Genomic DNA, 144,179 nt, shown 5'->3' with positions numbered 1-144,179 from the left:
ATTCTTCAGTCACTATGTCAAGTGACACAGATGTTTCTCTTTCTTCATATGATGAAGATCAGGGATCTAAACTTATCCGAAAAGCTAGAGAGGCACCATTTGTCCCCATTGGAATGGCAGGTTTTGCAGCAATCGTCGCATATGGATTATATAAATTGAAGAGCAGGGGCAATACTAAAATGTCTGTTCACCTGATCCACATGCGCATGGCAGCCCAAGGCTTTGTTGCGGTACCAATGACTCTTGGTATGGGCTATTCCATGTATCGAGAATTCTGGGCAAAACCTAAACCTTAGAAGAGGAGATGCTGTCTTGGTGTTGTTGGTGGTGCTTGCTTTAGTTAGACATCTCATATTGAGGTTATATGTTTATGTTGAAAATAAATTCTATGGGTCGGACAATAACATGGTAATTTGAATATTGGCTTCCTTTCCTGCAGGCTTGATTTGCCTGGTGACCAAGTTACTGGTGACTAGTTCACTAGCTAGGTCATTCAGGGGAGTCAGATTAGCACAAAAACATGTCACTTTTAAATGCACTTGACAGTGGTACAATGTCCACCTTCTGATAAAATTAGTTGTAAAGAGGACAACATGCCAGTCCTGAAAATGCTCCCAGTTGCTGCAGAATATCATATGCTTTTGATGTAATGTAGGAAGCCTATTTACCCCAGTTAATTTAACTCTTTCTGACTGCCTTGTGAACTGAGTACTGTTTTTAAGGGCTGGTTGGCTCTTGAAGAACTCTTTCAGAACAGTGCACAGAATACAACATTATAAACCTCCCAGCAACTATGTGTGTGTTTTTAAACCAAACCTAAAGAGCTGGTAACAGAGCTGCTTTGAAGTAGTATCTATTTCAGAATCATAGTTGTAAACATGAGAATAACTTAACTGTAGATCCCCATTTGCTCTTTTGTAATTGCAGAATTATATTTTGCTGCTGTTATATTAGAATAATTTTTAAATGGCATTTTGAAATAGAAATGTATATTTTAAGTGCTAATGCAAAGGTAAATGAAAAATACTTTTTAAATGTGTGCAGTCTTGTTTATTTTCTCTGAAAGAATCATAAATGTTAAACAAAATAAATTGCCTATAATGGAAGTGATTTATGAGCAAGCTGGTTTGGTCAGACATTATACAAACTTCAATATACTACAGAATGCTTTGTCGTACTTGTGAAATTCTCTTGTCTAACCTGAATTTACATTCCATGGTGATAACATGGTAAATGTAGTGTTATTAAAGTAAGTGAACACATCAAAAAAAATTTTTTTAAATAAATAAAAGACAAAGGAGGACTTCCCTGGTGGTCCAGTGGTAAAGAATCTGCCTTACGATGCGGGGGACACGGGTTCAATCCCTGGTCAGGGAACTAGGATCCCACAACTACTGAGCCTGTATGCCACAACTACTGAGCTTGTGCACCTCAACTAGAGAGCCCACATGCCACAAACTACAGAGCCCACACTACCTGGAGCCTGCGCGCCACAACTAGAGAAAGAGAAAACCCGCACACCACAACTAGAGAGAAGCCCATGCACAAAGAGCCCGCACACCACAGTAAAAGATCCCACGTGCCTCAACGAAGATCCCGTGTGCCGCAACTAAGACCTGATGCAGCCAAAAATAAATTAAATTAAATTAAAAATAATAATAAAATAAAATGAAAGACAAAGGACTTTAAAAATAGATTTTTAAAATCCAGCAATGTACTAAACTACAAGGCATGTGGAGAAAGGTTATAAGAGATGGAAAAAATAAGATGAAAATACTAACTAAAAGAAAGCCAGCATAACTCTATCACCAGATTAAACAAATTTTATATTTTAAAAAATAAGTATATAAAGAGTATCACTACATATAGCAATTCTGAACTTGTATGTACCTAACAATATAGCCCCCCCCAATATAAAAGACAAAAATGGACTTAATTATAAAGAAGAATTGACAAGTAGGAACCATAGTGGGAGATTTTAACATGTCTCCCTCAGTAATTGATAGCTTGATCCACTGACATACATAGAACATATAGAACCCTACACCCCAGAGTAACAGGCTAGGTATTCTTTTCAAGCACACCTGGAACAATCATAAAAATTATCTTCAATGAGACCACAAAGCAAAAATAAACAAATAACAAGGAACTGATATAATGCCACATTCTCTAACTTCAATGCAACACAATTAGAAATAAATCAGTAAAATTTAAATCTTTACGTATTTAGGAGGAAATCTAATGTTTTCCCACACACATATGGGGATTTAGTTATATATAGTATTAGCAAATACTATCTGTAGAATGCAGCTAAACAATTCAAATTTAAATCCATATACTGAGAAAAGAAAAATGAAAATTAACAATTCATATGTCTATCTCAAGAAGGTACCAAAACAGAGGGCAGACAGCAGAAGCAAGTAGAACTACAATCCTGCAGCCTGTAGAACAAAAACCACATTCAGAGAAAGACAGACAAGATGAAAAGGCAGAGGGCTATGTACCAGATGAAGGAACAAGATAAAACCCCAGAAAAACAACTAAATGAAGTGGAGATAGGCAACCTTCCAGAAAAAGAATTCAGAATAATGATAGTGAAGATGATCCAGGACCTCGGAAAAAGAATGGAGGCAAAGATCGAGAAGATGCAAGAAATGTTTAACAAAGACCTAGAAGAATTAAAGAACAAACAAAAAGAGATGAACAATACAATAACTGACATGAAAAATACACTAGAAGGAACCAATAGCAGAATAACTGAGGCAGAAGAACGGATAAGTGACCTGGAAGACAGAATGGTGGAATTCACTGCTGCAGAACAGAATAAAGAAAAAAGAATGAAAAGAAATGAAGACAGCCTAAGAGACCTCTGGGACAACATTAAACACAACAACATTCACATTATAGGGGTCCCAGAAGGAGAAGAGAGAAAGGACCCGAGAAAATATTTGAAGAGATTATAGTTGAAAACTTCCCTAACATGGGAAAGGAAATAGCCACCCAAGTCCAGGAAGCGCAGAGGGTCCCATACAGGATAAACCCAAGGAGAAACACGCCGAGACACATAGTAATCAAATTGGAAAAAATTAAAGACAAAGAAAAATTATTGAAAGCAGCAAGGGAAAAATGACAAATAACATACAAGGGAACTCCCATAAGGTTAACAGCTGATTTCTCAGCAGAAACTCTACAAGCCAGAAGGGAGTGGCATGACATATTTAAAGTGATGAAAAGGAAGAACCTACAACCAAGATTACTTTATACCTGTCAAGGATCTCATTCAGATTCAATGGAGAAATCAAAAGCTTTACAGACAAGCAAAAGCTAAAAGAATTCAGCACCACCAAACCAGCTCTGCAACAAATGCTAAAGGAACTTCTCTAAGTGGGAAACACAAGAGAAGAAAAGGACCTTCAAAAACAAACCCAAAACAATTAAGAAAATGGTCATAGGAACATACATATTGATAATTACCTTAAACATGAATGGATTAAATGCTCCAACCAAAAGACAGAGGCTTGCTGAATGGATACAAAAACAAGACTCATATATATGCTGTCTACAAGAGAGCCACTTCAGACCTAGGGACACATACAGACTGAAAGTGAGGGGATGGAAAAAGATGTTGCATGCAAATGGAAATCAAAAGAAAGCTGGAGTAGCAATAATCATATCAGATAAAATAGACTTTAAAATAAAGAATGTTACAAGAGACAAGGAAGGACACTACATAATGATCAAGCGATCAATCCAAGAAGACGCTATTACAATTATAAATATATATGCACCCAACATAGGAGCACCTCAATACATAAGGCAACTGCTACAGCTATAAAAGAGTAAATCGACAGTAACACAATATTAGTGGGGGACTTTAACACCTCACTTAAACCAATGGACAGGTCATCCAAACAGGAAATTAATAAGGAAACACAAGCTTTAAATGACACAATAGACCAGATAGATTTAATTGACATTTATAGGACATTCCATGCAAAAACAGCAGATTACACTCTCTTCTCAAGTGCACACGGAACATTCTCCAGGATAGATCACATCTTGGGTCACAAATCAAGCCTCAGTAAATTTAAGAAAATTGAAATATCAAGCATCTTTTCTGACCACAGTGCTATGAGATTAGAAATCAATTACAGGGAAAAAAATGTAAAAAACACAAACACATGGAGGCTAAACAATACATTACTAAATAACAAAGAGATCACTGAAGAAATCAAAGAGGAAATCAAAAAATACCTAGAGACAAATGACAGTGAAAATACGACGATCCAAAACCTATGGGATTCAGCAAAAGTAGTTCTAAGAGGAAAGTTTATAGCAATACAATCCCACCTCAAGAAACAACAAACATCTCAAATAAACAATCTAACCGTACACCTAAAGGAACTAGAGAAAGAAGAACAAACAAAACCCAAAGTTACTAGAAGGAAAGAAATCATAAAGATCAGAGCAGAAATAAATGAAATAGAAACAAAGAAAACAATAGCAGAGATCAATAAAACTAAAAGCTGGTTCTTTGAGAAGATAAACAAAATTGATAAACCATTAGCCAGACTCACCAAGAAAAGAGGGAGAGGACTCAAATCAATAAAATTGGAAATGAAAAAGGAGAAGTTACAACAGACACCACAGAAATACAAAGCATCCTAAAAGACTACTACAAGCAACTCTATGCCAATAAAATGGACAACTTGAAAGAAATGGACAAATTCTTAGACAGGTATAACCTTCCAAGACTGAACCAGGAAGAAATAGAAAATATGAACAGACCAATCACAAGTAATGAAACTGAAACTGTGATTAAAAATCTTCCAACAAACAAAAGTCCAGGACCAGATGGCTCCACAGGTGAATTCTATCATTTAGAGAAGAGCTAACACCCATCCTTCTCAAACTCTTCCAAAAAATTGCAGAGGAAGGAACACCCCCAAACTCATTCTATGAGGCCACCATCACCCTGATACCAAAACCAGACAAAGATACTACAAAAAAAGAAAATTACAGACCAATATCACTCATGAATATAGGTGCAAAAATCCTCAACAAAATACAAACAGAATCCAACAACACATTAAAAGGATCATACACCATGATCAAGTGGGATTTATCCCAGAGATGCAAGGGTTCTTCGATATATGCAAATCAATCAGTGTGATACACCATATTGACAAATTGAAGAAGAAAAACCATACGATCACCTCAATAGATGCAGAAAAAGCTTTTGACAAAATTCAACACCCATTTATGATAAAAACTCTCCAGAAAGCGGGCATAGAGGGAACCTACCTCAACATAATAAAGGCTATATATGACAAACCCACAGCAAACATCATTCTCAGTGGTAAAAAACTGAAAGCATTTCCTCTAAGATCAGGAACAAGACAAGGATGTCCACTCTCACCACTATTATTCAACATAGTTTTGGAAGTCCTAGCCATGGCAATCAGAGACGAAAAAGAAATAAAAGGAATACAAATTGGAAAAGAAGAAGTAAAACTGTCACTGTTTGCAGATGACATGATACTATACATAGAGAATCCTAAAGATGCCAGCAGAAAACTACTAGAGCTAATCAATGAATTTGGTAAAGTTGCAGGATACAAAATTAATGCACAGAAATCTCTTGCATTCCTATACACTAATGATGAAAAATCTCAAAGAGAAATTAAGGAAACACTCCCATTTACCATTGCAACAAAAAGAATAAAATACCTAGGAATAAACCTACCTAGGGAGACAAAAGACCTGAATGCAGAAAACTATAAGACACTGATGAAAGAAATTAAAGATCATACCAACAGATGGAGAGATATACCATGTTCTGGGATTGGAAGAATCAATATTGTGAAAATGACTATACTACCCAAAGCAATCTACAGAGTCAATGCAATCCCTATCAAATTACCAATGGCATTTTTTACAGAACTAGAACAAAAAATCTTAAAATTTGTATGGAGACACAAAAGACCCCAAATAGCCAAAGCAGTCTTGATGGAAAAAAACCGAGCTGCAGGAATCAGACTCCCTGACTTCAGACTATACTACAAAGCTACAGTAATCAAGACAATATGGTACTGGCACAAAAACAGAAATATAGATCAATGGAACAGGATAGAAAACCCAGAGATAAACACACGCACCTATGGTCAACTAATCTATGACAAAGGAGGCAAGGATATACAATGGAGAAAAGACAGTCTCTTCAATACGTGGTGCTGGGAAAACTGGACAGCTACATGTAAAAGAATGACATTAGAACACTCCCTAAAACCATACACAAAAATAAACTCAAAATGGATTAGAGACCTAAATGTAAGACTGGACACTATAAAACTCTTAGAGGAAAACATAGGAAGAACACTCTTTGACATAAATCACAGCAAGATCTTTTTTGATCCACCTCCTAGAGTAACGGAAATAAAAACGAAAATAAACAAATGGGACCTAATGAAACTTAAAAGCTTTTGCAAAGCAAAGGAAACTACAAACAAGATGAAAAGACAACCCTCAGAATGGGAGAAAATATTTGCAAACGAATCAACGGACAAAGGATTAATCTCCAAAATATATAAACAGCTCATGCAGCTCAATATTAAAAAAAAACACAATCCAAAAATGGGCAGAAGACCTAAATAGACATTTCTCCAAAGAAGACATACAGATGGCCAAGAAGCACATGAAAAGCTGCTCAACATCACTAATTATTAGAGAAATGCAAATCAAAACTACAATGAGGTATCACCTCACACCAGTTAGAATGGGCATCATCAGAAAATCTACAAACAGCAAATGCTGGAGAGGGTGTGGAGAAAAGGGAACCCTCTTGCACTGTTGGTGGGAATGTAAATTGATACAGCCACTATGGAGGTTCCTTAAAAAACTAAAAATAGAATTACCATATGACCTAGCAATCCCACTGGGCATATACCCAGAGAAAACAATAATTCAAAAAGACACATGCACCCCAAAGTTCATTGCAGCACTATTTACAACAGCCAGGACATGGAAGCAACCTAAATGCCCATCGACAGACGAATGGATAAAGAAGATGTGGTACATATATACAATGGAACATTACTCAGCCAATTTATTACAACGAAATTGGGTCATTTGTAGAGACGTGGATGGATCTAGAGACTGTCATACAGAGTGAAGTAAGTCAGAAAGAGAAAAACAAATACAGTATGCTAACACATATATATGGAATCTAAGAAAAAAAAAAAAAAAGGTCATGAAGAACCTAGTGGCAAGACGGGAATAAAGACACAGACCTACTAGAGAATGGACTTGAGGATATGGGGATGGGGAAGGGTAAGATATGACAAAGAGAGAGAGTGGCATGGACATATATACACTACCAAATGTAAAATAGATAGCTAGTGGGCAGCAACCGCATAGCACAGGGAGATCAGCTCTGTGCTTTGTGACCACCTAGAGGTGTGGGATAGGGAGGGCGGGAGGGAGGGAGATGCAAGAGGGAAGAGATTTGGGAACATATGTATATGTATAACTGATTCACTTTGTTATAAAGCAGAAACTAACACACCATTGTAAAGCAAATATACTCCAATAAAGATGTTAAAAAAAAAAAAAAAGAGAAAAACAAATATCATATATTAACGCATATATGTGGAACCTAGAAAAATGGTACAGATGAACTGGTTTGCAGGGCAGAAATAGAGACACAGATGTAGAGAACAAATGTATGGACACCAGGGGGGGAAAGTGGCGGGGGGGGGGGGGTTGGGGTGGTGATGGTGGTGGGATGAACTGGGAGATTGGGATTGACATATATACACTAATATGTATAAAATGGATAACTAATAAGAACCTGCTGTATAAAAAAATAAATAAAATTCAAAAAAAAAGGAGGTACCAAAACAAAACAAAACAAAAAAAGGAATTAAGAAGGCAATGTCAAAGAGTTAAAATTAATAAAATAGGAAACAAAGATTCATAGTGATGACTAATAAAACCAAAATCTAATTCTTTGAAAAGACTAATAAAGTAGATAAACCATAAGAAAAAAAGAGAACAAAGAAAAATATTAGTATAAAGAAGAGGTTTTAAAGATCACAGGGAAAATATGAACTTTTATGCCAATAAATTATAATATGATAATTTCCCAGAAAAACATATGATGTACAAAAATTGACTCAAAAAGAAATAGAAAAACAGGGTATAAAATAATTCATCCATGTTTTCATCTGGCACTTGTTTCATTTTTTACATTCAAATCTTTTGATTTATTTGGAGTCATTTTGGTATATGGTGTGAACCACGGCTCCAGCTTTGTATCCTGATGGCTCTCCAGCTGTTCCACCTTATCACTCAGTTTATTCATTTATTGGATAGTACAACTTTCCCCCACTGATTTGAAATGGCATTTTTGTTAAATGCTAATATCCCAAACGTGGGACTTCCTTGGCAGTCCAGTGGTTAAGAATCCACGCTTCCACTGCAGGGGGCACCGGTTCGATCCCTGGTTGGAGAACTAAAATCCCCCGTGCTGCGTCGTGCGGCCAAAAAAAAATAAAAGAATAAAATCCCATATGCAGTTCATTTCTAGATTCATATTCAGTTCCACTTGTCTGTCCCTTTTTTCTCTTAAAAAAAAGGGGGGGTTATAATATGTTGTACCATCTGGTAAAGCTTTGATCTTAAAACCAGACATGATAAGGAAAGTAAACTATAGGCCTATATTATTTGAATACAACCATAAAAATTCTCAATAAAATACTAGCAAACTAAATCAAGCAATATATAAGCAAGCAATGCATCAGGATCAAGCAGGGCATCTGCCAGGAATGTAAAGGTGGTTTCGTCTCAAAATTCTGTTAATGTAATTCACCATCTTTTATTTAAAGGAGAAAACCATTTAATCATCTCATAAGCTGCAGGAAAACTATTTAGTAATATTCAATACTAATTTTTGGAAGACTCTTGGCAAACTAGGAAAAAAGGGAACCTCCTTAATAACAGAAAACTACCCAAACCTAAAATGAACATTGCATTTCATGGTAAAAATGTTAGAAGCATTTCCTTAGAGATGCCTATTATCCCCACTTCTATTTGACATTGTGCTAAAGATCTTAGTACAATGTGACAAGAAAAACAAAGGGTATATGGATTGGGAAGGAGAAAAAAACTAGCATTACTCACTGATAATATGATTCTCTACACAGAAAATCCAAGAATCTACAGTCAAATTACTAGAACTGATTGAGTTCCACAAGGTTACAAAAAACAAAAATAGTGTTCCTGAATACCAGCAACAAATAATGAGAAAATGTGGCTTTTCAAAGAAACATTTAAAACAGCAACAGAAACTACAGGTGTCTGAGAATACACCCGTTCAAAGATTGTAAAACTTTACATAGAGATTATGACATTTTGTTAATGGACATAAAAGAAAAATCTAAGTAAGAGAAGAAATATACCACATTCACAGGTGTGAAGAGCTACTATCATAAAGATGTCAATTTCATTCCAAAGCAATCTCCACATTAAATGAAATTTTATAACAGAGGTTGTTTGTGGAACTTTGCAAGGTGATTCTAAAATTCTTATGGAAGAATGAAAAGAATTATAAGGATGGACTCACCCAACGAGATATTGGAATTACTCTAAAGCTTTGGTACTAGCTCAGGGGTTGACAAAGAGTAATGGAATTGTAATGGACTGAATGTTTGTGTACCCCAAAATTCATATGCTGAAATCCTAATCCCCAGTGTGGCTATACTTGCATATGGGGCCTCCAGAATGGTAATTAAGATTAAATGAGATCCTAAGGGTCTGATAGGATTAATGTCCCTATAAAAAAAGACAACAGAGACTTCCCTCCCCCTTCCTCTCCCCTATCCCTCCCCGCACCTTGCCCACCATGGAAAGGCCATATGAGAAAATGGTGAGAAGGCAGCCAGGCAAACCAGGAAGAGAGTCCTCACCAGAAACTAAATTTGCTGGCACCTTGATCATGGACTTCTGGCTTCCAGAACTGTGGGAAAATAAATGTCTGTTGTTTAAGCCACCCAGTCTGTGGCATTTTGTTATGGCAGCCTGAGCAGACTAATATAGGAATAAAAAAGAGAACCCAGAAATAGACCTACATACATATGGCAACTTGGCATATGACAGAGGTGGCATAACACAGCTGAATGGAGTATTTAATAAATGTTCTTGGGACCATGAGAAAGAGAGAGAAAGAGAAACTATGCATTCTATTAAAATTAAAACTTTACAACAGAAGACATCATAAACAAAATTTTTAAAACAAGCCAATAGAAAAATGGGTAAGGGATATGAATAGGCAGAAAACCCAACTGCCTAAAACATGTTTTTAAAAATGCTTCATTAGTAACCAGCGATCAGAAAATTAAAACAACAATGAGGTACCATTTCGACTCACCAGATGGGCAAAAATAAATGAGCGTGGTAATCCTGGGCTTTGGCAAGGACATGGGAAACAGGAGCCCCTATACATTTGCGGGCATGAGTGGACACTAGCACAAGCCCTTTAGAGAGAAACTTGGCAATACCTCAACAAGGAAAAGATGTGCGTGGGAGGCACAGACAAGAGTGTTCCCTGCAGGCACAGTCGGCAATAATAATTTCCTAAAAGGGAGAAACACCCTAATGTCTCCAGTTTGGTTTATTCATACACCAGCTAAAATTAATGAATTCAATCTCATTAATCTCAATCTCATATATTTCTCAAAATGGGTAAATCTCAAAAACTTTATTAAGTTTAAAAAGCACGTGCTATAAGATATATCTTTTTATTTAAATTTTTGAAACACAAAATAGTATATATTGTTTATGAAAATATAATATGGAGGAAAATGCTACTCTGCACTTGGGAAGACTACCCATAGGCTTGGAACACATGCAGAAGGCAGGTAAAGGGATGGAATGGTGAGACTGTAGCTCATTCCACAAAGTTTTTTTGTTTATGGTTTGTTTTTGTTTTTGTTTTGAGAGCCCTGAGGCAAATATTGCAAGACATTAACATCTGTTTAATCTCAGTGGGTCACGGCGGGTGGAGGTGGGAGTGGGGATGGGATGTTCTATTATTTTCTGTATGTTTGAAGTGTATTAAAATCCAAAACATTGAAGAGGAAAAGAAAAGGCCTGAGACAAAGTGGCCAGGGAAGTACAACCCCCAGAAAATAGCATCAGAGAAATCAAGGGGAAAGATGGGCGTCACCCAGCACTGCAGGGTCAGCTGCTGCCCATGGGATTAAGAGGATGCACAAGCTCTGGGCCAGCATCACCCCAGGAGTGATGGGAGACGAAGCCGGCTTGCCGTGGCCATGGTTTGGCCAACTTTAAGTTTGGCTGTGCCGGGGAGTGACAGTGGGTGGTACTTGAGGGGAAGGCAGCATGGGAGGCAGCCCTTTTGCCCAGTCTGGGAACATCCGGACCTTGTCAGTATAGGGTAACGGAAACAAATATGGAGCAAGGGCAGGACTGTGGCCACAAGGGACGGGAAGGAGGGTGGATGATGGAGGAAGTGATATGGCCTCGCAAAGGCAGGGGCGGGGGGGAGGGGGGGTTGGTGTCTAAGAAGTAAGGTGGGGGAAGGGGTGAGCAGGGGGAGAAGAGGCAGCTGCCAGGCTCCCAATGAAGGACCAGAGTCCAACAGAACCTCCTGCCAGCAACACAGCCCACTCTGGATTCAGAAAGAGGAGCTGGCCTTCAGAGAAGAAAGATGTGAGGTGGTACCCAAGCGGGACATCAATTATTTGGAGAGTCGTGGATTTATTTAAGTGGGCACTGGAAGGGGGTAAAACATAGCCACCAAATGTGTGATTTCACAGACGGGATGGTAGCCGAGGCAGCCCATAAAGGCAGTTAAGCATCCTGGATTTTGTGTCTCAACTCAAAGAGTCCAGCTGGTAGGCCACTGGTATGTCCACCTAGCCCAGTAAATACTCATCTTTCTATATATTTTTTTAAAATCAGGCAGAAGTTTGAAAACCATTCCCTTTGGAGGAAGCTAGGCCAGGTCTGGTGTTGACGGGGCCTCGGCTCTAAGGCCGACTCATCTCTCCCATGCTTTCAGGACCTTCTCAATGACCTGTTCTCCGGTACTTTCCTCGTGGGGGCCGCCGTCTTTGCCGTGAAAACTCGGCAAACCATGCCAATGCACTACGTTTATGGTGTGGTGAGTCTTTCATGTTGGGCTGTTTATTTGTTCAGAAATCACCTCGTTTGGAGAATGGTTATTTCCCCCTAAGGAAAAGGGTCTCTTTTCACAAAATCTTGGGATCCAAGCAAAGTTTAAAGGTAAAGTGGGTCAACGTTTCCGGGGGAGAAGCCATTGAAGGGAGATGATGTCCAGGGAGCCCACCCAGCTAAGAGCTTCCCCCTAGAAGCTTGCCTGCCGGCCCCAGAGCGAAGGGCCCCGCCCAGGCGGGGTCCAAAGAGAGAAAGAAAATGTGGTGAGGTGACCGGCTGCAGGGCTGGGGATCAGAATCGGGGAGCTGAGGCCAGGGGAGGGGCAAACCCAAAGTCTCTCTGGGGTCTGGCAGTTTGAGGGGTCAAGGGGAGGGGTTAAACAGCACCTACGGACAATCAGAAGCCGGGAAGGAACTGTGACAGCTTTGGAAGGAAAAGCAAAAGTAACGAGGATTCTTTTGTTTCCCAGATCCTTATCGGTGTGGCTGCACTTTTTGCTTTAATAGATGTTTGTCTTCAAAAGAAACACTTCAAAGGCAAGAAGGTCAAAAGGCATATGCTGATTCCTCCAGGAAAGGATAAAGAGGGCGAAAAGCCAAAGGAAGGAGAAAAACCAGGGGAAGCAGGCAAGGGGAAGGCAGGGGTACCGCCGCCACCGCCGCCGCCGCCGCCTGCTGAGGGCGGCAAGAAGTGAGGCCGAGGCGCCCGGGGTCGGAAGTGGCCGTGTATCTTACCGCAAAACGTGTTTCCACTGTCTAACTTGTCTTTTCTCTAGAATGGTCTTCTTTTCCATTTCAACAACTCTACCTTTGGTTGGAAAAGAAATTTCTCCTTAAATGGATTTTAAAAGCTTAAAGTTGACGTAAACGTTATTTTGTTCATTCAACAAGAGTAGCCGAAGGTTTTGGCGCAGAGGGCGAGGCTGGAGCGGGGCCTCTGGAGGTGCTCAGGGCACGGAGGGTTTGGGGGACCAGAGCGTGGGTGATAGCAGCTGTCAACACCGACCAGCCAAAGGGGCCAAAGAAAAACGAGAGACTGGAAAAGAAAAGGCTGCATTTTGTTCACATTGACATTTTCATGTTACATTTCTATACATTTCAAGAACAGGGAAAAACAGACATATCACTCTGCAGGGTCTCTGCACAGAGAGGAAATAGAAAGCAAGAGGCGTTGGCACAAAACAGTTAGAAACCTCTGGAGGTGGTCTTGCTCTCCTGGTGTCAAAATGTCAGGAAATCCAGACCAAGCAAAAAATAAGATTTTCAAGGTCAACATAAAAAGAACCTGATTTTTTAGTACTTGAAAACATAACTAAGCACAAGTGCCTGGAAGGAGATGAAGATGGCAGAGGAGGAGGACGCTGAGCTCACCTCCCCCTAGGAATACATCAAACCTACATCTACAGGTGGAGCAATTCTCACTGAAAACAAGTTGGACACTGGCAAAAAGACTCTTACACAACCAAAGCTGTAAAGATAGATCCATACAGAGTTGGGTAGAAGGGAAGAGAAGCGATCAGGTTGGGACCTATACCCCTGGGAGGGGACACAGAAGAGGAGGGGGATTACACAGGCTCAGAGATCCTCCCTGGGGAGTGAGCAGTTCAAACCACATATGGGAACACCCCACCCCTGGGCTCTGACACCAGGAGTCTCCTTAGCTGGTTTGAAAACTACTGAGACTAACAGGAAGGGTGTAAGAAACCTGGACTCGGCTCGTGAAGAGCACACATATGCTTCCTTACTCCCGAGAGCAAGACAGAGGAAGCAGATTGAAATTGCCCAGAGCTCTAGCCAGTTTCCCACAACTGCCCCTGCGTGTGCCCTAGTCCACGACGAGCGCCTGCTCCAGCCTCTCTTGCTTCAGCACTTCTCCCCTCTGGGGTGAAGGTGTCAATACTGGGATGGAGGAGAGTGTGCACTTAGAGGGAACCTGAACTTCAGGGCTTCTGCTCTAGTACCTTCGGACCCTCCCCGACCCCGCATAGGGCGGTGTCAGCCACTGAGCAGAGGAGAAGCACTGGCTCACACCAGGCTCTGGCTCTAGCCTCTTCATCTCCAGCCCCACCTCCGACCTCCCAGCCCCATCTCCAGCAGTGTGTGACAGCTGCCAGCACACCCCGGGGAAAGACGTGACCCATGCTCATTTCAAATCCCGCTTTCCCACCAAAGCCACTGGGCACACGTAGTCGGCATAGGGACGCTCCCACACAAGGACACCCCTTCAAGACCAGAATAGGTAACTGTTTCACCTAATTTCATAGAGAGAAAGTTAAGCAAAATGAAAGACAGAGGAATTTGTTTCAAATGAAAGAAGAAGAAAAAAAAAGCCTGCAGTATAGCACAGGAAACTCTACTCAATACTCTGTAATGGCCTATATGGGAAAAGAATCTAAAAAAGAAAAGAAAGTGGATATATGTATATGTATAACTGATTCACTTTGCTGTACACCTGAAACTAACACAACATTGTAAATCAACTATACTCCAAAAAAAATTTTTAAACTGAAAAAGACAACTAATGCAACAGGGATAATTTACCAGTTAACGAGTTCAAAGCATTTGTAACAAGAATGCTAACTGAATCAGGGAAAAGAACACAGTGAGAATTTGAACAAGGAACTAGAAAATATAAAAAAGAACCAGTCAGGGACTTCCCTGGTGGTCCAGTGGGAAAGAATCCGCCGTCCAATGCAGGGGACACGGGTTTGATCCCTGGTCGGGAAACTAAGATCCCACATGCCATGGGGCAACTAAGCCCGTGTCCCACAACTACTGAGCTCGCACACCTCAATGAGAGAGCCAGCGTGCTGCAGACTACAGAGCCCACGTGCCCTGGAGCCCATGCACCACAACTGGAGAGAGAAAACACACACACCACAACTAGAGAGAAGCCTGAGCGCTACAACAAAGAGACGGCGCACCGCGGCAAAAGATCCCTCATGCCTCAATGAAGATCCCTCATGCCGCAACTAAGACCCAACACAGCCAAAAAAACAAATAAATAAATAAGTATTAAAAAAAAAAAAAGAACCAGTCAGAGCTGAAGAATAAAATAACTGAAATGAAAAACACACTAGAAGGAATTAACAGCAGACTAGGTAATACAGAAGAACACATAAGTGATCTGGAAGGTAGAAAAATGGAAATCTGTCAGAACAGCAAAAAGAAAATTTTTTAAAGATGAGAATAGTTTAAGGGAACTCTGGGACAAGATCAAGTGTACTAACATTCACAGGAGGAAAAGAGAGAGGGAAAAGGGTAAAAGAAATTTTTGATGAAATTATGGCTGAAAACTTCCCAAACCTGAAGAAAAAGATATCCAGTACAGGAATCACAGAGAGTTCCAACCAAGATGATCCCAAAGAGACCCACACCAAGATATATCACAATTAAAATGTCAAAAGTTAAAGAGAAAATTCTAAAGGCAGCAAGAGAAAAACAAAGAATCACACACAAGGGAACCCCCCATAAGGTTACCAGCTGATTTTTCTGTAGAAACTTTGCAGGCCAGAAGGAAAGTGGCATAATATATTTAAAGAGCTGAAAGGGAAAAACCTACAATCTAGGATACTCTACCTAGCAGGATTATCATTCAGAATTGAAATTAGAAATTTTCTCACACCATATACAAAAATAAACTCAAAATAGATTAAAGACCTAAATGTAAGACTGGAAACCATAAAACTAGAAGAAAACATATGCAGAACACTATGACATAAATCATAACAATTTTTTTTTTTTTGGATCTGTCTCCTAAGGCAAAGGAAACGAAAGCAAAAACAAATAAGTAATTAAACTTAAAAGCTTTTGCACAGCAGAGGAAACCATCAACAAAATGAAAAGACAACCTACTGAATGGGAGAAAATATTTGCAAATGGTATGACCGATAAGGGGTTAATATCTGAAATATATAAACAGCTCATACAACTCATATCAAAAAAAACAACCTGATTAAAAAATGGGCAAAAGACCTAAATAGACATTTATGTACACACACACACACACACACATACATACATACACACACACATATACATACATACATACATACAATGGAATATTACTCAGCCATAAAAAAGAATGAAATTTTGCCATTTGCAACAACATGGTGGACCTGGAGGATACTGTGCTTAGTAAAATAAGTCAGACAGAGAAAGACAAACACTGTATGTTATCACTTATCTGTGGAATCTAAAAAATAAATGAATGAATATAACAAGACAGAAACAGACTCACAATATAGAAAACAAACTAGTGGTTACCAGTGCGGTGTGGGAAGTGGCAAGGGGCAAGATAGAGGTAGGGGATTTAAGTTTATAAAATAAATAAGCTACAAGCATATATTTTATAGCACAGGGAATACAGCCAATATTTTATAATAATTTTAAATGGAGTATAATCTATAAAAATATTAAGTCAGGGCTTCCCTGGTGGCGCAGTGGTTGAGAATCTGCCTGCCAATGCAGGGGACACGGGTTCGAGCCCTGGTCTGGGAAGATCCCACATGCCGCGGAGCAACTAGGCCCGTGAGCCACAACTACTGAGCCTGCGCCTCTGGAGCCTGTGCTCCGCAACAAGAGAGGCCGCGATAGTGAGAGGCCCGCGCACCGCGATGAAGAGTGGCCCCCACTTGCCGCAACTAGAGAAAGCCCTAGCACAGAAACGAAGACCCAACATAGCAATCAATCAATCAATGAATCAATAAATCTTTAAAAAAAAAAAAAAAAAAAAATATTAAGTCACTATATCGTACACCTGAAATGAATATAATATTGTAAGTCAACTACACCTCAAGAAAAAAAAAGAACAAGGAAAAATATTGTGAAAGAAATGGAAACAGTAGTTGCCTCAGGAGGTGGAGAATGGGCAGGAAGGAGCTTATGGGAGTATGAGAAAGTTTTATATCTTAATTGGGGGAACTGGTTACAAAGGTGTATACATTTGTCAAAACATCCAGCTGTATACTTAAGATCTGTGTGTTTCATCATAGGTAAATTTTATCAAAAAGCATAAGCTAAATATGACTGTGCTCAGAATCCAGTGGAAAAGGGTGGACCTTGCTAAACTCCTTTGTGTAGCCACTCCTCTCAATCCCTGGGGGTGGCTCTCTGAAGCAGGAAGTTTCTCCACACCCAATCAGAGAAGGTGTGATGTGCTGGTAGCCACTTGTCCTGCTGAGAAGGGGACTCCCAGTCAGGGACATGGTCACCAGAGACTGCAGGAAGATGCCCCTTCAGAGCAAAACTACACCAGGTGAGTATCTGCCAGGAACAGCCTGCGAGTGGGCATATCACCTATGGATCTAGTAGAAATGCATATTCTGAAAAATCCTAACTAGTACATTCAGAATAAAGATGGATGCTGTGTCCTTAAAACAAGAGAGACCGTAAAAAAGGGCAGTAAGCTAACAATAGTTTTTTGGCGGGAGGGGTGGGGGGAACATGACAAAGATTTAAAAATTTAACAGAAAGTTTGAATACAGTGGAAAATCAGTGCTCTGGAAGATAAAGTCCAGGAAAGCTCCCAGAAAGTAAAGCAAAAAAGGCAAGGAGATTACTTTAGGAGAACTTAAGAGAGACAGGGAGGATAAATCCAAGAGGTTCAACAACCATCTCAAAGGGATCCCAGAACGCGAGAACAGAAAAAAAGGGAGGGAAGAAAATAACCAAAGAAACAACTGGAAAACATTCAGCTATAGAAAAGCTAAAGTCTTCTGATGTAAAGGGGCCACCTAGTGGTGAGCAAGTTTACTGGAAAAGGATCCTCACGTCCACATTTCTTGGTGAAATACGGGAACTCTAAAGATAAAGAGAAAATCCTAAAACTTTTCAGAGAGAGAAACAGCAAAAAGATGTTACTGACAAGAGAACAATACCAAACATCAAAGGCCACCCTGGATATTAGAAAACAGTGAAGCAGTAGCTTCCAAGTTTGGAAGGAACTAGCAATTAAGTGGAAAAGCAAATAAAAGTCTTCCCTGCCCCCGCCCCCCCAACCGGTAATGACTCTAAGATTACCACTGACAAATACTTGCTAAAAAAAATAAATAAAAATGAAAAACGTAATACAACAAAAAAGGGTTTTGTTTTGTTTTTTTAATTGTAAAGGGAACTCCCTTTGTCAAATACTTTATTTAGCTATAAAAAAGCAAAAGAAGAAAATGAAAAAAGAACTGCACCTCAATTCAACTTGAAATTTATGGTAAAATATCAGACATATCAACTTGAAATTTATGGTAAAATACACATAAAATATATCATTAGTGACATCTAGTACATTCACAATGTTCTGCAACCATCACCACCCATCTAGTTCCAGAACATTTTCATCACTCCAAAAAGAAGCCCTGTACCCACTAAGGAATCACTCCCCATTCCTTCCTCTCCCCATCCCCTGGCAACCAGTAACTTCCTTTCTGTGTCTATAGATTTGACTACTTTGGGTATTTCATGTAAATAGAGTCATACAATATGTGGACTTTTGTGTCTGGCTTCTTTCACTTAGCATGTTTTTAACTTTTGTCAACGTATAGTGTGTATCAGTACTTTGTTACTTTTTAAAAAGGGATAATTAAACATTTTATTGAGGTAAAATTTATATAATATAAAATTAACCATTCTAAAGTGAACAATTCAGTGGCATTTGTTACATTCACATACTTGATGTATGAAGAACCAGACAATGTCTCATGAAGGAAAAGACAGACAACAGAAAGTAATCCCAAGAATAACACAAATGTTAGGATGATTAAACAGATTTGAAAGAGAACATTATAACCATGCTCTAAGAATACATGAAATAAATGGAAAGATAGAAAGTCTTAGAGGAGAAATAGAAGATAATTTTTAAAAAAAGAATCAAGTGGGAATTTTAAAACTGATAACAATAACCAAAATACAAAACTCACTGGATGGGCTTAATGGCAGAATGGATATGACAGAAGAAAGAGTTACTGAACTTGAAAGATCAATAGAAATTATGCAATCTCAACAAAAGGGAGTAAAAAGATCAAAACAAGATAAACAGAGTCTCGGGGACTTTAGAGATAATTCCAAAAGGTCTAACATTTGTATAAATAGATACTTAGAGGAGAAAGAGTGTGGGAAAAAAATTGAAAAAATGATGGCTGACAACTTCCCCAAACTGGCAAAAGACATAAATTTAGAGTTTCAAGTTCAGTAAATTCCAAATAGAATAAATTCAAAAAATCCATGCCCAGATACGTCATAATCAAATTTCTAAAAACTAAAAATGAAGAAAAAACTCTTGAAAGCAGCCAGAGGAAAATGAAGCATTACTTATAGAGAAACAGCAATTTGAATAATTGAGGATTTCTTATCACAGACCGTGGAACACAGAAGGAAGTGGCACATTTTTCAAGTGCTGAAAGAAATTAACTGTCAATCCAGAATTCTATATCCAGTGAAATTACCTTTCATCAAGGAAGGCAAAATAAAGACATTCTCGAAAAGAGTAAAACTAAGAGAAAGCATTTCCAGCAGATCTACTCTGAAAGAACTGCCAAAGGAAGTTCTTCGGACAGAAGGGAAATGATACCAGAGGAAAATATGGAATTTCAAAGATGAAGGATGAGCAACAGAAATAGTAAATATCTGGGTAAACAGAATATCCTTCCCCTTGAGTTCTATAAAATGATTTTTGAAAGCAAAAATCATAACATTATCTGATGGGATTTCCAATGTATGTAGATGTAATATGTAGATGTAATATGTATGACAACTATAGCATAAAGAGGGGAGGACAAAAGAACAAATATGGTGGTCAGGTTTCTACACTGTATTTGAAGTGGTAAAAAAGTAATTCTATGTAGACTGTGAAAAGTTAAACATGTATTTGCAATCCCTATAGAAAACACTAAAAAAACTGGACAAAGAGATAGAGTAAAAAACCTCAGTAGGTAAGTTATAATGGAATACTAAAAAATATTCAAATAATCCAAAATGAGGCAGAAGATGAGAAATGAGAACAAAAAGAAGGAACAGATGAAAAATGGTAGATCTAAATCCAAATATACAAATAATTAGGTTAAATATAAATGGTCTAAATACACCAGTCAAAATAGATAAATTGCCAGATGGATAAAAAAATTTTAAAAAAAGACCCAACTATATGCCATCTGCAGGAAACCCACTTTAAATATAGTGCTATAGTTAGATTGAAAATAAAATGATGGGAAAAGATATTCCATGCAAACACCAATCAAAAGAAAACTGGAATGGCAATGTTAGTATCGGACAAAGTATAAAGCAAAGAAAATCACCAGGGATAAAAGGGACACTACATAATAATAAAAGGGTCAATTTGCTTTATGAAGAAGATATAACAATACTAAATGTTCCTAACAACAGAGCTTCAAAATGTATAAAGCAAAAACTGATTGAACTGAAAAGAAAAATGGACAAATCCACAGTTATTGTTGAAGATGTCAACTCTTCTCTCAATAATTGATAGAACAGGTACAGAGAAAATCATCAAGGATCTAGAAGAACTAAACACCACCACCAATCAATTGGATCTAATTGACATTTACAGAACATTTCACTCAACAAATACACTTTCTTTTCAAGCATACATAGAGAATTCACCAAGATGGACTATATCCTGAATCACAAAACAAATCTCAATACATTTAAAAGAACTGAAATCACACAAAGTATGCTCTCTGACCATAACAGAATTAAACTGGAAATTAATAACATAAAGATAAGTAGAAAACCTCCAAATGTTTAGAAATTAAACACACTGCCAAATAATCTGTGGGTCAAAGATAAAGCCTCAAGAGAAATCAGAAAATATTTTGAAGTAAGCAAAAATGAAAACACAACATATTAAAATTTGTGAGATGAAACTAAAGTAGTACTGAGAGATTTATTGCATCAAGTACTTACATGAGAAATGTATAAACAAGAATGCCGGGAACTTCCCTGGTGGTCCAGTGGCTAAGACTCCACGCTCCCAATACAGGGGGCCCCAGTTCGATTCCTGGTCAGGGAGCTAGATCCCACGTGCCGCAACTAAGACCTGGTGTAGCCAAATAAATAAATAAATATTTTTTTAAGAAACAAGAATGCCAGATAAATGCTAACAAAAAGAAAGTAGGGGTGGTGAACTTAATATTAAATGAAACAGAATTCAAAGCTAAAGGCATTCACTAGGAAAAAGAAAGATGTTTTATTAAGATAATATCTAATAAAAATGACTATATGCTAGGCACTGTTCTAAGATACTTTTATACATTAACACATTTCATCCCTACAATAGTCATATGACTTAGGTAATATTACTATCCTCATCTTGCAGATGGAGAAACTGAGAACAGAGAAGTTAAGAAAGTGGTAGAACCAGTGCTTATGCTCTTAATTGCTATACTCCACTGAACAAAATTATGTTAACATTTGTTCATCTAAGATCATATCTTAAAAAAAAAAAGCTCAAAAACTATTAGAAATGCAAGGACAGAGTAATAAACCTAAAACCTTAGTGAGGGCTTCCCTGGCGGTGCACTGGTTAAGAATCTGCCTGCCAATGCAGGGCACACGGGTTTGAGCCCTGGTCTGGGAAGATCCCACATGCCATGGAGCAACTAAGCCCGGGCGCCACAACTACTGAAGCCCGCACACCTAGAACCCATGCTCCACAATAAGAGAAGCCTGCGCACCACAACAAAGAGTAACCCCCGCTCGCCACAACTACGGAAAGCCTGTGCGCAGCAATGAAGACCCAACACAGCCAAAAATAAATAAATAAAAATAAAACCTTAGTGAGTAGCTTTAATATACCTGTTTTAATAAGTCAAATATATCAAGTAAAAAAGGATAAGTATACAGAGGGTTAAAATTACACACTTAATAAGATATATAATAGATAAATTTTGTACCCAACAAATAAGAGAAAATATTCAGTCTTTTTAAACACACATGGAACATTTACAAAAATTGACTCTCTGTTTATTAGGACACAAATCTTAACAAATTCCAAAAAGCAGAACATATAGAACTATTCTCTGATAAAATACATAAAATTAGAAACTAACCACAATGTACAGTCCAAAATTTATCTAATTAAAAATGTAAAAATACCTTTTTAAAATTATTCTTGGGGGACTTTTGGTGGTGCAGTGGATAAGACTCTGCGCTCCCAATGCAGGGGGCCCAGGTTTGATCCCTGGTTAGGGAACTAGATCCCACATGCATGCCGCAACTAAGAGTCCGCATGCCACAATTAAGGAGCCCGCCTGCCGCAACTAAGACCAGGTGCAATCAAATAAATAAATAAATAAATTTTTTTAAAAAATAAAATAATTCTTGGATTAAAGAGGAACTTGAAACTGAAACAACCAGCTAATTAGAAATGGATACAAACTAGAGCAATATTTTGGGGATGTGTATGAAGTGATCCCCAGAGAAAAATTTATAGCTTTAAATGCCTTCATTAGGAAACAATAAAGAATAACACAAAAAATAAAATGAAATAAAAACTAGAGATCAATTCTATTTATGAAAATCAAGGCCAAAATCCCAAATAAAATACTAATAAAATGAATCCAGAGGTTTATCAAAAGAGCAAAAACACCATGACCAAGAAAGGCACACCCCACTACATCTAAGAATGGTGAGCATCATAGACCCTGCTACGGTCATTCACTACATTTATATTTTCAAGGAGAAAAACAGCAGGTTCTAAAAGAAAAATCTGTATGGCAAAAAAGCAAAGCAAAAGACAAATGACAAACCAGAAAAAAATATTCATAACTCACATTTCAAGATTAATTTCCTGAATATATGTATTCTTAGATACCGATTTTTAAAAATCAACAATAATAGAAAAATATGTGAAGGATGTGAACAGTCAGTTCTCAGAAAAGGAAATGCAAATGGCTCTTACCATGCAAAAAACCCAAGTTTGATCCACTCATAACTAGAGAAATGCAAGTTAAAAGTGCCCAGAGGGGGCTTCCCTGGTGGCGCAGTGGTTAAGAATCTGCCTGCCAACGCAGGGCACATGGGTTCGAGCCCTGGTCCGGGAAGATCCCACATGCCATGGAGCAACTAAGCCCGTGCGCCACAACTACTGAGCCTGCGCTCTAGAGCCCACAACTCCTGAAGCCCATGCACCACAACTACTGAAGCCCGGGCACCTAGAGCCCGTGCTCTGCAACAAGAGAAGCCACCACAATGAGAAGCCCGCGCACTGCAATGAAGAGCAGCCCCCGCTCACTGCAACTAGAGAAAGCCCACGCGCAGCAACGAAGACCCAACTCAGCCATAAATAAATTAACTAATTAATTAAATTTTTTTTAAAAACTGCCCCAAGGGACTTCCCTGCTGGTCCAGTGGTTAAGACTCCGCGCTCCCAATGCAGGGGGCCCGGGTTCCATCCCAGTTTAGGGAACTAGAGAACTAGATCCCGCATGCCGCACCTAAAATAGCCCGCATGCTGCAATGAAGATCCCATGTGCTGCAACTAAGACCCAGAGCAGCCAAATTAATTAATTAATTAATTTAAAAAACAACTGTCCGGAGAGATCTTGGTTGCTAAACACCATTCTCCAGTAAAAAGCACTGGAGCTTCTTGGAAGGACAGCTGATCCTAGGGCTGGGATGGGGAGAATATAAGATGAACCTGAAGCATCTTACAGGGTCAGAAAATAAGGAAATGTATGGGAACTCCCTGGCAGTCCAGTGGTTAGGACTTCACACTTCCACTGCAGAGGGCAAGGGTTCGATCCCTCATCGGGGAACTAAGATCCGCATGCTGCATGGCCAAAAAAAATGGAAAAAAAACGGAAAAAAGACAAAAAGACGGGGCATGTTAGGTACAGAGGCACCCACCTGAAGGAGGTCCTAATGGCCAAAGATGGAACTACTTAACCAACAAAATTAAGCACAATAGTACATAATTATAACCCAAAGAATAAGGTAAATAAATAAGTGGAGGAGAACAGAAAATATTCCTTACACAAAGAATGTAAAAGGAAAAGGGCCACCCCCCTTCATTCCACAACAGACATTTCTTGGTGCCATCCTGTGTGATGGGTTCTGGGATGGGGCGGGCCATGATGACAGGCCCCTGGGGAGCGCAGAGCCTGCGGGGAATGCACAGTCGTCACAGATATCCGGTCACCTCACACAAGGGTACCCACCCAGATCTGCGTGCCCTTTCCTAGGCCCTCTCAGCCACTCTAGTCAGTCACTGTATTTTCTTTTTTTCTCAGAACCCTTTCAGTAGAAGAGATATAAATTGCATGAAATACTATGCACCCATTTTAAGTGCACAGTTTGATGTGTTTTGACAAACGTACGTCCCTGTAAAACCATCACCCCAGTCAAAATAAAGAACATTTCCAGCACCCCAGAAAGCTTCCTTCTGCCCCCAGGTAACCACTGATCTGACTTCTGTCACCACAGCTTAGTTTCGCCTGTACTAGAATTTCACAAAAATGGACTCATACAGTATCATCCTTTCGAGTCTGACTTTCTTCATTCAACATAATATCTGCAAAATGCATCCATGTTGCTGCGTTTGTCAATGATTTCTTTCTTTTTATTGCTGAGAAGTACTCCACTGTATAAATGTCCCACAGTTAGTTTATCCCTTTACCTGTTGATGGACTGTGGGTGGTTTCCAGTGGGAGCTATTAAAAATAGGGCTGCTATAAACATCTGCCTACAAGCCTTTGTAGAGACATGTGCTTTCATTTCTCTTGGGTAAATACCTAGGAGTAAAATGGCTGGGTCATATGGTAGGTCTCTGTTTAACTTTTTAAGAAACTGCCAAACTGTCTTCCAAAGGGGTGGTAACAATTTCCACCCCTATCAGTACTGTCTGAGAGTTCTGGTTGCTACACGTCCTCACCAGCACTTAAATAGCAGCATCCCCTTTTACGAAGCCATTCTGATAGGTGTATAGTACAATGTGATTTCATTGTGGCTTTAATTCACATTCTTAGACGTTTAATGATATTGAACATCTTTTCACGTGCTTCTTGGATGTTCATATATCTTTGTTGAATCGTCTGTTCAGATCTTTGGTCCATTCTTTAAATTGGCTTGTTTTCTTCTTATTATTGAGTTACAGTTTTGAGGCATGTTTTAATTAACACAGATCAGAACCAGGTCATCCTCTGTTCTAATCTTCACCTGGCCTCCTCCCAGGGAATTTGGAGTAAAATCCAAACACCAAGGCCTGGTCCTCCACAATCTGGGTCCACCCCCTTGTCTGATTCGTCTTCACCCCCAGCCCTTAGCTCAGTCCTTTCATCCACACAGGCTGCCTGGCTGCACTCTGAACCAGCCAGACATCTATTACCAAGAATCATCTTATTCAGGATTCTCTGGACATGCTTAGTGTTTACCCACCCAGCCTCCTCGCAAACAAAGCTGGGGTTTCCCTGCATCCTGGGCTTCTAGCACTGCTGTAGAATGAATAAATAAATGAGTGAATGAATGTCTCCTACCTAGCTGGAAAGGTCGGGGAAGTCTCCTCTGAGAAAGTGACAATGCAGTATGATCACAGAAGAAAAAGAGGAGTTAATCAGATAACAAGGTGGAGAAAGAGCATTCCAGGTAGAGGGATCAGCATGTACAAAGGCCCTGTGGCAAGAGGGAGCATGGAGGAGATAAGAAGTTCTATAGGTGGGAGAGACAGAGGAAAGGGTAGCCAGGGGCTGTTTTTACTCTCTATACCCAGACCCTGAGCAAGATGGAAGCTCCCAAGGTTTTTCCAGGTCAGGAGAATGGAGGTGACTGTGACTGATGATTTAAGCAACCCTCTGGCTGCCAAGAGAGGAAGCAGAGAGGCCTCCTAAGGACACCCTCACAACAGTCCAGGAAGGAGACAGCAGTGGTCTGAGATCTAACGGAGGCTGTGGTGATGAGATGTGGACAGAGATCTAAGAAAGCTTTAGGAGGCGAAGACGTGCGGGCCTTGGTGACAGATGGGGGGTGAAGGTGAGGGTGGGGTCAGGGAGAACGAGGCCAATCCCCAGGTCTCTGGCTCTTGGGGGTGGAAGGGCAGATGGCAGTGCCCTTAGCAGAGGCTCAGGCATAGTGAGAATGTCATGGGCTGGGTCTTGGTCACACTGAACTCCAGACGCCCTGGAGACATGTGTGTGTTGTATAGGGGCTGGGGCTCCGAGGTCTCTATCTGGGAGTCCTCCTGGGATGAAGATGGGGGTGGTGCCGAATCCAGGGCTGGGGCAGCCAACAAAGAGGCCGCAGGAGGCTGGGCTGGCCAAAGATGGGAGGGGTGGCCAGGGGAGAAAGAGAGAGGGAGTGGGGCAGGGAGCTGACAGTGGGGTGAAAGCCGCAGGAAAACAAGAGAGAGGTCTCGCTGTTTGAAGGCCTAAGTTCCTGGATCCCCGACGCGAGCTAGGGCAGGAAGCTAGACGGGAGACAGCGAATGCAGACAATCTTCTGGGCAAGGAGAGATGGGTGGGAGCTCCGACGAGGGCGGCAATAAAAAGGTCTCCAGCCGCCAGGACAAGGGTGAGGGGAGAATGCGGGGGTGGGTCTGAGGAAGCCCCAAGCCAGCATCACTGCCAGTCGGAACAGCGAGGGCCTAAGCAGCCCCGGCAGCCAAAGTCCGAGGGTGAGGAGGAGACGGGAAGAGGAGGAAGGCGGGCGGAAGAGGGGAAAGAGGAGAGGAGAGCGGGGGCGGAGCGGGGGCGGAGCGGGGGCGGAGCGGGGGCGGAGCGGGGGCGGAGCGGGGGCGGAGCGGGGGCGAGCTCCCGCGCCCAGCTAGTCTGGCTCGGTTCTCCTTCCGCACAGTCGGGGTTTCCGTTTCCCTCCTGTGCGCAGGGTGAGAGGGAGCGAGGCCGAGCTCCGGCCGTCGCCGCCATGTGGCCCCCAGACCCGGAGCCCGACCCGGACCGCGAGCCTGCCGGCCGCTCCCAGCCCCGCGCGGCCCTTCCCGGGCTCCGCGCCCTCCTGCCGGCGCGCGCCTTCCTCTGCTCGCTCAAAGGCCGCCTCCTGCTGGCGGAGACGGTGAGTGCGGGCCCCCGGCCCCCTCCCGGCGGCGCCGAGACCCCTGCGGCAGCTCCCGCCTGCAGCTCCCGGGCGTGGGGCTAGGGGTGCCGCCTTCTGCACGCCCGGGTCCTGGCGCCCCGCCCGGCCGACGCCCCTCGCAGCCCCGCGAAGTTGGGCTGAGATCGGCAAACTTCCCCGGTTTGGGACGGGCTCGCTGAAGCTCAGCCGCGGGTCGGAGGCGAGGCGGGAGCCGCAGGGAAGCTTGGGGAGGGGGCCCCCGACGCGGCGGCCGGGCCCCTGGGAGCTCGGCCCAGCACTGTGTGACCTCCGGCGCCTCCGCCCTCTCTGGGCCCCTGGGACGGGCCGCGTCCCCGCATCTTCTGGCCTCCATCGCGGGCACCCCGCTCCGCAAAGGCTCTCGCCACGCCCGGGCCGGGCCTGGGAGGAATCGGCCGTTCGCGACCCCCAGGTCGGGGGCCAGGGTCGTCTCTCTGCTCCCTGGCCCGCTTTCTTGGGCTCAGGGAGGACCGGCCGGGCCTCGAGCTGCAGGGCGGAAGCCAGAGTGGAGTCCCGCCAGCTGGGAGGGGGGACCCCCGGGATTGGGTGAGGCCCGGGCCATACAGTGGGGGGCGCGCAGGGAGCCCACCCCCACCCAGGCTGCTGAGGGGCGGCCCAGCGGGGTGACTTCATCCCCCTCCTCCTCTCCCTCGCTAGGATCCAGCCGTCCCGCCCCCGCTGAGCTCCTTCCTCCTTCCCGCACCCGCCCCCCCCACCAGGCCCATCAAGAGGCCTTTGTCCTCGGGACACTCCGAAAACTCCCGCACTGTCGGCCTGTGGGGTTGGGGTTTGGTGCTGGGCCTCTGTGGAGGGAAGGGAAGAGGCCCAGCGGAGGGGAGGCGGGGTAAGAGTGGAGCACTTGTTACTTAGATTTACAGCAATTTGATAATCTGTCATTATTCCCACTTCGCAGACAAGAAAGCTGAGGCCCGAGCCTCTAGGGGATTTGACGTGGGTCAGTTGAGGGCCAGGGGACAGCAGGGATCAGAGAGAGGAGGGTTCTGCCCCAGCCTCTCCTTTGTACCACCCAGGGCAGATGGCAGGAGGCCGTCCTACCACCTCCTCTGCCTCTGGGGTCAGCCCAGAGGTCACCAGCCTAGCACCTGCTGGACTCCCAGATGAGGCATCAGGGTCCAGGACTCGCAGCTCACACTCCAGGGAGTTGCCTCCTGGTTGGCCACACAGCCCCACTTTGGAGATTGATGGGAGCCACTTTTTCGGAGAAGCCTTGAATCCACCATCCCCTGAGGGGACCCCAACCACACCCCCACTCAGGCCCACCTCATGGGTGGAGGGGATGCTGGCCAGAGCCTAGAGGAGGCCCTTGGCAAAGCTGGGCGCCAAGAATCTAGGTCTAGGAGGATGAAGTGGGGAGGAAGGACGGATGAGGAGTGGGCACTGAAGACGCAAGGGGAGCCACTGGAGGTCACTCCTGCCCCCCTCCGGTCACCTCTGGCTGCCCCCAGGCCCAAGCAAGTGGGGAGGCTGACATGGGCAGGAAGGGGGAGGAAGTTGCCACCAGGAATCAGGGAATGAGGAAACAGAATCGAGAGGGGGATCCCCAGAATCAGGCTTTGGGGGTAGGGGACAGGAAAAGGAGGGACAGAACAGCCTTTGGCAGAGGAAGTAGAGGATAGGGCCAGGCCAGAGTCCTGTGGCCTTGCCTTCCTGGGAGGCCCTAGCAGCCTCTCAGCCCATCTCTACACCTTATTTTCCCATCTGTTCAAGTTGGGCTCAGCTACCTCCATTGTCGTGTCAGACCAGATATGGGTGCTCTGCAGCTCATTTGTCTGAAGCTACCACAAGGCCTCCTGTGGGGCATCTGGGTGTCATCCCCACATAGCCCCCTGGCCCACTCTGAGCTACTCAGCCATGGACCTGCTCAAACCCAGCCAGAGTGACCAAAACCAGGACAGATAAAGGCCAGCAACCACAGGGCAGTGTTGCTTAAGACTCCAGATGTGGAGTCAGCCAGGCCAGAGTTCAAATTCTGATGCCCTCTTACTAGCTGTACGACACTGAGCACAGCACTTCATCTCCCTGAACCTCACTCTTCTCATCTGCAGAGTGGGCTGTGAACGGCACCTGGTGCCTGGGTGGTGGTGAGGAGCTGAGGACGCCCCACAAGCCTCAGCAGGCACTGGTCGAGCGAACAGCCCCATCATCCCCGGCTGCTCTTCAGAGCACACGGGGCAGCAGAACTAACCCGGGGCCTCGGCATCCTCGAGCATCAGTTGCCACCCACAGTGTGTGGACAGGGCTGCAGGAAACACTTTAATCCTTAATCAATTCCTCATTACAGTTTGCCCCACCTTTCACAAAGGCTGAACAAATGATGCAGCAGGGCATGAAGTGTCAGTGTCACCACTCCCTCTCCTGGATGTTTTCTCCTTATTGTGAAAATTTGCAAATATACCAAGAAAAAACCCCATATACCCACCACCTAGATTATACTATTTGCTTTATCACATATCTATCTGTCCATCAATCCGTTTTATTTTTTGATGCATTCAAAGTAAATTGCAGACATCAGTACATTTCAACTCTGAATACTTCAGCATGCGTATCATTAACTAAAGCGCCACATTTGTGTACTGTTTTTCAGGTAAATTTTTCATTCAAGCACAAATCTTGGGTGTTGGGTGTAATTTTCTGAAACTGGCTCCTGCTTAGTGGACTGCCTTTGAGACGGCTTGGGTTTGATTTTCCCGTTGGGCACCATCTGACTTGGGTGGATTCTGCCATAGAGCCTCTGGGGCAGGTGGGAGTGGCGCAGCCCCAGGAGGCAGCTTCCTGGGGGGTTGGACGCAGGAGAGGCTGGGGCTTCCTGACTGGGTCCCGGCAGGGAGCTGGCCTGAGATCAGGATGCAGAGCCATGCCCAGAGGCACTGGGGGCAGCACGGGTGTGCGTCTGATGGAGTTCTAATCGTGCAGCTGCAGGACTGGGCAGGTCACTTCACCTGCTGGAGCCTCCTCTAGTCCTGCCTGCAGGGAGGGGCTGTGCACGGGCTCTGACTTCTCCCTCCCCCACCTCCCAGGGTCTCTCCTTCATCACCTTCGTCTGCTATGTGGCGTCCTCAGCATCCGCCTTCCTCACTGCGCCCCTGCTGGAGTTCCTGCTGGCCCTCTGCTTCCTCTTTGCTGATGCCATGCAGCTGAACGACAAGTGGCAGGGCTTGTGCTGGCCCATGATGGTGAGGGCTGGGGCCCCGGGAGGAAGGGGTTGACTGGCCATCACGGAGAGGTGTGCATTTCGGCCCTCACCCTTTCTTCAATGCACTGGAGGGGCCATTTGCAGTTGGTTGAACCTGGTGGGTAGGCCTGGCCTCGGATGATCCAGGCCCCACCACACGGCAGCCACATGACCCAGGGCAGGTTGCCCTGCCTCCAGGGCCTCCAGTGTCCCTCTGTGAGGCTACGAACCCCAGACGGCATCCTCCCCCCTCACCATCAGGTGGCGCTGGTGTTCCCAACTGGGCCCATCGGCATGAGTCTTAGCCGCAGGAATTCTAGCCATTTCCACATGGGGCAGGGCCGGTTAACTGAGGACTTGCAGGGCTTACCCAGATCTCAGCCACCTGACAACTCGTTTTATCACCTGGGAGGGCCCAGAACCCCATCCCGGACTTTGCTGTATGAAATGGGTAAGAGAGAAGGGACAGGAAAGGCTGCACTTGAACTCTGGTCTCTTGACTTCATAACCAGCATTCTTCCTGATGGGCTGCACCCCGTCCCCATTTTAGAGACCGGTAGACAGAAACCATGATACATAAATGATCTGCCACAAGTATGTGGCAAAGCAAGGTCTGGGGCCAGATCTCCCTATCGGAGAGCCAGAGGGAGCAGTGACAAGATTTCCAACTTCTCCCTCCCCGCCAAACGGGGAAGTCTGCATCTGGGCCAAGCCACAGGGCGAGCTGCAGCCTGGTCCGTACCCTGTTGTCCACCTGGCAGAGGACGGCAGCCTACAGGGGGCCACTGGGCAGGGGTGGGGTGGAGGTCAGGGGAGGACCAGGGAGTGCAGGTGGGGCCAGGAAGAGGGGGAATGCCGTGGACGCTGGACCTGGGGGCCGGGTGTCCAGGCTGCCAGACCCATCCTCCCCTGACAGTGGGATTCCGGCCCTGTTCTTGGCACACAGTGCCCTTCTGAGCCCCTCTCCCCTGCCTCGGCTCCCAGCGGCTCCCTTCCCATGCTGTGCCCCACTCCAGGGAGCTCAGGGCGCTGTGACCATGCCCCTCTCTCCCCAGGACTTCCTACGCTGTGTCACAGCGGCCCTCATCTACTTCGCCATCTCCATCACAGCTGTGGCCAAATACTCGGACGGAGCTTCCAAAGCAGCCGGGGTGAGTAGCCACTCTACCCCTGGGAGGGGGGGATGCCCAGTGATGCCCCACTCAAGTTCACCCCACTCCTAAGTGGGTGGCCCTCTTAGCTTCTTGGGCATATTCTGCCTCTGCCTAGGTACCTTGGACTTTCACGTGGATCTCAGCGACTCCACTGTCCTCTTATTGGAGATTTACTCTGCCCAGAGTTTGAAAAGGCTGTTTGCCAAACCAAGTTAACAGCTCGTTTTCCTCTCTGTCGTTAACGGGAGGGGTCTGTGTCCGCCAATCTGAGCTACTTATCCAAGCAGATAAAGACAAAGCTATGCGGATGGGGCAGCGGCTGCTCCGGCTGGCCCTCCCCATTCCCAGGCTCCCAGCCCCTGATGACGCGTCCCATTCCCCCTGTCCCCTGTATCGCACAGGTGTTTGGCTTCTTCGCCACCATCGTGTTTGCAATTGACTTCTACCTGATCTTTAACGATGTGGCCAAATTCCTCAAACAAGGGGACTCCGCAGATGAGACCACAGCTGACAAGGCAGAAGGTAGGTGGCCACCCTGTGGGTCCCACCAGGGAACCCAGCGCATCACCTGGAACGGTTGATGCAGGGGCCCTGCTCTCCCCTGGGGACACTTGGCTAGTTTGAGGCTGGAGTAAGAGCATTTCCTCTCTCCCCACGGGCAGGACGTGTTTTCACAGCCTGGTTCTCCTATCCCTTCATGCGGCACTGATCATAAAGCCGGTCCCCTCTGGGGAGCACAGGATTCCCCAGGGCCTCAGCCTTTCCAGGAGGGGCAAGCTGAGGGCACGCCCGGCACCTCCTCCTCATGAAACCTTCCCTGACGAGCCCCCAGGACGGCCAGTCACTCCCCTTCAACTCCCTGGACGCCATCCACTGGGCTGCAGCGTGGCCGCCTGTCCCACAGCAGCGCCCCCGCTCCCCAGTCTCGCCTGCCCCCAGCTCAAGGGCCAGCGAACCAAGCTCTCATGCTTATCCGCAGCGCCCAGGCAAACACAGTCAAGCTCAGGCTTGTTTCACTTTTTAGATCCAAAGAAAGTACCACAGACTTTTTGGCCCCTCAAGCCATCCTTCAGCTCAGAATGGCTGTTGTATCATTACCTGATTTAAAAAACAAAAACAAAAAAAAATCCCTGCAAGTTGGATGGCTGGTTTTTCCATCCATGACAGCAGCCATACCAACGTGTCACATCCTCGGGGTGCATGCACCCAGCTGGGGGCCCTATAGTGGTGCATCCAAACTCCAAGCTGGTTTGGAGCTTGTGATCTCCCTCAGGCCTTCCTCAGCCACAGCCCAGGGCTCTCCTGCCCGGGGAGGCCACCAGAGGAGGTGGAGGTCCCTGCCCAGGGGGCAGGAGTCACAGGGGCGGTGGAGGCTCCAGCACAGAAATGCCGGGAAGCCCAGGAGCCGACCTGGGACCGAGGGCCCAGGCCATTTACCTGCCCCTTCCTCTCCACACCCCCAGGCAGGCTTTAAATGGAGAGGCAGATGTCAGCTTCCTGCAACTGAGTAAATCGGATGTTTGGCTCAGCACCAAACTCCCCCAGCCTGGTGCCCCCTGATCCCTCGCGGCCCTTCTGTCAGCCTCTGTTGACCCGAACACCTACAGAGGCTGCCATGTGCTGGGCCCTAGGGATGTGCACACGGGCAAGGCCAACTACCTGCCCTCAGGGAATTCAGCCCAGACAGGAATTAGACCCAGAGACAAAGTGGTGATGTACACACATGGCATAAACGGGGGCACGAGGAGCCCAGAGTAGATGTCAACCGTAACAGTACAATGAGAGCTAACAGAGGTAGGGATGAAGCAGCTGAGGGAGCACCCACCCTATGTGCCAGCTAGGAGGCTGTGGAGGTGACCCCATTGCTGGGTTTTGATGGATGTATATGAGTGTGCAGGCAGAAGAAATGGGACAGGTGGAGGGAAGACAACAGAGTATAAAGGGCAGGTGCTCCCGTCCAGGTGAGGTGTTTCTCTGGAACAGGTGGTCGCGTCCTGTGAGGATCAGCAGTGACATGTGGCTGGACAGAAAGACAAGGGGGGGCTTTTGAGGGGCCTGCAGGCCCTGCCTTGGAGTTGGCTTCTCTCCACTGAGTGCCTGCTGTCCCCAGGCAGGGGACACTGAAACTCCTGGGGCAGGGGAGATTGAAACTATGAAATGGCTAAAAAGAAGCTTCCTGATTTTCCAGTATGTTTTAGTTTCTTGGGCAATAGCTAGCCCCATCTTGACCTGCTGAACTGCAGGTTGGGGGGCAGATATACAACCCTGACACCTCCAGGTGAGAACAGCCCAGGCAGATTTGGGAGGGCCTGGAGCCCCAGAGCAAGGGGCATCTGGGCTCCCCACCTCCATTCGACTGCACCCGGAGGGTCCCAAGCACTCGATGGTCCTCACGCCAAGCAGACACCACCCACAGTGCCATCAGCTGCGGGAGCGGCCTGAGCCCCGGGTTCCAGCCGCCAGTGCCTCCCCAGAGACGGCTCCCGGGCACCGCTGGCCCCGAAACTCCTGCCAAGCATCCTCTTTGCTTTCCTTTCAGAAGAGAATTCCGACTCTGACTCCGACTGAAGACCCGACCTGCCCTGGCAGCCTGAGCCACGCAGGCCTCCGTTCCTGCACCTTCTGACCATGCTGGCTGGCCGGAGTGTGGCCAGGGGACCGTGTGTGTTGGGAGGGAGGCTGTGACTTCTCGAGCAGCAGCGGGAGTTGCTGACGGAGCAGGCCTCCTCACAGCCCCAGGGTGACGTTCCTGAGCCCGGCATACATGATGGCACCCCTTGGCTTAGCACTCTCCAGCCTCTCTGCTCGTGAGGGCATCGTTCCGCCACTTCTCGTTTCTGTCCCACAGACCTTAAGCCCTTAAACCTCTGCCAAAAATAAGCACAAGGGGACAACGCAGATAGAGCCTTGTTATACCATCCCAGGAAGCACTTCACGCTGTGGTGAGTGCGGGGGAGAGACAAGGCACAAACCGGCGGAGGGCCGTCCCCTGGGCCCCAGTGGTTTCTGTCTGCATCTGGTGCCCCTGCTCCCGGCAGGCATCTTGTGGAGAACGATGCTTCCAAGATTCTTTTGTTCAAGGAGCAACAGTTCCCTCTTCATTCTTGAAGCAGGGAGAAAACTGGCCTTTGCTGTATGATCTAGGAGAGAGTGGGTCCCAGTGCCCATGAGTGATACCTTACACCCTTGGAGACCGTATCTTCTTCAGATGACATGCCTCTTCTGGGTCTAAGACTGTTTCAAGAAGAGCTCGTAGACTAGCTTACCAGGTCCAAGAGATCGAGGGCTCCAAACGACAAAGTGGCAGTGACAGCCCCCAGGGCAGCTGGGCAGGCCCAGCCAAACCCTGTCTTTCCCTGGGCCGTCAGCAGGCGAGAGGCTCTCGGGCCCTCAGGACAATGTGCTTCTGAGCACCTGACCCTCACGAGGGGCGAGACGTGCCTTCTGTATTCACCTAAGGACCTTATTATGCTGTGCATGTATCTTCAATGGGATTTTGTAACTTTATAATTTTTTTTTTTTTTTTACACAAAAGCAGCTTCTTAAATGGCATTTCCTGTGACCCAAGAGGCCTTGTGAATGAGCCAGAGTTCTGGACCCACGTTTTGGGCATTTGTAATCTTTGTTCTTCTCTTGCATGTGAATCTCCTACCCTGAAAAAAGCCATAATGGATTAAATCAGACTGACTTCCTGCTTGGAGTGTGTGTGTTTGAAAAAAACCTTACACACCCGGAGCAACGCTGCCGGGTGTCATGCGTCAGCACAGAGTGGTCCCATGCGCCGTGTGGATCCTGGCAGCTCCAGGTTACAGCAATGATGCACGCGCACTTGCTCCCCGCCAGGCCCCCGCTAGGCGTCTGCACGTGTACTCTACACTTCACACAATCCTCTTTCACAGTTCAGGAAACTGACGGAAGGTTCGGTGACTTGCCCAGGTCCTCACAAGAGGCCCAGGATCTCACCCACACATCAGGCTAACGTCCCGTGGTAAGTCAGCGCTTTGGCCCCGGCGATGGAAAAGGATCGAGGCATTCTGCCCCAACTTTCACACACAGTGTGTTCTGAAAACACGTATGAAAGTGGACTGTGCAGAAGCCGACGGGCCTGTGGGTGTGGCCCCAACTCGCCAGGCCCAGCCAAGCCGCCTGTGGACAGCCACACCGCGGAGTCCTCACCCCCAACTGTGGCTGTGTTCAACCCCCGCCCTACGGGCCTGTTTCAGGATCCGGGCCACAGCCTTTGAAGAGGCGGGAGGCGAGGCAGAGCGAAGAAAGAGATGATACTGTTTTTACATGTCCGTTTATTAAACAAGAACTCCTTCATGACAATTTAATACAGCATTTATTAGCGATTAGTGTTGAGAAAATTATTTCCCTCTACATACAAAAATACAGATTTGAACACTATGAAAACAATCAGGACAAGTACCGTGAAAAGTTGGTCCTTCAAAAGAAATAAAGAGGGAAAACTGAGGGCAGCACGAGGCTTTGTCTGCTGTCAGGGACAAACCAACAGGAGCAAAGGCTTTGGGGCCCCCAAACCACTCCAAATGGATAGAGTCAAACCTGGGAGCCTGTGGGAGCCGGGTGGTGCCCACCCCAGGGCATCCACACCAGCTTCAAAAGCCAGGATGGGAGCTCTGACCTACCAACAGCATAAACCAAAGTTTGCCATACAGGCGTCACCTCAGGTCACCCCGCAGCTGTGTCTCCACTGCTAAAGGAAATAGACTTTTAAGAAGCAAAGTGTAGTAGTTGTTAAATTAACATGACCCCTCTCCCAAGTACCACTGGGCCAAGTACCGAGTAATCACATGGGAATTATCAGCCATCTGACTCTACTTCCTTTGTTAGAAAATAATGACACATTCCGACCCTTCAAAGCAACAACAACAACAAAAAAAGCTACAGTTGTATGTTTTAATAAATCCATTCCTTCATTTTAAATGGGCTCAGCTAGTTTACTCAAGACTTTTCTTGACCAGACATAACTCAGTCCTGCAGGGGTGGGAAAGCAAAAGGAGCAGCCGGCGAGTCCTCTGTGTCTTAATTTCATCAAGCTTGTCACAGCAGGGAATCTATTATGTTTGGGCGGGAAACCAGGAAGGGCCACAGAACCTACCCAGGGCATCCACAAACCAATCTGAGATCCGAGTGGAAGGTGAGCCCGAGACCAGCAGAGATTCCCCCCCCCCCGCCCCACCCCAGCACGTCTCACGCGGGCAGAGGGAGGCTGGCCAAGGCGGAGGACGGCGGCCTGAGCTGATCTGGAAGACAGACACCAGCCAGAGAAAGGGCTTTTTTCACCATTTTAGACCCAAAGAAGGGGAAGTCAGAGCACCAAGAATGTTATGTTCTTTTTTTATGGAACCACTTTCCTCTTACTGTTTGAGATGAGCGGTGGCTGTTCAAACTGAAAAAGTGGTTAAAAAATGCCGAATGCAGTTATACTGATCAATAACTACTTCACAGAAATATATTCTCACTCTCAGGCTGTTTAAATAAGTAGAAACGAGATGTTGGGGAGAAAGCAGCAGAAAACAAGACAGGAAAAGCCGGGGGTTTGGGGTTTTTTTTTTTTCTTCTTTTTTAAAATATATAATGAAGTTTAAAGGGAAAACGACCAAACCTCAAAACCAACATTGCTGGAAGCAATATTGAAAGGACACAATCTAAAATCATGCTACAAAAATAGTGTTATCTTGTTTAACTAAATGTACATCTTTTTTTTTCAATTCCATGATTGACAAGAGTGTTCATGTGACTGACACACGGAAGGCACCAAAGGTGAAGTGATTATTATTTGTCTTAAAATATACAGACATAATTACCTACTTTGGGAGAAGAAAAAATACAGTCATACCTGTAATAAATAGTTAAGTGTTTTTGCCACGGGTTCCTGAACCCCTACAAATTTCAACATATACAAATAGTTTCGACCCCTAGCATTCTTTTAGAGGAAACTACATCAGAATCAAGTTATGAAAAGCACTGGTTTTATCCACATACGTCAGTTTCATCATGAGGCAGGATTTGAAAACTCGGTTTTAAACGGGTTACGGAGTGACAGAGTTGGAAGCAGGCGAGAGGCCTTAGCGGCCTGGGCCAGTCCCGGGAGGCGGCACAGGCATCCTGCCCTCACGCTCCCCCAGGAACCCTTGGACCAGCCAGTTCTCCCTCCAAGCACCGAATATCTGCCTTCCTCACATCTGCAGAAAGGAGAACAGAGTTGAAACTTGCAAAATCAATTCTGGAACACGCAGGAAAGCAAAATGGCCCACGAAGGGAAGCACCCAGACCCGGCCCTGCCTGCGTGGACACCAGGCCCCCATGCTGTCCTCGTTTCCTGACCATCCCTTCAGGTGGCTTTCCTGATAAAAGGGGTGCTTCCTACCGGGTTTCAGCAGTGTCCTCCAAAGACGACTCAGATTGGATAGTTCCAGGCTATTACTGAAACCCGTACAAACCAGTGTCAGATCAATTGTGTCATGCGTTCTCTCCTCGGAGGTGCACTTATGAAAAGAAACTTTGGGCCTCTCCCTAATCCCACCAACAAAGCTGATTAAGGTCATTTGAGACAAGTTCCTACTCTAAATTAGAACCATGAAAGTTCTGATGTAGCTCACTAGAGTCCAGGCTATTAACCCCTTAATGAAGGCTCTCGGCCTTGTGTAGAATGCATCCCAAAGAAAACACAACACTCCAGGGTGTCTAGATAGCGAGTCACCCAAATTAAAGTCTTGGCATAAAAACTAGACAACAAACTAACCCTGTGAAAAAGATAGACGATTGAAGGATCCATAAACTAAACTTTATTCTAGGCAAGTTGCCACTGATTTACTCAGCGGACTTACGGGTAATTTTTTTCTTTACTTTTATGTTTATAGAATAATAAAAACTAGAAAGGAAAAAATAAATCCCCAAGGTTGATAAATTATATCCAAATGGAATAAGAATCTAGACCAAAGGAAGGGAAACTATATCAGAACCCACCCCTCTGTGTCAAGCCTAAAAGTATATAAATGCCATTTACTGGTGTGAAGAAAAGTTAAACATTCAACTTTGAGAAGAAAATTCTTCTAGATCTAACAGATATCGAGGGTATTTTCTTTCAGAGACAGTTTCTAAATAAAAGAAATGTAAAGAGCCAGATATTTCAAATTACCTTCTCAACCAGACAGTTATGATTTCAGCGATATCTGCTAAGAGAAGAAACAGGAGATTTTATAGAGCCAGGAGCGTTTACAAAGCTCAAGGCAGGCAGTGTTAGGCCTGCATCCTCTCTGAGGGGCACCCAAATCAGAATCCGAGTCACCTATCCAGACCTGTGAGTCCCCAAACTCACACTAAGAGCCCAGCGCCAAGGCACGCTGTTCCCCACGCTGGCTCCCGCTCTCAGGTGGGCTCCAGCACACAAGACCTTGCTTTTCCAAAGAGGGCAGGAAGTACCCTGGGTGGGTAACCATATCCAGTGCTCTTGACAGGCCCACGGCAGACGGTCTGAGCCTCCCCCTCCTTCCTCTCCCCTCCCAGACCCACCCCTGCTCCCACTTCACCGGCTGTCGCCTAGCTGGTCCTGGGAATGGTTGCTGATGAAATAAGAGGGAGCCCCTGAGTTCTGCGAACTTCACTAGGAGCCAGAAAAGTGTCTGGAGACCTCACACGCTAATGGCAGTCGCTGGAGCAGGAAGCAACTTTTTATTTCGCTTGAGACAGTCAATCGGCAGCAGCCTAGAAGGTGTTTTCACCTTTTGCTACCTGTGTAATGTCATATTTTCCTGTAAACCAGAGGTGGAGAAAATGACAATCTGGCAGTGGCACGAAGACTTCATGGTTGCTTTGTTTTGAATGTGGACGGCACAACGGGACCCACTTCAGTCATCACGGCCTCCCAGAATCACTACAGGGGCCCACATGTTGTCTCCACACTTTATTCATCCGTTAGGACAGATTCTAAGAACAACCCACAGAACATCTTGTACAGCCCGAGATTAGGAACTTGGTCCGCCTTTTAAACACGTGGAGAGGCGAGGGGTTTCTTCCCAAACAGCACATGTGAGTCTACAAGAAAAGGTGAGCTTGGGCCACACACACCTGAAACAGGGAGGGGTTATTCAAGGGTCATTCACTGCAAGCAAGAATTCACATACATGTGCAGACAAAAGGGTTAGTGCTTCATCTCCTCAGAGGCCGCATGTGGCTTAACCCAAGATTGAATCACTAAGAAAGCTTCGAAGAAAGGCAGATGCAACTGCAAACTTTAAAAGAGTAGGAATGTTTTCAACTGAGTCACAAAGCTCTCTCCAGAAGCATCCGACACAGGGTGGGGTCGGATACACTCCATGCCTGCCCATGGGCATGAGCCTTTAGCCAAGGGGCAGTGATGGTGCCCAAAGGGCAGGGGGTGGCATCCACCTTCCAGAGCCGAGCTCTCAGAACCAGGCTGTGTCCTTGGCTTCCCTGGGGCCAGGCCGGGCTTCGTCCACGCTGGCACTTTGGTTCAAGTTGCCATGGAAGACATGGCCATTGGGACTGGGCAGGCTACTACATTCTTGCCTTTCTGTGGGCAAAGGGAATCTCTCGGACGACTGTTGCTGTAGAGTGAAAATCTATTTTCTTTGCTTTAAATCGAACTTCTGTTGTGAGATTTTAATCTGTAACTGTCTTTGTCTTTCCCCGGCTTCATATGGAGCCAACAAGTATCTTTAGGCTCTCGTGATTAGAATCTCCCTGTATGAAAGGGAAAAGGTACTTACCCCTGCCCCACCCCATGCCTTCAGCAGTGTGAAGGGAGGCTAAAGGAGAATCAGAGAAAAGAAAAAATACCGCATCAACCAAATCGATGCCAGGATAAACTTTCTCTGAAGATGTCAGTGTTTGCATCCATCTAAAACCACCAGAGTTTCCACCAAATGCTTGAGGGTTTCAACCATCCAGTCTCCAGGAACAAATTCAAACATACACAAGTCTGGCACCAACTATGAAAGCCAATATCATCCCACCAGAAAATTGAGAAACACTAAGATTGCCTCAGCCTCAAAAATGCCCCAAACCAAACTGACATGGGTCCATATTGGAACTATTAAATGCAAAAATAAGCTTCCTTCAGTTTGCAAAAAAAAGTCCTTTTAAGCCCCCCAAATCTAGATTGTCTTGTCTGTACAGAGACAACGTGCAGGTGTCTTTCCATTCACACTGGACAACCATATTCCTTCCTTCTCACCACACTGCCACACGTGACAGGACTTATGACTCTGCATCACACCAATTTGCATACCTGGCCACTTCCGGTTGTAGTGGGAGCTTATTAAATATAAAGAAATATATTTACAAAAACCATGGGAGAGTCTCATGGCACAAAGGACATTAAATAGTTACAGGGGAATAAATAATTCCAAGATTCTAACACTAAGATGCAAATTATTCAATAATTCCTAAGTGGCCTATGGCACAAGGTGTCACCACTTTTTATCATCTATCGTGGCCGATGGCACAAGGTGTCACCACTTTTTATCATCTATCAGCGTTTACAACTGCGATGGGCTTCAGAACCGTTCCTTGCAGCTGACAACACATCCTCAGGAGGCCAATAGGCTCCTTTCAACCAGATGATAAACTGGTTTTACTGAAGTGACTTGGGAAAATTTGGGCAACAACCCTGCCTGAACAGTCTTTTTTTCAATCTCACTTCAAAGGCGGCTTTTTTATTGAGGCCAAGTAACATGAGTCCCAGCAGGAGATTTCTGATACAGTTCAGGGTGGTCCTTCTAAGTGGGCCCCATTTAATGCAAGGCTGAGTCTTTGTGACCCTGTTTTTAAATGGAACTCTCAGAGGGAGATAAGCCCCATTTTGACTAAGCATATACACTCAACAAATGCAAAATAAATACATAAAATGAACAGATAAAATCCAGATGTCATAATCTCCTCAAAAATCACTACACATAATAGGTACAGAGTTTGTGAAGCATGGTTTGTACTGCCTCACAACATCCATGGGAAGAGGGCTCCGTCAGACCCGCTGTGACCAGGCCTGGCTGCCCTCTGCGGGAACAGAGGGAGGGGAATTACCGCCTGATGAGCTGGGTCTGCACCTGCAGCCCACGGCCCCTGAGCAGACCAGGGGCTTGAACAGGTGACCTGGGTCACGGCCCTGGAAAGGAACTGCAGCAGAACTCAGATTGTATGGGATGTTCAGTTCAGGGGGCCCGAACCCCGACCCTTCAGAGACAGCACAGTACCATTTCCTGCGGAATCCCCAGCCAAGCAGCGCTACCTGATCAATCTACCCGCGCGGGGAAATCAGACGCTGCTCTGCTATGCAGAACGTAATGCCATGTGTGCACAGCTGGACATTTCTCACACAGGCTCTGCTCGCCCCACCCCCAGACCCAGACCCTCTCTCTCGTTAACACTGCATGCTGCTGAAGCTGTAAACACTCACTAGGACAAGATCCTGGGGACTCTCCACGTTAATGCAAAATCTTCCCACCAGCAGTAAGCGTTTTTTTCCTCGGTCAGGGAGAAACACAAAATATTAGAGCTAGAGTGAGGTTTGTAAACATTAAAAACAGTTCAGAGTGAAAACCTGACACGTTAAAACAATTTTTCTATAAAAGATACAATTAGTCTCGAACAGAAAAAAAATAAAAAACTACAGCATCGTAGGGGCTCATTTAACTCAGTCACCACAATAATCGTCACTTTATCGAGAATCAGTTCAAAACCTTACATAACTGGAACTTTCCCCGACAGATTCCAAGATTGACATTTATGGTTACGACCCTGAGGCACAGGGATGACCGTGCCTCTGAAACATCAGTTAAAGGGTGTGTCATGGTGCAGATTCAAGTATTTTCAAATCCTAGACAGATCTACTCAGAATCACTCTAGAACTCTTCTCAGGCATTTGAAAATCAGTGCACACCCCTAAAATAGAGGTGTGTCCCCACCTGTGGTCCATGATGCCAGCAAATGGGCAAGGGTTCGGGCTGGGGAAACGGACTGTATTTCTTTCGTGGCTTTTACCTGAGAAGGTAAAATGACTGAAAATCTGCAGTCCAGCCTCAAAGTATTCAGGAAAGGGAGGAAACTGGAAAAAAGATGGTCCCCACATTCCTGGAGGAGAATCTGAGATTCAGGGAGGTGATTCATTTGAGGAAGCATCAAGGGATTTCTCAGCAGGGTAGGAAACAAATGGTGACCCTCCCACAGGTCAGCAGTGCCGCGGCGCCGTACCAAGAGGATGCCAGCTTTTCCCACCGCCCCCCCCGCCCCGCAAACCCCAGACCCAGTGAAAAGCTCCGCCAGCACACCCACCGCCAAGACCCTCGGTGTCTCACGTGGCTTTCCAGGCTTGTGCTGGTGTCTCGATGCCCCGGGCGTGGAAAACAATGGGGAGAGGGGGATCCTGGCAGCGAGACTAAAGCTGACCTGGGGCAGCTATGGGAGCTGCCCAGGAATCACTGCTCACCGACTGTTCCAACCATGTACCTTCATTCCTTGATTCCCACCCCCCTCCTAGCAGCCCCCATTTAATCCAAAGTCCTGACTTGTCACAAATACATATGACAGGGTGGCTCAGAGTCAGACGTGAAGCCTGTGCTCAGGGACAGTGAAGTGGACACTGCAGCCTGTGAGGCCAGCGGCTCCCAGGGCCACCAAACCGGAGGATCTGGGCACCTGTCCCACCCACCTCTTTCTGAACAGCTGGGCACGGGGCTCCCTGCCTCAGGCACCCGCCACAAGGGCCACTGTGAAAACCCTTTCCCAAAATGAACTTTTACCAAGGAGGACAAAATTCAACTTAGTCACATGAAAATCTGACGTGATGAGGGACAGAAAAACTTGATTGAAAGGACGGGCACGAGGAGCAGAGGGAAGAGGACTCTGGCACGTCCTCACGTGTCCAGGCGCTGGATCTCGGGCCGGCTGTCCACGTCTCTGGACTCCGTGCGGGCGCGGATGTAGTCACTGGCGCTCTGCTGGCGGAGGCTGACCCTCCACTTCTGCGCGGCCAGGAAGGCGCTCACCGCGTGCGCCGCGGTTGCCAAGAAGCCGAATATCTACGAGACACAAACCCGGTTAGTCCACGGGCACGTCAGCCGTCTGCGGGGTCTCTGGGCAGCTTACAGTGAGCCGAGCTGCGGCAGCTCTCCCAGCTCTAACCCCAACATGCAGCCCCGCTGAATGTTCAGCTTGTCATGGCCAAGTTCATAGTCGTGTGACCCACAAAAAGGCAGCCTAAGGTCTCTTTCAAAGTATTCTGGATCTACAAGGAAACAGGTCACAGAAGTGCCTCTTTTACAGACCTTCATGACACTGGTCCTCGGGGGAAAATACAATGTAGATGAAACACCGTGAGATGAAAAATCAGGGTCTCGCTGTGTGAGCCCCAAATCAAACCGCAAGACCTGACATTCCAAATCACAGCCCCCAGCCCCCACCCGCTATGCAGCTGCCGCTCACCTGGGCAGCTCTGGGTGGGCAGCTCCAGGGTGAGAAGCAGTGGAGTTTTAATGATAAGATAATGACTGATGAATCTACTGACTGATACCTTGGAGAGCTAACAGTTTAGCATTTTTAATAAACCTTTTAACCATCCCCCCCAATTACAAAAGTGCTACATATTCTTTGCAAATACAGAACAATAAGGAAATGCAGAGCACAGAGGGAGAAAGTCTTACATTGTCTGGCCCCGTCCTCCCCACCCCCACCCCGCATTCTGCAAGACTGCATCTGCTTCATTAACACCCCATCCCGGCAGGGAAGGCCCTTAAAAGCAACACCACTAACAGACATCCAGGGCTCCATTGGGAAGAGACTAAAGCAGAAGTTCTCAAACCTGAGTGTGCATCTGAGAGCTTGTTAAAACACATTTCTGATTCGGCAGCTCTGGGGGAGGCTGAGAAGGGCATTTCTAACACGTTCCCGGGTGATGCTGAGGCTGCTGTTCCAGGGATCACACTTTAAGAACCGCAGCACTGAAGGAACTGGGACCTCCGCTGGCCCAGTAACAGTATCATTAGCAAAGAAAAAGCTAAAGGAGAAGGAGTAGGACACAGGCCAGGGGACCAGAGGAGCAAGTCACAGAAAGTGTACAAATCAGCCCTGTTTTAACCTGTTGAGTTCACTTACCACGGCAGCAATTTCTGCTCCGGTTTTGTGGTTTAAAGCAGCCAGTACAATGGAAGCAATAAAGAAAAAGAAAGTGCTGAGTCCAGTGTTGACCAAATCCTAAAGAATAAGATAAAATAAAATCACTTGAAAAGAATCATTTCATGCCTTGCCCTAAAAGCAACTGAAGAACTTTCTAAATAAAAAGCACAATACCCCGCCTCTCTGCTGGCTCCATATTTTAGTCTTGATGGCCCACGGGTATTGGTCACACAGAGGAAGGCAAAGAGGATAACAGTTAATGATGCTATTTGATAAATCACCACAGCAAAATCCACATTTTAACCAACCACGTCATGTTACCATTTCTTAATGACCTATTATGGAAACCAAACTGCTAACCCACAAGGACACGCACACTAATTACCCAAAACACATTCAAATCCTCTTGGCATGGATAAGAATGGACTGAAACTGGTGAAATCCCCTCATTCACTTGTGACATGTCAAGCACACTGTTTTCAGACCTGGAGAACACACTTAGCCAGGCCTCATGCTTCTCTTTCTCATGCACGGTCTTTCAAGTCTCCATGCTGCTAAAGCCTAGAGGATTTTCCCCTAAGCTTCTTGCAAAGCAAATCAGGTTACAAATCCAACGCTTCGAAGATTTAACTCCTGTCTTACTTGTCGAGAGGAACACAGCACAGTGATTAAGAATCACAGACAGATGAGGGTCCTAACTGACCATGACTGTGGACAAGCCACTTTGCCTCTCTGTGTCTTATATGGGCGCAGCCCCCCACCCCACCCCCCGGAGGTGCTTTAAGGATTGGGTGGAACAGCCCATGTGAAGAGCCGAGCATCGTGCCCAGCCCATGGGAAGGGTTCCCTGCACATCTATTGTTACTTCCGATATTACTACCTGGGCATTAGGCCCCCCACAAACTGGGCCATACCAGAGCGCCCCTGTGACCTCTACAGGGAAAGAGAATCCAGGCAAAATCCTCAACTGCTTAAGTGCCAGGTTGACTGTGCCATCAATACCAGGTGAGTCCTCCTGGCTGGGCTGGTTTCAGGGGCCATCTCCTCTTTAAAGATGGCAAAAGGCAGCATTCACATCATAACAGTCCTGAGCCTGTGCAGCGGGACCCTCCACGCACACACACACTCCTGGCCAGCGCTTCTGCACCGGCTCACAGAGAGCAGCAAAGTACTGACTACAAACTCTATTCAGAAATGTCTGCCAGCAGGGCAGTTTTCAGTGGTGACCAGTGTGAAGCCACGGGAAATTTTTCACAGATTCAAATCAGCAAGTGTTTAGTTACACCCAACTCTGGGTAAAGAAAAATATAGGGATATTATAGGGATAAAGAAAAATATAAAATGTACTTTCCAAACCAAAGGCTATTCAGAAACAGGGAAAATGTTTTATGATAAAATGCTGAGGCTGAACATCAAACAAAACAGTATGTACATTAATGGTGACAATATAAAAATATAAATGTGGTAAAGGGCAAATAGGTACTAAAGACTTTGAAGAGGTTCATGTTATTTGTCTATGAATTCCACATTTGGAAATTCATCTTAAATATCATACTAGCACAAAAAGGTCTAAGCACAAGGATGTTCATCATACTATTTTAAACAGCAAAAAACTGAAGGCAAACAAAATGCTTAAGAATCAGGGATTTGTTGAATAAAATGGTATTTCCATAACAGAACACTATGCAGTCATTAAAAATAATGATATAGTTTTATATTTAACATGGAAGATACTCAAGATAGTTTAAATGGAAAAGCATGACTTTAATGGTTCCATTTTTCTGCACTCACATATCACAACGTACATGTACATGTGAAAGACAGTCTAGGGAAAATATTCTAGAAGATTACACCCACATATTACAAATGGTTACCCCTGGATGGGTGCTATCACATATGATTTTATAACAGCTTTATTGAGATATAATTCACCACAATCTAATTTTAGAACATTTTTAGCACCTCCAAAACAAACCTCATATTCATTAGCAGTTAATTCTTCATCCCTTCCCTTAATCCTAGGCAATTAACAATCTGCTTTCTGTCTCTATGGATTTGCCTATTCTGGACATTTCATATAAATAGTATTATTATATAATATGGGATCTTTTGGGACTGGCTTCTTCCACTTAGTATAATAGTTCTAAGGTTCACTCATATTGTAGTATATATCAGCACTTCATTCCTTTTCATTACGGAGTAATATTCCACTGTATAGATACACCACATCTTATTCTTTCACCAGTTTTTGGACATTTCAGTTGTTCCTGCTTTCCAGTTACTGTGAATAATGCTACTATGAACTTATAAGCTTTTATGTAGACATATGTTTTCATTTCTCTTGGGTCATCACATGATTTTATTTTTCCTTTATTATCTGTATCTTCCACTTTTTCTATAACAAACACTTACTACTTGCACAGTTTAAAAGGCTTAAAACTGGAATACTGCAAAAGTTAGTCAGCATCAATCTCTTGAGTTCCTTGGCCATGAAACAAAATCAAGGCCTGTAGATTCACGCTTCATATTAGGGAGCAGACACAGGTGTGCCTTCAGATGTGGATTTGGGGAGGGGTTGGGTTTAGTCAACACTGGTGCTTTTTGTTTTTGTTTTTTTTTTTAACGCTTTTAATGGGACATGCACTCATCAGTCACATGCTTCATGTCTGCCGCAGTCGCTCCCCCTCCCTGCAGTCTCACACCCAGCCACATTGCTTCCTATGGGGGGGGGCCCTAGAACACCCAAGGTTGCAGCCCCTTCTTAGGCCAGGAGATGAGGAGGAAGGGCACCCTCACACACACAGGCTTTCTGGTCTCTCCTTCATTAACACACCAATAAGCACAGGTGGGAGCCCAAGTAACTCCAATAACTGAGCAGCGGGATCTGGCCCACAGATAGGTTTGACTTGTACACTGTTCAAAACAGATTTGAACGAGCCAACATTTAAACATCAGAAGACTGCACATAAGAAACTTCTAAAAAAAACAAACAAAATCCATCTTTCAGCTGCTCTTGAAAAACTGTCCTGAAGTCCCACGAAGTAACACAATTGGCTGTGACTGAGTAGGAGAACGACCTCTCTGTCTCCCAGACCCCTGGCCCATCTTCTCACTTGCCCATTTCCGCCACATGCGCAGCCCCGGGGGGCCCTGAGTCTGTGACCCTGCTCCAATCCTAGAGAATGGGCCATCCTACAACGTGCCCCACCCTTCCATACTCTGTGCCCAGCGAGCACCTGTTCATCCCTCAAGGCTCAACTGGAATCTGGCGTTTTCTCTGAATTTCCCTGACTGACCTGCTCCAGGCGCCCTGCCCCGAGGAATCCGTTGTGTTCTCCCAGGCCTCACACCAAACGGGATCACACAGAGCACACATACCACAGGAGAGCAGCTGGCATCTACCTACCCTGCGCTTTCAGTTCCCAAAACCTGGCCCAAAGCAGGTGTTCAATACCACTGGGCTCTGTGGCTAGCTCGAGTCAGCCCTACACATGGACAAGAGAGGAAGTTTATAACCACTCGGAACATACAGTGCACTGACTTGTGCTCAGATGGCCCCAGTATCAAAGGGATGATCGGAGTACTGATGACAGGGGCAGCTACCATCTACAGAGAGCCCACTGTGCCAAGCATATAACTCCCAGTGTCTCACTGAACCCTAACCTAATTACCATCCAAAATACCTATAATAAAGGGCCTTTAGAGATGAGGAAATTGAGTCCTAGAAAGGATGAGTTTGACATAATGAAAAATATATATTTGGTCTTTGTCCCAGATTCCTTGGAATTTCCTGAGTGATAGGAGTGTCTTTTGTCATTCTTAACGAGGCCCTTTCAACTGTCCCTGAGTTTATGCTAATGAAGTGACTCTAGAGCCCCAAGATAGTTTCTGGATGGGGGCTGGTTATCAGAAAAACCAGCCAGGTGATTAGAGGGTTGGAACTTTCAGCTCCACGGCCCCTGGGGGCGGGAGAGGGGCTGGAGATTGAGTTCAACCTCCAAATGGCCAAAGATTTTAATCAACCATGCCCACATAATGAAATCTCCATAAAAGCCTGAATGACGGGGTTCCACGTGCCGAGAGGGTGTTGCCCCCCAACTCCATGGGGACAGAGACTCCTCTGGACCCTGCCCTATGCATCTCTTCCTTTTGGCTACTCCTGATTTGTATCCTTTAGAACAAGCCAGAAATCATAAATAAAGCACTTTTCCAAGTTCTTTAAGTTGTTCTAGTTGACATTAACACACTCTTTCTGACTGCATCAAATAATGCTTGTATAAAATATATACTTACAAGCTGATATTAACACACTCTTTCTGATTGCATCAAATAATGCTTGTATAAAATATATACTTTGCATTGTCCTCCTTATTTACCATTTTTCATGCATATGTGAGTCAACTTATCTCCTGAAATGAGCCGGTTTTCTAAATCTATACCAATCACACCCTACGTCACTCATCAGCTGGCTCTGTTGGGGTCAAGAATACTCCTACCACCTTGTTAGAGAAACACACACACCCAAGGCCAACCCACTGTGATGATTCCAGCCGGATCAGCTCAGAGAACTCACTTTTGCTCCCGTCCCTGAGAACAGATGACCTGGGCTCCCATCAGTAAGTACCATCTCCTCGAGTCCATGTAACCTACATACTCTTTTGTTGGATAAGCAGACACCTTCACCTGCTCTAAAAGGGTGGAAATCCTGCAAAGGATCCCAAAGGACAGAAAGTGTTCTCAAGTGACCACGTCACCACCCGGTCATCGGCCCTAGCCAACACCATCCGAAAGGAAAGGAGGGATGTTAACTTTCCAGTGAAAAAGATGCACTTTGATATAACCCCAAAAATGTGGTTGTCAACCAGTGAAAGTCTTTCATGGTTAAAATAGAAAAATCAGGATTTAAGAAAGCTCAACAAATAGGTATTTCTGGAGATAAAGGCCAGTATGAATTAGTTAGAAATCTGAAGTATGAAGTCTTTTTTGCTGTTGTTATGGTGATCTGTGATCCTCTTTTAATTAATTAACTAACTAACTAACTATTTTTTTGGCTGCGCCACACAGCTTGTGGAATCTTAGTTCCCCAACCAGGGACTGAACCTGGGCTCATGTCAGTGAAAGCGCAGAGTCCTAACCACTGGACTGCCAGGGAATTCCCAGTGATCCTTTTTTTTTTTAATTGAAATGTAGTTGATTTACAATATTATATTAGTTTCAGGTGTACAGTACAGTGATTCAGTATTTTTGCAGATTACACTCCATTATAAATTATTATAAGCTAATGGCTATAATTGCCTATGTTATACAATATAGTGAAGTATAAAGTCTTCTAACAGGTTTATGGCTGCCAAATAAGTAGGTAAGACAGAATTAAGGGAGTGAAGTCAAAGCTGGTGGAAGTTTACAGGAGAATGATGTGGCTGACAGACACCAAGGGCCTCTGACTCACAGTAAGGTTAATATTTCTCATACTGGCAACAGCGCCCACTGCTTTGGAGCCTTTATACACACTGTCTCATTTCATTCTTAAAACAGCCCTGTAAGAAAAATATTATCATCTCAACTTGGGGCTCTAAGTGACTTGCCCAGGGTCATACACAGCTCTTAAGATCCACCTTGGGCTTGAATGCAGACAGGTCAGCCTAACTTAAAGCCAGTGGGGTTTTTTTTTTTTTTTGGCCGCGTCGGGTCTTAGTTGCGGCATGCGGGCTCTTCGTTGTGGTGCATGGGCTTCTCCCTAGTTGAGGCACATGGGCTTAGTTGCCCCGCAGCACGTGGGATCTTAGTTCCCCAACCAGGGATCAAACCCGCGTCCCCTGCATTGGAAGGCGGATTCTTAACCACTGGGCCACCAGGGAAGTCCCGCTCCTGGGTCTTAACCATCCTAGCAGCTGCTTCTTTGTCAAACAGGATCTCCAGCATGGTTTCATTCACAGCCCGGTCCAGCCCCTCCCTCAGAAAGTATTTATTGTGGCCTTAGAAACTCCCAGGGACCTGGGTTTCCAATGTACCTTGCCCCACGACAATGACCTTGCCCCCATGGAGCCTGCGTGTTAGTTGGGGGAGGTTTGTGAGGTTCTCTTACGCTACCTGTTCATTACACTATCAATTTAGATCACAACTCTGTAAGCATTTTCTTATGGATAACACAGACTTCATCTTAAAAAGAGCTGAGACATTAAAATCTGTCACCAAAAACTGACAAAATGCCTCCAGTACCTTGAGATTTTAGAGCTTTTTTCTTAGTTTTCAGTGCCGGGACAAAACCATCTGAGTTTGCAACTGACAACTTCTCTAGTCCAATTCTCTTTTTATTTTTCCTCCTAAGAGAGTCTGAACACCACAGAGAGCACTCTGTCAGGAAGACCATCTCCTCTTGGTCCCCCACATGAGCACCATGGGAGTGGCCCCGCCAGGCAAGGTGACCAGCCCAGGCCTCCTCCTCCTGGGCTCCTGCACTCAGGCCACACTTTCCACGGTGCTGCATACACCCAGCACCGGCCGCCAAGAGAGGAGCCTGCATGAGGGCAGGTGGTCTCAGAGCCCCCCCACCCACCCCCAGGCGCAGAAGGAGAGGCAGCTGATAGCGCTTGCCTGTGTCTCCCTAACTGGTTCCCTGTGAGCTCCTGTACGTGTTTATCTGCAAACAAATATCGAGAAAATCGAGGGCTGTGAAGTTCCCTTTTCCGTTTGGCACAGTAAGGACAAGTTACACAAGCCCAGGAAAAGGGGCCTGGGAGTGACCAGCCCTGAGATGCCCATGCCGATCATCAGGTAAGGCTGTCAAACAGAGTTAAGACCCCCAAACCACAGAGGGAAGAGGACACGTTTCTTCAAGACTCTCTGATCAAACCAGCAAACCGTCTGGGACCTCCTAGCTGCTTTGAATTTAATAATATTCCTAGGTTTCACAAGTTAATGGCAATTTCATTCATATTTTCAATTCTTCCTGAATCAATACTTTTGCAAACAGCTTTTGGGTCCAGTGTGAAAAATATGCAAATGTATTAATTCCATGTTCTCTTTCCCATATTCTATAAATATCAACATTACCAATCTTCTCAGAGGACCCCAAAATCGAAATGACATCTTTAAAGGGGTCAGAATAATCGTTATGTTTCTCTCATTAGTGAAGATTCCATTAATTTTGTAGTCATTTTATTCAACCCAGTAAGGAGGTTTAAAATTTCACAGTTGCATTACAATGGAATATTTAAGTATCAAAATGAACTGGAACCAAACATGCCGTGGACTGATTGCCGCTTTCCCTGGGAGCCGTGCAGCACCCGATCCTTTCCTAATCTGAGAGCATGACTTCTACTCACTGTCAGGTTCCAGTTGATCTGGGGGATCCTCATGTGAAGGTTGAGACTGAACAGAATCAGCAAGACTCCAGTCACCACAAACGCACTGCAGCTCACAAACTCAAAAAAGTAGAGGCCTTCACACGGGGAGCACTCCATGATGGTCTCTATACAGATGAACGCGATCAGGGCCAAAATCTGGGAAGAAAATGACAAACACACATGTACGTGTACGTTCAGCACACATCTGTGGACACACGTGTCCGCCGCGTTTAAATAAAACTCCACCACCGCCACCACATACAGCCCCGGAGTTTTCCCCCTGGGGACGGCAGTATCACGGTCAGGAATGTGACCTGATCCAATTCTTACCTAAGAACAGGTATAGGGGCCTTAATGAAAGGATCAGATTCCTCATGTGAACAACCAAACCCCACCACAGGACACTGACACCAGGCTGGTGCCGTGCAGCTCCTCGTGAGGAAGCAGACAGGAACATGCCCACAATGGTTTTAGTCTGCCTCTGCCACGAGTAAGTGGACACTGCCCACACACGCTTCTCATGTATAGTCTCCACCACAAGGATGCCAAACATCAAGAGAGCAGGGTCCTGGTGGTGTCCATTTCATGGCATCTGCAACTACCTTGCTGGTCCAGCTGAGGTCACACAGGCTGACTGAGACCCTTGATGGCTTTAGGAGAAGGATTTGTATAACTCCCTTCCCCCATTTAGAAGTCCCACCCAAAAATAAGGCCCACCTAATTAATTCATGAGCCATGCTTTTAAAAAGTTTATCACTGGACTTGATAATAAAGAGACAGCCTGGCAGTTTATAAAAACATTTTAAATCTACAAACAATAGAATCAATTTCTTTCTGAAGGACCAAAGTAACACTCTAGCAGTATGTCCCAAGCGATGAGAGATCATGAAGGCAAACAGGTATCAATGGAAATCACCAGGTCAACTTTCAAAGGGAGATTTCAGGAACAGGAGGCGGCAGAGGGGCTGAGTTAATGGCCCTGTGATCAAGGAAAAGTCAGGTGGCCTTACACCTAAAACCAGACCAGTCTTGGGCTCCTGGCCTGTACCCCACTTCCGCAACCAAGCGCCTTGCCGCCCACTACCTGTCAAGCCTGTGCCAGAGCTTCCAGGCCGGCCCCCCGCAAAAGTCAAGGAAGCACAGGCAGGCAGCTCTGTGGTTCCAGATTTGTCCTTAGAACCAGCAACGTCAGCATCACCAGGGAGCTTGTTAGAAATGCAGAATCTCTGCCTCCCCTCCTTGACCTCCAGAGTCAAGTCTGCTTTTTGGACAACATCCCTAGATGACTGAAGTGTGGGAAGCATAGGGGGCACAGGCTGCTCTGGGGCCCTTCTCCACCTCCAGGAGTCCCACTCATGCCTTTCAGTGCCGCGCTCAGCTCACATCTTCCCCACGCCCTCCCTGACTGCACCTCTCCCCGCCAGACGTGACTGATCCCAGCCTCTCCCAGGAAAGCTTGCAGGTCTGTGGTTGCGTTCCATCTATCACACTTGCCACCATGGATCTCTCTGCCTCCTGAGCTCTTTGAGGGCAGGGGCCAGTCCATCTCCCTCCACTCCCAAGGCACCAAGCTCACTAACCTGCACAAAGCCAGCGAAGGGGGGCCCGGGGAGCCTCTTCAAACCCACCCCAACAATTCCTGATGGACCTGTCAGTCTCCACATGAAAGGAAGGGAGGCTCTGCTTTTTCCATGCCTTTCTAACAATATGGGGTTTTTCCATATTTCTATTCTAAGTCGACACGTAACAAATATGGGCCTTACAGCACACTTTGTGCTTCTCCTTTGTGCTTCTCTCCACACTTTGTGCTTCTCCACATAATGGCTCTCCTTATAATTCTCTACAGAACCAGACACTTTCATTCTCAATCTGAATTACATGCCTGACTTCCAATCAATTCACAAAGAAAGAGTTCATATAAGGGAAACTCCTAAAAAATTTTTTCTTTTTTTTTTACCCCTGTAACTGGACCTAGTAATCTTGGGCAAGAAATAACACACATCAGTATAGAGTTACAAACGTCTCTGGTATGCTAACTTCAACCGTATTTGTGTGGGAAGGTAACATCTACATTCTTAAATATTTAAATAAAAATAGTTTCAATAAAGAAGATGTGGCACATATATACAATGGAATATTACTCAGCCATAAAAAGAAATGAAATGGAGGTGTTTGTAATGAGGTGGATGGAGTTAGAGTCTGTCATACAGAGTGAAGTAAGTCAGAAAGAGAAAAAGAAATACAGTATGCTAACACATATATATGGAATCTAAGGGAAAAAAAAAAAAAGAGGTCATGAAGAACCTAGTGGCAAGATGGGAATAAAGACACAGACCTACTAGAGAATGGACTTGAGGATATGGGGAGGGGGAGGGGTGAGATGTGACAGGGTGAGAGAGTGTCATGGACATATATATACTACCAAATGTAAAATAGATAACTAGTGGGAAGCAGCCGCATAGCACAGGGAGATCAGCTCGGTGCTTTGTGACCACCTAGAGGGGTGGGATAGGGAGGGTGGGAGGGAGGGAGATGCAAGAGGGAAGAGATATGGCAACATATGTATATGTGTAACTGATTCACTTTGTTGTAAAGCAGAAGCTAGCACACCATTGTAAAGCAATTATACTTCAATAAAGATGTTTAAAAAAAAAAAAAAAATGGTTTCAAGAATATGCAAATCCAATAGGCAGTTCAATACAGAAGACAGACAAAATTCCCTGCTCTCTAGCTCATATGCTAATGAAGGAGTTTTTAAAAAGTAGATTAAAAATATAGCATGTTAGACAGTGATAAATACAAAGAAGAAAAATCAAAGCAGGGGAGGAGAATGAAATGTAACCAGGTAAGGGTGTTCAAAATTTTAGGCAGAGTGACCACGGAAGGTCTCTCTAAGAAGGTTCTAGATTTATTACAAAGGATATTAAAGTATACGATTGAAGAGCCAGATGAAGAGATACACAGGGCAAGGTCCAGAAGGGTCTCAAACACAGGAACTTCCGTCCCCCTGGAGTTTGGAGTGCACCCCCCGCCCCCCATCACCTGGATGCGTTTTTGGTTCACCAACCTGGAAGGTCAATCCTCGAGTTCAAGATTTTTTATAGAGCTTAATCTGGAGCCCCTCCCCTTTTCAGAGGTCAGTGGCTAAGGTTGAAAGTTCCAACCCGCTCATCACCTGGTTGGTTCCCCTGGCAACCAGCCCCCATCCTTAGGAGCTTTCCAAAAGTCATCTCATTAACACAAACTCAGGTGTGGCTGGAAGGGATCTGTTAAGAATATCAAAAATAGGGGACTTCCCTGGTCGCACAGTGGTTAAGAATCTGCCTGCCAATGCAGGGGACACGGGTTCAATCCCAGGTCCAGGAAGATCCACATGCTGCAGAGCAACTAAGCCCGTGCACCACGACTACTGAGCCTGCGCTCTAGAGCCCGCGAGCTACAACTACTGAGCCCGTGCGCCTAGAGCCCATGCTCCGCAACAAGAGAAGCCCCTGCTCGCCACAACTAGAGAAAGCCCACATGCAGCAACAAAGGCCCAATGCAGCCAAAAATTAAAAAAAAAAAAAAAGAATATCAATATCAAACACCTCTTATCACTTAGGAAATTCCAAGGGTTTTAAGAGCTCTGTGCCAGAAATGGAATGAAGACCAAATATATATTTCATTATTATAAACCACAATATCACAAGTATTCCCATGTGTAAAGATACAGATACATAAATACATACATATGCACAACTATATACATACAATAATTTAATCAATCCCCCACTGATAGGTAATTAGGTGGTTTGTAATACTCTAATAAGCTATACACTTTTTATAAAATTTATTATATTGAAGTATAGTTGACAATGTACTGATTTCTACTGCATGGCAAAGTGATTCTGTTATACATATATTTCCCTGTGCTAAACAGTAGAACCTTGTTGTTTACCCATCCTATATATAATAGTTTGCATCTACTAATCCCAAACTCCCAATCCATCCCTCCCCTATCCCCCCCTCCCCCTTGGCAACCACAAGTCTGTTCTCTATGTCTGTGAGTCTGTTTCTGTTTCACAGATAAGTTTACTTGTGTCACATTTTAGATTCCACATATAAGTGTCAAAGAGTGTTCTGCCTGTGTTTTCCTCTAAGAGTTTTATAGTGTCCAGTCTTACATTTAGGTCTCTAATCCATTTTGAGTTTATTTTGGTGTATGGTGTTAGGGAGTGTTCTAATTTCATTCTTTTACATGTAGCTGTTCAGTTTTCCCAGCACCACTTATTGAAGAGACTGTCTTTTCTCCATTGTATATTCTTGCCCCCTTTGTCATAGATGAATTGACCATAAGTTCTAGTAAGCAGTATACTTTTTATGTGCCTGCGCTTTGGCACAGCAAATCAAATTTCTTCCAGCACATTGAAATCTAACAATCACTGCTGAAGCAAAACCTATCAATTGGCCAATAAGAAAATAGGGACTGGGGGAATTCCCTGGTGGTCCAGTGGTTAGGACTCCATGCTCTCACTGCTGAGGGCCTGGGTTCAATCCCTGGTTGGGGAACTAAGATCCCACAAGCCACGTGGTACGGAGAAAGAAGGAAGGAAGGAAGGAAGGAAAGAAGGAAAGAAGGAAGGAGGGAGGGAGGGAGGGAGAAATAGGGACTCAAAGTTATACTGGAAGCCAACAACTTCAAAGCACCTAAAGAATCAAAAGTAATTCAACTTATAACAATTCTGAAGTAGACAAATACACATGAAAAATTGTACAGAGATGTTCAAAAAGATGTAAATAAGGAATAGCTATTGCAGTTGCTAGTCGGGAGATCACGGGCGCGCCCTTGAAGAGAGCCCTTTCCGTGTAGCATCTACCAACTGACCAGGAGCAAATATTTGCACAGTTGATAAGTAAACTGATATTAAAACGGTGTCAGATTTCCACAACTATGGCTAATTATGATTGGCAACATCAAAAAGCAGGGGGTGGGGGGGACACAGCTGGCTGATTAAGGTAACATAAAACTTTAAAAAAATTCATAAACCCCCTGTTACCAGTGGTGGGAGTGAAAACCATCAGGACCCTTCTGAAGGCTGTATTAATAACAGCATGGTTCACAGTACATCCCGTTCTCCTCCCTCAGGGCACATTGTAGGGTTGGAGATTTGTGCTGAGTTTCCTGGGGCGGATTTACTCTCAAGATGATGAAGCTTATGCTCCAACATCCCATCCATCACAACTCCTTTTCCCAGGTGGTGATGGAGTAACAGTGGGCGTTTTGGGGATTCAGCTAACTGGAAGTTTTGGGTTTTTTTTAGGATTTTTAAAAAATTATTATTTATTTTTCGGCTGTGTCGGGTCTTAGTTGCGGCACGTGGGCTCCTCGTTGAGGCAGGCAGGATCTTTCATTGTGGCACACGGGCTTCTCTCCAGTTGTGGCGTGCGAATTTTCTCTTCTCTAGTTGTGGCACACAGGCTCCAGGGCGTGTGGGCTCTGTAGTCACGGCGCGCAGGTTCCACAGTGCATGGCCTCTGTATTTGCAGAACACGGGCTCTGGTTGAGGCACCAGAGCTCAGTAGTTGCAGCACACGGGCTTAGTTGCCCCGAGACATGTGAGGTCTTAGTCCCCGACCAGGGATCAAACCCATGTCCCCTGCATTGTAAGGCAGATTCTTTACCACTGGACCACCAGGAAAGCCCCGGCTAATTGGAAGCTGAGTGAGAGAGACAGTGAATTTGGGTTTGGTGGTCGCTTTCATGTACGGCTATTGTAGCCTTCCCTCTGATCTGACATCATGAGGAAGAAAAAGGCGTTAAAATTCACAAGATCAATGTGGCTGACAGCGCCAAACTAAAAGTGTGGGTGGTGAAGGGGGAACAGGGTTTGAAACATATGGAGCCAGAAGTTAGCATTCTTTAGAAGGAGAATTCTTCAGATCATCAAATGCCTAAAACAGTAAGTGGACAATTCTGTTTTCACTGGTGCCTAAATGGAAGTTGTGCCCTATCAGGAATATATCCAATAATGCAGAGTATGCAATTATAAACACACTATATACCTTTCCTCCCTTTTTGGTGGGAATCACATGAAATAGAATCTATCATTATTCTGGGGTTCGGGGAATTCCCTGGTGGTCCAGTGGTTAGGACTCTGCAATCTCACTGCCAAGGGCCTGAGTTCAATCCCTGGTTGGGGAACTTAGATCCCACAGGCCATGCGATGCGGCCAAAAGAAAAAAAAAAAAAACACATTAAAAAAAGAAATTCCAGCAGTGGTACTATACAGAGCAAGTACATATATGTGGGAGATTATTATAATTTATGCATCCCCATGTATCAGATCACATCATAAAGTATCTGACAAATCTTGAACTGATAAAGTCTGACAGTCCCAAATAAAATGGCACACAAAGTTGCCTCCAACGAATGGAAACAGCCTGAAGAAACAAATGTTCCAATGACAACCTCCTACACACATTCATCAATAAGTTGATGTACGCAGCGTAAGAGGATACTGATTGTGTAATGATGTTGCGCAATACAATGGAGTGGCAAACTACAACTTGAATTGTTCTGTGTACCCCTAAATTTCCGATCGATTTTGTCTACTTTTTCAGAATTAACTGATCATACTAAAATTCAAATACCGTCGATCCTAGTGGAGGCCAAAAGTAAAAACAGAAAGAAAACACTTTTAGAATTTGTAATTTTGTATGCTTCTCATTCTTAAATAGTCATTCTTGCACCCAGTTTTATATTTTTAATTTCATATCTTTTTCCTTAGAGTGAGTCTCCAAAGTCATATGAGTCTCAAGTCTCTCAATACCTGGCTCTGCTTCTGACCTTGGGCAATCAAAGGTGAGTGGATAAGATATCTGTTACTTCTGGCAGCAGCCTTCAGGAACTGTGAGCAATTTCACCACGCTCCCTCCCACGCCAGCCGGCAGTGCTCCTGGTGGGGGTGGCCTCTGAGTAAGGCTGATGGGCAGCCAGCTCCCAACTGACCTGAGATGAGTGTGTAACACAGGGGAGAAGGAAACCTCCCTTGGGTTAAGTCATGGAGATTTTAGGTTTGTTTGTTACTTCGGCAAAATCCAGCTCATGCCGACTAGGAAGGGCACCTGGGCATAATGTTAAATTTACACAACAGGTCCTGAGTATTTAGTACAAAACTGCAAATTTTTACAGGATGAATATGTTACCACGCCACTCACTCTTAAAGACACCCAATCCAAATGGTTTTACAGACCAATTCTTAACAGACTGTCAAGGTAAAGATACTGCCTATGTTATTTATAAATTTATTTATTTTTGGCTGCGTTGGGTCTTTGTTGCTGCACGCAGGCTTTCTCTAGTTGCAGTGAGCGGGGGCTACTCTTTGTTGCGGTGCACGGGCTGCTCATTGCAGTGGCTTCTCTTGTTGTGGAGCACGGACTCTAGGCACATGGGCTTCAGTAGTTGTGGCTCACGGGCTCAGTAGTTGTGGCACGCGGGCTCTAGAACGCAGGCTCAGTAGTTGTGGCGCACAGGCTTAGTTGCTCCGCGGCATGTGGGATCTTCCCGGACCAGGGCTCGAACCCGTGTCCCCTGCCTTGGCAGGCGTATTCTTAACCACTATGCCACCAGGGAAGTCCATGCCTGTGTTATTTAAACTAACAAAGAAAAGCATAAAATATTTGGGATTTATCTATGTGGTAGGACAGTGGATAGATTTTTTTTTTTTAACTTAGGCTTCTATTATTTTCCAAAATTTCTACGAGTACACGTTTTTATTTTTAAAATGAAATAATTTTATGTATATAAACACTTTGGGCAAACATCCAGATTTATTATGAGTTACGTGTTAGTGACCTCTAAGAATCATTCCTTATTTGTTTTGAAACCATTCATGAATATTTTAAAATGAGATTATATACTTTAATGGAAAATGAAAGTCGCTCTCCAAATCCATGTCAGTCCCATTTCTTTATCAGAAGAGTTCATCATCTCCAAGGCCTCCCTGACCTCAGACCATCCTGTTTCCTGGCCACCATTGCACTTTTAGCGCAGGGAGAGGGCACATAAGAAACAGGGCAGCCTTCTATATATATAAAATAGATAAACAACAAGGATGTACTGTTTAAAACAGGGAACTATAGTCAATATCTTATAATAACCTATAATGGAAAAGAATCTGAAAAAGAATATATATACATATCTGAACCACTTTGCTGTACACCTGAAACTAACACAATATTGTTCGCTTAATTTAAAATAAATAAATAATTCACACTGTATTTATTTCAGTAAAAAAAAAAAACAAAAAACAGTGTCACTTTTTACAACTTCTGAAATACTGTCCATTGGTTTTGTTGTTGTTGTTGTTCTCACTTATAAATAAATCAAACTGTATTTCAGTAAAAAAATAAATAAATAAATATAAATTTCTTTTAACAAAAAAGAAAGGAAAAGAAAAAGTGCAGCCTTACTCTCACCAATGGGATGGCAAGGACCCTCCCCCTATGCCTCCCAAGTGAACAGTACTGTCCTGAGTATCTATGAAGGCATCCTGGAAGATGAGACAAAATCCTAACCTTCCTTGATCACCAGTTTATCAAAGGATTTAATGAAGCTCATTTTAAAATACACCTGCAAGCAAAAATCACAGCATTTAAAAACAATTTTCAGGGGACTTCCCTGGTGGCGCAGTGGTTAAGAATCCACCTGCCAATGCAGGGGACGTGGGCTCAAGCCCTGCTCCGGGAAGACCCCACATGCCACGGAGCAACTAAGCCCGTGCGCCACAACTACTGAGCCTGCGTACCACAACTACTGAGCCCGCGTGCCACTACTACTGAAGCCCGCGCACCTAGAGCCCGTGCTCCGCAACAAGAGAAGCCACCACAATGAGAAGCCTGTGCACCGCAACAAAGAGTAGGCCCCGCTCGCCACAACTAGAGAAAGCCCGCGCGCAGCAACAAAGGCCCCAACACAGCCAAAAATAAAAAAATAAATAAATTGGGGGGAAATAAATAAATAAAATAAAAATAAAAACAATTTTCAGGAGTCTTAAAAACCACCAGGTGCAAAAATGACTCTCCATTTGAAGATGTCTGTCACAACGTGAATCTGTGGTGGCTCCTATGTAGCCAGACAACTTCTTCAGTGACCCTGACAGCTCTGTGGCACCTGGGGGCTTGCTGTGCTCAAAGTCTCTGTTCCAACCCAGCCAACACACCCCATGATACACGCACAGACAGGTAACTAACCAGGTACCAGGGGCTCAGGGAGGGGTTGAGGTTTGGAAGGCAGAGGGTCACTGAGGGTTTGGGGAACAGCAGAAGGCTCTAGAAGGCTTCCTGGAGAGCACTGGACTCAGTGATGTAAGAGAAAAAGCAAGAGAGGAACATTTGTGCATGGTAGTGTCTAGCTTTCCAGCTGAGTTCCTTGGTTGGGGGTGAGGTGGAGGGTAGGGACAGAACCCAGCCACTCACCCAAGTACCTTTGTTTTAGAGGTTCTTAAACTCTTCTGACCAAAGAACAGAACACCTGTTAATAGTCTCCTGAACCAACGCTCCAGGAAGCATAGCTTGCAAATCAGCAGTCTGGTTTATACACTGCGAAAATATTTCTGTTGTGCTTTTAAAAAAAAAACTTTTTTTTAAGTTTGAAAACTACTATGGCAGTCTGACCCTTCCAGTTACAGAGAAGCAGTCCTGAATTCGCAGTGTGCTTCGGTGTGGCCCCCATGGCCACCCACCTTTGGGTTTTCTCACGCTAAGCCCCATGCTGTTTCCATCATAACAACATCCCTCCTGGTCTTGGGGTCCTCACAGCACATCGGCATATTAACAGCTCTGAAAAGGCTCACAGTAAAAAAACCTGTTTACCTTTATTTGATGTGCGGATTATGTTACCTGAACACAGAATGTTTTTATTCCTCAGCACACCTATTAATACTACATAGCGGAAAAAAAAAAAAATACTACATAGCGGTGTTCGGAGAGAAATGAGTTTGGGAAACACGAAAAGCACGTGCTGGTCAGTATTCAACTTTGTCAGGTCATACACAATTTAAACGCACAGAGTAAAATACAGAAGCTCATTTACTCAGCAGGGTAGCAACTACTAAGGACCCTGTTAACTGAGTGATACACACACACACACACACACACACACACACACACACACACACACAGAGAGCAAGGTCCAAAGTACCTTCAGAATCAGACCAAACTCTAATCAGCTCTAGCACGTTCAAAATTAAAATGTCTCTCTTCCCACCAGTACTGAAAAATTATTTGAGAGATGAGACATGGCTTGTATTTAGCCACAAAGATCCAACAGGCAAGTTGTTAAAACGCCGCTTCTTCTGGAAGACCCCACGATGTGCAGAAGAGAGAACCCAGAGAGGGCAGCAGAGGGCACTTCAGGAAGCAGCTCCATTCTTATCACTCACAGTGGATGCTAAGATTGGGTCCTGGGGCCAGAACTGCAGAAGAGGCACAGGAGCCCTTTCCCTTCCATCTTTCTGAGTCTGGAGGCCAAGGAATTTAAGTTGCTCTATATAGGGCCAAACAACAGATCACCTTAAAGCATAAGCTCCCAGGCCAGAAGCCATGTGGCCTGATCTGCAAAGGGTCTCAAACAGCTAGCTGTGCAGTGCCAGGCACCTCAGATTGACAATGGCTTGCATTTAGGGAGCATCAATAATGTAATCAGGATGCTCTCAGGCCCTGTGCTGGGCACGGTCCATTTGTCATCTCTGATGCTCATGACCACACCTCCATGGTGTGGCCCAGAAGCTCTGTCCCAGGCCCCAAAGGTAGTTTCTCCACATACCTCGTTCTTCTACACCAGATGCCTAATGGTTGATTTATCCAGGGTCTAGAACCTCCCCACACCCTTGGCCATGGGAAAAAGCATCAGTGTATAATTTCTCTTCAATGAACACAGCAGGAGACCCGGGGAGCCAGTGTCATGCGGGTCTCTGACAAAGCACGCAACTTGATTACTCAAAGGGATCTAACAACAGTGACATCTCACTTTTTTTAAGCAAAATAATCCGTGAGTTGCTCCGCTCAAGGGACGCCATCCCACGAGGAAGGGAGATTTAAGGTATTACCCTCCTCTCCCCTGAGACAATAGAGCAATGAGCAAATATTTTTTGGTTCCGAAACAAAGGAGCTAATTACAGGTGTAAGTTATTTAACCTTCAATCAATACTTTTTGCGTGCGATCTTTGGTTCCATTGTTTTTCTCCAGCTAAGTAAACAGTGTCCAACGTACGGATTTGAGAGATGCAGAGAATTAAAAGAAAACTACCTGCTCTGGAAATGCAGGGACGCCCCCAGGAGCTACAGCCACCCAGGCCGGCAGGGAACACTAATTAGGCAGTAGTTAAGCAAAGGAGCCAAGGGGCAGAGGCAAATAAGTTCCTGATTGTTGAGAAGAAAGGAAGAGATGAGGACAAAAGAGAGGGAGGCTGCCAAGGGCTCCAGGCAGTCAGAAGAAAAGAGGGGACAAGAGAGGCCAGCTCTGCCAGCCACACTCCAGGCTGTGGTCACTTCAAACCTCTGAGGGCTTTGTTTTTGATTGAGGACAGAAGGACTCAGGCTGTTGCTGCTCCAGGGAGCTGTCTGTTGGTTGGTCTGAGCGTGGCCCGTGTCACAAGGCCCACTCCAGCCAGGGCTCTGACATGTTTTTCAAGCTGGGTTCTACTGTGTAAATAATTTTGCTATTTTGGAATCCTAAAGCCATATGTAAGTTAAGAGCTGAACTCAGCAGATTGCATTTCGATCTCTTCTTCTGGCAAGACTCTCACCTTTCACATAAACTATTATACTTAACAGCATAAGCGAGCTCTAATGCACATGTATTAAACCCACACGTTACTTGTTGGCAACGGCTGGCCATAGCCTATGACAGTCTCAGACAAATTAAAATAGGCTTATTTGGGGACATCCAACAACTTAAAGCACACAAACAGTATTATCCAATGAAATGCAAAAAACATTTCCTTGTTTAAAAAAAAAAAAGTCTAGAAAACTTTATTATGTGGTTGATGATATAACTGCACATGATTTCAGAAAACCACAGGACGGTCAGCATCTTTTTTGCCAAAAGAATGCCCACAACATTTTATTGCAAATACCATCCTGGCCAAAAAGCTACATTTTCAGACCATTTAAATTAGTAATGGAGCAAAAACAATGCACATGTAGAGGACACAGGAAACAAGCGCCTTCAAACCATACACATCTGAAGATGTTTAACTACTCTGCTGGCATTTGGATTTTCTTTTCCCCCTTCCTTTCTCATATCCTAGCTTCATGCATGAAGCTAAAATCCCGGGAAGCAGCGTCACATCCCCAACGTGATTCAAAAGCAAAACGCACCCCCGCTCCTTGCTCTCTTTGCTTTAATTCCCGGGCGTCTCCCGGCCCCAAAATCTCTGACAAACCACCTTGACAGATGGGAAGAAGAGGACAGCTTTTCTCAGTGAATGAGAAACCAGCAGGCCATGAGCAGCTTTTTGCTAAAGATTAATTTAGGCCAAAATAGCGACCTACATACTTTAAGAGGCCAGGAGGAGGTGTGCCTAGAAAACCCAACTCAGCCTTAAGACCCACAGCCGTAACGGCCCCCAGCACCTCAGCATCATCCAACTGAGGAAGGGTCCCGCAGGAGAGGAGCTAACTTAAGTGGCCAAACCCCAGGGCCCTGCGCACAGATTCAGAGACTTAAGAGACTCAGGTACCTTCCTCCACACCTTAGCACACAAATCAAGGCACTACGGTTCAGCAGAGTCTTTATAAACTGGTGTCCCTAGTGCCACAGACGATAAGGACAGTGCCCCTAGAATGTGTGATCCTGTGGCCCTCCTAAAAAACCCAACATTTGCTGAGTCCTTCTACTGTGGGTCAAATGCTGTGCTGGGCACTGTCACAGGATTCTCTCCTTTTATTTAACCTCCATCCAATCCTGGGAGGAACATGGTTGGTTTGCTTGTTTTTAATTGAGATGTAATTCACCCATACCATAAAAATCATCCATTTAAAGTGTACATACAATTCAGTGGTTTTTTAGCATATTCAAAGTTATGCAACCATCACCATTATAGAATTGCAGGACATTTTCATCACCCCAAGAGAAACAACGTTTTTTGTTTGTTTGTTTTTTGTTTTTTATTTATTTTATTTATTTTTGGCTGCATTGGGTCTTCGTTGCTGCGCGCGGGCTTTCTCTAGTTGTGGCGAGCAGGGGCTACTCTTCATTGCGGTGCGTGGGCTTCTCATTGCGGTGGCTTCTCTTGTTGTGGAGCATGGGCTCTAGGTGCGTGGGCTTCAGTAGTTGTGGCAAGTGGGCTCAGTAGCTGTGGCTCACAGGCTCTAGAGCACAGGCTTCAGTAGCTGTGGTGCACGGGTTTAGTTGCTTCGCGGCACATGGGATCTTCCCGGACCAGGGCTTGAACCTGTGTCCCCTGCACTGGCAGGTGGATTCTTAACCACTGTGCCACCAGGGAAGTCCCAGAAACATCCTTTTTAATCCCCATGCTATTGATGAGGAAAATGAGGGAACCATGTTAAGCAACCCATCCAGGATCACAAAGTCTCCAGCAGAGCTGAGGTGAAACCCAGTCCCTGAACCCCTCACAGCACTGGCCGCCACAGCACTGATCACCCCTCCATCCACCTGTGGCTTCCGCCACTCCCTTCCCATCCTACCGGCCCGCAAACGGTGGGTGCTCCCCAGGGCTTTGCCTCTGCTGCTTTCTCACCAGATAAGCGTACCCAACAGATTTCCCTGATCCTGACTCCCACTCCCAAATCTACTTCTCTAGTCTGAGCCCCGGATCCAGGCTGCAATACTGTCCCACTGGGCATCTCCACCTAAATGTTCCCAGGCACCCACAAATGTGAGAGCAGAAATCTCCTTCCCTGATGCAGTTAATGGCACCACCAGCCATTAGCAATAGCACTCAGCATAGTAGTTAAAGAGTTGGGACTCTGAAGTCTCACAATCCTGAGTTCTGATTTCAGCTCTGCCACTTATTAGCTCTGTGCCCTGGGCACATTGCTTCTCTTCTCTGGGCCTCTATGGTTGCTTCGAGGATTAAACCTAAGACATTTAGGGCCACGCCCAGCACACAGTGAGTGTTAAGTAAATGGTAGCTGTTGTCATTACTATGTGAAAGGTCCAGCAGAACTCAGACACAGCCTCTGTCTTCACCAAGCTGACTCTTGTGGGGAAATGTGTCCATGTTGTAACATATGTCAGAATTTCCTTGTGAAGGCTGAATGATATTCCATTATATGTATATACCACACTCTGTTTATCCATTCATCTGTTGATGGACACTTGGGATGCTTTTACCTTTTGGCTACTGTAAATAATGCTGCTATGAACATGGCTGTAGAAATATCCATTTGAGTCCCTGCTTTCAATTCTTTTGAGTACATACCCAGAAGTAGAACTGCTGGGTCACACAGTAATTCTACTTCTAATTTTTAGGAGTCAAAAATTTAAGCTCAACATCACTAATTATTAGAGAAATGCAAATCAAAACTACAATGAGGTATCACCTCACACCGGTCAGAATGGCCATCATCAAATAATCTACAAACAATAAACGCTGGAGAAGGTGTGGAGAAAAGGGAACCCTCATACACTGTTGGTGGGAATGTAAATTGATACAGCCACTATCGAAAACAGTATGGAGGTTCCTTAAAAAACTAAAAATAGAACTACCATATGACCCAACAATCCCACTACTGGGCATATACCCAAAGAAAACCATAATTCAAAAAGACACATGCACCCCAATGTTCACAGTAGCATTATTTACAATAGCCAGGACATGGAAGCAACCTAAATGTCCATCAACAGAGGAATGGATAAAGAAGATGTGGTACACATATACAATGGAATATTACTCAGCCATAAAAAGTAATGAAATTGGGTCATTTGTAGAGACGTGGATGGACCTAGAAAGTGCCATACAGAGTGAAGTAAGTCAGAAAGAGAAAAGCAAATATCATATAACGCATATGTATGGAATCTAGAAAAATGGTATAGATGATCTTATTTGCAAAGCAGAAATAGAGACACAGACGTGGAGAACAAATGCATGGATACCAAGGGGGAAAGGGGTGGGGTGGGAGGAACTGGGAGACTGGGATTGACACATATACATTATTGATACTATGCATAAAATAGACAACTGATGGGAACATACTATATAGCACAGGGAACTCTACCTAATGCACCGTGGTAACCTAAATGGGAGGGAAGTCCAAAAGGGAGGGGATATCTGTATGTGTATGGCTGATTCATTTTGTTGTGCAGTGGAGGCTAACACAACATTGTACAGCAACCGCACTCCAATAAAAATTAATAACATAAATAAATAAAAAATTAAAAATTAAAATAAAAATAGCTGTATCCATTGAAAAGGGCTAGAAACAATAACTCAATAACAATGAGCACCTCAAGTACCCAGAACAAGGTCCTAAATATTATTTCCCACTAACAGGAACGGAAACTTCTTGGAGAAATGACTGATTCCAGGTCTGGGACAGGACGTACACAAGATAAGCATATCAGAAAGCGAGGATGCTATTAAAGGCTACTGAGACTGAGTCAGAAGGACACAAGTGAACTTGAAGGGGCTCCCAATGGCCAACAAGAGGACAATATAAGCATCAAAATATTTATTTATTTATTCATTTATTTATTTATTTAATTAAAATAACATCCAAATCTTGGTTTCTAAATACCATTCTTTTTCACTGAAAGGAACCAGGGCTCCTTGGAGAATTGCAGGGCTGAGGAAGAAGAGTCTGAGATGAGCTTGGAAACCTTGTGTTAGAGAATGAAGGGAACATGTCTAAAGGACATTGGAGCCAATTCAAAGGGGCTCTCATTGGCCAAATCCAGGACAATTCAATCATCAAAATAAATAATGATAATTAAGTATTAAAACCCACGACTAAAATATGAACTCATGAGTCCACACTGATATAAACAAACAGGGAAGAAGGGAAAACTCTTCTGTAAGATTGAAAATCCTGTTAATAAATACAGAAAGAACAATGGATTTATAAAAATGCCATTTGGCAACATCATAACAATACTTGATTCAAGCAAGAACCATCAATGGATATTAAAACTACTGAGTGAAATGCTGGAGAAGTTATAGGATATTTACATGGTCTAGAAGTATCTCTCCACAAAAATACTTACTAATTACATAGGAAAAAACAGTAACTTCACAGTAGAGAAGCCTGGAAGACATCATTTTAACTGAGTTAAGATCACCAGTGATGGAATGAATCTGTATCATTTGCTTCTAATATGATACACTGAAAAGAATACCTCTGTGGTATTCCTGACAATACTACAAAACAACAAGAATCTAAACAGGAGAATACCTCAGACAAACCCAAATTAAGGGACATTCTACAAAATAACTGGCCTGTATTCTTCCAAAATGTCAATGTCATGAAACACAAAGGCTCCAGACCAAAGGAGATTAAAGAGACATGACAAGTGAATGCAACACCAATCCAGGACTTTCTTGTACTATAAAGAACAGTTTTGAGACAACCAGGGAACAAGACTAAGGTGTATAGCTTAGCAATAGTATTGTATCAATGTTAATTTCCTGACTTCTATCATTGTACTATGGTTACTTAAAAAGGGGTCTTGTCTTTAAGGATTCTGAAGTATTTAGGCATAAAGAGCCATCAAGTCTGCAACATACTCTCAAAAGACTTAAAATATTATAAACATATACACATGTGTACACACACACACATAAACAGAGGAAAATAGAAAGGATAAAGCAAATGTGGTAAAAAGTTAACATTTGGAGAATCTAGGTAAGAGTATGTATCATTTTGTACTCTTGCAACCTTTATGTAGTACTGAAATTATTTCAAAATAAAGTATTTTTAGATGACCACAAAATACTGAGATATATTAAATACATAAAAATTCACAAGTTTGTATGGACACTACCAGGGGGAAAAGCCCATTGTTCATTCACCTTTGGAAGTTGCTAAAGCATCAGCTTGCTATTAGGAAAACTGATAAATAAAGGAAAAGAATCAAGCATGTACCTTGCCTTTCCTGTACAAACTGTATTTCAGGGTAATCAAATGGATAATGAGGGAAAGTTCCTTACAGAATTCCAGCTAATAAATGCAGAAGGATGGATAGATTTAGAAAATCACCATTCTGTAATGGACAAAGGCCAGAGTTTCTCAATCCATTTGAAAACTAGAAGATGATAACTTTGCTGGACTCAACCAAAAAGCTTTTTTTTCTGTCCGTCCACTTATCAAAGTCATTCTTCTATCTTCCATTTGACTCATCCTCCACTAAAGCTTTCTCTGGCTCTTTCTTCCGCCCAAACCAGTCTTATCTCTCTCTCTGATTTCCTGTAGCTCTTGGTCTATACCAGTGGTTCACATCCTTGTGCACTGGGGGATCGTTTCAAAATTCTGATACCCACACTGTACCCACCCTGTACTCCAGTACAAGGTTTTTGCAAACTCAGCACTACTGACACTGGGGGCCAGATCATTTGTTGTAGGGATGGTCCTGTGCACTGCAGATGTTTAGCAGCATCCCTGGTCTCTACCCTCTAGATGCCAGTACTCACTCCAACCCCAGTGGTGACAACCAAAAACTGTCTCCAGATATTGTCAAATGTCCCCTGCGGGATGGGGGCAAAACCTCCTCCCACCTCCAATGGGGACCAGTGACCTAGGCCATGCTCATTAATGGCTGTTAGGCTACTACGTAAAAGGATGATGAGGAATTTTAAATAGATAGATCAGACATCAGACTCACAACACTTGCATCTGAAACCAAGTCCCCCTAAAACTGAGTTCCCCTGCAGAGTTTATGATTAACCTCTCTATCCAAAACTTTATACCCTTTCTTGTCTCACCCCTGTTCCCCTTGGGACTGAGGAGTATCAGAGAAAAGCGGGGACTGAAACCAAGCAGGATTCTGCAGGACCTTCCTGGGTACAAAAGCCCCTCTTTGCCCCTGGTTCTTGTTTGTAGAAAAAGGCTTCAGTCTCCTAGGTCTTCTAAAGAGCAGACTCAACAGTTACTAATTAGAGAAAAGAGGGAATGCAGAAACAAAGGAAAAGCAGTTAAGCAAGAAAAGTAATGATGGCTTTTTATTTTTTTGGCTGCGCCACACGGCTTGTGGGATCTTAGTTCCCTGACCAGGGACCGAACCCACGCCCTCAGCAGTGAAAGTGTGGAGTCCTAACCACTGGACTGCCAGGGAATTCCCAATCATGACTTAAACAATAGTTCAGCAGTAAAACAGAGTCTTCTTCAAGGGATACAGATAACACTCTGATGCATACCTTTAAGTTAGTCTGCAGAAAACTAAGACCCATACCCAGGTGGAGTTTGGTGACTACATGTAGTTCACAAGCATGGAGCCCCCAGACTGGCTGATGATTAAGATTTCCAAAACATCACCCTGTTACCACCAACTAATCAGAAGAAAGTCCATGAGCTGATCATGCACCTTGCAACCCTCACCCCTAATGTAAGCAGATAGGGTGGGAGATGGGGGTCTCTGGAGAAAGAAAACGAGGCACGGCTTTCTTGACAGAAGAGAAGCTGTTTTTGACCTAAGCCATTCTGTGATCTAAGCCTGGGCACAATGCTTGCCCTTGAACAGGTCTCAGTAATTAATGATCTTAAGGGAACAAAAGAATGCAGAAACACACAACTGTTAGCTGGCAAGAGAAGTAACAGTAGCAAAGATAATTTACCAGTTGTAAAGACTCCCAGTTTTGTTTCAATGATAAAGATTAGCCTGAAGTGCTCAAGCACCAGATCAGCTGGAACCTAAGGGATGATGAGGTTGACCTTTTCTGACCCTTGAGATTTCAATCAACTAAAGCTTGGACTCTGTCTACCACCCAAGCCCCTTCATGAATATGCATGAACCCTTAGCTTAAAACTTCCCCAGTTATGTTGTTGGAGGGGGAAATACTGCTTTGGGAAAGATCCCTGGTGTTCTCCCTATTTGCTGCAAATAATAATGAATCCTTCCTTCTCCCAGACTTGGCTTGGCTGTGTCTTTTGGTTTGACACCCACCAAGAGGCAAACCCAGTTTTTCGGGTAACACTAATGTTGCTTTTTAAAACCCTTCCTGAAAGCCACTGGGGAGTTTGGGTCTTTTGAGCATGAGCTGCCCGTTCTCCTTGCTTGGTGCCCTGCTATAAATGTTGTACTTTCCTTCACCACAACCCAGTGTCAACAGATTGGCTTTGCTTGGTGTTGGTTCCGTAACACACCCAACAATCAGCCTCTTGTCTCTAAAAAGTGAGGCAGTGAGACCCTACTGCCTTCTGATGTGGAGGCAGTAGGACATACACAGCAGCACCTATAAAGCTTTCTTGCAGGCCCCTCCCCCCAAATCAAGCCTCTAGAGTCAACCAGCTTACAGGAAATAGAAGAGTTAGAGAAACATGTTAAAACTGCACTAGAGGGGCCATCAGCCAAATCCAAAATGTGGGAAATTCTACAGAACAAATTACCTCATTTCGTCAACAAATAAATAGCATAAAAGGAGAGGGGAGCTGTTGCAGACTAATAGAGATTAAAAATACAAAGCAACAGAAGCAATGTGTGGATCTTGTTTAGATCCTAATTCATTCAAACCAAAAAGGCATTTTTGAGACCACTGGAGAAGAATGAACACATACTGGATATTAAATGATACTAAGGAATTATTAAGATTATTAATTATTTAGATGTGATAACTGTGAATGTATCATTTGGGGAAAAGCATCTTTAACTGTTAGGGATGCATACTAAGCATTTACAGTTGAAATGCTATGGCATCTAAGACTTGCTTTAAAATACTACAGCCAAAAAAAGGAGAAGAGTTGAAGAAACAAAAATGCAAAATGTTGATAGCTGTTGAAGCTGGGTGAAAGGTATACTAGCTGACGGTTAATTTTGTGTGCCAACTTGAGTGAGTCACAGGGCACCCAAATTAAACATTGTTTCTGGGTGTGTCTGTGAGGGTGTTTCTAGGTGAGATTAGCATTCAAATCAATTGAGTAAAGCAGACTGCCTTCCCCAGAGTGGTTGCGCATCATCCAATCTGTTGAGGGCCTGTACAGAATAAAAGAGGAAGGGGGATTTGTCTCTTTTTCCTGCCTCACTGTTGAGCTGGGACATCTCATCACATCTTTTCCTGCCCTTGGATTCATCATCAGCCCCCCTGGTTCTCAGGCCTTCGGACTCAGAGTAAATTACACCACTGGCTTTCTTGGGTCTTTAGCTTGCAGATGACAGACCAAGGAACTTCTCGGCCTCCATAATCACATGAACCAACTCCTCATAATAAATCTTTTATATCCTATTGGTTCTGTTTCTCTGGAGAACCCCGATTAATACTAGTAAATGTTTGAAAGTTTCCATAATAAAAAGTTAAATTTAAAAAGAATATGAGGGACTTCCCTGGTAGTGCAGTGGTTGAGAATCTGCCTGCCAATGCAGGGGACATGAGTTTGAGCCCTGGTCCGGGAAGATGCCACATGCCGCGGAGCAACTAAGCCCGTGCACCACAACTACGGAGCCTGCGCTCTAGAGCCCGCGAACCACAACTACTGAGCACACACACCGCAGCTACTGAAGCCCACGCGCCTAGAGCCCATGCTCCACAACAAAGAGTAGCAATGAGAAGCCCACGTACTGCAACGAAGAGTAGCCCCTGCTCGCCGCAACTAGAGAAAGCCCGTGTGCAGCAACGAAGACCCAACGCAGCCAAAAAAATATATAATAAATTTATTTTAAAATAATAATAATAAAATTGAAATTTAAAAAAATAAAAAGAATATTGAAGGACTTATATCCAGAATATACAGAGGACTCTCAAATCTTTATAATAAGAAAACAATCCATGGGAGTTCCCTGGTGGTCTAGTGTTTAGGATTTGGCACTTTCAGTGTTGTGGGCTGGGTTCAGTCCCTGGTCAGGAAACTGAGATCCCACAAGCCAAGCAGCGTGGCCAAAAAATAAATAAATAAAATAGAAAGAAAGAAAGGGAGGGAGGGAGAAACGGGGAGAGAGAAAGAGAAAGAGACAGAGAAAGGAAGAGATGAAGAAAAGAAAGGAAAGGAAAGGAAAGGAAAGGAAAGGAAGGAAGGAAGGAAGGAAGGAAGGAAGGAAGGAAGGAAGGAAGGAAAGAAAGAAAGAAAGAAAGAAAGAAAGAAAGAAAGAAAGAAAGAAAGAAAGAAAGAAAGAAAGAAAGAAAGAAAGAAAAAGGAAAGGAAAGGAAAGGAAAGGAGGGAGGGAGAAAGAAAGGAAGAAAGAAAGGAAGAGAGAGAGAAAGGAAACAACCCAATTAAAAGGCGGGTAGAAGGGACTTCCCTGGTGGTCCAGTGGGTAAGACTGTGCTCCCAATGCAGGGGGCCCAGGTTCAATCCCTGGTCAGGGAACTAGATCCTGCATGTATGCCACAACTAAGAGTTCGCATGCCGCAACTAAGAAGTCTGTATGCCGTAACTAAGACCCGGTGCAGCCAAAGTAAATAAATAAATAAATATTAAAAAAAAAAAAAAAAGTGGGCGGAAGATATGAACAGACACTTCATGAAAGAAGATACCAAGATGGCAAATAAGCACAAGAAAAGATCCTTAACATAATTAGCCACTAGGGAAATACAAACTAAAATCACAATGACATGCCATTTCACACTCACTACAATGGCTATAATTTTAAAAAATTTTAAGTCAATAGCCAGTGATGGCAAGGTGCAATGTGACTAGAACTCTCATACACTACTGGTAAGAATGCAAAATGGTACAGCCACTCTGAAAATGGCTTGGCAGTTTCTTATAAAGTTAAACATACAGTTACCATATGGCCCAATAATCCCCCCTCCTAGGTAACTGCCCTAGAGAAATGGAAATTACGATCCTATACCTAAATGTAAATGTTTATAGCAGCTCTATTTATAATCGCCCCCAAACTGGAAACAATCCAAATGTCCTTCAATGGGCAAATGGATAAGCAAACAGTGGTATGTCCATAAAATGTAACACTACTCAGCAATAAAAAGGATCAAACCATTGATACGTGTAGCAACACGGAAGAATATCTCAAATACATGATGCTAAGTGAAAAAAGCCAGGCTCAAAAGGCTACACACTGTATGATTCTATTTAGGTGACAGTCTGGAAAAGGCAAAACTATAGGGATCGAAAAAAGATCACTGGTTGCCAAGGGTTGGATCGAAGTAGAGAGAGGGACTGACAACAAAACTGCAGCATGAGACAATTTTGAGGGGTGATGAAAGCATTCTGAACTATGCGGTGATGGACACATGACTACATGTTTGTCAAACTCAGAACTGTATACTATAAAAAGTGAATTTACTGTATGTAAATTAAAAATAAAGAAAAACAGAAAAAAGAAAATGCTATGAAGCCTGTTGGTAAAGAGAGGCATGTATAAAATTGTTGTGTTATAAATCAATTTGTAGTTAGTGTGCATGTGTTTGTGCATGTGTATGTACACACCCATATTTACACATTAATAAATACACACACAGACAAAAGTATTATATGTGCAATGTGAATAATGCTCATCTCTGATTAGTAAGATTCCAGGAAACTTGTTTTCTTCTTTTAACTTACTGGTGTTTTCTGATTTTTTTTTTCCTAAAATAAATTAGTATTGCTTTTATTATTTATTTCTTTCTTTTTTAAAAAATAAATTTATTTATTTATTTGTTCTTATTTTTGGCTGTGTTGGGTCTTCGTTGCTTCACAAGCGCTTTCTCTAGTTGTGGCGAGCAGGGGCTACTCTTTGTTGTGGTGCGTGGGCTTCTCATTGTGGTGGCTTCTCTTGTTGTGGAGCATGGGTTCTAGGCACGTGGGCTCCGAAGTTGTGGCTCGCGGGCTCTAGAGCGCAGGCTCAGTAGTTGTGGCGCACGGGCTTAGTTGCTCCGTGGCATGTGGGATCTTCCCGGACCAGGGATCGAACCTGTGCCCCCTGCATTGGCAGGTGGATTCTTAACCACTGCATCACCAGGGAAGCCCCTATGATTTCTTTAAAAAGTAATTTTAAAACAAGCAGATAAAAAGAAAAATGCAAGCTCCTCTGAGACGCTTTTCCTGATTCCTCCACAACGAACCTTTTGCCTTGCAGGCCTCCCCTCCATCTCCTCCTAGCACCTACCACAGGCTGCCCTGTAGCCTCATTCTCTCTGCAGCCTCAGCCTCCCCTCCTGATGAGCTAAAGTGCCTCCTCACCCGCCTTGTTCCTGTGTTCACTCCAGTTTACTCCAGGGGGGGGCGCCTGTCTCAGGAATCATGTCCATCTGGTACCTTGCTCTATCCCACCAGCCACCCCCAACAGGCACTCAGTAAAGAGCTGGTCAGTGACTGACCAAGCAATTGGGAATGAACAGGCATCTAATAAATGATCAGTAAACCATATCTACAGGTAACTGGACACTATCCAAAGGGTGATAATTAATGTTTCAAGTCAGCTTAGAATATGGACTCAGGTGAAGGGCCTTTGGGATGACCCCTGCCCACTTAAGTTTCTAGAAATTATTTGGGAGACAACATACAAGGCTGGCTTATCACTTACCATATTTGTGGATAAGAGACTTGGAACTGTTAATACTTAAAATGAGAACTTTCAGAATCATCCCAACATGTGATAAGGTAGACTCTAACTGGCTCATATTTAAGGTTCAAAGAGTCAGCTGTAGGAATACAGAATAGCAGAAAGCAGACTTGATAAAAGCAGTCAAGTGAAAACAGACCTGGTGATTTGAGGTGACATTAGTCTCGCTGAAGCTTACTGTCTGTCAGTAAAGGATGAAGTAAAAGACAAATTTTGGTGGCAGGGGTTGAGCTGAGTGATCACAAATCTTTTCTCATCTAGGACCCTCCATTTTCACATCTACAGGCTGAAGTCTATTCATTAGTTTGAAAAGGTATTAAGTCCAAAACTTATTAAAATGGATATTTTTATGATTCCCTTCACATGTCAGGAATATCCAGAGTGATATTTTAAATGTCCTTACTTCAAAAACAAAAATAAACAACATAAACAAACCAAAATATCACAGCATTCTAACTTCTCTCTAGCCTAAGCAGACCAAGGTCCTAGCAGCCTGCAAGCCAATAACCTATTTGCTAAATAAAAACATATCAGAAAGCTTCCAAATATCACAACTTTGGAATTCCAGTTCCAGTTAATGGAGTAAGTACACTCTACCCTGAATGCTGCTATAATATCTGGAAACAATGCATGGAGCAGCTATTTCAGGACTGTGAAAAATACATAGTAGTAGGTAAACGGGGGAAGAAGACCAGAATTCAAAGTTCCACTGAGCCGGCAGTCAGTTTCCTATTTTTCCTCCAAGATTGTCCAGCTTAGACTCAAAGCAGCCTCAAATCCAGAAAAGGGAACCAGGTATGGACAGAGACAGCCCCAGGACAATCCCTCCTATTCTGGCTGGAGATGTGGGCAAGTGGATTCTTAACACTATAAACACTGGAGGAAATTCTGTTTTTTGTTTTGTTTTTGTTTTAAGTTTTTTCCCTTCATTCTCTCCTATTTCAGACCCCAGGCAAGCCTGAAGTGGCATAAGCAGCTGCAGCAACAGAAGCCTGAAGATGCCTGAAACTCTGATGGAGGGGACTCTTCCTGTATGATCAGAGGAAGGAGAATTCCAAGAGAATGGGTGAACCCCCACTGCTTTTTTCTATCCCTGTCTTCCCACTGTTTGGCCCCAGACAAACAGTAGTGATAGTAACTACAATAGTAACTAAAGTGGCAGCTTTCTGGACACAGACCTGAAAGGGGAGTTACAGAGAACTGGAAAGTACCAAGGAGACAGCAGAAAGAGAAAGCGAATCCATAAAGCTGCTTATAAACGCGGGGCCCACTCCAAGCTGTACATGCAAAGATCTGATTTTAAACAGCATAATAAAGACTTTAAGAACTGAACTATGGGACAGGTCACCACACAGGTCCCAGATCGGCCACTGGGTGGCACACACAAAGGAAAGATCCAAATAGCATTGCAAAGGCTTTGAAACAATTGACACTGAATTCTCAACCCACAGAAGACTGGCCACAACTTGCCACCTGAACCCAATCACGCTGACTGCCTTCTAAAACAAAACAAAACAAAAATCAGCATTCTTCACAGGATTTAAACAAGACCAGAGTTTCAAAATATAATAATCAAATGTCTGTGATATAATCCAAAATTACTTGAAATACAGAAACTAGGAAAATCCCAGCTCACATGGAAAAAGACAATCAACAGATGCCAATGCGGAGATGACACAGTTGTTGGAATTATCAGACTGTAAAGTAGCTATAACAAGAATAATCCAAGAAAAAAAGATGGACACTCTTGAAAAGAATGGAAAGACAGAAAGTCTCAGCAAAGAAATTGAGATATAAAGAAGAACCAAATGGAAATTTTAGAACTATAAAATGCAATATCCAAAATAAAAAACTCAATGTATGAGCTTAATAGCAGAACGGAGCTGACAGAGGAAAATAATCAGTGACCCTGAAGATAAATCAATAGAAATTACCAAATCTAAACAACAAAGAGAAAAAAATGAACAGAGCCTCAGGGAACTATGCGATAATACCAAAAGGTCTACTGTTTGCGTCACTGGAGTCCCAAAAGTAGAGGAGAAAGAATGTGGAATAGAAAAAAGTATTTGAAGAAACAGTGGCAGACAACTTTCCATATTTGGCAAAAAACATAAATTCAAAGATTCAAGAAGCTCATCAAACCCCAAACAGAAAAAACTCAAATAAATTTATGCCCAGATGCATCATAAACTGCTGAAAACTGAGAAAGAAAAAGTCCTAAAAGCAGCCAGAGAAAAATGATGCATTATACATAACAAAACAATGATTCAAATGATACAGATTTATCATCAGAAACCACAGAGGCCACAAAGAAGTGGAATAACATTTTTAAAGTGCTGAGAAACAAACTGACAACCCAGAATTCTACATCCAGCAAAACTATCCTTTAAGAATAAAGGTGAGGACTTCCCTGGTGGCACAGTGGTTAAGAATCCGCCTGCCAATGCAGGGGACACGAGTTCGAGCCCTGGTCTGGGAAGGTCTCACATGCCGCAGAGCAACTAAGCCCATGCGCCAAAACTACTGAGCCTGCACTCTAGAGCCCACAAGCCACAACTACTGAAGCAAGAGCGCCTAGAGCCCATGCTCTGCAACAAAGAAAGCCACCGCAATGAGAAGCCCAAGAACTGCAACAAAGAGTAGCCCCCACTCCCCGCAACTAGAGAAAGCCAGCCTGCAGCACCAAAGACCCAAAAATAAAATAAATAAATAAATTTATTTTTAAAAAAAGAAGAAAGGTGAAATAAAGACATTCTCAGACAAAAGAAAATTAAGACAATTCATAGCCAATAGAGGAGCTCTAAATGAAATGATAAAATTTCAAATCTTCAGATAGAATAAAAATTATACCAGAAAGAAACTTGGAACATCAGGAAGGAAAGAGGAGCAACAGAAATGGTAAAAAGCTGAGTAAATATAATAGACAATTTTTCCCCTTTTGAGTTCTTTAAAATATGCATGATGGTTGAGAGCAAAATTTATAACATTGTCTGATGGGATTTTCAATGTATATGACAACGAAAACAAGGGAGGAGGGTAAAGAGGTAAAGGAACCTACGTACTGGTAATGTTTCTGTATTTTACCCTAAGTAGTAAAATAGTAATTATAATTAGACTGTAAAATGTTAATGTTAGTGTTCTGTTAATTATGTATTATGTAATTTCTAGAGCAAATACTGAAAAACCCTATGTAAAGAGATATAGTCAAAACTCAGTAGATTGATTCTAATGGAATGCTGGCAAATATTCAAATAATCTAAAAGAAGAGAGTAAAGGGAAAACAGAGGAACAAAGCACAGAGGGAACAAATAGGAAATAAATCATAAAGCTGTAGGCCTAAATCCAAACGTAATAATAACAACATTAAATGTAAATGGCCTAAACACACACCAACCAAAAGATGGAGATTGTCAGAATGGATTTAAAAAACAGGACCCAACTGTATGCTATCTATAAGAAACTTCAAATATAATGATTTAAGTAGGTTAGAAGAAAATGATGGAAACAAACCATACAAACATCAATAAGAGAAAGCTGGAGTGGCTGTATTAATATCTGATAAAAGATACTTCATAAGTCAGAAAGAGAAAAACAAATATCGTATATTAACACATATATGTGGAACCTAGAAAAATGGTACAGATGAACTGGTTTGCAGGGCAGAAATAGAGACACAGATGCAGAGAACAAACGTATGGACACCAAGGGGGGAAAGTGGCGGAGGGGTGGTGGTGGTGGGATGAATTGGGAGATTGGGATTGTCATATATACACTAATATGCATAAAATAGATAACTAATAAGAACCTGCTGTATTAAAAAAAAAAAAAAAAAAAAAAAAGATACTTCAGAGCATACAAAATTACCAGGGATAAAAAAAGAGATTTCATAAAAATAAGTTTCAATTCACTAAGAAGGTATAATACAACAAATAACAGAGCCTCAAAATACATGAAGCAAAACTGATCAAACTGAAAGAAATGGGCAAATATAGTCAATGACTTCAACATTCCTCTCTCCAAAGAACTAGGAGACAGAAAATCAGCAAGAATACAGAAGTACTGATGGATCAAAGAATACAGAAGTACTGATGGATCAAACACTGAAACATAAGACCTAAAATAATAAAACGCTTATAAGAAAACATAGGGGAAAAGTTTCATGACACTGGATTTGGTAATAATTTTTTGGATATGATACCAAAGCACAGGGTAAAAAATAAAAATAGATAAATTGAACTACACCAAAATTTAAACTTCTGTACACCAGGGGACACAATCAACAGAGTAAAAAGACAACTAGAGAATAAGAGAAAATATCTGCAAATCATATATCTAGTAAGAGTTAATATCCAGAATATATGAAGTACTTCTACAGCTCAATAACAAAACAACAACCAGATTAAAAAATGGTCAAAAGACTTAAATAGATGCATTTCTCCAAAGCTATACAAACAGCCAACAAGCACATGAAAAGATGCTCAACATCACTAATCATCAGGTAAATGCAAATCAAAACCACAATGAGATACCACCTCACACCCATTAAGATGGCTACTATCAAAAGAAAAAAAAACCAGAAAATAACAAGTGTTGGTAAGGATGTGCAGAAATTGGAACTCTTGTGCACTGTTGGTGGGAATGGAAAATGGTGCAGCCTCTGTGGAAAACAGGATGGTGGTTCCTCAAAAGTTAAAAAATAGAATTACCATATGATCCAGCAATTCCACTTTTGGGTATATATATCCAAAAGAATTGAAAGCAGGATCTGAAGGAAATACCTGTACACCTGTATTCATAGCAGCGCTATTCACAACAGCCAAAAGGTAGAAGCAACCCAAGTATCCACTGACAGATGAATAGATAAACAAATTGTGGTGTATACATACAATGGAATATTATTCAGCCTTAAAAAGGAAGAAATTCTGACATATGCCACAACATGGATGAATCCTGAGGGCATTATGCTTAGTGAAATAAGCCAGGCACAGAAAGATAAATACTGTACGATTCCATTTACATGAGGTATCTAGAAACAGACAGTAGAATGGTGGTTGCCAGAGGCTGGGGGAGGGGAGAAATAGAGAGTTGTTTACTGGGTGTAAAGTTTTAGTTTTGCAAGATGAAAAAGTTTTGGAGATTGGTTGCACAACGATGTGAATATACTTAACACTACTGAACTGTACATTTTATTTATTTTTTTAAATAAATTTATTTATTTATTTATTTATGGCTGTGTTGGGTCTTCATGGGCTTTCTCTAATTGTGGTGAGCGGGGGCTACTCTCTGTTGCAGTGCACAGGCTTCTCATTGTGGTGGCTTCTCTTGTGGCAGAGCATGGGCTCTAGGTGCGTGGGCTTCAGTAGTTATGGCACGTGGGCTCAGTAGTTGTGGCTCTCAGGCTCTAAAGCGCAGGCTCAGTAGTTGTGGTGCACAGGCTTAGTTGCTCCATGGCAGGTGGGATCTTCCCTGACCAGGGCTCGAACCTGTGTCCCCTGCATTGGCAGGCGGATTCTTAACCACTGCACCACCAGGGAAGTCCTGACCTATACATTTTAAAACAGTTAATACATAATGGATAAAGATGGTGTGGTATACACACACACACACACACACACACACACGTATACATATATATATAATGGAATATTACTCAACCATAAAAAAGAATGAAATACTGCCATTTGCAGCAACATGGATGGACCTAGAGATTATCATACTGAGTGAAGTAAGTCAGAGAAAGACAAATACTATTTATCATTTATATGTGGAATCTAAAAAAAATGACACAAATGAACTTATTTTCAAAACAGAAACAGACTCAGACATAGAAAACAAACTTATGTTTACCAAAGGGGAAGGGAGGGGGTGGATAAATTAGGAGTATGGGACTAACAGATACACACTACTATATATAAAATAAACAATAAGGATTTACTATATAGCACAGGGAACTATGTTCAATATCTTGTAATAACCTATAATGGAAAAGAATTTGAAAAAGAATATATATATATATATAAATTTATATATATATATAATTGAATAACTTTGCTGTACAGCTGAAACTAATACAGTATTGTAAATCAACTATAGCTCAATAAAAATAAAATGCTTAAAACAGTAATTTTTACATTATGTATATTTTACCCCAATTTAAAAAAGAATATAGACGTACTGAACAATATCATCAACCACCTGGATCTAACTGATACTTATAAAACACTTCACCTATCAAAAGGAGAGAACACATCCTTCACAAGTACACATGGAACATCTCCAAGATAGACAATATCTTTGATGAGAAAACATACTTTTTTTTTGGGCCGCACCGTGTGGCATGTGGGATCTCACCCAGGGCTGGAACCCGTGCCCTCTGCAGTGGAACCAAAGTCTTAACCACTGGACAGCCAGGGAAGTCCTGAAAACATACTTTAATAAATTTAAAAGAAAATCACATAAAGTATGTGCTCTGATCATAATGGAACTAAACTAGAATTAATAATGGAAAGAAAATTGGAAAAATCTCCAATCACTTAGCAATTAAACAATATGTTCTTAAATAATTGATGTGTTAAAGAGCAAGTTTCAAGAGAAACTTAGAAAATATTTTGAACTGAATGAAAATGAGAATACAACTTACAAAAAACTTGTGAGATATAGCTAAACCAGTACTCAGAGGGAAAGTTATAACACTGAATGCTTACATTAGAAAAGAGCAAAGATCTCAAATCAACAATCTAAATTTCCACCTTAAGAAACTAGAAAAAAAAGTAATCCTAAAATAAATAGAAGAAAGGAAATAATAAAGAGCTAAAATCAATAAAATGGGAAAAAATAGAGAAATGTCAACGAAACAAAAAACTGGTTTACGTCTGTAGCCAGATGGCCACAGGAAAAAAAAGAAAAAATTTACCAATTATCAGGAATAAGAAAAGATATACCAACAGACCCCCACAAACATTAAAAGGATAATAGAGAAATACTACAAACAACTCTACACACATAAATTTGACAATGATAGGGACCAATTTCTTGAAAGCCACAAACTACCAAAACTCACCCAAGAAGTGAAAGATAACTAAATCTATACTCCTCATGAACAAAGACACAAAACTCAACAAAATACTAGGAAATCTAATCCAGCGATATTATGTAAAAAGAATAGTACACCACAATCATTGTGATTTATCCCAGGAACAAAAGGCTGATTCAGTTTTCCAAAATCAGTAAATGTAATCCACCATAAAACACTTCATTATGTCAATGGATGCAGAAAAAAACATTTGACAAAATTCAACATTCATTCATGATAAATGTTGCCAGCAAACTAGGAAGAGAAGGGAACTTCCTCAACCCAAGAAAAGGGTATCTACCAAAGATCTACAGCTAATATCATACTTTCTGAAGAAAATGAATGCTTTCCCCCTAGGATAGGGAACAAAGCAATGACCTCAATTCTCATCACTGATATTCCACATCCCACTGGAAGTGCGAGCCAGTGCAAGAAAAACAGATAGAAGGCATACAGATTGGAAAGAAAGAACAACTGTCCCTACTCACAGACAGCATGACTGTCTATGTAGTTCCACGGGAATCTATAAAAAAGTTCCAAGGACTAATGTGTGAGTTAGCCAGGTGGCAGGATCCCAGGTTAACACACAAAAATCTATTGTATTTCTGTATCCTAGCAATAAATCAGCAAAAACTGAAATTTTAAAAATATATATATCAGTTACAATAGATTTGAAAAGAATAAAACACTTACATATAAATATAACAAAACAGGTACAGGACCTGCACAATGAAAACTACAAAACTTTGAAGAAAGAAATAAAAAACAACCTAAATAGGTAGACAGACGTACTGTGTTCACGGACTGGAAGACCCAATACAGTTGCAATATCAATTCTCTACAAATCGATCTGTAGGTTTAACACAATCCCAAAATCCCAGCAAGATTTTTCTATAGATAGAAACAAGTTGATTGTAAAATTTATATGGAAAGTCAAAGGAATGATCAAAATTTTGAAGAAGAACTAAGTTGAAGGATTCTTACTACCTGATTTGAGAATTACTATAAAGCTACAGTAGGGGACTTTCCTGGTGGCACAGTGGTTGACTCTGCGCTCCCAGTGCAGGGGGCCCCAGGTTCGATCCCTGGTCGGAGAACTAGATCCCACATGCGTGCCGCAACTAAGAGTTCGCATGCCACGACTAAGGAGTCCACGTGCTGTGACTAAGGGGCCCGCCTGCCACAAGTAAGACCCAGCACAACCAAATAAATAAATAAATATTTTGTTTAAAAAGCTATGGTAATCAAGACAGTATAACAGCAATAAAAGGATGGACACATAGATCAATGGAACAGAATAGAGTCCAGAAACAGACATACACAAATATGACCAAATGATTTTTGACAAAGGTGGAAAGGCAATTCAATAGAGAAAGGATAGCCTTTTCAACAGTGTTGGAGCAACTAGATGGCAGCAAGTATATAAACCTCAAGCTAAATTTTCCAACTTGTATAAAAACGAACTAAATCTAGATCTAAATTAATATAAAACATGAAACTATAATTCTTAAAAGAAAACATGGAAAATTTTTCATGACCTGAGATTAGTTCTTAGATATGACTCAAAGAGCAGAATCCAGGAGAAAAAAAAAATTGATAAACTGATTTTCGTCAAAACTAAAAACTTGTTCTGTAAGACATGGTTAAGCGAATGCAAAGACAAACCACAAAATGAGTTTAAAATATTTTCAAGTCATGTATCTGACAAAGCTCTTATATCCAAAGTATATAAAGAATTCTTAAAACTCAACAGTAAAAAAAAAAAAAAATTGTCCAATAAAAAAACAGGCAAAAGACTCAAATTCTTCACCAAAGAGAATATACAGATAGCAAATAAGCACAAAATGCTTACATCATTAGCCATTTAGGGAAATGCAAATTAAAACCACTATGACATGCCACTACACACCTATTACATTGGCTTTTAAAAAAAAAAAAAAAGAAGGGCTTCCCTGGTGGCGGCAGTGGTTAAGAATCCGCCTGCCAATGCAGGGGACACGAATTCGAGCCCTGGTCCGGGAAGATCCCACATGCCACGGAGCAACTAAGCCCGTGCGCCACAACTACTGAAGCCCATGCGTCTAGAGCCCCTGCTCGGTAACAAGAGAAGCCACCGCAATGAGAAGCCCACGCACCGCAACGAAGAGTAGCCCCCGCTCATGGTAACTACAGAAAGCCCACGTGCAGCAACGAAGACCCAACGCAGCCAAAATTAAATAAATAAATTAATTTAAATTATTTAAAAAAAAAAAAGATAACACCAAGTGCTATAGCCAGGATGCAGAGCAACTGGAACTCTCATATACTGATAGTAAAATGAAAAATAGTGCAGACTCTCTGGAAAACTATTCAGCAGCTTCTTATACATTTAAACATACACTTACCAGGGACCTCCCTGGTGGTCCAGTGGTTAAGACTCTGCGCTCCCAATGCATGGGGCCAGGTTCGATCCCTGGTCAGGGAACTAGATCCCGCATGCCTCAACGAAAAGATCCCACGTGTCGCAATGAACATCCCGTAATGAACATCCCGCATGCAGCAACGAAGATCCCACGTGCCACAACTAAGACCCGGTGCAGCCAAATAAATAAATAAATAAATATTCAAAAAAATAAATAAGCATACACTTACCATATGATCCAGCAATTTCACTCCTAGGTATTAACCCCAGTGAAATAAAAACCTATGTTCACACAAAAACTGTATATGAATGTTTACAGCAGCTCCATTCATAATCACTAAAAATTGGAAACAACCCCAAATGTCCTTCAACAGTAAATGATTGTAAAGAAACTGTAGTACATACCTACAGAACTCAGCAATAAAAAGGAATGAACTATCGATAAAATACAACATGAATGAATCTCAAATGCATTACCTTAAGTGAAAGACAAAATCAAAAGGTTGCATACTCTATGATGCTCTGGAAAAGGCACAACTGTAGTGATGGGGAACAGATGAGTGGTTGTCAAGGGGTGGGTGTGACCACAAAGGAGAAGAATGAGGAAGTTTTGTGGGTTGATGAAACTGTTCTGTATCCTGATTGAGGTAGTGGTTACGTGAATGTAGATCTGTGTTAAAACTCATAGACCTGAATGCCAAAAAAAGTCAATTTTATTGTATTTCAATTTAAAAAACAGAACATGTGGAGACCACCAACATCCTTAGCATGTCCCCAACCTCTAGAGCTCAAATTTCTGCCAGTTTTCCTATGCTCTCAGAAAGAAAATGGTGTGAACTCCCTTATTAAATTTTTTTTCTTGTTGGTTTAATTCAAAACTACGATGTGACGAATTTCAAATTAGCTTTTAAATGCTGTTTTTCCAGCATTCAAAATATAGAATAAAACCCCTTCAATTTTGCCACTCAGTCATGAAACAAAACAAAAATAATCTAAAGAAAGAAACAGATCAATTTCCAAAACGGAAACCAAAACAAAAGCAAGACCGAGTCTACTGGACGGGGCCAACCAGCTAGAGTCTAAAACATAATGAATCATAATGTTCAGACATTAGCTGTGTTATTTAAGACTTGTGCACTCCGCAACAAGAGAAGCCACAGCAATGAGAAGCCGGCGCACCGCAACGAAGAGTAGCCCCCGCTCACCGCAACTAGAGAAAGCCAGTGTGCAGCAACGAAGACCCAACTCAGCCAAAAACAAATAAATAAATGAAATAAATTAAAAAAAAAAGACTTGTGCAGTTTTCTGAATATATACTATACTTCCACAAAAAGTCCTTAAAAGCAATAACATAAATCTACAGTTATAACTCCAAAAAAAAAAAAACCCACCACTCTGTGCCATACCCAAAAGCAAGTTATAGAACAGCATGTACAATATCCCATTTTTACAAATATGCACACATAGGAACAAAGTCTAAAACAATAGATACCTGTTAACAGAAGTTCTCCCTAGCTGATGAGAATACTGGTGATTTTTACTTCTTTCTTCATTTTTCTATAGTAGTCTTTTTTTTTTAAACCACAGAGACAAATACTTTTATAATCAGAAAAAATTTTTTTCATTTTGGAAAATAGCATTCAAGTTAAAAATGTGATATTTATACTACAGATCAATTTATATATGACTTAGGCTGTGGGCTCCTTGACATAAAGGAGCTTTGTAAGCCTCATACAGTACCAGATTCCCAAAAGACATTTTACCAGATGTGTGTCTGGAGAAGGAAGAATAGAAATATGCAAGGCTTCTCACGAGAAGTGGTAACTTCTCTGGCATCTCTGAATAAAAAGAGGGGAAGAAATCAGGCAAGTGGCAAAGGTAGGTCTGGATGGAGGGAGGCCTGTGAGTGATGGCGAAGAGGCAGAATAGATCCTGACACGGAACGAAGGCAGGGAAGTAGACCGAGAGGGAGACCAGGAAATCTGGAACAGGTGTGAAGCAAAAGACCAGTGTGCTCACTAAAAATCAGAGAGCTAACTATTCCATCCCTCTCCCCTCCCCTGCCTTCCCACCCCTAAGAGAAGTGACCCCAAGGCTGTTCCTTGCACAGGGGTGCCATGCTCAGGACCCCAAGTGCCTAAGGGGGGGCGGGTCCCTGACCCAAGGGCAGCCAACCCACAGGTTGGCGAGGCACCTCTAATTTGGCCTGGCTAGGAAAGCTCCACCCAAATAGAGACAGTGGTAATCAGGCCAATCAGATACTCTCTGGAATTCAACCGCAGTCAGCAAGTTAGCGTCAGAGAGAGCAGACAGACCTGGGATGAACATTTTAAATAATCTATCAGAATATACTTATAAGATGTACATCAGAAAACGCAATGCCTGCGACTTTGCCTAACCGTTCTTTTACGACTCCTCTGACCTTTTAGGAGTTGCTTTTTAGTTTATACTGTCGTTTACATAAAATACCTAAGTGCACACACTGCAGAGCCTGAAAATGCTGTCCTGCACTTTTGTGCTGCTACTTAACAGTGAAATGTGGTTTGTTCCATAGGGCCTCTTACTACGGCAATTCCTTACAACAGGAGATTGTGTTTCCCACTGCTAACAAGTTAGGCGGCAATGTTTTTAACATACTCCCCCTTGCAGTCTTTTCCTCAGCCAGTTTTCTCTTCTTGGAAGTAACCAAGCAGAAGGTTCACATTTTATTAAGAAAACTGCCTTCCTCTGCATAGTTTTCAACCTCCACTCAGGTCCTTGACCAGACTTGCTGATGGGATTCTTTCAGGTTGACGGCACCCAGTCCTTGGCTACCTGAGACAGACACTCTGCCACGTGCTGCCCTCCACAGCGGGGCATGGTCCCTGTGCCCCTCCAGCCAGTTCCCGTCCCCAAGTTCTCAGGCCAAGGCAGTCAGTGCTCACAAGCCCCTGCCAGATAAGCCCAACGGACAGATCCCCGTCCCTAAGCAGGCCCAGCTGGCAGCGGATGAGGCACTTGGCTGGTCTCGGGCTAGAATGGGGCCAGCACAGAGCTGGGCAGAGCCCAATCCTCTTTCAGATGTGATGAGGTCACAGGCCAGGCTATGAAGAGAGGACATGGGCCGTTTGTGGCCCAGGAGCCACGGGCTGCCCTTAACCCAGCAGCTAGAAAGAAAAACTGAGTCCTGCTGAGTGAAGCACTGACTCAAGTAAAACTCCCAAGATTCATGAGGCCCAGCTGCTTGGCCCTCCCAGGGTTCCCTCCAAGGCCTGGTGTACCTGGTCCTGCAGTCAACCCCAAGGAACCCACGTGTCTCTCTGTTCCTGGCAACTCAGAGCTGACCGACACTGCAGGGATGGGCTCAGCCCTGGGAGCAGCCCAACCAGTCAGAGGCGCCTCAGTGCTCACACCCAGACAGGAGCTCCTAGGGCGGCAAGTGTGTCAGGGTATCTGCCCCAGCCTCGACTACCCAAGCACACATCATCAGTTGTTTGACGGATGTTCTAACAATAATTTAGGTTCGGAGCAGGACTGAAAGTTTAATTTCAACAACGTGGGAGCTCTTGTTGAAATGAGTCAGAAAGTTAACTTTTTATCTGTGTTCATCCATTCAGTCATGCAGTACTGACTTCATCTTCATGCACACACCTCACAGAGGACCACACAAAAGGCTAGAAGGCCCTGCACATGCTTACCAATCTAAAAAAAAATCTGTTTTAAATACTGTAGCTGGAAAACTAAATTTAAAGTTCACATTTTTGTTTTATTTGGTCTTATTTTAAAAATGCACTCCCCTATCTAGCTTAAATATCATGGCTAAGCCACGCCTCTAAAATAAGTTTCCCAATTAAATAATCAAGACATAAGCTGCTTCACATGGCACCTGTGTGCCAGTTAGAAACATTCCAGTCTGGGTGGCAACTTGGCTTGGCAAGAGGATAGCAAATTAAAAACAGCACCTGCTCTGGGCTGATGAATTGGGACGCTGCCTAGTACCAGGGCATGAGCCTTGGCAAGCAGAGCATGCAGGCTGGATCTCAGCCTCCCTCACCCTCTCGGTTAGACCCGCTGTGCAGTGCACAACCTGCCCAACTGTACAAAGTAGCCTTGGACAATAGAGATTTAGAGCAGGATCCTGGAGACTTTCTTTGTTCCTCTATGACAATAATAATAATAATACTGCTAAACTAATCTTGCTAAATCCTGTATTTGGCCGGTCTTGATGATCTGATTGTCAAATATTAAGAAGTTTACAAACAGGTAGAATTTTAAAATATTGTTTTACTTTGTTTTCATTTATATTGATCTGGTCTGAGACTAAATGATAGATTTCACAGTCCATTAAAAAAAAAAACAAAGGGACTTCCCCGGTGGCCCAGTGGTTAAGACTCTGAGCTCCCAATTCCGGGGGTCCGGGTTCAATCCCTGGTCGGGGAACTAAGATCCTGCATGCTGCACGGCACAGCCAAAAAGAAAAAAACAAAAACAAAACTGCAGGTCTCCTACAGAACTCCATGGAGCTAAACACAGAGGAGACCCTTTACAAACTACTGGGCTCCCCCAGGCTTCCCTCAACCTGGCAATTCATCATTCTCTGTGGACTTCACTCATCTAACTAGCTTCGCAACCCCTAGGCCTGCAAAGTCCCAGGCCAACAGCTGAAGCTTTCCCAAAGCGTCTAGTGAGGCAGGCGCAGTATCTCCCCAACTACCCCACCAAAACCACCTCTGAGCACAATGCCAGTAATCCTCATCACCACCTCCACCACCATCACACACCTCGGGACCATGCAAACAGCCATGTGAATGAACTCACCTGTGACAAATGGGGGGTCCGTCTCCCTAGTTTCAGCTCCAAAACCATACTTGAAAGGAATACAGATCAATTTGCTGGCAAATTATCCTGATGCCAATTTATTATCAGAGAAATTAAGGAACTAAAAGGCAAATTCTATCTACCAATATCAGGGTTTTGTTACAATCCAAACTTTGAGGGCTCCCAAGTCCACTGCCCGCCCCAGTACATTCACTTGGGCCATTTGCCTGGGCTGGGTAAACACCTGCACTTTTTTATTTTTATTTTTTTAATGTTTATTTATTTATTTATTTAGGCTGCGCCAGGTCTTAGTTTCGGCATGCGGGCTTCTTAGTTGCGGCATGCCTGCGGGATCTAGTTCCCCGACCAGGGATCAAACCTGGGCCCCCTGCATTGGGAGCACGGAGTCTTACCCACTGGACCACCAGGGAGGTCCCAACACCTGCACTTTAAACAGAGTATCACAGGGGAATCCCCTGGCGGTCCAGTGGTTAGGACTCCCCGCTTTCACTGCCGAGGGCCTGGGGTTCAATCCCTGGTCGGGGAACCAAGATCCCCCAAGCCGCATGGCGCAGCCAAAATAAATAAATAAATAAAGAGTATCACAGGCAAAGACTTGATTTATCATATACAGGCTTTCCTAGAACTACTATCCTAGAAAATGCCTGAGGATGTTAACTATTCATCTGTCTTCCCCATAATCACATAAAGGGTAAGAAAGATTATCAGAATTCACAGAGCTATCCCACATCTGGCTTCACAGAAAAGAATCAAACTGTCACCCTAGAGCAGGAGCCAGTCACAGGGGAAAGAACGCCAGCCTGAGGCCCAGGTTCCAAGACGACCAACAAACTGGCTAGCCATAGGTAAGTCACAACTTCTCTAGCGTCAGATTCCTCACATGTAAAAGTGCCATAAATGTTAGCTTCAGTATTCCTTTGATTGAGAAATAAACAATGAAAAATAAAAACAAGGAATATAAATATAATACACGTAACTGCCACCTCTTTACTCCCACTTGCCACGGTCCTTCCCGCCCCCGATCCTCACCTGGACTACTCAGTCTCTCAGCAGGCTTTGGATCATCTCATCCTCCTCAAAGCCATTCCTCACTCCCTCTAACCCAGCGATAGCCAACAAAAACACGTGAGCCACGTAAGTAATTTGAAATTTTCTAAGAGCCATATTTCAAAAAGTAAAAAGAAACAGGTAGAGTTCACTTTAACAGTAAATTTTATTTACCCCGATATAGCCAAAATACCACCATTTCAACATGTAATTTTACATTCTGCTTTTTTCCTATTACCTCTTTGAACTCCAGCATGTATTTTACACCTATGCACACCTCAAAATTCATACTAGCCACACTGCCAAGTGCTCAACTGCCACAGCTCTGACTGCTCCTCATCTCTTCCAGAAAATCCAAATTCATTAGCCTAACAAGTCACGCCCAACCTGGGTCCCCCTCATCCCTCCCCTTCCATACCTTTGCCTGGTGAACCATACCTGGTACCTCCTTCCCACCCCTTTCCTGGGCTCGCCCTCATCTCCCAGGACGTGGTATACTCCTTCTCCACAGGACACACCACACCTCCTAGCCAAGCCCACTGTCCCCAGCCCCCATTACAGCACTTGGCTCCGGTGATCAGGAAGGGTTGTGTACTTTCTCTGCCTCATACCAAACCCTCCTCCAAATGGACTGTGAACCCCTTGGAGGCAGGGATTTTTGTCCTATTTATGTATGTCTAACAGTATCTGGCCCAGCCTCGACGTTCACACATATATGAAGTATAGATTTTTTTTTTTTAAAGGGGGAAAATATGTTAGAATTTTTACCAACATCTAGCTACTGACCTTGATCTAACTCTAAAGTTATTTAGCCAACTCTTAACCTGAAATTATACACATGTGTAGGGTTTGGACCAAAAATGGTTGAGAGAAAGTAGACAAGCTAAAGAAGCAACTACTGCTGGAAGAGCCATTGCTCCTTGGGGTTTGTTTTTTTTCCACTGGCACAAAAAACTTTTAGCCTTAAACTGTTTTTCATAGCTGTGCTGGAATAAACGAGAAACCACAAAAATGAAGGCTTCCCCTGCACCAGTCATCAAATTGTAGTGGCAAGAAAGAAACCATTCAAAACTATCCACGTTTGATGAAACTCTGAACATTTTAAGTGTTTATTAACCCATTTAATTCCCAAATTTAACCAACCATTTGAAATGTTCAGAGACAAAATTCTGGATTCCAGTATTTCCTACGGGCCTCTCCAGTCTTCACTGGAGATGAAGGCCTCCCTTCTCAGGCCTCACAGAACGGCTGATCTTTTATTTTCATCAGAGAGGTCCATAAAAACAAGCACAAGGACCCTCAGCCTCAATCCCAGTTGTGACTTCTTTACACATGTTAAGTGTCTGCTCTAAGGATTCTCAAAATACTGACGTGGCAGATCCTCAGCGACCCTCTCCCCCAACATGTTAATCAGAAAGCAGACAGCTTTAGTAATAATTACAGAACCCCTGGTTTTCATTTTATACGTTCCTAAGCAAAAAGCTTGGCAAAGCCTCTTATGGTTTCCCCTCCTTTTACAAAAATCTGTCTCCTAAGCAAAAGCTTCTGTTTCCTAGTAGCACTAGATACACTTAAAACTCACGGTTAAAAAAAGAAAAAAATAATTACAATGGCATTTTATTTCCATACTTTCTCCCCAATATTTTCCACTTACAACAGAGTCCAGAAGCTTATTTGCTTATAAATATATAAATGTTATTGTTCCCTTATAGATCCCATGTTTTCAAATAATTTGACCTTACGAACTATGTTAAATAATACATAAACTGTTATTTTCTTCTTTCTTCTGTGAAACAGATATGTATATTCACCTGTTCCTTCGGTGCCTCACTATGGGCCAGGCACTGTTTTAGACACTGAGGATACCTCAGGGAACTCAAAACACAAAGCCTCTGCTCTCATGGAGTTGGTATTCTAGTTGGGTGGTAAATGCTGAGAAGAAAAGTAAAGCAGGGTGAGGGGGATAAAGAGCGGGGATGGGGGAGTGTCCTACTTTTGGCAGGTGGTCAGGGAAGGTCTCTTGAGCAGAAGAGAAGAACAGCAGTTCTGAAGAACAGAGCCAAGTGGGCATTTCTGGGAAGGGGTGGAGGGGATGGAAGAATAAACCTCAGATGCAAAGACTCTAAGGCAGGAGTATGTTAATCAAAAAGTTAATCAAAGCTTCTGGTCAAGTGAAATAATCAGTACCTTAAAACCCCAGTCAAAAAAGAAACTGGCCTTACTCTGTTTAATGCACTTTATATTAGACTTTCTGAAACACAATTGGTACCCAGCCCCTCAGTTTGATTCTCAACCCCAATTTCTATATTAATAAACTTAGGGCTCCCAGGGGAACCCCCACTCTGAAAACCAGTGGCAAACCCCACCATTTTATGTGAGGACACAAGGCCACACACGAGAGGTGCTGAGAGGAGGGCTGGGCGCCACCCCTGCCTTTAAGTGAGAATTTTTCACACAAAAATCCCCCCCATCAAGAAGTTAAACCGCTTCAAAATAAGATAGTTTCCAAATGCTAAAAAGGCAAGATCTTCTCCCGAAGGAGGTGTCACCTTCTGACTTCTGTACCCTTCTACTCATCTGTTCCCTCTTCAGCCAGCTGCAGGCCTGTTCCCAGCTCTGGACCACTTTGAACTGAGCCTTTGAAAGTTTAAACTGGCTCTTCGCCACCAGACAAGATGCTGAGGCCATCCCCTCGTCCGGAGGTGCCTTGCTCTCTTACTCTCTGCCTTTCCTCGTCCTTCTAGACTCTCTGAAGTCTCACCCTGCTAATGAATCCAAATCCCAGTTCATCTCCCCCTGCTTTTTACTTCTCTTGCACACACAGGAATAATCTTATTTTCCAAACAAAAACCTCAGGACTCACTGTCAATATATGGTACTTGCTGCTCTAATTTCAATGCTTGGAATATTTCATAATTTAAAAGTACAGTAATTTTTTAAAACTTAGGATGTACTTATATATGGTCTGAGACAGCACAGAAAATTGAGACTGGGAAAATTTAGGCTCTATGATCAGTTACAGGCCTTTGACTATTGCGCTATGCTCTAACAAACAACTTTATTTTCCAAAGAAATACGACATCACCCTACGAAAGGATTTGGAGCTACTTCCACGAACGAGGATAAAGAGGCAGTGAGTGATAGCTGTGGGTTGAAGGCCAGAATGCTGCTATTTCCAGGTCATTTCAACAGCTCAGGGAGCTAAATGGACCATCATGGAAAATAATCAGCTTTGGCAGCCATATAGACCTCAGCCCTTAATGGGGTGGATCACATATGTGCTGCATCTCAGGTAAATCCAGCACTACCTCTAGGCTGGAAATATGCCTCTCTCCAGCATGCAGGTAAGCATCCATTCATTCTACCAGGAGGGAGAAGCAGCATGGATTTGGCAGGGCATGTACACTGCCCTTGCCCCCTCTAAGCATCCTCTGAAGTGCCATGACCTGGGAAAGGCTCTTAGTACTTTGTAATTAAGAAAAAAAGGTCATCAGGGACTTCCCTGGTGGTCGAGTGGTTAAGAATCCGCCTTCCAATGCAGGGGACACAGGTTCGATCCCTGGTTGGGGAACTAAGATCCCACATGCCACGGGGCAACGAAGGCCCATTCGCCGCAGCTAGAGAGAAGCCCGTGTGCCGCAACGAAAGATCCCGCATGCCGCAACTAAGATCCAACCCAGCCAAATAAATATTTTTTAAAAAGAAAGAAAAGATAAAATGTCATCACAATGATCATTTTGAGGTGTACAGAAATATCAAATCGCTATTCTGTATAACAAGAACTAACGTAGTGTTGTAGGTCAATTATACTTCATCATCAAACTCACAGAAAAAGAGATCAGAATTGTGGTTACCAGAGGCAGCACGTAGCGGAGAGGGGGATGGATGAGGGTGGTCACAAGGTACAAACTTCCAGGTACAAGATAAATAAGTACTAGGGATGTGATGCACAACATGGTGAGTATAATTAACACTGCTGCTGTTATATATGAAAGTTAAGCGAGTAAATCCTAAGAGTTCTTCTCATCACAAGGAAAAAAATTTTTTTTCTATTTCTTTAATTTTGTATCTATCTGAGATGGTGGATGTTCACTAAACTTATGGTGGTAATCATTTCATGATGTATGTAAATCATATCATTATGCTGCACACCTTAAACTTATACAGTGTCTATGTCAAATATATCTCAATAAAACTGGAAGAGAAAAAATAATTAAATTTTTTTAAAAAAGAAAGAAAGAACAAGGGTTTCCAGGGCTGTCAAGAAAGAAATTTTTTTTTTTAATTTTGGCTGCACCAGGTCTTATGGCATGCAGGATCTTTTAGCTGCTGCATGTGAACTCTTAGTTGCAGCATGTGGGATCTAGTTCCCTGACCAAGGATTGAACCTGGGTCCCCTGCACTGGGGGCATGGAGTCTTAGCCACTGGACCACCAGGGAAGTCCCAAGAAAAAATTAATTTGGCCCTATGACCCAGGAGGAGTCCTGAAGGTCTTACTTGTGGGTAAGCACACTGTTAACTTGGGATAAAGTGAGACCTTTACGTATGTTGTAGGACCAAGTCCATATATTTTTTTTAATGTTCAGAAATGTAATGATGTTGCCCTTTGATCTAGTAATAGCACTCCCTGAAATTTAACAAAAAATAGTCACAATTCAAAAGAAGAATGAAGGACATTTACTGAAGGATCCTTCCTAATAGCAAAATATTGGAAACCATGATCAGGGGATCTTATGCAGCCTTTGGAAGGGAAAAATTCCAAAGTGCTTTTCATTTGACTATGATTTTTTCCCTAACTTCCTTCAATGTTACAATGGTTTTTTTATTGAGATATAACTGGAATATAACATTACATTAGTTTCAGGTGTACAACATAATGATTCAGTATTTCTATATATCAATATTTGTATCAATAATGATATACACATTATCACTACAGTAAGTCTTATTTAACATGCTTCACCATATATAGTTTAAAATTTTTTTTTTCTTGTGATGAGAGCTTATCAGATCTATTCTCTTAGCAACTTTCAATTACAATACAACTGCAATACAGTATTATTAACTATAGTAGCCAGCGTACAGGGTAGATTCCTTTCAAATGGGAGAAATTTTTTCATTAGCATCAACACATTTATTAAGCACCCACAATTGTGCAGAAGGCTTCTTCTTTTTTTTTTTTTTTTTTTTTTTTTTTAACAGGAAAATAGATTGAAAAAACTTTTAAGCTTCAAGTTTCTTCAAGATGTCTGTACTGTATTATCGAAATCATTCTCCCCAAAAGGGCCTCCAAATTACAAAGTAAGGAAAGTAATAAAAGGTTAACTAAAGATTATGATTGGTATAATAGCTTTAAGGTTAATCTATACTAAGGTAGAGCTAGTAGCAGCTGATGCTTTGGGAATTTTTGAATAGAAGGTATCTGCGTGTGGTATACAATTCAAATACAGTGAAAAATAAATCTCCCTTCCACCCTGACCCTTGGTCACCCAGTTTCCCAATTTGTACCATTCCAGAGATATTCGATAGTGCTAACAGGGTGGTGTGACTTCTATGTGAGAGACACTTTGCTAAGGACTTTGTATGGAAGGCTCACGGGCGCCAGCAGCACTCTCGTCAGCCCTGATCTACAAATAAGGAAACCTGCTTGCGGCCTGAAGTGAACAAGCAACTGGCCAAAAGTCTCATGGTGATAAGAGACATAAAGTCCATACTCTCAGAGCCCCTCCCCATCCCACCCCTCAACACACACACACACCCCCCTAAACTCCATGTTCTATCTTCATGTTGTGTTGTTCCCTCTGCCCTCAAAACCAATCCTTCATCATCCCTCTACCTGGCTAACCTGACTTTTCCATATCAATTTTAGAATCAGCTTCTTTATCTAAAAAAAATCTTGCTGGGATTTTGGGATTATGTTAAACCTACAGATCAATTTGTGGAGAAGTGATACATATTTTTTTTAATTTATTTTTCTTAAAAAAGTTTTTATATATATATATTTATTTTATTTATTTTTGGCTGCGTTGGGTCTTCATTGCTGCACAGGGGCTTTCTCTAGTTGCGGCGAGCAGGCTTCTCACTGTGGTGGCTTCTCTTGTTGCAGAGCACGGGCTCTAGGCGCATGGGCTTCAGTAGTTGCAGCACGCAGGCTCAGTAGTTGTGGCTCGCAGGCTCTAGAGCACAGGCTCGGTAGTTGTGGTGCATGGGCTTAGTTGCTCCACGGCATGTGGGATTTTTCCGGACCAGGGTCGAACCCATGTCCCCTGCATTGGTAGGCGGATTCTCAACCACTGTGCCACGAGGGAAGCCAAAGAAGTGATATTTTAATAACTATATTGAATCTTCCAATCCATGAGCACAGTATGTCTGCCCACTTATTTCAGTGGTCTTTAATTTCCTTCTTCGGTGTTTTGTAGTCTTCAGCATGGAGATCCTGTACATGTTTTGTTAGATTTAGACCTAAGTATTTCATTCTTTTCAGAGCTATCATAACTAATATGGGTTGCTTTTTTTTTTTTTTTTCCAATATCAGTTTCCAATGATTGATTGCTAGGATATAAAAATATGATTGATTTTTGTGTGTTGACCTTGTATGCTGCCACCTTGCTGACTCACACATTAGTCCTAGGAGCTTTTTTATAGATTTCCATGGGATTGTCTACATAGACAATCATGCCATCTGCAAATAGGGACAGTTGTTCTTTCTTTCCAGTCTGAATGCCTTCTATTTATTTTTCTTGCACTGGCTAGCACTTCCAGTAGGATGTGGAAGAGAGAACAGACATGTGGTGAGAACAGACCTCATTGCCTTGCTCCCCATCTTAAAGAGAAAGTATTTTCACCACTAAGTATGTTAGCTGTAGATTTCTGGCAGATGCCCTTTTCCAGGTTGAGGCAGTTCCCTTATCTTACTAGTCTTCTTGGCTACATTTATCGTGAATGAATGTTGAATTTTGTCAAAAGTTCTTTTCTGCATCCCCTGACATAATCAAGTGTTTTTTGTGCTTTAAACTGTTAGTATGGCAGATTATATCTCCTGATTTTGGAAAACTGAACCAGCCTTTTCTTCCTGGGATAAATCACAATGATTGTCGTGTACTATTCTTTCTACATAACATTGCTGGATTCGATTTCCTAGATTTCCTAGTAGTTCATTGAGGGTTTTTGTGCCTGTGTTCATGAGGATGATTGGTCTGACGCTTTCTTTTCTTGAACCATCTTTGTTTGGTTTTATAAAACAGATGTGTACTAGACACTTTTCTGAGGTCTTGGATGACAATTTTACTATTTTTAATCATCATAAAAACTTAAGAGTGGTTTTAATCTTTGCTTAAATTCTGCTAGAATTTATTTGACTTCAAGTTTTTGACCAGGAAGACAACTCCCAAAGATAACAATCTGCCCAAGGGAAAATGGGACTGTTTTATAAGAAGCCACCTTAAGGTAGAAGTGAGAATCCAATGCAGTGAAACTACTTCACCAGCCATTCTCTGCACACCCCTGCCCTGCTTCTGTACAGCCCAAGAAAGCCAGAAAGGTGAGGGAAGTGCTCACCAGCATGGGATGAAAAACTGACACAGTTTCCATCAAATAAAAGATACGTTATCACCCAACCCTGAAATGCAAACGCTCACATTTGTCTTTGAGTTACCTAAGAAAGCACCTGTCAAACATTAACCCTTTAGTTCTTACAATTCCTAAAATGCTCAGTCATTACCACTCACATTCTACTACTGAGGAAGCCAAGAAACAATGGGGTTAAGAGATTTCAAGGAGGGCTTCCCTGGTGGTGCAGTGGTTGAGAATCTGCCTGCCAATGCAGGGGACACGGGTTCGAGCCCTGGTCTGGGAAGATCCCACATGCCGCGGAGCAACTGGGCCCGTGAGCCACAATTACTGAGCCTGCGCGTCTGGAGCCTGTGCTCCGCAACAAGAGAAGCCGCGATAATGAGAGGCCCGTGCATCGCGATGAAGAGTGGCCCCCACTTGCCGCAACTAGAGAAAGCCCTCGCATAGAAACGAAGACCCAACACAGCCATAAATAAATAAATAAATAAATAAACCCAAAAGTTAAAAAAAAAAAAGATTTCAAGGAGATCAGCAGAGCTAAAATTTGAATTTAAACATCACCTATTACCCAACTTTGTTTAAAAAATAGTCCTAAACAAATGCAGTGCAATGTCAGAAGATCAATCAGGCGTGGGAGGGGCTCAAGAAAGGGATCCAGAGACTTCCCTGGTGGTCCAGTGGTTAAGACTCCGAACTCCCACTGCGGGGGACTCAGGTTCGATCCCTGGTCGGGGAACTAAGATCCCACACGCCACGGAGCGCAGCCAAAAAATAAAATAAAATAAAAGCGATGTAGACAAAAAAAAAAAGAGAAAGGAATCCGAAGCAAAAGAGCTCCTTGAGAGGTGTTTTCGGAACTTAAAAGCTGATTCTGCTCTTGGCTCTTTTGAGAAGGCCCATACCCTCAAGGCGGAAAGTGGCAGGTCTGCTAGGTGAGGAGCAGGACACCACACAGGAACTGCACGCCTAGGAACAGCGCAATGGCCACTGAGAAATCAAAACCCTTGTTAGGTCACGTAACAAGCACGTAAAAGTCACCTAAAAGTCACCAGGCAACAAAGACCTCAGAAATGTCCTTGGACTCAAGGTCTCCTCTGCTCTGTGGAACAACTCAAAATGATGTGTTCAGGAGGCAGGAAAGAGCACACCACCCGGGTTCAAATCCCAGCTCCACCAACCACTAGCCACGTGACCTTAAACGAGTCATGACCTCGGTGCCTCTAACTTTCCCATCCATAAAATAAAGGTGATAACAGTAGAGTAAGCACTCATTAATGATGCCTGCTGTTGTGATTCAGAAAGTTTGTCCCATCTAGGTTCTGTCCTCTTCCGACACTGTCCTAACATCACGGTATAAGCGATAGTATGCCCCATCCCCATCCCAAGAGCAAAATTCGGCTTTCAACCAAGTGCTTTGGAAAAAAAATCAAAACAAAACAATAAACAAAAGGCCCACATTAACTATTTCATTAAATGATGTCTGAGAGCTAAAAACCAATAAGCGCTCCCAGAATCCACATTCAAAAGAAAGAAGAAGGTATTTAAATCAATAGTTTAAACCTACTCTTTTCCTACAAAAAGTACATTTATATTGTTTGAAATAACCACAGGAGATACTCTCCCCAACTAAGAAATAGGTATGAGTTTCATTTTTAAAACATATAATCTAGGACTTCCCTGGTGGCGCAGTGGTTAAGAATCTGCCTGCCAATGCAGGGGACACGGGTTCGATCCCACATGCCTCGAGGCAACTAAGCCTGTGCGCCACAACTACTGAGCCTGCATCCTAGAGCCCACGAGCCACAACTACTGAAGCCTGTGCGCCTAGAGCCCGTGCTCCGCAACAAGAGAAGCCACCACAGTGAGAAGCCCATGCACCGCAACAAAGAGTAGCCCCCGCTCGCCACAACTAGAGAAAGGCCACGCGCAGCAACGAAGACCCAACGCAGCCAAAAATAAATTAATTTAAAAAAAGATATAATCTAAAGGGGCTTCCCTGGTGGTGCAGTGGTTGAGAATCTGCCTGCTAATGCAGGGGACACGGGTTCGAGCCCTGGTCTGGGAAGATCCCACATGCCGCGGAGCAACTGGGCCCGTGAGCCACAACTACTGAGCCTGCGCGTCTGGAGCCTGTGCTCCGCAACAAGAGAGGCCGAGATAGTGAGAGGCCCGCGCACCGCGATGAAGAATGGCCCCCGCTCGCCGCAATTAGAGAAAGCCCTAGCACAGAAACGAAGACCCAACATAGCAATCAATCAATAAATAAATCTTTAAAAAAAAAAAAAAGATATAATCTATGAAAATGCACTGATTAATTTCCATAATATTTCAGATTAGTTTTACTATCAAATAGCATTCCATTTAAAATATCGATTTAACTTTTAAATCACTAGGAAGTAAACTACCTTTAATTCAAATATGTAATTATAATTTTGGGGTGGTATTTTCACCAAGTTTCTTTAAAGGCAGGAAGTATTACTTAGCAACAGTGACAGCTAACGTTTTATTACACACTAAGCGCCTAATAAACTAGGTGCTAACTCCTACATACTAGCTCATTCTCTTAATCCTTTGAGAGAGATATAGGCTCATTTTACAGAAAAACCTCAGCCTTGAGGTTGACTATTTACGGTTCTGATAGAGAACTGATTGCTAGTACTGTGTAAGGTTTTAACACTAAAATGATACGGAAAGGTAAGTCTCAAACCTTAATGTGCACGAGAATCTCCTGGAGAATCCTACTAAACTGCAGATTATGATTCAGAAAGTCTGGGGTGAGGCCTCTGATTCTGCATTTCTAACAAGCTCTCAGGTGCTGGCAATGCTGCTGACCACACTTGGAGCAAGGACCTGCAGCTGGCAATAGGCCACAAACCACAAAAAATGTCTCTAAAAACTAAAACGAAAAAAAGTCAAAATTTTTCTCAAAAACCACAGAATTAGAATTTATATTAGACATATTTCTTGATGGGATTCTGAGCTTTGTAACATCTTAGAAATATCTTCAGGGACTTCCCTGGCGGTGCAGTGGACAGGACTCCATGCTTCCGAGGCAGGGGGCACGGGTTTGATCCCTGGTCGGAGGACTAAGATGCCCCACGGCATGGCCAAAAACAAAAAGAAATATCTTCATAACGACTCTTGTTTTCTTTTCCAGTTTAAGTTGAGAGTCCAATATCTTGAAGTTTTGTGGCGGTTTTTCCCCCTAAAAACCCTGATTTTTTTTTTAACAAGGCTGAAAAGCTAAATGCATGGAACTGTTTCACGTTGCCATACCCTTCAAGCAGGTCCCCATCCTTCACTCACCCACACATAACATAACCTCTCGCTGTTTAAATTCTAGAGATTAGACAAAAGACAAGAGTTAGGCGAGATTTTAGGGGCTGGGCCCCAAAGTTCTTCCAGATGAAAAGTAAAGCTCTACAAAAAAAAAAAAAAAATAGCACCTTACGAAAAGGCAGTGATAAATACCACTGGCTTCCATTTCTGGCTTTAGGTGACAAAATTCCAGCAATGAGGTGATATCTAACATTTTATATAAACTACTGGATTTCATTCTTTTACCAGATCTTTTGAGTGGCAAGCTCTATGTACTTTCAAAAGTCCAGAGTAAACAAAACAAGGTACTTAACAGGGCCCTAAATTCCACCTGGGCCCAGGTTCCCTCCCATCCTGCTCTTTTATTCACTTCTGATTATCAGTGCTGTACTCAAACATCAGCTAGCTGCCTCTTTTTAAAGGCAGTTATACACCTCCCCCACTCCTCCATTCACTTTGCTAACAGCAATGCCTAACTACAGAACAAATATATCTCTTGGAACATTCCACTTTACCAGATAAGGTCAGTTTAAAATTCTAGAGAGGAATAACCTGCTCCGTTTGTCTTTCCTGAGAGCCCTTCAAAAATACCCTCCTGCAATCAGCAGAACAAGCCTTTCACCCGAGAGAGAGAGAAAACAGTCTATGATTCCGCAATTTACAAACACTGAGACCTTTATTTAAAGGATATCCACACATTAAATGATTCCCAAGGAACCTTTAGCTATGTACTCAAGTAAGCACAAGAAGACCAATGCTTGGAAGAAACAAAATGCACATACGTTGCAGCTCTGTGCAAATGGCTTCTCTAGCTGAGAAGTCTATAAAGTTTTGCTGCCAGGCCTCAGAGAAAGGCCTACCTGTGTCAGGGGATATCGGGACACAGTTTTTTCCGAACTGGAGTTTGCTCTATCCACAGCAGAGCTAAGTAACAAACCAAAGAGGCCTGTTAGAAAACCACAAAAGAGGGGGCAGAGGGGACAGGCCCCTGCCCTGAACACCCTGAAAGCCAAAAATAAGAATTCTGAGAAATGAGCTCTACCATAGACAAGCCCAAAAGAAAGTTCTCTGTTTCTGTTACCTCCAAAACTGGCTGCCCTCCCATAGTGATTTAACTCTGGGTACCAACTGGGCAATGCTAGCCACCGTGCTGGGGCGGAGGATTCAGGGATGCCGGTTCTATCTTCTGGGCTAATTAGAAGGAATCAAAACCTCTGCAGCAGGGACTTCCCTGGTGGCCAGTGGTTAAGAATCCGCCTGCCAATGCAGGGGACACTGGTTCGAGCCCTGGTCCAGTAAGATCCCACATGCCGTAGAGCAACTAAGCCCGTGCGCCACAACTACTGAGCCTGCACTCTAGAGCCCGGGAGCCACAACTATGGAGCCCACGTGCCACAACTACTGAAGCCCGAGTGCCTGGAGCCCGTGCTCCGCAACGAGAAGCCACCGCAATGAGAAGCCCGTGAACGGCAACAAAGAGTAGCTCCCACTCGCCGCAACTAGAGAAAGCCCCCATGCAGCAACGAAGACCCAATGCAGCCATAAATAAATAAATAAATAACAAAAAACAAACAAAACCTCTGCAGCATAAACTGGAGACTCTGGGCAGATCTGGGCTCCCCCAATGCATCTAGACTACATGCCTCCATTCAACATTTATTTGAGCGTCTACCATATGCCTAGCACTCTGCTGGGCGCCGGGGAAAAAACCGAGCCACAGTCCCCAGTGGTGGAAGCCGAGACAAACGAGGACCATCCGGAGGAGTGGAGGATGTGCGGGCCCCGAAAACCTAACACAAGTTGCTATGACCAGCAGTACCCAGGGGACAGCATGACCCCCGCCGGGTTTCGCGCACCACCAAACCCAACAGTGAAAGAGGCTCGCGACAGCGAAGGCTGGAGTGGACACGAAGGCCCGGGGCCAGGTGTTCAGGTAGAAGGCGCACACCTGAGGCGGCAGGGCTGGGGAATGCAGAGTCCCCAGGGGAGGCAGGCGGGCGGCACGGGGACCCAGCGAAGAAGAGGGAGCGCAAGGACTGGGGCCATGGGAAGCGAGTGCGCGGTGGAGGCCGGCCGGGCCTGCGCCCCCTGAAGCGGGAGCAGGGAGAGAAGGCGCGCGGCTAGGCCGCCCGCCGGCACCTGGGGCCCCGCCCGGCACCTACCACTTGGGCGACCTTGAGGCAGCCGGACGCGCCGCGCAGGTAGTCCGGGTCGCAGCGCAGGCCAGCCAGCCCGCGGCGCTGGCTCACCGGCTCGGTGGTGGGCTGGTACGGACTGCTGGCGCCCGAGATCATGGAGGTGCTCGAGGCCTCGCCCTCGAAGCCGTCCAGCTCCTCGCCGCTCCGCATGCTGCTGCCCGGCCCGGGCCGCCTTGCGCGGCTGGCCTCCGGCGCCCGGAGCTAGCGGGCTCAGCGGGGCCGCCGCATTGCCGCCGCCGCCGCCGACTAACTGTCCGCACCACCGCCGCCGCCGCCTCTGCGCCCGCCGCCCGGCTGCGGCCGCGGCTCGGTCCGCTCGGGCTCGGCTCCCGCCGCCTCGGCAGCGGAAAGGGAGGGAGGCGGGAGCGGGCGGAGAGGGAAGGAGGCGGGAGCCGGCGCGGCCAGCCGGGAGGGGGCGGAGCGAGCGCCCGCCCGCCGGCCGCTCGGCGGCGCTCCGCGGCTCCCGCGGGTGGAGGTGGCTGCCCGCGCTGCGGGGCCTCGGGAGGGCGGGGCGGGGCGCCAGGGCCTCTGGCTCCGCCCTCACCTGAGTGCGCGCGGGGGTCGGGGCCGCGGCTGCGCGCCAGGCGATCGCGGCGTGGGAGGGCCAAGGTGCGGGAAAGAGGGGTAGTGGGGAGCAGGGAGAATGGGGGCTGACGGAGGGTCGAGGCGGACCTAGGGGGCACGGAGCTGCTTTCCCAGGGTGCTGCCTCCGTTTCTTCCCTGGAGGAAGTGGGGTCCTCTTCAGGTAGGCCAGGGGACTTACCGGTGAAGACCAAGATGTGCTGTGCGACCCCCGTGCTGGGAACAGTACGGGGCCCAGGGTGGGCCTGACTTGGACTGTTTGACAAGAGGGGGCTAAGTGTCTGGGCTCCCACACTGGGCAACAAACCAGTACCGAGGTCAGGGACTGAGCGGGACGGGGGTGAGAAGTCGGGGTGAGTGAGGTCGCTTAGTACTGGGTCTGTAAGACAGACACTCGGCAATATTTGTGAATAACTCCCAATGTACGCTCTGAATTCACCGGCCGACCGAGAATGGGAGCTAGCCCACAGGAGACCCTCGGTGACTAACATTAGTTTCCTCTCTTAGCTGAAAAGGTTTTGCGATCTCTGTCTAATCACCAAGGCAGGTTAAACACAGATTTTTGCACTGAAGGGCATTAATTAGGGACCAATTTGCAATTCAAGTGTGAAGGATAATTTTAAGCTTAAGTAAAACACCGACTTTCTAAGAATTGTCCCTTTGGTATTGAACTCTTCCACACCACAAATATCTAGAGCTTACCATGCTTTAGACACTGAGGAAGGCACTTGAAAGTGTTATTCCCATTTTACAGAAGACCAGACTAAGGTTTCAGACTGGTAGTCCCAGGCCACACAATTGGTGGGCAGAGCCCACTCACTTCCAAATTTTTTCCCTACACAGTGTTGCCTAGTATATAATTCAGATGGGCTTGTGAACTTGTGAAGTGAGAAGCAGTAAATGTCATAACTCAGGAGATCTCAATTTAAAGGGCTCTCACCTTTTGGTTACCAAAGATGGGAACGACACTAACTCTAACACTCCATTCAGCCCACAAATATTTATTGGGCACTTATATGCTAAAGGATATGCTAGGACCTGGAGGTTGCCAATGAAAGATAACAAGTTGAATGGTTGGATGCAGGCTCTGGCCTCTGCTTTCTCCCCAAATCCCAGTGAAATGACAGTTACAGGGACATTTTTTAAGGGCATAAAACCACAGGGACAAAGAATGGGAAAGGAGACAATGGCAACAAAATGTTGGAAGCAGAAAAATAAATGGGCAAGTGGTAACTAACTTAGCAGATCCAAGAAAGCTAAACCCTACGTTGACACAGGGGAAGGCTGAAATGCAACCTAGGTCATATCACAGGAAAAAAGGCTCAGGAATGGGCAGCACCAAGCACATCTAGAAGTGGGGGGTGAAAGCAGGAATTTAAAAAAAAAAAAAAAAAAGACCAAATGAAAGTCTTTTTAAGAAGCAAATGGGGAGGGCTTCCCTGGTGGTGCAGTGGTTAAGAATCCGCCTGCCAATGCACGCAACAGGTTCGAGCCCTGGTCTGGGAAGATCCCACATGCTGCGGAGCAACTAAGCCTGTGAGCCACAAATATTGAGCCTGCACTCTACAGCCCGTGAGCCACAACTACGGAGCCCACGTACCACACAAGAGAAGCCACCGCAATGAGAAGCCTGCACACTGCAACAAGAGTAGCCCCTGCTCACTGCAACTAGAGAAAGCCCGCGCACAGCAACGAAGACCCAAGGCAGCCAAAAATTAATTAATTAATTAATTAAATTAAAAAAAAAAAAAAGAAGCAAATGGATCCCTGGATCCCCACCCTTGACCATCCCCCAAGACTGAAATCTTTTTCTCTGGAGAAGGTAAAACAGAGGGTCCCTTAGCTAGGGATCACTAGGCACAGTTGAGGGCAGGAGTACCATACTAAAAATTATATATATTTACGTGTGTGTGTCCTTGGATACTAAATAAAATGAAAGCAAAACATTTTTAATTCAATATAAGAGTTAAAGAAAACCTCACAGGAAATAGAACCAAAAGACAAAGAGATGGAAAATGAGAGAAAAGATAAGAAAATTAGAGGTATAGTCCAAGAGAATAATAGAATAAGACGACTCTAATAAAGTTAGAACAGAGAATATGGAGGGAAGAAAACAAAAAATAATAATTAAAAAAAAAATTCAGTAACACTTTCCGGAACCAAAGGACATGAGTTTTGGATTTAAAAGACCCACCAGTGGCCAGCACAATGAATGAACGTGAACCAGCACCAGGTACACCAGACGACTGGAGGCAAAGAGAAGATCCTCAAGGTTCCAGAGAAGAACAGAGCACATTTCATTATAAAGGATCAGGAATCAGAAAGGCAACAGACTTTTCCACAGCAGCTTTGGGAATGGAGTAAACCATTCTACATCCTGAGGCAAAATGATCCCCACTTAGAAGTCTGGTTCCAGCTGGAGTATCAATCGGGTATGAGGATTGATGAAAGACTCTTTGGGACATGCAAAGACTCCCTCTGTCTCTTCTTAGGAGGCTGCTGGAGGAGGACACCACCAGAACAAGGATTTAAACCAAGGAAGCAGAGGACATGGGAGCCAGGAAAGGGTGAGAGAGAGAGATGATAAGGGTCCTATGGTGAAGGGGACAGAGGGCCCCTGTGCAGCAGGGCTGGGGGTTAACCAGCCCAGACTGGAGCAGCCAGAGCTTGGAGAGACATCTTCAAGATGAAATTAAGAATGTGTTTAAATACACAGAAAAGAAAGATTCATAGTTTCTGGAAAGTTTTGAGATAAATTAGTGATAAATGCATAGAAAATTAAGCAAATACTCATAGATGAACTGCAGGAAATAAAATGATATATAGAAAAGAAGTAAGTATGCTAAATCACATGTGAATAACATTTGCATAATTATAATGATGTAAACAATGAGTGCGGATCTAACCAAAAGTACCTGACCATATTACGAGGAAAGGATAGAGGGACAGGATGTGTGCATGTATGATAGGGAGAAGGGGAAGGTGGGCAAGAGACCTGAATACTCATCATCCATCATGGGAGATCAGTAGATGCTTAAAACTGAAAACTCAACAGGAAGCAGTATATGCATGTTAATTAAAAATATAAAGGTAAAGGGACTTCCCTGGCGGTTCAGTGGTTAAGACTCTGCGCTTCCAGTGCAGGGGGCACGGGTTCGATCCCTGGTCGAGGAACTAAGATCCCACATGCCACGTGGCGAGGCAAAAAAAAAAAAAAAAAAATATATATATATATATATATATATATATATATATATATATATATATGTGTGTGTGTGTGTAAATATAAAAATAATTGGTTAAAAGTTAAAAAATGTCAATTCTGGGGAGCAGGATATGTAATGGGGGTTATAGGCCTTGTAGAACTATTTGATTCTGTCAACTATGTGCTCATATAATTTTAATAAAAGCTAAATTTAAAATGATTTTTTAAAAAGGAACTTGAGAGTCAGATATAGTCCCTGCCAGCACGGACATGGAGACCAAGCATTGAAACCAGTAAATACAACAGAGCATGTGCTGAGTATTGTTCATGGTGGTATGGGAATTTCCAGGAAGGATTTCATTGAGTCTGTGGGTCAGAATTTCCGCTGAGGTCTGAAATAGGAAGAGCAGTTAGCAAGGCAAAGAGATGGTAAGGGTTGGTAGACGAGCATTCCCGGAAGAGGGAACAACATGTGCAAAGGCCAAGAGATAAGCAAGAAAGCAAAGCACAGTGAAGAGGCTCAAGTGCAGAATTCAAGGGTGAAAGGTGGCCTTGGGTGTCCCTGCAGGGCCTCAGGGACCATATGAGAGGGTAGATTCTGGACTGAAGTGTGTTAAGCAGGAGAGTGGCCCAGTGAGGCCTCCTTTTAGAATGCTCTCTTTGGCTTCATCGAAGGAGGTAGATTGAGCGGAAGCAAGATTGGAGGCTCCTCTCCAGTACTTGTTAACTGTTCCCTGTTCCTGGACACTAGCCTACGTTTATTTTTAGTTCCGGGGACAGACTCGAAATGTTTACTTCTAGTTTTTAACAGAAGTTCACAGACTTCCAACGGGTGTTATTGGGAATCCCACATATTAAGAGTAGATAAAACTTGGTATTGTGCCTTCCTCAAGTGTTCAGTCGTAATACAGCATGAGTCTGTGGCTATAGCTGTGCCTCCAGGTGTCTACAAGTGAAGACAAAATGAGGATGATAAATGACAGAGAAGTGGGTAGCCCTCAGGTCCCTGGCTTCCAGGGTCTGGTCCACATATCCAGGGCTGACTCAAGGAAACCAGACTCAGACAAGACTGATGAAGAAACCAGATGCTACTTTGTTCATTGTTGCCAGTGGATAGGCTCTGCCAGCAACCATAATGCTGATTCTTATCTCAGTTCCTGAACTCATCCTGAAAAAAAACTGCTCAGAGTATAGCATCCTTAGATACACGCTATGCCCCAGTATATGCCGCTTCACCTACATCGGGCCTGGCCTCTTCCCAAGTCTCTCAGCCTCTCATTTAGCCGAAGGGCAACCACCTCCAAGCCTGGGGGATGATTCCCCACTCTAGCCCTCCTCCCCAAGCACACTGATTCCATAAAGCATTGGTCCTACAAGGACTTTAGAATCTGAATTCCATGAAGGGCTGGGAGCAAAACACCTTCCCAAACTGGGGTCCCTGCGTGTTCTGTCCCTGGAGGCGGTGCCTGATAACGGTGAGGAGGGAAGAGGTTCCAGTTTCACTTTGTTTCTTACTGAGGCCCCTCCCCAGGGCACCCGTTAGTGTTGGGGGTAGGGCTGCTTTTCCTGTAACTTCAATTAAGCAATAGCGCTCATCTACTACTTTTAATAAGCTCAGTAATTAGGAGGTCCCTAGAGACTCCTACTTCAAACAGAAAAATATAGACAGCGGTAGTTAAGGAGAACATCGCAAGCATAAAGCATGCAGTGGGAAGACTGAGTTTATCACGAACAACTATCAATGTTAAGCATGGACCAAACATCCAAGAAAATCATGTTTAATGTTTCAAGACTAACAGCTTGGTCTGAAATGATTCTCTACCTTTAAAGGGCCTTTAAAGAAAGGTACTGGTATAAACTCCAAATGTCTGAGGACTGTAGTCAAAGATGTGAAAAACAAACAACCTCTTTTTGTGTTTGAAAGGAGCAAATGTCCCTCTCCTCCTCCCGCAGTGTTCCCACGAGCCTGGAGGGAGGGGCCGGGCCTGGGCAGATTCCAGGCGGGAGCGGTTCAGGGGTTAGAGTTAACTGCTGCTTCTGAAAGAACTTGTCCCTTCAGCCGGAAAAATGCTCTCCAAGTCATCTCTAAAAATAGTGCTCGCCGGGATTTTCCAGTTTGACATTCCTTCGGTTCCTATGACCAAGGACAACCCCGGGCCAAACCATCTGCGCCCCTTACCGGGGCCTCCAGTGGAATCCCACCCTCCGTGGGACCCCAGTTTGTTGTTCCCGCTGCCTCCAAACCCTGCTGGCACTTGATTCAGGGGAAGATTCGCCTGCTCAGCAGCTGCCTGGCTTCTCCCTGGCTGCCCTCCTCCGCCTTCTCTTCCCAGGGCAGGGGATGGGGAATGGTTTTCTGGGGAAGAAGGCAGAAAGTGTGGCTACAAGGGAATGTGGACACTGCCTACACTCACCTCCGATACCTGTGGCCATGCCGGCCTGGGCTGGCTAAACTAGCCTGTGAGCCTCCGGGAGCTGCCCAGGTAGCCAGGAGGCAATGTACATACACCAAACATTTGCTGATGGCCCACCCCCCTGTGCCAGGCACCGAGCCACATTCTGGGGCCTCAAGGCTCTCTGAAAAGAACTGTGGAACTGTAGCAGACATGCTTGCTTCTCTCTGCCTAGCACCATCTGCTGCTTTTAATAACAGCAGCCCTCCTTGTTCTGGGGCTGCTCCTCTTCTACTCCAACACCTGCCTTCCTCCTCCCAAGTGATGCCCACCTAGGAAGAGTCGGCACCTGACCCAAGAATGACCAATCATGGTTCTCTTCCACCCTAGATTGGCTCAGGGTGGGCACGGGACCCAAGCTGAGCCAATGAGAATCCTACCCTGGGTCTTTTCTCTCTAGAATACTGGCATCTGCAAACTTTAATGTGCATAGGAATCACTCAAGGGGTAGATTTTCAGGACCTCCCCCAAGAGTCTGATGCTTAGGCCTCAGGTGGGGAACAGGAATCTGCTGCTACAATATTTACAGGACTACAAGGCCAGTACAATTGCCCAGGGTGGGAGAGGCCAGGGAAAGCTTCGACGAGCTAAGCTGGGTATTGAAGGCTAAGTAGGAGTTTACCCAACAGCATGTGATCCTGCCAACTGCTTCTGCCTTCTTGTGACAGTCCCCTTGCATGGCATGGATGGCCCCAGACACTCCAGATTTTCCTCCCACCTCTCTGGTTGCTCTTTTCAGTCATTTTTATGGGCTTAGCCCCTAGAGTTCAGCGTTCCTCAGGGTGCTACCTTCATCCCCTTTCCCATGACCTTTCTCCCCCTAGACATCACCCTTGGGTGTCCTGAATTCCATTAGGCCAGAACATAACTCATCCTCTTACCTGCTGTTCCCCCTCCCACAATAAAAACATCCATTCCTTTATAAGGCCAAGAGGAGGAGAAGGAGGAGGGAAGAGGAGGCAAAGGAGGTGGCGGTACTTTTATCATGCTTTCTACGTGCCAGAACCTGATCTACTTGGTTTTCACATATTAACGCATTTAATCCTCAAAACAGCCCAGTGTGGAGGGCTAACTCCTGCATATCAGGAACACCTTCCTGAGTTCCCAGGCTGGGTCAGGTGCTCCTGCCCTGGCTTCCATGGCCCCTTGTATCAAAGTGTTTATTACACTCTGTTATGACTCACTGTTTACCCATCAGTCTCAGACCATGAGCTCTGAGAGGGCAAAGGCCTCATTTATCTCTGTTGTACCCTCTGGGCCTGGCTCAGGACCAGAACACGGGGTAGACATGCAAGGAAGCATTTGTGCAACACAGGATTGTATTCACTGGCTGTATGACCTCAGACAAGTTGTGAACATCTGTGGGCCTCAGTTTCCTCATCTGTAAATTGTAAAGGGTTTAGAATTGTGTCCGAGACAAAGTAGACACTCAGCAAATGTTTACTCATTATTGTTGCCATTATTCTCAACAAGCAAGGCAGGGCAAAGCATTCTGGAAAAAGGACCCAACCTAAGCAAAGGTCCTGATGGAAAGGCTTGAGAGGTTCAGAAAGAGGTGAGCAGTCTGGGTTCTTGCTCAGGCAAAAAGGGGTTAGAAGGCATGTGAAGGCAGGGGCAGGGACAGATTCTGAAGGCCCCTGTAGTCAGGGGAGCCATCAGGGCTGCACTATGCTCTTTAAGCAGGGTGCTGACATGATTGAATTTGGGTGAAAGTAAAGTGCAGATGAATAATTCAAAGTCTTATCTCCACTGTATCAAATGGGTAGTAGAGATTGTTGTCTTGAAAAATGTACAGAGCCCTTTATTTTTAATTTTAAAATTTATTTATTTATTTTTGGCTGCGTTGGGTCTTTGTTGCTGTGTGCGGGCTTTCCCTAGTTGCGGCGAGCGGGGGCTACTCTTCGTTGTGGTGCGCGGGCTTCTCATTGCGGTGGCTTCTCTTGTGGAGTATGGGCTCTAGGTGCGCGGGCTTCAGTAGTGGTGCATGGGCTTCAGTAGTTGTGGCGCGTGGGCTTCAGTTGTTGTAGCATGCAGGCTTCAGTAGTTGTGGCTCGCGGGCTCTAGAGCGCAGGCTCAGTAGTTGTGGCACACGGGCTTAGCTGCTCTGCGGCATGTGGGATCTTCCCAGACCAGGGCTCGAACCCATGTCCCCTGCATTGGCAGATGGATTCTTAACCACTGCACCACCAGGGAAGTCCTACAGAGCCCTTTAAAAGAAGAAAAGTCTCAGAGCCCCCAAGAGTGTATCTGTGGATGCCTAGGGGGTCCCCAGACCTATTCAGGGAAAGCCTGGGAGAGCCAGAAAAGCCCCAGGAGTTCAGCAACCTGGTTCTTGGAAGGGGCATGGAGGCCTCCCGGATCAATGGGCACCTGAGCTAAGCCTCAAAAAACAGACAGGACTTAGGTACGTGATCAGAGTGGGCAGGAAAGCATGATGGTAGGACACACCAAGGGCCAAGTCTGGGAAGCCAGGAGACTAGGGAAGGAAGAATGAAATACAAGCTGAGAAAAACACAAAGAAGTCATGACAGTGGAAAGGTTTTAGGAGTTACTGTGAGTGGCCTGAATGTCACACCACCTGGCTCTTCAGTCCATATGCATGGGTAGATTCGAAGGTGGTTGGTTTGTTTTAATTAAATGTATTCATTTGGAAAGTCTCAAAAAAATAGTTGTAAGTGCAGAACGAAGAACTTTTTTCCTCTAAACTATTTGAGAGTAAGTTGCCAACCTAATACTGCATCACCCCAAATACTTTAGTATTTATGCTTCTGTCCTATCCTCCTAAAGGAGGATGTTCTCCTCCTTTACCAGAATACGACCATCAAAACCCAGAAGTTATTCATGTTGCATCACTACCATCTAACCATTGGATCCCATTCAAGTTTTGCCAAATGTCCCTGTGTCTTTGTAAGAAAATGATCCCATTGAGAATCACATGTTACCTTTAGTTGTCATGCTTCTTTAGTCTCCTTCAGATTGGAAGAGGTCCTCACACTTGCCTTGACTTTCACAACCTTCACACTTCGGGAGATTACAGCCAATTATCTTGCAGAACATCCCTCAATTTGGCTCGTCTGATGTTTCCTCACCATTAGATTCCGATTATACACTTTTGGCAGAAATACCCTACATGTGATGTTGTATTCTTTCTCAGTACAGCCTATCAGGAGGCACAAGATTTCTGTTTGTCCTATTGCTAATGGCATTCACTTTTGGGGATTAGGCCTGTGTCTCCCAGGCTTCTCCACCATTACTCTTTTTTCCCCCTTGTAAGGAACAAACCTGGGACAAAGTGAGCAATCAAAAAAGTATTGATTGTAATGGATTATAACGCATCAAAGAAATCACATCAACTGAAATTTTGATGAGGCAGGGAATGCTGTTTCTCATTAAACTTTCAATTTATTTCTTTATATCAATATAGACTCAACGACTTCCTCTTTTTTTAATGGGTTGTAATCCATTACAATCTTTTTTTTTTTTTTTTTTTTTAATGCTCAAATTGTTCCTCAAATCTGGCCACCGGGCTGCTGTGTTTTTTTGACATGTCTCCATTGTCCTCTGAGCCCTTTCCTACTTTCTAACACAGACATTCCAAGCTTACTTATACTGTCCCTGGCCCAGCCCTGGAATCAGCCATTTCTCCAAGGAGCCGATTTATTTTATTGGAGAATGGTACCTAGAAACTGAGTCTAGGCATGAGGTGTGTTCAATGGGCCATTGCTGCTCCTAGGCCTGAGCTCTCAGAGCAAACAGCTAGGGAATATATGTATATAAACACACACTTATACATGCACATATTTACATCTACATATTTTTTTTGTGTGTGTGTACTGAAAATCATGAGTTCACATTGATACCTCCAACTCCAATTCAACATTCCAGTTTTCTCTCTCCATTCTTTGTAACTCCCTTCTCTGGCAGTGAGAAACCTGGCTATTGTGTTTCATACGGTAATTTGCTTGATCAATGCCTCTGTATTAATCCCTTTTCCATCTCCACCATCACCCCATCCCTGCACAGATGCCCTCCTACCACGTGACCCCAAACTGGGCCACCCGTCTCTTGTGGAGGCTCTCTTCACCCAACTCAGGTTCTGACACCCCCTCTGGATGCCTTCCTCAGCCCACCCAGGCTGATAGCCTGAGTCAGGTCAGCCCTCCATGGGTTTGCTCTCTTCACCCGACTTGGGTTCTGACACCCTGTGTCCCCCCCAAACTCCTGCCCTGCGCAGGAAGCTGCCCTCTTCACCCTGCTTGGGTTAACACTCCATGCCAGGCCATTCCCTCATCCCCACCCATAGTTGGGATTCTCTTCACCCAGCTCAGTTTCCAAAAACCAGCTCTGGGTCACCACAGCTCCCCACCCCACCCCAACCTATCATGTTCTGCCCACCTAAAGGGTTTAGGGCCAAACCGGTGGGGAAGAGGAAGAGCAGCACAGAGACCTCGTTTTTTAATTTGGGCAGAGAAGCTGACTGTGGTGTTAGGGACAGCAGTTGGCTTGTCTGTTGCTCCCGGAAGACTACAAGCCCTGCAGGGGAGGACCCACCTGGTTCACCTATCACCAGCATATTGAATGTCACCCACTCCTGCCCACAGTTCCTTGGAAGAGGACAGTGGTTGCTGAGGAGAGGCAGGGAGGAGGCCCCAGGAGGCCACATACCTCAACCACGTATTTGGAGGCCAACACATGCAGATAGTAGAGAGCTGCCTTGTCCAAGCAATCAGGCAGTTGCCCAGGTGATGGAGTTTATGGTGTGCTGAAAGCTTGCCTGCCCTAAAATAGCTCTCTTGCTCACTAAACTAGCAATTTATTTCTTCAGATGTAAGACCTGGTGTTCAGCACTCCCCGGGCTGGGGAAGGGTATGCAGATGAGGTAGCAGAAGGCAGGGAAGGAGCAGCAATGACACTTGGATTCTCAGTCCCAACTCTGCTCCTTTCTGTGTGACCACTGTAAGTAATCTCCCTCCCTGGCCTTATTTCCCCATCTTGAAAGTGGCGATTTCTAAGATCCTTTCAAACACTAAGGTCTGTCTCTCACACAATTAGTTCCGGGTTGGGTCAGTTTCAGGACTGTCTGCACACCAGGCACTGTGCCGTGCACCCATCTCAATGCATCCAGCCTCCTTGTGAGGTAGGTGAGATTGTCCTCACCACTTTCCAGATGAAGATGCTAGGATTCAGAGGTTAAGTTACTTATTTGTCACCCAAGTCCACTAGACTCGAGGTTCTCAGCTGAGACAGCCCAGGCGTCCGGGCTGGAACTGTGGGCAATGGTTTTCCCTTTTATGTTAGAGCAGTTCTAGTTCGGCTCAACGCCAGAAACTCTTCTGGTTCCAAGTGTGGGCAGACTGGCTGGTTTGAAGCTGTGTTTGGTGATGCCTCCCTTAAGGACCCAGAGCCAGCAGCAGGGCGGTGTTTGCTGGCCTCCTTTGTGTCTAGGCCCAAGCCACCCATGGGAGTCACTGGAGAAACCTGCTCCCAGGGGCAAAACCTCCTAGGGGTTGTCCTAGTTATGGCAAACCCACCAATTTACAGAAAGCTGATTTCCCCTGGCGTAGCGAGAGGGAAGAGAAGGTCGGGACAGGAGAGAGGATACTGAGAGGCTATACGCAAAGATCACCAGAGTCCAAATTCCAAGAGTCATGAAAACATGGACCTTGACCAAGCCTTAGAAGCCCTGCATGTGGATGTTCTCAAAGGGCACTCTGTGGAACCTAGAGGATGTCCACAGTCACAGTCGGCTGGGAAAGCCCACACTTGAGCCTTTCTGAAGACTCACACCTACCCAGTCACCCATAAAACAAATCAAAACAAAAACCTGTTTCAGGGCTTCCCTGGTGGTGCAGTGGTTGAGAATCTGCCTGCCAATGCAGGGGACACGGGTTCGAGCCCTGGTCTGGGAAGATCCCACATGCCACGGAGCAACTGGGCCCGTGAGCCACAATTACTGAGCCTGCGCATCTGGAGCCTGTGCTCCGCAACAAGAGAGGCTGCGATAGTGAGAGGCCCGCGCACCGCGATGAAGAGTGGTCCCCGCTTGCCGCAACTAGAGAAAGCCCTCGCACAGAAACGAAGACCCAACACAGCCGTAAATAAATAAATAAATAAATAAATAAATAAATAAATAAAAGAAAATAGTCACAGGACAAAATTTTAAAAAATTAAAAAGGAAAAACAAAAAACAAAAAAAAAACCTGTTTCATTTAGTTAAAACTTGAGTCTTCTAATCTTTCTTAACCACCTATATGATATGCCCAGAACACACTTTGGGAAGCCTAGATTTAGGCTTCCACAAATGCAAAGAGGAATGTCAACAGCAAGGCTGCTGGAGAGGGGCAGAGCCTGCCCAGAACCAGGGGGTGTGCTGTTGGCGCAGCTACAAAGCAAAGCCTTGCAGTTTGCCCACCTCCTGTAGCTCTGCTGTAAGAGAGAACAGATCCTCTCAGATGGGTCTTCAGGGCGCAAAGCCACCTAACATTAATTGGAACCTCTGAAATACCTTCTCAACATGCACATATCATCTGTATACGCAGTTTAAACAATTACAGCGTTTAGTTTCCCATGTACTCCAAAGTCTAATTCCAGGCTAGCATTTGTTAGATGATTGAGTAGGTCAAAAATGGATTCACAGTAAAATGGCGCCAAATATTTTAAATATCAAGGACAGATGTACCATGCCACGGGCTGCTGACAGATGTACAAAGCACCCCACTCTTTAAAATAAATAACTGCCTGAAAATGGGACATAGTTAAAATCATTAAATTTTTCCCCAAATGAAATTTAAGATCTTATAATCTGAAGTTCATATCTTGTTTGTCTAGAACTTTAAAATAGTTCCATGAAGATGCTGATTGGGTGAGGTGGGTTTGCGGGGAGGCAGGGTGAGGAAGACAGTGGAGGCTGATGATCATTTAGGAATGTTAACTCAGTTCTACACAAAAAAGTTCAATTATATGTTCTAGGAAAACATCATACAATCAAATACCTCATATCACTCTTGAGATTTATCTTGAGTTGCTTGATGAAGACAATCAAGATGGAATACAAAGTTAAACGTTCACATTACTGGAAAAAATTGTAACTTTACCCACATAGGAATTTCTTAACAAGATCAGAAACACTTGACAGGTTAGGCTCCTCTTGTCTGAAATGCTGCCCAAGGATGGGGAACAGACGTCATGACCTCTCAACCCTCCCACACAGAACCCTGGTCCCCAGTGATCTGGTGACCACCCCACGCCCCATTCCTAGCCTCTCAAACCCCTGCTATCTCAGCACAGTGTCTCCTCTCCCTTCAAGCTGTTGAGTCCCTCAGAGCCCAGGGAGAGACTTCTGGGCTGTCTCAACTGCGGCCTGGCTCTCTGCACCAGTGGGGGGCAATGTCCACCCAAAGTGGGAGTTTTGGCTTCTTCCTCCTGCTCCCAACAATGCTGCCACAGGCCTGTCATCTCCGTCTCCTCCTAGTCAGAACTCACCATCTGCGCCTCATCAACCAAGTCAGAAAGAGCATCCAGACAGCACTCTGCATCCTCGTGGCTATCTGCAGGCCTTTACAGGGTAAGGAATACAGTACTAAGTAACAAGCACTGTCCTTGCCTCCAGAATCCAGGGCTCAGGCATGGGATCCCATGGGAACTGCACCAGGTGAATGGTTACAGGATGGATATCCATCCCTCCAACCTCTATTTTCTTTAGAGATATGGTATTTAGACCACTAACTGTGAAATGCCACAAATGGAAAGGGTAGATTCTACAGGGGTACAAATGGGGTTGCTGGGACTTCCCTGGTGGCGCAGTGGTTAAGAGTCCGCCTGCCAATGCAGGGGACATGGGTTCGAACCCTGGTCTGGGAAGATCCCACAGGCCATGGAGCAATTGAGCCCGTGTACCACAACTGCTGAGCCTGCGCTCTGGAGCCCGTGAGCCACAACTACTGAGGCCCGCATGCCTGGAGGCCGTGCTCCGCAGCAAGAGAGGCCACTGCTGTGAGAAGCCCGCGCACCGCAACGAAGAGTAGCCCCCACTCGCCGCAACTAGAGAAAGCCCGCGCACAACAAAGACCCAACGCAGCCAAAAATAAATAATAAATAAATAAATTTATTTAAAACAAACAAACCAAAAAACCAAATGGGGTTGCTGGAACAACATTAACTGAAGAGTTTCCTAGAGGTATTTTCAGGGTCAACCATCACACTGAAGACCTACCATATGCCAGGCACATGTGCACCTCCTCTAATGTTCACAATGACAGGAAAGAAATTTTACCCCCACTTTACAAAGAAAGGAGGCCTAAGAGAAGTGAAGTTCCCCAATTTTGACTGTTTTCTTGTTCTACTTCTTGATCAATTTCTCATCTGTCTAAACTGTACTTGCCTGATTCAAAAGTAATGAGCCTTCCATAGGTCAGAGAAAGCACCAGGATTGGAACCCACTGGAGCCCATGCCCTCCCCCTTACTTGTACATTCAGGAGTATTTGTACTGATGAAGGTCTACATCTCAGGCCCTGCCAAGAGCCCTTACCACAGATGACCCCCAAAGCCATTCATGCCTTAAGAGGCAGAGATCCTTCCAAGAAGGAGAGTGGCAGGCATTCCAACCTGCCTTTCTCAACAAAGTAACTGACTGCAATCCCCTACCCCTTTGCCTAGGTGATTGTACACCTTCCCTCTGGGTACATTCTCTGCCATTTTTCTCCCGCCTAAGAAGAATGGCTCCTTCATCCCCGACAGAAAGGGGAAAAGGTTGAACAGGAGCACCATGTGTGCTTAAGACCACAGATGAAAACACTTCCAATTGCTTTTATTTCCCCCATTTGCTTTAAAAATGAGTACAATGAATACGAGCACAGCACCGCTGACTGGGTTCAAATTCTGGCTCTGACCCTGGTAGCTGCCTCGCCTATCCATCTTTAGTTTGCCTCACAGGGTCTTTATAAAGATTAAATCAATTTACTTACAACATCTAGAGGAGTCACTGACTCCTCCTTGCTAATAGAGGAGACAGCAATCTCTAATATAAATATTTGCCATGACAATGTTACTGCTAGTATCATCAAATTAAGTAATTCCTAAAGTAAGTATTTATTCACAAAACTTCCTAAACTCAATTTTAAGGCAAAATATAACAAGTTAATAATTTCCACAACTGCTGATAGATAGTACAGAATGATGTGATCTTTATGGAAGGGATTCTGAAAACATCTAACAAATAGATGTTTTCTAAAAACAGAACTACCATATGACCCAGCAATCCCACTCCTGGGCATATACCCGGAGAAAACCATAATTTGAAAAGATTCATGCAGCACTATTTACAACAGCCAAGACATGGAAGCAACCTAAATGTCCACTGGCAGATAAATGGATAAAGAAGATGTGGTATATATATACAATAGAATACTATTCAGTCATACACCATCTGCAGCAACATGGATGGACCTAGAGATTATCATACTAAGCGAAGTAAGCCAGAGAAAGACAAATATATGATATTGCTTACATGTGGGATCTTAAAAAATGATACAAATGAACTTATTTACAAACAGACTCAAAGACACAGAAAACAAACTTATGGTTACCAGGGTGTAAGAGGGGTGGGGAGGGATAAATTGGGAGATTGGGATTGACATATACACATTACTATATATAAAATAGATAAGGATCTACTGTATAGCACAGGGACTCTATTCAATATTCTGTAATGGCCTATATGAGAAAATAATCTAAAAAAAGTGGAATATGTATAACTGATTCACTTTGCTGTACAGCAGAAAGTAACACAACATTGTAAATCAACTATACTCCAATTAAAAAAAAAAAGGGAGGACTTCCCTGGTGGTGCAGTGGTTAAGAATCCACCTGCCAACGCAGGGGACATGGGTTCGATCCCTGGTCCGGGAAGATCTCACATGCCGCGGAGCAACTAAGCCCATGCGCCACAACTACTGAGCCTGCGCTCTAGAACCTGTGAGCCACAACTACTGAGCCTGCGTGCCACAACTACTGAAGCCCACGCGCTCTAGGGCCCTCATGCCACAACTACTGAGCCCACGTGCTGCAACTACTGAAGCTTGTGCGCCTAGAACCCATGCTATGCAACAAGAAGCCACCGCAATAAGACGACATGCACCACAACAAAGAGTAGCCCCTGCTCGCCACAACTAGAGAAGCCCGTGCGCAGCAATGAAGACCCAATGCAGCCAAAAAAAAAAAAACAACAACAACAAAAAAGGGAGTATTGCAATAAAGGAAGTCACACGAAATTAAAAAACAAAACAAAACAAACTACATTTACCTTTTGACAAGGAAGACCCATGGCTAGGAATTTACCCTGAAGATGCATCTCCACAAATAAAAGCAACACATGCACAAGGTTATTCATTGCAGCATTATGTAAAAACAAAAGACTGGGAATGTCTTAAATGTCTATCTATAAGAGACTGGTTGAATAAACTATGGTACATCCACATAATCAAGTACTATGCAGCCATAAACAACACTATACAGCCATAAACAAGAATAATAAACTGAATTGATATATAAAATAACTTCTAGGCAATGTTCAGTGAAAAAGTACATATTGCATGTCCACTGAAAGGGCCTAGATGCAACAGCACCCAGTAACATTAAGCATGCCTACAGTCCAGATCTTGGTTTCTAAATACCAATCCCCACTAAAAGAAACCAGGGGGCTTCCCTGGTGGCGCAGTGGTTGAGAATCTGCCTGCCAATGCAGGGGACATGGGTTCGAGCCCTGGTCTGGGAAGATCCCATATGCCGCGGAGCAACTAGGCCCGTGAGCCACAACTACTGAGCCTGCGTGTCTGGAGCCTGTGCTCCGCAACAAGAGAGGCCGCGACAGTGAGAGGCCCGCGCACCGCGATGAAGAGTGGCCCCCACTCGCCACAACTAGAGAAAGCCCTTGCACAGAAACGAAGACCCAACACAGCCAAAAATAAATAAATAAATAAATAAATTTAAAAAAAAGAAACCAGGACTCGCTGGGAAAATGGCTGATTCCAGGTCGGAGGCAGGGGAAATGCAAGGTGAGCCTGGAACATCTTTTTGTGCCAGGAAGTAGGGAAATGCTCAAAGAACAATGGGGGCGAGTCAGAAGGACACAGCTATATCTGTAAGAGTCTAGTATCCAGAATATATAAAGAACTCTTACAATTATGCAGTAAGACAAATAATTTTAAAGTGGGCAAAGGATATGAATAGATACCTCTCCTAAGAAGCTATGTAAATGGCCAATAACAACATGAAAAGATGCTCAACATCATTAGTCGCTAAGACACCATTTCACTCACTAGGATAGCTATAGTTAAACAAACAAAAAACTCCCAGAAAACAAGTGTTGGCCAAGATATGGAGAAAGAACATTACACATTGCTAGCAGGAACATAAAATGGTTCAGTTGCTATGGAAAAGTTTGGTGATTCTCTGCTAAAATAGAATTATCATATGACCCAGCACTTCCACTTCTAGGTATCTGCCAAAAGAACATATGTTTACACAAAAACTTATATATGAATGTTCACAGCAGCCTCATTCATAATAACAATTGGAAATAACCCAAATATACACCAACAGATGAATGGATAAACTAAATATGGTTTTCCATGCAGTGGGACATTATTCAGCTACAAAAAGGAATGAAGTACTGACACAATGCTACAACATGGATGAACCTAGAAAACATGCTAAATGAAAGAAGCCAGATACAAAAAGGCCACATACTGTATGATTCCACTTATGTAAAATATCCAGAATAGGCAAATCCATAGATAGAAAGATTTGTGGTTGCTAGGAATTGGGGGAGGGAAGAACTGGGACTGACAAATACGTATGGAGTTTCTTTTTGGGGTGATGGAAATGTTCTGGAATTTGATGGTGGCAATGGGTGCACAACAGAGTGAATATACATACTAAAAACCCCTGAAATGAACATTTTAAAATGATGAATTTTATATTGTGAATTGTATCTCAATAAAAGGGAAAAAAAGGACACAACCGGTTGAAGAGGCTCCCACTCATCAAATCTGGAGCAATTTGAGCATCAAAAAGAATGAGTTAATAGATTATAACACTTTGAATTAAAAAAACAAAACTGTAAATTCACAGTGAAAACAACTACCCAAAAAGGGTAGAGGAAAGAAAACTCTTCTTTATAGATGAATGCCAGCTAATACATGTAGGGGAATGATGGGATAAGAAAACTACCATTTAAGAACTCCTAATCTGGTAACTGATTTAGGTAAGATCATCAGTGGATGTTATAAATGATGTGTAAAAGGTGGCTGAAATCCAACATCTTCAATGGTATCACGCCACTCTGATAGATATGTGGGACATTACCTTAAACACGGCATCAAACCCAGCATCACCAATACAGGGACAACCTGATGTGCAATACTGGAACATACACAATCTCACTTATAGCATTCTTACAACAATTCTTACAAAAAATGTTTAACCTAAATGAAATCATGAGGAAACAATAAGACAAATCCAGATTGTGGGATATTCCATAAGACAACTGGCCTGGACTCAGCTAATATATTTAGGGGTGAAATGCCCTGGTGTTTAAAACTTATTTTAAATGACTCGGGGGGAAAAAAGTATATGTGTGTGTACTGAGACAGATATAGGGAAGGAGGGATGGAGGAAGAGAGGGACAGAGAAAGCAAATATGGCAAAAAGTTAATAACTGGTGAATCTATGTAAAAGAACATGGGTATTCAATATATTCCTCTTTCAACTTTTCTGTAGGTTTACAATTTTTCAAAATAAAAATTTGGGGAGAAAATCTGTGTAATAAATCAGCTTTAAAGAACAGAAAATTCAACATGCTTAAACTGTAATAATCAGAAACACAATTCATCTCTAATATAAAGTGTCCAATTTTCTTAAACATACTTTACTGTTGCCCATTTCAGCAGGTGAGAAGCATTATGGTACAGCTGCTCTGAAATTCCTCTATGAATCCTCAAGGCTTCTAAATTAGTTAAGAGAAAATTTCTTAGCCCAATTCAGACAGTCAAAAACTTACCTAATAGACAAGAAAATATGTTGGACAACTCACACTCCTTGCACTTTACTTACAGCCTGGAACTCCACATATCTCAAAATATGGTTTTAAAATATTCTTTAACAGAATTTCTGATAATTTCAAATGAGAGAGGTATACATTTTTAGCTACATGGTAGATACCTTATATGACTAGCAGACAATTCAGTGTATCTCCAGGGGGATGATTTATCACAAAGAAAGTCACCAAAAATTGTAAGCAGTCTGGATTCGTGTTTATTGAAGCCAGTAATTAGAGACATCTTCTTTTCCAGCACTAGAAAGCAAGGTTCCACATGACTGCATACTGCATTCGGATAGAGCCACACCCCTGGACTAAGGCTGGTGGGGGAATAATCTGCAGTCCTAATTTTAAGTTAAAAACACCAATAAACCTAGTATAGAGACAACAGTGAACTTTCACTTACAGCATCAACATTGTTAAGGTCATGATGTACAGAGCAGTCACTTTCAACTTTGTTAAACTAATAAAACACATCTTCAGTTTAAATACTGGTTTAAAAATGCCAAGCCAAAAAAAAAAAAAAAGTGCAAACAAAATTAAATAATTCTAGCAGCATACCCGTTGCATTTTTAGGAAAGACCAATTCATGGCCTTTATCGTGGCCATATCTTCAAGGTTGGGCTTATTTCTTTGACTTTTCCATTTTAAAGACAAACAGCAGATGTAACCACTACAATGTACATAAATAGTCATAAAATTATCTTTAACAGTCTACCATACAAGTGTATTCTGCAAATGAAATGAATTTTACTTTAAAAAGTAAAGGCTGTTTATTGTTTGGCCTTTGGTTCCAATGCACGAAAATCCCAAAATAACAAAAAATATGCTCCCTCCTCCCACCCTCCCAAAAAAGAACCCTGCAGCTCCCCAAAGTTGGTAGACTTTGGCAACCACTGAGCACATGACACTATCTATACATCAGTTTCTTCTGATCCTAGGAGTATCCACTTGTTATGAGAAACTAAAGTGATCTCCAAGAAACCTTCCTTCACAAGACAGGTGTCTTAGCATTTCTTCGGTTTTAGTACATTTTATATTGACACCAAAAAGTGCTTCTCAGTTTAAATGATAAAAAATAAACAAAAAGTAAAGTTTTGCATTAAAATTTAAAATCACACTGTATCCCTCTTAGGCATGTGCCGTTCGAAGAATTCTTTCTTATTTCTGAGGTCACTCATTTTGTGCCCCCTGCCCCTGCCAGCTGCTATGGAGGGAATAAGTGACCCCATCATTTGTGTGGCCACAAGCTGTTTGGCATCTATTGGTCATTATACCACAACCATCATTCCAAGTCAGTTTACTGTCATTACCTGGAAAATCTGGTAACTGGAAGCCATAATACTTAAAAAAAAAAAAACAACTGAATTAAAAAGGGGGGAAAAAGTGTATTTTCAACAATAAGACTGGCACAAGAAACACATTTTTATGTTTGTCAGAAAGGCAAGTAAATACTCAGCTTTCTCCTTAACAGTGTTCAGACCTTTACAGAAAAACAACTCAAGACAGTCTTAGAGTCTTGTTATATAACATACGATATTAAGTTATGCCCAGTATGGTTAGTGGTCAGTCAAATCTGGTATGTAAAAGTAATGACATTAGGGAAGTTAGGCTTAGACACAGTACAACAAACATTCATATAAAAAAAGTAAATTCCACATAAGTGAACTGTAGTTTTTCCCTTGATTTGACAACAAATGTTTTATACATTAAATTAATGGTAGTGTTTGCATTTCAATGTTCTGTGTCATGTATAAAATTAAAAGTGCCATTTAAAATCCATAGAAGTCACTTCCAGGATGATGGTGTGACATGACAATGTGCATGAATTTGCCCTAAATGGAGACACCTGAAACACTTATTTCCATAAGAAAAAAATGCTAGTTTATGAAAAACATAAAACAAGAGAAATGTATCATTTCCATTTTCAATATAAAACATTCACACTTATTTGTCCATCTGATAGCACTGATCAGACCAGGGAGCTAGGACAAAACCCTTTTGCAACAGTGGAACTCCACGAAGGTTTCCAATGACCATAAGGCAGGGACTGGTGTAAGCCAATTAACTGGAGTTTATTTACATTAAAAACCTCCTTCAAACTTTCTGTAGCACACTGCATTATGGTAAAATGAGAGGTTGGTCACCCATTCTCTACTAGTAGGCCAGCCTGTGGTAGTTAAAAAAAAAAAATTTTTAAAACAAAGCAGAAGCTATTTAGAAAACACAATTCAAAGTAAACTAATTTTGTAACTGCTGACTTTAAACATACCCCACAGTGACTGCCCCACGACACACATGCGTGGAGCCCAACACCTCCCACGAGGACATGGCCTGGGCTAAGCATGTGCGTCCTGGGCAGCTGCCATCTTCCCCACCCCCATACCGGCTCCACCTGACTCAGGCATCCCCACACTTAACACATCTTTCATAAGTTAAAGATGCATTCAGAACAAGTCCAATTCCCATTTTGCTTAGTGTTTAGTTTGGAAATGCTTCTGATTTTAAGTCTTAAAAATGATTATTCGACTTCTACTGAACACACAGTATTTACTAACACTGCTCATCTCCTCCTCCTCCACTTCCTGCAACATTCAGCTTCCCTACCAACACTTCTCTCATTCCTCCTTTCAGTCTTTCTCTTTCCTGGACTTTCTGCTACTTAATCTGCTTCCCAAGAACAAGTGAATCTGTTAACATGCAACTGGTCGGACTAGCCACCATCTGATCAATGACTTCCTGGTCTCATTGGCTCCACCCTGAAAGTAAGTGGGCCCTCTTTCTCTCCATCTACCTTCCCCTCCCCAAGAAGCCCAGCTGCACTTGCTGCCCATGAGAGAGCCACATGCCTGAGAGTCCAAGGGTTATCCTTCACAAAGGGGTCTGACACATAACCTTCCTAAAGGTGCATTTCACACTCGGACAAGCCAATGAAGTTTTTTGTTTTTTTTTTTTAAGTTCATCTCCCCTGCCCCAAAAAACTGATAGCATGTGCCATATCAGAAAAATCCTGGTCTTAGAGCAGATCAATATAGTTATTTGGTCATTTTACATATGCACTTTTTAAGGAGGATCAGGCTTCATTTTCTGTTGAAGAGTTTGTTACCATGGAGTCTGGTTTTCGAGTCATTCTATCCAGTTCTTCCTGAACGTTTGTCAACACAGTCTTTTGTCCTTTAAAGAAAAAAAAAAAAGCAGCAGTGATGAGAGCAGAAAAAAATTTTTTTAAAAAGGGACATTTAAAATTATACAGATTTCTATAATCATTTTTGGTGATAATAACTCCAATAAGAATGAGGAAAGTCTTTTTTCATTGCAATGGCTGTAAGGAGACAGACTCTAATTCAGCCCTTCTTAATTCCAAATGCCACAGGTCTGGGCTCCCCGACTACATTACTGCCCCCTGCCTGGGGGTGCCTTTGGGCCAAACACAAAGGCCTTTCTGAAAACCCTCTCACCCCTATGCACTCTCATCACCCATCTTCCTAGAGGTGGTATTTGAGTTTCTGGCATGCAGCAAACGACTTTCTGTGCCTCAGACAGAACAGCTGTTTATGTTTTGTTACTAATTACAACTGACTCACATGGATATCCTGGAAACACCATATTTCAATAAGAATATAAGACTAAGGTTGGCCATTTCGATACTGCACAAAGTTGGTGCACATATTTTTTGTTGTTGAACACTAACTAGGGCCTAGAAGTGACTCCTATTTCCTCCCAGGGAATACCAGCTTATAGCCTGGGCCATCAGATCAGACAGACTCTGAGTCTCCAAGAGCTCAAGAGCACCTGAAGGCACAGGCTGACCTGAGGATGGAGTGATTTCTTGAGGGTTTTCTTTGATTGGAAAACACCAATTAAGGAAAATACTCTATTAATATTCCTTATAGCTAATGGAAAATTAAAACCCTTTGGAAATGGCCTCAAGCTTTCTGGGAAAATTTGTAAATCCCAAGGAACCTGGTTCTTTTGTTTCAGAGACCTCCAAGACATAGACTTGCCCTATGTGCCCACACGGAAGAACAGATGGGTGGGCTGTCACAGAGATGTCTATGTGTGACAAGGGTGGGGAGCTTCATGGAGGAGAAAATGACGACCCTCCAGTGAGACAGTGAGGGTTCACAGGCAGCTGACGGCAAGACTGGAGGCAGTAGAGTGAGCAAAATCCTTATAAAGCAACACAGAAAATTAAAGAGAGTAAATAAAATGTCAATGGTACACTCTAGACCATGACTTCCAACGGACAGAACTTCTACACCCGGGCCATGTACTGGGTTGACCAAAAAGTTCGTTACGTAAGATGTTACGGAAAAACCCAAATGAACTTTTTGGCCAGCCCAATATTTAGGATCTACCTCAACTCACCCAACAGTCAGTTCTTGAGAACCTGAATATACATAAATCCCACCTTAAATGTACCAAGAAACACGCATGGTAATAAGGTAATCCTACTGTAAAGTATACTGCTCAGTGTAAGGTGGAAATCTGTTCAGAACATCGAGGGGTCTGCAGGTCAGTGAAAGCAGACTCTCCTGTCCACCACCCCACCTTCCAGCACTCCTCGATCACAAGGGTCCTAAGTCTTTGGGGGCCCTTCAGTACCTGACTTCTTGGCTGTGCCCTGCACCCCACCAGCACCAGGACTTCCAGGAGAGCCTGTTTTTTTACTCAACAGACTATTGAAGAAGCTGGCCAACACCCCTTCACTTGCTGCATTATCTAAGGAAACATTAAGAAAAAAAGCATCACACAAACTGAATGACTCAATTAAACAGCAACAAACTATTTTTCAGCTTGGAATTATCCATTTGTGGTTATGATCTTCCTAGGATACTGAGCAGATTCATTCACTATGATGCCGTATACACTGCCACTGCTAAGGCTGATGATGTGTTAGCATAGTTAGTAAGTGGAAACCTGTTTAGAGTTCCAACCTGTTCAGAGGCATAACAGGTAACCTGTGCTCCACATCATCTCCCTGTCCATGAGGCAGTGTTTTTCAAAGTTTTATAAGCCCGTAACGTTCCAAAGTTGCTGTGAAAAGCTCTCATTCAGAATAGAAGACAGTCATCGAACATGCAAGAATTAAATATAATTTGAGGGTTTTACTGCAGCCAACATCTTGGGGTATTATTAAGTCACTGGGGTAAGGGCTACTTAAACTAGTAAGTAACTGAGCTTGACAAAACAAGTGACAATTCATAAATGGTAATAATATAAACCTAATAAGCAACAAAACCAAGAACTCAAAATATACATTTTAAAGTGACTTCTTATGCTGTATTCTTCTCTGAATATAGAGAGGCCTAACCAAGGTCTTAAACAAAGCCAGGTGCAAGGGCCACCAATTCCAACAAAGGAACGGGCCTTGGTCTCTGCCAACCATGAACTCCCTCTCTCTCAGCAAGAGGAAGTGGAAAGCAGCCCGTCTTGGGAAAGAAAACAGCTCAGCTGCCTTGAGTCTCCACCTTCCAAACCCAGCTACTCAGCCCCTAAAGTTGGAATGAGGCCTAGGACTAAACCACTCTCCAAAGAGACAGGATACATACTTTTGATGTTTGGGTCCGGCTTCTTTACTGACGTGCCTGGGGAGGCACTAGGCACGCTGGCTGGCCCTCCCCGGCCCTGGGTTCTTGGAGAGCCAGAGGGTCCTCTTGCAGGGGATTCCTAAGTCCAAAACCAGCCCAAGTCACACACAGGCATAAAAATAACAGAAAATACATATTCCAAAAATGAAGACGTGCTTCTGCAGGGTATTTTTCACAGTCTAGGGAGAAGGGTGGCAGTAATGGGAGTTTGCGCCCAGCTCAGTCCCTTTTTTAGATTCCAATTTCTCCTGAGAGAAGAGATACCAAGATAACGAAACCTGTTCACTCTAATTCCCAGAGCTGTATTCCTTCATCAGATGTTTTCTGAGTTCCTACCATGTTCCTGGCCCTGGGCTTTTAGGGGGACCAAATTCCCTCTGAATATACAAAAGCCCACACAAATGTAAGCTCTCACAAATAATGGTATAAAGTTTGAAGACATGACATTGGGCCTTGACCCTCTGTTTAGTTTAAGGTACTCACGGAGGCTCTCGTGGGTGTGGCTGGCTGCTTGGCAAGGAGTGACTGCAAAGAGAGGGACACACCGACCATTAACCAAGGCCTGCAGAGTGCACTGAAGGTCTGGAGAAACACTTCCAAGTATTCCACTAGAGAGCACCATTAACAACAACCAAGTCAGAGGTTCTACACTATAAATGCAAAATATTTAAATTGAGCAATTTGGTATATGGTGAACAAAAAATACTCCCAGTAACCAGTTTTGAAGCTAAAGAAGCAAGGAGAGCACAAAAGGGAGGAAAAGTTGGCAAAAAAAAAATCAACGCCCCCTGCTGACCTGCCTGCATCATCAGGCAAACCCATGATGTGTCTACCACCACTCTCAGTGAAACAGAAAGGTGGGACTGGGTCTGCATTCTGAACTGTCAGCTTGGGTTTACTCTCCTCACCTACAAAATGTGTATATCAGCTCACCTGCCTTCATGCACAGGGCTGTGTGGGGCTATGTGAACTAACGGAAGTGAGGTCAGGGCGTTTGGTAAACTGTCAACATGGGAAGTACTATGCCAGAAAACCTACATTTGCAGACAGAACAGGTACTTAATAAGATACTAAGCCTATCACTGTAGGAGAATCTGCAAGGCAGGAAGGGGATCCTCTGAGGGGCCCCCTACCCTGTACCAATCCTAGAAATGGGAGAGAACAAGAACTGGTAGCAACCCCTTTGTCCCTGCAAGCTCTTTGTGATACCCCCGCCTCACGCCAGGGAGCTGGTTTCATTCATGAGAAGGCCTCTGCTCTGGCCTCACTGGTCTTCTTACCTGTTGCTTCATTAGGAACACCTGCTCATCCTCCGCTGCCAACTCTTTGTCGTGGACCAGCTGTGAAGTGAAGTGACACACTCATTCGTGGTCATAGACCAAGAACACCCCCAACTACTTGTCAAAATCCATGCTGAAAGGAGAATCTTGTGCTCATGTCTCAACATGGGTTTGGGGAGTCCCTGCGGAGACTGCAGAGGTCAAGTCTTTCTAGCCTGGCAAAGACCCTGCTCCCAGACCAGCCTTGGCATATGGCCAAATGACATTTTTAAGTCTGGCAGGTTCTAAACAATACCTCCCAGATCCGGGTCTGCAGGCGATCACAGGAGCAAGTGGGATCTACTAACAGTAATCCAGAGGCAGCAGTGGCACTCCATCACTCATGCCATGCCACCCAGAGCCAATTACATAACACGACTTCATCTAAAGACTTTTTTTAAAAGGCCCTGGGATTATTTTTTTTTACCCCCCCAAATGGTTCAATGTGTAAGACTTGTTTCTTTATAAGTTTCTTTTCCCATGAAAAAAACCTACAACTATTTCTTTTTTTATTTTGGTGGGGGCGCCGCGCTGCGCAGCTTGTGGGATCTTAGTTCCCCAACCAGGGATAGAACCCAGGCCCTTGGCAGTGAAAGCGCAGAGTCCCAACCACTGGGCCGCTGGGGAATTCCCCACCTGCAACTCTTAAAGTGATTGATTTGGGTACCTTTCTCACAGGAGGTTTCACAATAAAGTCTTCATATGCATCTTCTGGCTTCACAGTTGTGAAATTTTCATGTAAAATAGCTATTTTCTTTTCATTGTCCCAGCCTGCAGGTCTAAAGGCAAAGACACAGAGACTGACTTGCTTTTCCTGGGACTGCCTTATGGAATACTCAGCACACTCTGGGTTAGAGAGGACTCCCGGCTGAGATCCCTTCCCACAGGTTCTGGTCTGTAGTTGCTGGGCCGGCTTGTAGATTCTGGCAGACAAGCCAATATTCACTGCAAGTGTAGTTCATCAGCTCAACCTCACAGGTCCTGCTCCATACTGAGTTCATGAGGCCCAAGGCCTAAGGAGCCAGAGCGAGATCTTACTGACTGTACATGCTGACCCACAGGAAGTGTTCAGAGCTTTTCCACAACTCTGCCGAGAAGAACAAGGACACAATGGGGCCCTGTTCTGACAGAGTGGAGAATACAGAGCAACACATAGGATAGAGCTCAGGATAGGGCTGTTTCTCTGGGCTTTGGTATGAAGACACCCCTGTGAGCTGTTTCTCTGAGAACTCTTCTTTCTGACAGCAGTTTTCTTATGGATTGGTTAATTTTACTGATGTGTGAATATGTACCCTGGAGCCAAGGGGAGTAGCAGGACCTGCACTATCCTGGGCCTCAAACCAGAGGGACACAAGGAGTTCTTGAGGATCCCATGTGGGTGCTGCCCAGCTTGACATCGCAGGGCAGGATGGCACCCAGGTTCCATTAAGTTAAGCTGCAGCCTAGGGTAAGGAACAATTGTAAAATGCCCTACATGACATACTTTTATCTAGAAGCTCTAAAAGATGGCAACTGATTGTTCCCACAGGCTTCTCATTCTCCATCCAACTCCTGCTCCATAGCCCTATAACCGAGAAGGTGCTTAGCCAGGGCTCTCCACCCCAATGGCTCCGACGACTTCACCGGCTCCCAAACAGGCAACTACCAACAGGACCAAAGGTGCAAAGGGACAGAGCATGATCAAGATACTGCCATGACCCGTGTCACCTTCAGAAGCTCTGAGCTTCTTCTCCACTCCAGACCAGCCCTGAACACATCCAGTCTCCCAGATCCTCCTTCTCCTCAGGATCACAAGTGATCTGGGTACTGACTGACTCCAAAAGCATACCACTCACTGAGAGCTTGTGGCTTTGGTGCTGGCCTGACTGCTCTAGACAACGATTCTCTAAAAGCAGTCTAAGTCTCTATGTCTGCTGTCTGGGAAGAGCCCAAGTGAGGCTCTCCCTAAATGTTGAGGAGGCAGCCTATTTGGTCCCCTGAGAGCTCTCGGCTTTCACACCTTCAGTCTTCTCCCAGACTCTCCCACCCTTCCACCACTCCTTCTGGCCTGCCTGGCACGCACCACTCATCCTCTCAGCATCACTCCTCTGCTCTCCCTGCCACATTGCCTCTACTACCCCAGTACTGCCCTACCCCTCCTCGGCTGTGTGTGTCCCTTAAAGTGCCATGTGCAGGGACCACATCTCATTCATTTCTGCCCTCAGCATAGAACCTGGTCTCCGAGAAAGTGCTCAGTATTTGCTGAACAAACTGTAATTCTTTCTTAAGAGGATATCTAAGCCTAAAAACATGATACTAGCACAAGTCCTCTCAGAGACCACACATTCAACCTTTATTTATGCATCCACAACACTCACCATTCTCCACTGAGAGAATGACACAAATTCGGACTAACAGGTATCCAAGTCTCTGCCCAGGACAATCAGCCCCAGTGGCTCCTCAAATGTGAAACACCGGAAACACAACAGGCATTCAGTACAGCCAAAGCCCAAGCTGATGGGGCGCGAGGGAGGGCGTAGGCAGTCATCCCTGTCAATGGATGCCAATAAACCAGATGCTTCAACAGAAAACGTTCAGGATCCTCAAAGCGCCAATTCCCTATACTGCAACTCCCTCACTCAGCCGGTATTCTACCAGAGTTGACGGTAAGTGGCAAAAATGTTTTAGCAACTTGCTCTCAATGAAGAAAGGCAGCACCCCTGACCTCACTCCACCCAGTTCCCTCAGACTGGAAGCAGAATGGCAAGTAATCTGGAAAACAGCAGAGATGGAAAGGTGGGTGTATATACCCCCTATGAGGTCCAACTCCAAGCACTTTGCCCCAAGGTAGTAGAAAGCTGGCTGTATAAGAGAGAGACAGAGCCATCTTACTTGGAAGGATAAAATGTAAAGAGCAAATGTACCAAGAAGAGAAGCATTTGAAAGCATCACCTATAAAGAACTCACATAAAAACTGCTTCCTTTTCCACAACTAAGGCAGGCGTGGTAAAGTGGAAACCGTACGTTTTATGAACAATGTACTTATACAACAAGTCGAGGTTTTTCTCTTCCTTCACTGATGTGTAAATCAAGGCCGCTCCATCTAATCAATCTGCTTAAGGAAAACCAATTCACTGCAAGAGGAGACAAAAGCAAATACATACAAGCACAATCCTCAAAGTATAGTCACAGGATACTCAGTTTTTGATCAACACATGATTAATAGAAAGTGTTAACATTTTAAGAACTAAAAAAGTAATACTAGCAGAAGAAGCAGGTCAAAAGCATAAAGCATGTTGACGATAGCGGGCCACGTAGTTCATTTTTGAACATGTAAACTGTTGTCTTCTGACCCATCAGGTTGCGTCCCAAGCAGTCAACTTAATGATTCTGAGGGTAGTCCAGGAAAACCCTCAGCATATCCAAGGTACACAGATTCTTTCCCAGACAGATGCCCACATGTGATCAAGTTGGTCATTAAGCATACAAGAGTTGGGTACCTACATATTATTGGCACCCTCCACTGAGCTGGACAAGCTTAAGAGCCCAAAGGAAGTAGCGGAACCCACCCTTACCCTGTCCCGCCCAGGATGTGGGATGATGGCACCAACTGCTATTGGATTTTTACAGAAACAAGACTCAAAAGTCTGCTGACACAGCATCTCTCTCACGGACAGCACAAAACATAAACATAAAGGAAACCCTGTAGCAGCCAAAACACTATCATGTTGGGTAATTAACCTTTTCTATAAAAAAAGCAAAGTTTAAAAAGATTTCCAAGATATGATAAAAATAATTTGCAATAAAATTATCATATCAGCTTTCTTCTTAATACAAAAAGCCTATCAAATGTACACCATTAAAAATAAAAAGTAATCAAAAATAGGCACAAATTATTAAGTCTCAAATTCCAACACAGTAAACTTTTAGAAAGTAAAATGATGTATACCACGGGTCCCCAACCCCGGGTCCACAGACCGGTATTGGTCCTCAGCCTGTTAGGAACCGGGCCGCAAAGCAGGAGGTGAGCAGTGGGCAAGCGAGTGAAGCTTCATCTGCCGCTCCCCATCACTCGCATTACTGCCTGAACCCTCCCCCGCCCCCCGTGGTCCGTGGAAAAACTGTCTTCCATGAAACCGGTCCCTGGTGCCCAAAAGGTTGGGGACCGCTGATGTATACAGTTTCACCCTGGCAAAAGACTATTCTGGATTCAGGAAGTACTGTATCTCTTTGAAGATGCCCCATGTGGAGGAAGCCTGGATTAGCACACACAGAGGGGAGCCTGTGCCCCTGGGCCCCAACACAGCGCCCCAAGGATACACTGGAGGCAGAACCTCCGTAGGTGTGACTGGATGAAGTCAAAGTGCTCGTCCCTGTAATCATGCTCCTTCTCCAGGACACTCACCGCATCACACTGCAGGTAAGATAGAAAGAGAAAGGAGTCATCTTTTTGCCTCTCTGCCTGCTAAGGATGGGAACACTGTCTTTGTCAGTAATAAAAGTATCATAGCTTCAAAGAAGGCAGCCATGGGACTTCCCTGGTGGTGCAGTGGTTAAGACTCTGTGCTCCCAATGCATGGGGCCCAGGTTCAATCCCTGGTCAGGGAAATAGATCGTACATGCATGCTGCAACTAAGAGTTTGCATGCCACAACTAAAGAGCCCGCCAGCCGCAACTAAGATCCAGTGCAACCAAAATAAATAAATTAATTAAAAAAAAAAAAAAAGAAGGCAGCCACAGCCCAAAGTCCAAGCGTTAATTAAATAAATAGACAAGAGTGAAAAGAAACTGGAGATTCTTCTTTCATCCTGGGCCTCGGTTTCCACATCTATAAAGCAGGGATATGATAGCCCTGATCACCTCACAGTTGCTCTAAGAATCAAACAAGGTCACATCAGGAAACAGGCCCACTGGACATGGCTGTGCCCTGCACACTCCACAGGGCTCCATTCTCACAGAATATGATGTGAATGGCACATGCTGCAGTTGGGCAACCTAGTGGCTCTGACTAGGATCAAAGAACTTTTCAAACCCCCCATTTTTTTGTTTGTTGTTTACTGGATTTTTTTTCTTAATGCACTTTATTTATTTGCTGCACTGCCAAACCCAGCCAAGCGTACAATTCCCTGGCACACACCTTTGTGCACACCACCAACACTGGGATCCCCAGGTTATGAGTCAGCACGTTGTCACCAAGAGGCAGGGCAACATTTTCTTCATCAGGACCTGAGGTCAGAGGCCCTCTTCTCTGTGGGGAACCTTGACAACCTTCCTCAGGCTCAACATAGTCTTGAAAATCTTTCACAACTACAGGTGAAAAAGAAAAAGAAAATTACACACACACACACAATAAAAAATGCACATGCCAGCTTTAGAAAACTGAAGCAGGTAGTGATAAGCACAAAACATAAAGAGTTGTGACAAACTTCCTAACTGCATCTGACTTAACTGCAATATTAGGGATTTAGGGGTGGTGATACAAAATTCCAATTCTGATATTTTCAGTCAGTCTGAGCAGTATAACTTCAGAGCAGCAAAGATATTCCCCTGGTCATCTTTATTTGCATCTAACTCTTAACAATTAAACAGGTTTTTAAAAACTCCTAAGGCTTCAATAGTTACTACTATGAAAAACAAAACAAAACACTTTTTTTTGGGCCACGCTGCGAGGCTTGCAGGATCTTAGTCCCGCTACCAGGGATTGAACCCAGGCCATGGCAGTGAAAGAGCCAAGTCCTAACCACTGGACCACCAGGGAATTCCCAACACTTTTCCTATATATTTTACATTTTCAAAATATTAGGATAGTTGAACTGTGCTACTTCAACAGACGCAACCACTAGAATAGGTTACAACTTATAAAACTCCTCAGAGTTCTCATTAGAAACCACCTGAATTACCAAGACCATGCTGTTTCCATACAGCTGAGGTGCGTCCGTGCTAAAGAGCAAGGCTGGACTTGGCAGCACCATCTGCATCTCCTCATCATCCTCACTCTTGTGGACTCAGTTTCATCTTCAGGAGATCCTGAGTCACATGTATCACGGACCTGTTCCTGCCTAACACAAGAAGGGGTGAGTGATACAACATCTACTTCTTGGCACTATTTTGGCCATGGGTGCAACCCCACAGGAGGGCCTTCAAGCTGAGAGTGGTCCATGGTCTTGGTTAAGGCAAGTGAACACAAAGTCCACAGACCTGCACCTTTTCCTGGGTGCTTCAAGGTTACATGTCAGGCCAGAGAACAAGGACATCATGATTAAAGCTACTTCGAGCCGGCAGCTCTACTCTTCTACACACAACATGACTAAAGGACCAAAAGGACTTTTACTCTCATCCACAACATGCTCACTGAGAAAACACAGACAACTAGATTAAAGAGAATCTAGAGAAAAGTGCATGTACTCTTCTTCACCCACAGAACAGGTTTCGAATATTTTAAAACAGTGAGTCCTAATTTACAAAGACTTTAGATTATTGTTATATAAGCTTCTGGAATTATCTGGGAGTACAATGTCTTTCATATAATACTGGGAAAAAACCACTGCCTAAACCCTAAAGCGCAGATATAACATTTCATCTCTATAACTTCTCTTTAATTAAGCTCATTCATATAATTTCATTGCCAATATAAATAATCTACTCATGGGACTTCCCTGGCAGTCCAGTGGTTAAGACTGCGCTTCCAATGCAGGGGGCGCAGGTTCAATCCCTGGTCGGGGAACTAGGATCCTGAATGCCGCGTGGCCAAAAACAAAAAAAAACACACAAAAACAATCTACTCAAGAGATTTTTTTTTTTTTTTACCATCAGTGCAGTTTATTTCTTCAGATTCAATAAATGAATACTCAAGAGATCTTTACTGCATTGCATTTTGGACAAAAACAGAGAAGGGTTTTCTGATGATTGTTGAAGGCTCTTAAGAAATCAAAGGCTCCCACATTTTCTCTTTTTTTTTTTTAAATCTGCTTTACTTTAGCTTTATGGAGCCAAGATTGACACACAACAAACTGCGCATGTTTAAAATGTAAATCTGATTTTTTTATTTTTTTGGCATGCCTCACGGCTTGCAGGATCTTAGTTACCCGACCAGGGATTGAATCCGGGCCACGGCAGTGAGAGCCTGGAATCCTAACCACTAGGCCACCAGGGAACTCCCTAAATTTGGTACTTTTGACATATGAATACACCCATGAGTCAGTACCACAATCAAGAGAGTGCATTTATCTATCACCCCCAGAAGTTTCCTTGTACCTTTTGGTAATCTATTTTCCCCACCTCTCCTCAACACCATCCCTAACTCCAGGCAGCCACTGATCCGCTTTTTTTTTCAATACAGATTAGTTTGCATTTTCTAGAGTTATAATATAAATATAATTTATATGTATGTAATTACATTTACATATGTAATTACATTTATAATATAAATATAATTGAGAATACGTACTCTTTTTAGTCTTCCCACATTTTCTCTTTAAAAGCATTTTAACAAGTCTTCAAGTCAATGAAAAATACAATGGCTTAACTGTTTGGGTAATATCTATAATTGCCCAAGGTCACGTGAGGCACTCAACCAGGCTTCCAAGACAGTGAGCATGGCAGTGCCTGGAACAGGTTACAGGTAAGCTAAGTGACTGTGGAAGGGAGGCAGGGATGGGGCAGCTCCAGCAGTCTGCTCCACAAACCTCCACTACCCAGCATGCTGTATAAACTGCTGTATTCTACATAGGCCATGATATGAAAATGGTTGGGAAACCCTGGGCTAGGCTATTCATTCTCTGAAAGAATGACTTAATTACGGCTATCCAAAAACAGTAGGAAATGCACATGTGTTTTTAATAACTCAGCATTTTAGAAAATAAGTTGGAAGGCAGAGCAAATATTCATAATGGAGGTGGTGAAAAGGAATGATAAAAACATAGTGAGGACTGTGTAATTTGGATAATAAAATGTGCATTTCCCTTAGGGTACACACATACCACAGTATTAGCAGTTTCTCTCTAGGTGGTGGGATGGCCAGTATTTCACAGCAGGGGCCATCAGCCCACCAGGGGCTCCCCTTTAGCATCAGATGGGAGTGGCTATGGGAAGGAGACTGCAGAGCGCCGCCTCTTTCTCTTCTTTTCCCTTCTACCTCATTGATCACCGGTTGGTTCCACAGTTCTGAGAAGACCCAAGAGACTGCACCTAATCTTTTTCCTCTACTTGATAAGCAAGTGAAGCCCCAGACACAAAGCAGGAAAGACAAGACTAACCTACACACAAGCACCACCTTCTGGCAGCTTTAGGGGTTGCTCTGCCCTCTCCCTCAGACAAACCCTGCAGCCAAGCAGCTACCACAGATTCAGGACCACTGAGGAACCTAATCCGGAAAGATACTGGCTGGCCATGGAGCAGCTTTCCAAACTCAGCAGATTGGAGACTGGTGTTGGATCAGAAAGCAGGTTGGGTGACAGCCCTTTGCTCATTCAATACAATACCTAGAGTCCAATTAATCTGGAAAGTGGGCGTCCTCTAAGCAAGAGGATGGCCAACCACTTTATTAAAATGTAACCTAAAACTAGCACTAACAAAGGCACTCCTTCAACGGGTAACAGAAAGGCGTGAGTACCATTCCAAACACCTCAGAGGAAAGGTGGTGAACACAAGAGAGGCTCTCAGAAGGTTAACCAGAGTCATGAGGCATGGATGTGGTTCCAGCAATCGCTAGCTGCCCTCCAGTGTCCTCTCCTCTTCCTCCTTACAACCAAACCGAGCACTGATACTTAGAACACACGGCCACACCGACTACATTCCCTTAGGGAATGTCTCCTTAGGAAATGTCTCCTTAGGAAGACAGCAGGCACACACTCTTCAGCCCTTCTTTGCTTTTCCTCCTGTTGCCTGCAACACAGATGTGAAGGCTGGAGCTCTGGTTGCCAAGAGGAAGAGAACCACACCCTAAAGATGACAAAGCAGTAAGCACAAAGGAGCCAGGGTCCTTGACTTGTCTTCCTCAAGATGCTTTCCAGGCCTGAACTACCTCTGGATTTCATTCACAGGAGAGAGAAATAAAACAGTCTTGTTTAGGCCACTGTTATTTTGGGTTTGTGTCACATGCAGCTCAATCTAATCCTAAGCAACACAGACATCAATGACTAAGACCACAAAATAAATTCAGTGTGTCATGGGAGCATAAGCTCCCCAGGAGCGGGCACCTTGTCTGCTGTATGTATCCCCAATGCCTTGAACAGACCTGGCACCAGGCAGACACTCTCCCTAGCTGGGAAAGAAAAATATCCTTGGCTCAATCTCTTCCTTTTTTTCTGTTTTAACAAATCTATACAAGGTTATGACTCTAAGAAAACAGGTTCAGAAACTGAAATCTCCTGTGCATTAACCCACTAGTCTGGGTACGATGGTAAATGCGCAGTGAAAGGAGAACAGCTCTTCAGGCTCAGAACTATTCTCAGAAGTTGTCTTTAGGGTCTCTATTTCAGGGGAAAAATAGGCTTTATCTAGAAAGGTCAGTGTTTGAGGACAGATGCGCTGAGCTGCATAACAATCACTGCAGTACACGTGGGTGTCCCAGGAAACACACATGCACACAGCAAACTAAAGAATTATATGTTAAACTCCCTGTTTTAGCTAATGTAGTCAGGAGCAAGTGAAGTTATGACAGGAAGACACACAGCAAGAAATCTGATTTGAAAAGCACATCAAAATTTCTGAACCCTTCTGCCAGTAAGTTTGAAGATCCTGTGTGCCATGCTCCAGAAGTCCTCATTAATTCACTAAAGGGAATGATGTCATCCCGTGGAAATAAGCCAGGTTAAGCTAAGCCAAGACTGCCCTGGCCAAGACAGCACTGCTGCTGCCACAGCTCCAGCCCCTGCCCCTCCCATTTCCCTGGCAAGTGAACAGAAGCTGATGTAACTGCACAGAAGCAACGAAAAGGAAAAACAAGCTTCCGAACCACATTAAGGAAAAACAAAACAAAACAAAAAGAACTTCCTTTAAAGTTCTCTGTTCTCACAAGGGCTTGGATGCCCTGAGTCTTAAAATATCTTTTCATTTTCATGAAAAAAAAAAATGAATTTCCTATTTCTAACTAAAATCATATTTGCTGGATCCCCAAAGGAACTAAGATAGGAACTGAAAGATTTATCTTTTGTGGGTCTTCCTTTAAACTTGTCAACAAGAGGGTCCATAGGATCTCAATGGAATCCCAGGGAAATGGACTCAAGCTGCAGAGATCCCAGTAAATCTCTATACCCACTGATACTAACTCAGCAGACCACGAGTTAACAGAACAGCAAAAAGACTCACAGAACTGATCACATTTTGGGGGTGAGGGAAGAACCCTTATTATAAAAGAGAACCAATGAAAATAATAAGGAATACTGATTTATTTTCTTCAACTGTGACAGCTGAAATAAAGACTGCTTTGAAGACTTTTTGACTACTGAATCTACAAAAGCAAATCTGAAATAAATGGTGCAAACAAAACACAAACACTCTGTAAGGGAAGCTTTGCAGCCTCTTGACACTGTGAAAAGGAAGGTGGCTGGAACCATCCAAAGAGACGAGTGAATTTTCCAATTAAGAAAATCCTGTTTTACTTACACTTCCGTTCCAGCTCCCTCATTTCTTCTGGTGGAATTTTCATTTTATCAATGTGCTCACGTAAAACACTAGCCCATTTCTGTAGAGATTCCATCATAGTCCAAGGCCTAGACATGTCTGCAACAAAAATCACCAGGGTCTCCGGCAAGAATTCAGCAGAAACTGCAAATTTCAGCAGGCCTTTGTGATACAAGTCTCCATCCAGAATCCACACATTGCAGCGTGTGTGATCTAAGAAAAGAAGTGAAGCTAAGTTACTGACAATGACCATCAGCACAGCTGAAAGAGCCACATAAGGAAGAACTTAAAGGTGACAGCCACAGAATTCCACAAAGAACAGACAGAAATCCTAACCAGAAAAGGGTCCAAGTGCTCAGTGGACAGCAACTCTTCATCAAGGTGCCTTGTGAACTGTCTAAACTATAAAATTTTTTAACAACCATAATATACTGTGTCCACATCCAAAAAGATTCCAGCAATGTCTGAGCAGTAAATTGTGAAGGACATTTTAGCTTTCAGTAAGAATCAAAAGATACTAATAAAAACTACAAATGTTCCCTGGACGACTGTACCATAGTCTAAATAATCCATTCTTCTAAGATATCAGCAATCTGTGAGGCAGCAAGCTATGCCGAAGAGCCTGTGGTTAAACAAGCTCTTCTTGTGTCAGTCACACTAAACAGTGCGCTCACATACCACAGAGAGTGCCAAAGAGACAGGACCTTCGTATTTAAATGCCAAGATAAACTCATTACTTATATAAACTGAGATATGAATTACGGGGTGCCTGATAATATTAACGAATTACACTTATTTTTGATATGATAATATGATTATGTTTTTTAAAATCCTAATCTTTTAGACATACATATGGAAGTAGTTACAGATAAAAAAATATAATGTTTGAAATTTGCTTTAATAATCCAATGTGGAGTGAAAAGAGAAGAAGGTGAGAGTACAGCTGAAATAAAATTGACCAAGAACTTGTAACCTGAAGGCAGGTGATAGATATATTGGGGTTCATCAAAATAGTCTATGCTTTTACGTAGTTCTGTTTTCCACAGTAAAGTTAAAAACATATACAGACAAATGTGCAAGTGCTGACATTTAATGAAGCATGTGATTCTAAAACTACATCTGGATGATCAAACTGTAGAAGATAATTCTCCAAATTAATAATATACTTTTAAAAAAATTTTAGACATCTTTTTGAGAAATTTTTTTTTTTAATAAAAGCACCATGAGGGAGAAATCCTACTATCAAAAATATCATTTCATTAACTTCTTCCCCAATAAATTGCAACTTACCCTTTAAAAACCTGTCTTCTGTTAGCTACCTTTTTTTGGGTATAATCAATTCACTAACATGCTGTGAAAAATTTTATATTCATAACTTTATTTCAACGGTACAACAAAGGTATCTACATCTAGATATACTTTCAAAACTCTAATGCATTTCAGATAGCGGTTTTGACTTGGATTCTACCAATGCCTTCAAAAATACTGCACTGGGCTTCCCTGGTGGCGCAGTGGTTGAGAATCCGCCTGCCAATGCAGGGGACACGGGTTCGAGCCCTGGTCTGGGAGGATCCCACATGCCGCGGAGCAACTAGGCCCGTGAGCCACAACTACTGAGCGTGCGCGTCTGGAGCCTGTGCTCCGCAACAAGAGAGGCCGCGATAGTGAGAGGCCCGCGCACCGTGATGAAGAGTGGCCCCCACTTGCCGCAACTAGAGAAAGCCCTCGCATAGAAACGAAGACCCAACACAGCCATAAATAAATAAATAAATAAATTAATTAAAAAAAAAAAAAAATACTGCACTGTTGGGACTTCCCTGTCGGTCCAGTGGTTAAGACTCTGTGCTCCCAATGCAGGGGACACGGGTTCGATCTCTGGTTGGGGAACTAAGCTCCCGCATGCTGCACGGCGTGGCCAAAAAAACCCCCTAAAAACAAACTGCACTGCACTGTACCTGAAGTCTACAGATTTTAATGTCTGCCCCTCACCAGACACGGTTCTTTTTTTTAGCCTTTCTTCCCACTGCCCACTACATATAACTCACCCATGTGCATGGAGATTACACATACCACATGTGGCATTAAATGGATGCCCCCAACCCTGAAGGCAGAGGTCCCTTGACATGCCATGTCCTACCACAAAACAAGGACAAGCCAGAACCGATTTTCTCTACCTGGGTGATTGCCTGCAAAATGTATATTTATAACCTAGTCACACCACACAATAAAAAATACTGGGGCTAAAAGATGTATAATTAACCACAGGTAAGGGCAACTCTTTCATCAAAGAGGAACTTGCAAGTAGGCAGCTTAAAAAAATCCCATAAATGCAGAGATCAAAGTTTTTAAGGCAACCTTAAGGAATCTGAAATAAAAATTAACATGTATTTCAACTCAAAGGTAAGTGAATATAGTTACTTTAATGCTTGGCATGAAATGTTTATGCCCCTTTGAAACAAGCAGCTATAGCAATGTCAGAGTATCTACACCATGTTTCATGTACTTTCAAAAGGGTACTAGACCTACCACCTGTCTCAAGCACTCAGCTACACTTGACACATGCCACCTCTTCATTCTGTCAACCTACAAATTGGTACCATCGCCCAATACTACAAATGAGGAAACTGAGGTGCAGAGTGGTTAAGTCAGTCACAACTAGTGACTACCGGAGTGGATTCCAAACCAGTTCTGCCTGGCTCCAAAGCCCAAGTTCTTTCCACAATAATCATCAAAGACAGGAAGCAAAACACTCAGACATATGAGGCCCCCTAGCCCAGCTCAGTGACCCCTGAGTCCCAACCCTACCTACACAAACTCCGGTGGGCCTAGGTGGGCACTGGAAAGCCTCTGCTCTCCTTATACAAGGAGAGCCCTTAGCACCAGGTCTACCTCCTACCTTTCTTTTACATCCTTCAGAGAATGTTCAGCATGGCAAAGGAAGCCAGGGAAGAAGGAACAGGAATAAAATCTTGGGGTTCTAAGATGACTACTAAGTTAAGATTAAAGGGTTTTTCCCTCTATTTAAATGATTCTTGGAGCTCGAAGAATTAAGGTACAAGGAAGGACCTGGGTTCAGCTTCTTCATTTTAGCAATAAGGAAATGGGGGACCAGAGGTGGTGGGATTTTCCCCCTTATATAATCACCCCTACATCA

At 43.9% G+C, this 144,179-nt stretch overlaps 5 protein-coding genes and 1 pseudogene across 5 annotated transcripts in view; 3 read left to right on the top strand and 3 right to left on the bottom strand.

The window, feature by feature from the left end:
• CMTM2 (CKLF like MARVEL transmembrane domain containing 2) overlaps positions 1-12,892 on the top strand; it is a 20,049-nt gene extending 7,157 nt beyond the window's left edge. Inside the window, exons 3-4 of the mRNA XM_061172430.1 lie at positions 12,083-12,184; positions 12,668-12,892. Of these exons, the coding sequence (XP_061028413.1) occupies positions 12,083-12,184; positions 12,668-12,892 (327 nt within the window). The remainder of the gene's footprint in view (positions 1-12,082; positions 12,185-12,667) is intronic.
• Positions 15-296, top strand: LOC133078488 (HIG1 domain family member 1A, mitochondrial-like). Its single transcript, XM_061173560.1, has one exon. It carries the CDS (start codon positions 15-17, stop codon positions 294-296), a length of 282 nt encoding a protein of 93 aa, XP_061029543.1.
• A 14,065-nt stretch (positions 12,893-26,957) lies between the features above and the next one.
• CMTM3 (CKLF like MARVEL transmembrane domain containing 3) lies at positions 26,958-35,944 on the top strand. The gene is made up of 5 exons (XM_061174393.1): positions 26,958-27,206; positions 30,284-30,439; positions 31,494-31,589; positions 31,994-32,114; positions 34,132-35,944. Exons 1-5 carry the CDS (start codon positions 27,060-27,062, stop codon positions 34,158-34,160), a joined length of 549 nt encoding a protein of 182 aa, XP_061030376.1. The 5' UTR covers positions 26,958-27,059; the 3' UTR covers positions 34,161-35,944.
• A 7,458-nt stretch (positions 35,945-43,402) lies between these two features.
• On the bottom strand, positions 43,403-104,500 carry CMTM4 (CKLF like MARVEL transmembrane domain containing 4). Its single transcript, XM_061174392.1, has 4 exons — positions 104,141-104,500; positions 52,076-52,252; positions 44,730-44,828; positions 43,403-43,657 (listed from the first exon to the last, which is right to left on the bottom strand). The coding sequence occupies exons 1-4, from the start codon at positions 104,324-104,326 to the stop codon at positions 43,493-43,495; spliced, it is 627 nt and encodes a 208-aa protein (XP_061030375.1). The 5' UTR covers positions 104,327-104,500; the 3' UTR covers positions 43,403-43,492.
• Positions 104,501-123,705: 19,205 nt separating this feature from the next.
• The window catches only part of DYNC1LI2 (dynein cytoplasmic 1 light intermediate chain 2), a 24,201-nt gene continuing 3,727 nt past the window's right edge, over positions 123,706-144,179 (bottom strand). The window contains exons 4-13 of the mRNA XM_061174021.1: positions 141,008-141,238; positions 135,540-135,709; positions 134,723-134,816; positions 133,370-133,505; positions 131,091-131,202; positions 130,385-130,444; positions 129,588-129,629; positions 129,066-129,183; positions 128,119-128,235; positions 123,706-126,687 (exon numbers count right to left, since the gene is read on the bottom strand). Of these exons, the coding sequence (XP_061030004.1) occupies positions 126,587-126,687; positions 128,119-128,235; positions 129,066-129,183; positions 129,588-129,629; positions 130,385-130,444; positions 131,091-131,202; positions 133,370-133,505; positions 134,723-134,816; positions 135,540-135,709; positions 141,008-141,238 (1,181 nt within the window). The 3' untranslated portion in view covers positions 123,706-126,586. The remainder of the gene's footprint in view (positions 126,688-128,118; positions 128,236-129,065; positions 129,184-129,587; positions 129,630-130,384; positions 130,445-131,090; positions 131,203-133,369; positions 133,506-134,722; positions 134,817-135,539; positions 135,710-141,007; positions 141,239-144,179) is intronic.
• Positions 131,848-132,950, bottom strand: LOC133078856 (uncharacterized; annotated as a pseudogene).

Source organism: Eubalaena glacialis, chromosome 18 (genome assembly GCF_028564815.1).
Source record: "Eubalaena glacialis isolate mEubGla1 chromosome 18, mEubGla1.1.hap2.+ XY, whole genome shotgun sequence".
Lineage (NCBI taxonomy): Eukaryota > Metazoa > Chordata > Mammalia > Artiodactyla > Balaenidae > Eubalaena > Eubalaena glacialis.
The sequence above is the reverse complement of the archived record's forward strand: the minus strand, read 5'-3'. Positions and strand labels throughout refer to the sequence as shown.

Coding starts and splice junctions, on each gene's coding strand:
- LOC133078488 (XM_061173560.1), top strand. CDS start 15: ATGTCAAGTGACACAGATGTTTCTCTTTCTTCATATGATGAAGATCAG.
- CMTM3 (XM_061174393.1), top strand. CDS start 27,060: ATGTGGCCCCCAGACCCGGAGCCCGACCCGGACCGCGAGCCTGCCGGC. Junction 27,207..30,283: donor GCCTCCTGCTGGCGGAGACG/GTGAGTGCGGGC, acceptor CCCACCTCCCAG/GGTCTCTCCTTCATCACCTT. Junction 32,115..34,131: donor CACAGCTGACAAGGCAGAAG/GTAGGTGGCCAC, acceptor CTTTCCTTTCAG/AAGAGAATTCCGACTCTGAC.
- CMTM4 (XM_061174392.1), bottom strand. CDS start 104,326: ATGCGGAGCGGCGAGGAGCTGGACGGCTTCGAGGGCGAGGCCTCGAGC. Junction 44,829..52,075: donor AGATCAACTGGAACCTGACA/GTGAGTAGAAGT, acceptor CTTATTCTTTAG/GATTTGGTCAACACTGGACT. Junction 43,658..44,729: donor GAGCAGAAATTGCTGCCGTG/GTAAGTGAACTC, acceptor TGTGTCTCGTAG/ATATTCGGCTTCTTGGCAAC.